At 47.2% G+C, this 119,471-nt stretch overlaps 9 protein-coding genes and 3 long non-coding RNA genes across 18 annotated transcripts; 8 read left to right on the top strand and 4 right to left on the bottom strand.

The window, feature by feature from the left end:
- The first annotated feature begins 3,510 nt into the window (after positions 1-3,510).
- LOC147186355 (serine/threonine-protein kinase pim-3-like) lies at positions 3,511-8,019 on the top strand. The gene is made up of 6 exons (XM_086103943.1): positions 3,511-4,392; positions 4,520-4,629; positions 4,712-4,762; positions 4,848-5,211; positions 5,838-6,014; positions 6,296-8,019. Exons 1-6 carry the CDS (start codon positions 4,305-4,307, stop codon positions 6,499-6,501), a joined length of 996 nt encoding a protein of 331 aa, XP_085960069.1. The 5' UTR covers positions 3,511-4,304; the 3' UTR covers positions 6,502-8,019.
- A 1,514-nt stretch (positions 8,020-9,533) lies between these two features.
- On the top strand, positions 9,534-13,670 carry LOC147186353 (uncharacterized). The gene is made up of 3 exons (XR_015099227.1): positions 9,534-9,612; positions 10,227-10,424; positions 13,342-13,670. It is a non-coding gene; the product is annotated as an uncharacterized LOC147186353 (long non-coding RNA).
- On the bottom strand, positions 10,277-12,741 carry LOC147186354 (uncharacterized). The gene is made up of 3 exons (XR_015099228.1): positions 12,432-12,741; positions 11,716-11,815; positions 10,277-10,409 (listed from the first exon to the last, which is right to left on the bottom strand). It is a non-coding gene; the product is annotated as an uncharacterized LOC147186354 (long non-coding RNA).
- Positions 13,671-25,567: 11,897 nt separating the features above from the next.
- LOC147186352 (tyrosine-protein phosphatase non-receptor type 12-like) lies at positions 25,568-45,762 on the top strand. 3 transcript variants are annotated; one of them, XM_086103232.1, is made up of 19 exons: positions 25,568-27,751; positions 33,460-33,568; positions 33,745-33,821; positions 33,905-34,000; positions 34,329-34,367; positions 34,601-34,669; positions 34,823-34,882; positions 34,945-35,087; positions 35,547-35,613; positions 35,698-35,775; positions 36,322-36,420; positions 37,622-37,707; positions 39,857-40,046; positions 40,396-40,431; positions 40,678-41,305; positions 42,511-42,582; positions 43,013-43,066; positions 43,378-43,465; positions 43,706-45,762. In XM_086103232.1, exons 1-19 carry the CDS (start codon positions 27,647-27,649, stop codon positions 43,713-43,715), a joined length of 2,106 nt encoding a protein of 701 aa, XP_085959358.1. In that variant the 5' UTR covers positions 25,568-27,646; the 3' UTR covers positions 43,716-45,762. The 3 variants fall into 3 exon arrangements, with proteins under 3 accessions (XP_085959358.1, XP_085959356.1, XP_085959357.1); XM_086103230.1 differs by having other exon boundaries at positions 25,570-27,751; positions 40,396-41,305; XM_086103231.1 differs by lacking the exon at positions 42,511-42,582 and having other exon boundaries at positions 25,573-27,751; positions 40,396-41,305.
- A 1,064-nt stretch (positions 45,763-46,826) lies between these two features.
- LOC147186351 (lysine-specific demethylase RSBN1L-like) lies at positions 46,827-58,362 on the top strand. The gene is made up of 9 exons (XM_086102818.1): positions 46,827-47,386; positions 49,508-49,633; positions 51,121-51,647; positions 52,017-52,175; positions 53,853-53,990; positions 54,199-54,341; positions 54,539-54,709; positions 54,781-54,889; positions 55,127-58,362. Exons 1-9 carry the CDS (start codon positions 46,849-46,851, stop codon positions 56,597-56,599), a joined length of 3,384 nt encoding a protein of 1,127 aa, XP_085958944.1. The 5' UTR covers positions 46,827-46,848; the 3' UTR covers positions 56,600-58,362.
- A 356-nt stretch (positions 58,363-58,718) lies between these two features.
- Positions 58,719-60,015, bottom strand: LOC147186350 (transmembrane protein 60-like). 2 transcript variants are annotated; one of them, XM_086102824.1, is made up of 3 exons: positions 59,825-60,015; positions 59,463-59,573; positions 58,719-59,400 (listed from the first exon to the last, which is right to left on the bottom strand). In XM_086102824.1, the coding sequence occupies exons 2-3, from the start codon at positions 59,544-59,546 to the stop codon at positions 59,083-59,085; spliced, it is 402 nt and encodes a 133-aa protein (XP_085958950.1). In that variant the 5' UTR covers positions 59,547-59,573; positions 59,825-60,015; the 3' UTR covers positions 58,719-59,082. The 2 variants fall into 2 exon arrangements, with proteins under 2 accessions (XP_085958950.1, XP_085958951.1); XM_086102825.1 differs by having other exon boundaries at positions 59,463-59,546.
- Positions 60,016-60,164: 149 nt separating this feature from the next.
- LOC147186349 (protein PHTF2) lies at positions 60,165-72,088 on the top strand. Of its 4 annotated transcripts, XM_086102820.1 has the most exons (21): positions 60,167-60,493; positions 63,695-63,775; positions 65,232-65,288; positions 65,515-65,526; positions 66,212-66,281; positions 66,357-66,515; positions 66,727-66,892; positions 67,268-67,429; positions 67,564-67,795; positions 67,874-68,020; positions 68,206-68,362; positions 68,431-68,501; positions 68,601-68,729; positions 68,800-68,885; positions 68,955-69,147; positions 69,520-69,651; positions 69,810-69,896; positions 69,987-70,142; positions 70,221-70,316; positions 70,405-70,530; positions 70,605-72,088. In XM_086102820.1, the coding sequence occupies exons 2-21, from the start codon at positions 63,731-63,733 to the stop codon at positions 70,623-70,625; spliced, it is 2,304 nt and encodes a 767-aa protein (XP_085958946.1). In that variant the 5' UTR covers positions 60,167-60,493; positions 63,695-63,730; the 3' UTR covers positions 70,626-72,088. The 4 variants fall into 4 exon arrangements, with proteins under 4 accessions (XP_085958945.1, XP_085958946.1, XP_085958947.1 ...); XM_086102819.1 differs by having other exon boundaries at positions 60,165-60,493; positions 67,564-68,020; XM_086102821.1 differs by lacking the exon at positions 65,515-65,526.
- Positions 72,089-72,311: 223 nt separating this feature from the next.
- Positions 72,312-87,777, top strand: LOC147186348 (dnaJ homolog subfamily C member 2-like). The gene is made up of 16 exons (XM_086102921.1): positions 72,312-72,494; positions 73,027-73,217; positions 73,290-73,365; positions 73,487-73,585; positions 73,664-73,886; positions 73,992-74,057; positions 74,141-74,232; positions 74,320-74,441; positions 74,513-74,662; positions 74,736-74,824; positions 74,920-74,989; positions 75,066-75,247; positions 75,429-75,529; positions 86,245-86,355; positions 86,443-86,597; positions 86,764-87,777. Exons 1-16 carry the CDS (start codon positions 72,440-72,442, stop codon positions 86,830-86,832), a joined length of 1,851 nt encoding a protein of 616 aa, XP_085959047.1. The 5' UTR covers positions 72,312-72,439; the 3' UTR covers positions 86,833-87,777.
- Positions 86,870-94,321, bottom strand: pmpcb (peptidase, mitochondrial processing subunit beta). Its single transcript, XM_086102922.1, has 13 exons — positions 94,183-94,321; positions 93,126-93,263; positions 92,605-92,691; positions 89,292-89,421; positions 88,944-89,142; positions 88,790-88,869; positions 88,581-88,693; positions 88,236-88,379; positions 87,990-88,150; positions 87,823-87,908; positions 87,648-87,736; positions 87,495-87,570; positions 86,870-87,398 (listed from the first exon to the last, which is right to left on the bottom strand). The coding sequence occupies exons 1-13, from the start codon at positions 94,264-94,266 to the stop codon at positions 87,331-87,333; spliced, it is 1,455 nt and encodes a 484-aa protein (XP_085959048.1). The 5' UTR covers positions 94,267-94,321; the 3' UTR covers positions 86,870-87,330.
- A 571-nt stretch (positions 94,322-94,892) lies between these two features.
- phax (phosphorylated adaptor for RNA export) lies at positions 94,893-96,474 on the top strand. The gene has a single exon (XM_086102923.1). It carries the CDS (start codon positions 94,893-94,895, stop codon positions 96,078-96,080), a length of 1,188 nt encoding a protein of 395 aa, XP_085959049.1. The 3' UTR covers positions 96,081-96,474.
- A 62-nt stretch (positions 96,475-96,536) lies between these two features.
- LOC147186344 (uncharacterized) lies at positions 96,537-108,467 on the bottom strand. The gene is made up of 4 exons (XR_015099170.1): positions 108,183-108,467; positions 102,992-103,047; positions 99,137-99,273; positions 96,537-98,510 (listed from the first exon to the last, which is right to left on the bottom strand). It is a non-coding gene; the product is annotated as an uncharacterized LOC147186344 (long non-coding RNA).
- On the top strand, positions 97,446-100,508 carry pus7l (pseudouridine synthase 7 like). The gene is made up of 9 exons (XM_086102920.1): positions 97,446-98,241; positions 98,300-98,459; positions 98,553-98,769; positions 98,856-98,954; positions 99,156-99,237; positions 99,417-99,582; positions 99,664-99,790; positions 99,865-99,918; positions 99,984-100,508. Exons 1-9 carry the CDS (start codon positions 97,446-97,448, stop codon positions 100,350-100,352), a joined length of 2,070 nt encoding a protein of 689 aa, XP_085959046.1. The 3' UTR covers positions 100,353-100,508.
- Positions 108,468-119,471: the final 11,004 nt, after the last annotated feature.

The following is a 119,471-nucleotide window of genomic DNA, read 5'->3' as shown; positions in this document are numbered from 1 at the left end:
CTGCGCACCAGCGCAACTCTGGCTTAGTATCTTGGGTAAATACTCAAGTCAGACCATGTTAGTCATCGAACACAAAAATCATCACATCGCTTTTCTGCGTGTGACGCCCGCGGCCTATAGAGCATTCTACGGCCAAATCTGCAATACGGAGAAGGTGCGAGGGAATGTGTTAAAAGCGCTAATGAGTGGTTACGCAACGCGGCCGGCAGATTACCAGACTGACCGGCCTGACATTGTTGCATAATGTTGTGACGGGATAGTAATCCATACGGCGACCCGTCTGCTCTGCAGAACGCGCATGACAAGCGCACAATGGTGGAACACGCGCGGCATTGTCACTCAACCCAAATGATTTTGAATGGCGGGGAATCGTGGCGAAAGCTTTAAGCGTGCCCCCGTAAGCACATCCTGGTCATACGACTCGACGTCCCAATTCCAGTCTCGTGGCAGAGAGCGCCGGCAAAGCCAAGCTGGATCGATTTCAATCGTCGGGCTTACCGAAATGATTGCGGCCGCTACTAACTGGCGCGGTGGCCGCTAAAAATAACCACGGGGTGACTCCAGGACTCTGATGTGGCCGCGTTAACCTCTGCTGTGTCTGGTTTTATGCGTCCCCGGTGAAAGCCATCAAATTAGAGATGCAAATGCCGCCGGACCCCTTTCGGCCTGGCCGACACCGTTTACCAAGGCGGCAATTAGAGCAAAGGAAAGTGGGAGGCATCCCAGGCATGTGCACAAATACACCCAAGACGAGAGGAGCCCCGGACGGTGACGAGCGCCATCGCGGTGTCACGAGCCGTTTTTCTTCTTCATGGCTTTTCACTGAGAAGTGACGCACATGATTTTTTTTTTTTTTTTAAAGCCTGATGATGATTTCCCATGAGAGCCGCAAACGACTGCATAGCACGCATTTCATATCAAACCACAGCAAAAAGACGCCTGTCAGGGCGGCGGGGGGGGGGGGGGGGGGGGAGGCGTGCACACAATCATGAATACTTCATCAAGTTGACTGATCCTTGTCCAGGGCAAAGATTGGATTCATCCCAACAGAATGCACTCCAATAGTCCGCATCATACGATTGAGAGACGCATACTGTCTACGAAATGCATTATTGAGTGTGTGTCTGTATTTTTAGAGGCTGCTTGAAAAGTCATGTCGGGGGCTTGTAAGGTCGAGCGTCTTCTTTAACAATCGAATGATGTCTTTTCATTTGCTTGCTCTATTTGCGGAATGTCAACAAGTATAGGAAATGACTTTTATACAACGGAATTCCCAGAAGTGGGGGATTCGAATCACATGACGAGTGGATTTCAGTCACAAATTTCATGGCTTGACAAGTCATTCGGTTTGGATTTTAATATCTTTTTCTTCTCACTGTAGTGCGCCTTTTGATTTGAAAGTTCTTCGTGCCACCAATCTACGGCGTTTACTTTCATCCGTCAGACGCAGGGAGGCTCGCTGTGTGAACTGTGAAGCTCGCTAGTTTAGCCCGACAGTTTAGCTCAGCAGTAACTGGTCAAATATTAACAAAACTTGATGTAGATTACGCGTTGCATTGAGAGGAAAATAAAGTAATAGATTAGATACCGTAGTTGGTATTGAAGCAGTACACATGGACACATAGACCTCACTTTAAAGACTTTTCTGGTCGTTAGCATGTCCGCCATATTTGATGTGGCAGGGCCCCCGGAAACGAATACATGTCGACTTCGCGGGACTTCATAAAGGGACAAATCTGCAAAGTGCACAACGTGTATGTGTCTCATTCAGCCGTTTACACACACTGGTCAATTTGGCAAACAGATTGGCACCCAAAACAACGTACGGAGTTCATCAATCTGATGATTAGAGGTATTTATTCCCACATTCAGCAGATTTCAATATTTATCATCCTAGTCAGGGAGTGACACTAAAAAATAGTAACATGTACTCTTCTCAATAATCTTAAGTATTCAGTTATTGTGTACGTTTTCTTTTTTTAAAGCGAGATCATGTTTTTGGGGGGGGCGGTTATGATCACTAATATATGTTTCGACTGAGCAAGATTTTTTAACTTAGGACCAAGTAATGACTTCATTTGACTTGATTGAAATTTGGCGGTGACCTGACTTGCCCTGCTTGTTTTTTTTTTTCCTTCCTCAAGTAACTTGAGACTTGAAGGTGATGACTTGAGACTTGACTTGCACATATGTGACCTACTACCACCTCTGTGAATTTCCAATCGTGTGATGATTGCGCATGGCGACTGTAAGGCCGTCGACAGCCGTTTTGACATAAATGACATCTCCTCTATCGCGCGGGTATCATTACAGGCACTTCGCTTCACCTCAGTCCACCCGTTTCCCCATGTTCGCTTTGCCCACCATGCGCTTTCCTGTCCGGGTGTTATGTTGCATCTCCATGACTGTGAATAGTTGTGGAGTGTGTTACTCCATGAGAAACGAGGCCATAAAAACTTCACCTGAACTGACTTGAGTCTTTTTGAACAATAAGGGGAAAATCACTGAAAAGTGAGCCCTTCTGGGTAGAAATTCCAGTTCTGATCCACAAGGTCATGAAAACATACTTTGGCTCAGTCCTTGAAGTCAAATTCGGGCTTAGAAAGCATTTTTGGGGGGTATGTGAGGAGTCATAGAAGGAATGCATACACTTAAGTACCTGGACAAAAACAACCGTGACTTCTTTTGGTTTTTTTGGTGAACGGTGGAATGTGGAGTATGCATTGAAAATTCAACTTCAAAAAGATTTGCCTTGGTATGAATTTCACTTATCAATATGATATTGGAAACATCAAAGCAAGTTACAGCCGAGACACAGTTTTCTTGTTTGCAATATACATTTACATAACTTTGCGCCGGCTTGGTCTGTGGCCCGATAACGTTCTGTGGAACTTTTCAAACGCTTCTTGTTTGGTTAGCGGTCAAAAATACACACATACACGCACAGGTTATCGGAGGATGGTGGAGATAAACAGTGGAAAGTTCACAGCAAGCCAAGGTCATGTTGCCATGTGTGACAGTAAACGTGGAACGTTTGAACTCCAGAATTGGACGGCTAACTTTGCAAACTTTGATCTGAGTATGTTTTCATCTTGCTAACCTACTTTGTTCCCAGTGTCAAATTGTGAGTCAGTCGCGATATCATCCGCGCACACTTGAATATTCAACTCCAGGCTTTTTAAACTCGATTTTGGAGTTTAAATCATGCAAAATTTGATTCATGGCTTATATTTGAATATTCCAAACACCTTTGCACTCCTTGAATGCGGTAACTATAGTTACTGACAATTAGCGACGAGTTTGTGTTGCTAAGTGGACTATTTTAACAGTACATTTGGGAAACACACCCTCCTGAACAAAGAGCAGTGGGGACATATTCATGACTAATTTGCTATGGGTTGTCAACAAAATGAGCTTTTCTTTTCCAACCAGACTGTCTGTCTCTGGCTGCATGGGAGGTGGGGTTCCGAGGGGGGGGGGGGGCGGGGTAACATCACCAAATTGCCGCCACGTGCACTCAAATGTCTGCTTTATAACAACAACTTTTACCTGATTGGCCAATACCCAAAAGACAGTATTTATATACGACATCTGATTGGTTGCCGCCTCGGAGTCTATAGTGAACCGAGTGCAAATCTACCAGACAAAAGTTTCTTGCGCGTCTCATACTACGAGAAAGTAGTCCCGTGATGCAAATGTCTTTTCAGACAATACTATCGGCCAGAAGTGTCTTTGAATAACATATTGTGTAGTTCGCTCATTCTAGGGCACGTATTTTGTGAAAGGCGGTGTTTTATCCGCGTGATTTGAGCGAAAGGTTCGCCCTGTGTTAGCTGCGGAGGGATACTTAACGTCCCACTGCGCGTCAAAATATTGGCTCTGGGAAACCGCGTCAAAGCTCAGACAGCGGCAACTCGTCCTCAGGATATCTACAAGCCGCGGATGACATTGCAACCTGCCACACTCGCGTGCGTTTCTAGGAAACTCGGGAATCTACGCTCGTTGTTGTTTTCGTCGGAACCTAGTTTTGTTTTTGTTGGCGGTATCTCGAGTCTCGAGACCCTCCCAACCCAACTCGGACCCGCTTCCATGTCGGTTTTCAGGCACTGGTGTGCGACTTTACGGTCGTGACTCGAAAAGAACGGGCGCGGTGCGGCCAACTTGGCGCACTGCTGGACGGTCCACACCACTATTTAGACGACGCCCGAACCCCCTAAAGTCTTACTAGTCGTTGTCGAAACCTCAACCGGCTGCCTTGGAACACCACCACCGGATTTTCGTTTTTACCTCCTCTTTTTTCTAATATGTTGCTGTCAAAGTTTGGTTCATTTTCCCATATTTGCAACCCTTCGAGCATGGATCACATGCCAGTGAAAATTCAGCTTCAGCCGGGTAGGTAACCTTAACGTCGTTGCTGCGGGCGGGGAGAGTTGAAAGAGGTTAACGGCTAACTGCTGGCCGGCTGTTGTGGAACTACGCGGGGAGCTAATGTTCGCCACACGTTGTCGCCCCGAAACAGTCAAAGTGGAGAAGGAGCCGTTCGAAAAGGTGTACCAGGTGGGCTCCGTGCTGGGGAGCGGTGGCTTCGGCACCGTGTACGCCGGCAGCAGGCTCTCTGACGGGGCACCGGTGAGTCGCGGGCGCAGTGGAGAAATTGGGAATTTCCCTTTCATGTGACTTATTTCTAAATGTTTTCTTTGTGGGTTTTTAGGTGGCTGTAAAACACGTCGCAAAGGAAAGGGTGACCGAGTGGGGCTCAATTGTAAGTGTTTGTTTTGATGCTATGGAGGGTTGGGCTGCGTGTAATCCTCGCACTCATCATGGATTCCCTCTCTTTCGGGTCTCAGAATGGAAGCATGGTCCCGCTCGAGATCCTCCTGCTCAAGAAGGTCAGCTCTTCGTTTCGCGGAGTTATCAAATTGCTGGACTATTACGAGCGCGCCGACGGCTGGCTCCTGGTTATGGAGAGGCCGGAGCTCGTCAAGGACCTGTTCGATTTCATAACCGAGAAGGGCGCCCTGGACGAGGACGCGGCGCGGGGCTTCTTCCGCCAAGTCCTGGAGGCGGTGAGGCACTGCTACAGTTGCGGGGTGGTACACCGGGACATCAAGGACGAGAACCTGCTCGTGGATCTCCGCACCGGGGAGCTCAAGCTTATCGACTTCGGTTCTGGGGCGATTCTCAAGGACACAGTGTACACCGACTTCGACGGTAAGATGCTGCGTTGTTTTGGTGATTTCTGACCCGGGCTTGCTTAGCGTTGCCCTTGTTGCACTCGTCGGTGCTATTTTCAGTCGCGGAGGCGTTCACCAGCCGGTGACGCAGTGGTGTTTTTTTTCTCCTTTTTCTTTTGGGGTGTTGGGGGTTTCCTCTCTTCATTAAATGCTGTAAATTTAATATATTTCTTTGGTCTTGATTGACGCGTGAATCACATGGGAATCGAACGGCATTCTTTTTTTGGGGGGGAGGGGGGGGACACTTTCCTCGTCATTGTTTCCATTTCAAATTGAGTCGTTGGTGCTTGACGAATCCATGCCGCGTGATTCACGTGGATCCATACTGTACCGGAATCGAACAGCGTGAGTCACAGTCGGGTAGTCTAGTGCCACGTAACGCGTTTGTTGTGAAACCCGAGCCGTGGCGTCACATGATGGGATCACGTTTCCTGCTCTGTTGTGGTGGGGGAGGAGGAGGGGGCGGTAGCCAGTTTGTTGTGGTTGTACAGGGAGCTTCTTTATTTTTTGTGCATGACACAGAAACACCAAACATGTTTTTTTTGTGTGTGTGTGTGTACCCTCCATACTCACTGCTTCACCTCCCCCCTTTGATGTTTTTAGGCACTCGTGTGTACAGTCCACCAGAGTGGATCCGCTTCCACAGATATCACGGACGCTCGGCCACGGTGTGGTCGCTCGGCGTGCTGCTTTACGACATGGTGTGCGGAGATATCCCCTTCGAGCAGGACGAGGAGATCCTTCGGGGGAGAGTGTACTTCAGGAGGAGGGTGTCAGCTGGTGAGTGGAGACGGGCTGAAAGGGCGCACGCAAAGATTGACTTTGTCGCCACCTAGCTGCACTAATGGGCTCTAGAATGAACCGGTGTGAAAGGACTAGTTTGGAGCGGTGTTTCCCAACCTTGATAGAGCCATGTCACTTGTTTTCTTACAAAAAAAATATCTCGCGGCACACCAGCCTGGCATGATTTGTAGTTCATAAACGGTTATTATACAAAAGAAGTGAAACTGTGCACCATCCCTTTGCAGTTGTCATCCTAATGTCATCTCTTGATTCAACAGAGTGCCAGCAGCTGATTAAATGGTGCCTGGCCTTGCGGCCCTCCGACCGGCCCACGCTGGAGCAGATCTGCGACCACCCCTGGATGAGGGTGTCGGCCGAGGTGCCCGAGTCCAATCCCGAGGAGCCGGCCGCCGGCGACATCCGCCTGCGGACCATGGCCACGGATTCGTCGTCGAGCACAACCTCCAGCAAGGAGAGCCTCTGAGGAGCGGTCTGAAACACTCTAAAGACTCGCTGGGGGCGATGAGGAGGGGGCAAGGCCAGGCCGCAAGGAGTTAATGGACTCTCGTATGGTCGCCTGTGGCCGAGCTTGGCTGATCAATGGCCAACAACAGCTCCTTTTTTTCATTCAGTTAGCATAATACAAGTTGTTTCCTAAAGGGGAACATGTTGCTGTTTGGGTGCAACTGTTTGTTGTTGCTTCTCTTAATTCTCCCCCACATCTCCTTTTTTCATTCAGTTGATACAAGTTGTTTCCTAAAGGGGAACATGTTGCTGTTTGGGTGGTCTTACCAGAACTATTTATTCCCCCTCTGCCCTTCCCTTTGTCAGTAGGCTGGTGTATGCATCTGGCAAGGCCTTCCTATTCAGATATGGCTGCTCTCATAGAGCTTAGGAGAAAACTTTTTTTTTTTTCCAATGTTTTAATTTTGGAGTGCCTTTTTTTGGGGGGAATGCTGCTTTTTCTGGGGGCTTTTCATCTCAAACAGTTTTTTTCCCCCCTCGGATTCAACCTCAGTGATGGAGACCAAGCGCCTCCATCACCGACAAGCCAAGTAGCCCCCAGCTGAGAGGCTGCGAGAGCATTAAAGAGTAGAGAATGGAATACTTGAAACTCACACACACACGCACGCGACTGTGTATCACTCTTCGAAGCTGCTCACTCACTCTATAGCCTGAACAGGTGTTTTGGAAACTGGATCCTGTCTTTTTCTGAATGTCTACAACATGTAAACACACACACACACACACACCTCTACCCCCTGCCCCTTTCCCTCCTGCTGTGTTCAGCCATGCCTGTTGCGAGTTCTGTCGCGCCTCTTTAACTTTTTGCCCCCCGCCATCTCACTGCTTGACACTTCATGGTCCCCCACTCCTGGCCTCCCTCGGGGGCTCCTTGGGGGGTGAAATGCACAATCAATGCAATATTCATCAACTATGTTGTTGTTGTTTTTTTGGGGGGTGGGCAAATATTGTACAGTGTGTTCCCCCTTCTATCGGTATGTAAATTTTTCCCCCTTCCATTTGCTTTTAATTTATTTGTAAACGAAACATGTAGACATTCCACGTTCTGTGGTTATTTATTTATTTATTTTCTATGCTTAAAACTCCCCTCCCCTTAAAATAATTTTTGCATATCCTACTTGGCCTTTAGTTTGCATTCCTAACTTATTTTTACATTATCGACAATTTTTTTTTTTTTTAATTGTAGATGTGGAGGATGCACTGACAGTTGTCGATGTAAAGCAGATAAAATGAGTTTACTTAAAGTTGAAAGGATTTGAATGTTAACTACTTTGGAGATTAAATCCATCTGGTTTCTGTACTTTCAAGTTGAAGTTTTGAGTTGTTTGGGAAGCAAAACAATTGTGGTCTCCACACAGCCTCGATACCTTAGGGCTCACTGTTGCCACTCGGGGCTCCAAAGGATGGATTTTTTTTTTTTGTTTTGTTTTTGATACAAAATTTTCAATTAAAGACCCACTTTTATGTACAGAAACAACTGGTGGTGTGATTTTTTCCCCCCTCCCCCAAAATGCAAGAATGTCAATAAACCATGTTATTTTAGTTTATTTTTTTCACCCAACACGAGGGCCTGCCAGCATGACGGCACGAGACATCATCGCAGTCATGAACTGCGTGACAATGTGCAGAAACCGCACTGCTAATAAGAGGCACATGTGGTTGGACGGAGCCAGTCACAGCTGGTGTGCTCAAACGAGACCCCGTGCTTACCCCTTCCGACCAAAACTAGATATCGTAACAAACGTGTGTTACCTTGCTTGTGCAATCGCTGAAGCACTGGTGTTGCTAATGAAGACTTGGGTTCATTCATGAACTCAACTCTGCCCGAGCACTTCCAAAGCACCGACCCCGCTAATCCTCCCATTGTTTTACCGTCTCGCTGGCTTTTTGGCATGTAAATGAGGGCCATCTTTTTCTTCATCCCAAACCCTTACAAATGATGATGAGGCCTCATCCACTCTCACTGTGAAATCCTCATTAAATGAAGATGGGTGGGCATATGGTCCACCCTCCCCCCCACACTTTTAGTCAACATCCATGAGCCACACGATCATTTAAACATTCTCACTTCCGTGTAGAGCATTCAATCTGAGGTGGAGGTCGTGGGGGCCTCATCCAATGACGTCATATGAAAAGTATGCGGATTACCACCAGCATACAAGGCGCCTTGGATGACTTCAAGAGACTTTCGTAGGTGACGAGTCGCCAGACAGAAGAGGAGGATGCCAGATGGACTCCAGGGGCCCCGAGGGCCCCTGTTGGGCGCAGATGGGCCGGTGGGTGTCAACCCACACAGGCGGCACAGGCTGCGGTGCCAGCACCGAGAACAGGAAAAGACGAAACGAGAGATCACACTAGCGCTGCCAGCGATACTACGCTTCACACTAGTTTCTTTGTTTCTCGATGTATGTGTGTGTTTGTGTGTCCATGCGTCTGACCCCACTTTAAGGACACGGCCATCGCAATGCATGAGCTCGCATTGGCCCATGCTATGTTGTGTCAAGGCGTGTGTATGCGCGCTCGTCATGGTCACGATACAAAACCAGCAGGAATTGTGGCAGAAAAATGTCTTGAGAAATTCATTGATTTCTTACACTTGAGTGTAATGCCACAATTAAATCGTTCCTGACGCTCCTGCCTCGTACTTTAAGAATCTCTGTAATCATTGTTGCATTATGATCAACATTGGGGTAAAAGGCAATGAAATGTAACCGTGGTAATCCAAGACGAGACAATAACCATAGCAATAAAAACACAGTTTTCATCTTCGACTTCAGCCAGTTAGTTATGGTTTATTGCACTATAAATGGGGTCGCATAAATGGTATAAATTGTTTTCTTTATGTCACACTACACATTATACTTTTTAGCACTAAATAAAGCGTACTTTTAGGTATACAATATTATGCAATATACAAACAAACGTTTACAGTAATCATGTGTATCATGCATGCCAGGCCTCTAGTCTGCGCTGTCACTTTGAGGAGAAACATGCGCAGCAACTTCCTGCCCTCTCAGTGCAAAACGTTCATTTCCAACTATCAAAACCCTTATGTGATAAATGAATGACGGTGAGTAATGCGGATCTACTGCACACTTCAGTGAGCCACACATGAAGTAAATGTATACCTTGTAGGAGAAACGTTCGTAAAAAAACACTACTGCTAGCACGACGTCACCTGATGTTCCGCCATTACTGTTTCTATCGTGGCTTTCTCGCTACTTGCCCACATTCAACAATGGCTCCGTTTTCAGCGCTGTTAATGAATATAATGCTTTTATAAAAAAAAAAGAAGTCACCATTGATGTTAACAGCTTTGTGAACATAGTACAGCCTCACCCTCCATCTCCCAATATACTTAACGAATATTTAGTCTAGTAATTAGTTCGCCATTTTTATTAAGCTTAGAATAGCTTGGCCCTCAAGCTAACAAAGCAAGGGCCCAAGGTGTGCTTGAGTCAGTTTGGTGAGGAGGAACTCACGCAGAAGACCTCAAGCCACCTTTGGCACAAATGAGAAATGTGGCGGTGGGTTCTCTTCTTTTTCATTTTCACATCCTGTAGGTGCAGTGGCCTCATGGACAAAATACTGTGACCTACATGGTGTTGATGTGTCCATGTGTTAACTTGATTTTTCTTCAACCGTCCTGGGATTCAGTTTGAACCTTCTCAATGTGTTGTGTAGATGTTGCCGCTCACTGCGGAGGTCTCCTGCTCTCTGCTGGGACTTATTGCCTCATGGTCTGGTCCTGGTGTTCATTAAAAGCCGCGCTGGTGCCAGTGGAGGAGTACCTGGCTGCGAGGCTGGAGGGAACCTGCTGCTCACCCTGAAGGAACTCTTTGTTCTGCGGAACACCATGTATCGGCACTGTAAACATGAGCGGTAAGTGTGAGCACACACTGAGATAAAATGTTGAGGTGTTCTTTAATGTTTGTTTTTTTGAGGGCACGTGTTCAAGCACAGACATTATTGGGAGTTAAGAAAAGCGAGGGTGCAAGAAAAAGAAATGTTAAATTGAAAAATAATGACTATTACCGGAGAGTAATTGGGTATCTTCTCTGCTGTCATGGTCGAGTGTGCTGAAGGACACCTTGTCAGTCACGTTTTGTTCGGAGTATCCCTACGACTTACCCGACTTACGCGTGCATTAAAAAATCATCTTTGTTTTGTTTTTGTCGTTTTGGCGCATCTTCCTTCCATTCCGATTTCCTTCGCTGAACTACCAGCGCAAATGTCACAGCCTCGTAGTCAGACAGTTTACGAGTCTCGCAGAATAAACTCTTGAGATTGAAAAAAACCCCCAAAAACCCAAAACACTTTAGGCTCTTGTTTAAAGAGTGAAGTCTGGTGCGCCTCCTCGATGACGATGATTAAAGGCTGAGCGTTGGCCACAGGTATGCAACAGCCACTTGAGGCTCAGCACAGCTAGCGGGAATGTATGGGAGCTTACTGTACTTTCACCATGAGAATATGTAGAACCATATGGATGGCTGTGGAGAGCCTGGGAATCTGTTTGAACTCAAAAGGACGGAACAGTTATGGATGGCGGCCGGCTTTCCAGGAATGTTCCAAAATGAAATCCGAAACCCTCCAAGTATTCAGAATGATTTCGTAGTCCAAGTCATTTTTTTTTGGACAAGATCTTGGACTTACTCGGCAATTAATCCTGTCAAAGAATCAGTTTCGTTGAATAGATATATAGCATTCTGAGCCTAGCATGTCAGCCATTTTACTGGAATATATCACCACAGGGCCTGCTATTTGGAAGTGAGTTCCGATGTTGTTGTTTTTTGAGTGCATTTACAGTATTTGTTGGAAAATTAGTCCGGTTTAAGCACAAGATACTTCACATTAAATTCCCTTGAAAACAGTCACACCAGTCCCTTGCTGATGTGGAACATTGCGATCCTGCCACAGTGCGAGCGAGGCATGCGGTCACAGTTTCGCTGACCTCAGAGTCTTTGAATTGGAAGAAATGTGAGAATGTTTCGCACCCTCGGGTGGATCGATGCCACAGCGAGCGCGTCAACTGCAACAATTGTGTCGGCAGTTTCACGATGACACGCCCGGTCCGACATCGTGAATGAAACATGACTTTAGATTTTAAAATCACTTCATTGTATCTTCACCTAGCCTGGATCGCCCCCCCCCCCTCCCCTCCTCTGTTGTTTACCTGTGGCTCCGTATCCACGGCGATGGCCAAAGTCATCACGGCGATTGTGTTACAACCAGGACATCCAGTTCCCAGACGAGGGGGAAACGTGGTATTCCCACTAAGAATAATGACAGTAATACTAAGCCGGTAGTGTTCCCGAAAGTCAATCACAAAGCAAGAACATATAGTAACTACATGATGTAAAAAAATAAAAATGGATCTGCTGTAATTCTGTTCAAGTTACAAGTGCTGGCCGAGCATGAATCCCCCCCCCCCCCCCCCCGTGTCTCAGCAAAAGCGAGCGCTTGCATTTTTATTGGAGCAAGTAAAGTGCATCATAACGCAGTGTAACCTGCAGCGCAGAAACTCAGATGCGGGCCGAGCGCAACTAGGTCACACGCGGCATCAGAGCAAGCACACACGCACGCAGCAAAGTGCAAATACGGTCGTGTGCGAGGAGGTCGCTGCTCTCGGCCTACTTTGCGCTGCCATCCTGCAGCCTTTGCGTGGCACGTCATGAAGATAGGGACGCACGCATGCGATGGGGGCGCCGCGCAATGTGTTGACACACCACGCCGGCCTCCTCGCGGACTCTCAAACTCCCATTTTTAAATCCTCCGAACGCTAGTTTGCAAAAGTAAATGGACCTCTCACGTATTGGATGGCGGCCATTTTAAACGTGAGTGTGCAGCACACGTCTGTCAACATTAGTCTTTCATTTCGGAAATACTTACAGTAGGTCCATTGTCAGCGTGTGTAAATTACGAGCCTTTTCCTTTTGAATTTCCGGTTAAGCGTTAAAATAGACCATGCGAAAGGTCAGCCGATCGATAAAATGTGCTTGAAGGCTTCCCTCCGGTTGTAATTCTTTTCCCTGGCAAAGCCGAAGCAAATGGCAGTGATCCAAACGTGGGTGGCAAAGGCACTCAGGTGGATGGCAAAGGTCCCAAAAGGACTTTGTTACTCAACAAACCGTGATGCTGCCGCTGCCAGTTTTTTGTTTTTTGTCTTTCAGTTTTGTTTTATAAGGAAGGAGGAGGAAGCCATTAGCTCAGTAGCTTAAAAGAATGCACTCAGTGAGCAGCTGAGCTTACTTCCGCTCCACCAACTTGGAGTCCAGCAGCACGGCAACACAGGCAGCCCCCCCCCCCCACACACACCCCCCCGATTAGCAGAGCACGTTTGCCTTCCAGTTTTCACCGCCGCTATCTGCGTTTCGAGCCGCCGCGGAGCCGCACCGTGGCGCGCGCGGATGAGATTGCCTTACGCGCCCAAGCCCCATTATTGCGCTCTGCGTGTGTTTATTCATGTTTGCGTCTCACCGGATTACCTGCGGTGACGTCGCCACGGAAGGTTACGACTATCAAGTGACTGTTGTCATATGTCTCATCGGCGTCGGGACTTTTCCATTGTGCGTAAACAATGTGCTTAATCTTGTCCATTTGTGCGGGCAGATATGCGATAAGGCGGCCGCGGGCTCGGCATTATTGCGACCTTTAGAACGATACGGCCGGCCATTTCGGCGGGGTCGAACCCCTGCGTAGTAGCTCGACGTCCGGCGTTGATGAATTGGTACGGAAGCTAATTTGTTGCTACGCGGTCTGACCGCGTTGGCGAGTGACATCATTCATCTCTGGTCAACAGGAGCTGGAGGTTGATTCGCAAAGGGGCCAGCTGTCACCGAACATGCGGATGACATCACGGAGAGGCAAATTGTCTTGTTTGCACGGGGTGTGGACAAAAGTATTGGGACACAAGAGGTCAAATTCGAGCGTGATGTAACCTCGATTCCACAGTCGGAGGGCGGCCGTTCACGTGCTGAGTTTGTACATTTGCGATGAAGTGGACAAGCGCCCTTTATTATTTTTGTCTGCAGTACATACTTTTCGTGACATTTAAATTTGGCCATGTGCTGTGAGACGAATGGAACATATCATCCGTGGCTAAATAAAAGTTGGGGAACCCCGTGCTCACCCTTATCCTTTATTTCCCCTTGCGAATTTCCATTGAACTCAACATGCTTGAAGATAGACGTTTATATGCTGAGACGATGTGAAGGATTTCCAACCGGCGGGCTTTTGCGGGGAGGGGCAAAGACGGAGTTCAGTGGTAGGCCACGGCACAAGTGCCGGTCATCTTAAGCTCGGGGCTAAAAAGATAGCATCTTGGACCGTATAGGTCGCTCATATGCAGATCGAATGCGGTCACGGTTGAATGTATCTCTTTGAACTCAGTCAAGCTTGAAATGTCTCTCGTGGAATCATGGAAAAAAAAAAAACGTCGTGCTGAACGTGGCTTTTAAATGACAACGTATAAACATTAACAACATGCGAGGTGTCCCGGCTGGTCCGCCGACGATCTTGAAATCCCTAAAGAAGCTGAGCCCAGGTTACCGCGGCGACAACAAAGCGGCCTTTCCCCGCATTTCAAGCCGGCATGTTTTGCGTTGCCAAAAAGTGACACCGTGTAAGTTGAAGTATGGCCTTCGAGCAGACAGAAGCAAGTCTCTTCTGGCCAGTTCAGTGTCATCGGCTTTTATGAGTTGTTCTTTTGGTGTGTTAGCAAGTACTCGAGTTCCAGGAAAAAGAAAAATGTTTCATGGAAGACAAAGTGAATCAAAGTGCGCCGTCAAGTCACTGACATTTATTGCTTTACTGAAGCTTATTTTAGAACAAAGTGTATCCAGTTTAGGAGCAAACAAAGTGTCAGTCGAGTGCCAAGTCATCCTCCGATTCATGACAGCCATCTTGTTTTTGATCTTGTTTTGGCCGCAGGCGTCGCGTGACGTCATGTTGATGTTAAATGCCGCCGCCTGGCTCCCGTGTGCATTTGACACATGTTTGTCCAGCTCTTGTTGCCCATGCTGGCTAAAAATAGAGTGGTAGTGATCCACTCGGTGACTGTTTAATTATTCAAGAGATGGAAAAGGCTATAAACCGCTACGGCCGCCGTGTCCGCCCTCCTCGGACTCTTTATTTTGTTTCCAGGATGTCGAGTGGACGCGGCGAGTGCGTGTCACCTTGTCATCCGTTTGCCACCGCGTGATAACGTTGTCTTCTAAGCCCCGGTCGGGCTCAGTCGGGCCGCATGCTGAATAACATCCCACGTCACCGGAGTAAGCCGCGTCACATGTTCTTTCCATATTTGCCTCCCTAACTAGTGCCCGTTGTGACAAAGCATTTATTGGGTCTGGTTTACGATGTTGTCTGCACAAGCACTCAATGCTGTGCCTCCTAGTACTTGGGAACATGACATTTTGTTTCCCCCTCCCAAAATAAAATTGACTTTCCCGTTTATGTGTATTAAAAAAAAAAAAATTACAACACCCATCTGTATTTAAAGCCTCCAATAGGTGAGCATGCATAATAAGGTGAGATCAATATAGGTCATTATTCACAACAAGCAATTCAAAATATGAAAAGCAGCAAATAACGTCTGGATAAGAAATGTGAGCCACATGCAAATTGACCAAACTATGAAACCACACTGTCCATTTTATTGATATCATCTTTGTTGCGATGAACAGGGAAGTGCAGTTCAGGGGAAATTTTAAAATGAGCTCCACAGAAAAGCATGAACGTGTTTGCTGGATGTAATGGATCAAGACTGGATTCTTTAAAAAAACAAAACAAAACAAAGTCCTTCGCGCTAAGCCACACACAAAAGAGAAATGTGGTCTGATGCGGATGCTGACACTTGGAGCTCAACGGTGACATCCTGCAAACGAGCGCTCCCGTCAAACAAAAGCCACTCTCGGGACCGGGGCCCTGGAGGTAGATCCCCTCATTTACAGTTGGGACAGCGACAAGCCCGCATGCATTCAGTTACCGAGTTCACTCGGTTCGCCGCTTGGCAGCATCCGTGCAAGCGGTTTGCCGCCAGTCACACGCACGCACAAGCGCATGAACCCCTCTGAACCCCCCCCCCCCCCCCCGCCACCCGGAGCACGTAAACAGCGAGGCATGCCGGGAATGCCCACGTGCGTTGATAGACCCGTTTTTGTGCCACCGGTGGCATTTGTTTGGTTAATCACGCTGGCGTCCATTGTTATTGGCCACGGCTAGGGGCGGGGCCTCCTCGCTCGGCTGAAAGAACCTCTGAGCATCAGCAACATACTGCTTTGCTTTCATCGGGGGTTATAGGATCCCAGAGAAGCATCAACTCTTGTCGTGCATTTTATAAATGTATTGTTCGGGCTTTAATCTTCCGCATGGACTCGGCACCTCGCTTTTCTGCTAGCTCGTTGTTAAAAACCGTGCACCTCTACTGCGCTGAATTTAAAAGGAATGAGTGTAACCGCTTCCATTGGATGTGAAACAAGCCCGCTGTGTTCACTCCCGCAACGGCGCAAACGCCCCTTTGTACCTGTGCCCGAAAATACCTAAAGAGAGAAAATTCCACCCATGCGCACGGATAGACTGCACTTTGCGCGAGACTTGCGCTGATCACAAAAAGAGGGCCCTTTGAGTTTGATATCGTTTTTGAAACCAGACACTAATCAGGGAAAGATGTCTGAAGCACCGAATCGAAACATTCTAACCACCGATCGGACTGACTAGTTAATTTCTTCTTCTTTTGCCCATTAATCTAATGTGGTAAGTTTTTGTTGCATTGCTTTTCGTTGAACAAGTGGCCTACCGAGGAAAGATGCCACTTGTTCCAAAGGGACCCTTCCCAGCAAGTCATTCTGTATGTCTTCATTTGTCTCATCCAGATGTTTCGTTGGCTGTGAACGCCCGTCAGCTGCCGTATCGGAGAGTACAAATCATCTGGTTTTCCGGAACGCGTCCAGAGCGTGTACGCACACGTCCAAGTATCACCGTATCAACGACGAAGAAGTCAAGGTAGCAAAATCTTTATCCTTGGTATGACTCAACACAAGTGAATCAAAACCTTGTCATAGTTAAGATTGCATTTGATAGAATCCGAAGACTATCCAGAAATGTTCCCCCCCCCCCATTGACCAATCTGCCCCGAAGCGACTCGTATAGAAGAGCAATTGTTCGTGATTGTCATTTGCATCCGATTTTTTTTCTTTCTAAATCACAAAACACCTGGATGGGTGAGATGAGGTGTGGGGTGACAGCACAAGCCCTTCATTTTCCTCCGGAGCAATAGCACCAACACAGCAAGGCTATTGTGATCATTTCCGTGTGATGTGGTCAGGTGGGGGATTTTGGAGAGCCAGAAAAAAAAAAAAAAAAACCACGACAACAAGCACATTGTTTCACCTATGGGCAGGTGTGTGTGTGTGTGTGTGTCTGTCTGTAAACGTGTTCCAAAACACACACAAATTTGTCCAAACAAGTCTTTAAGATCATTCCCAGTTTCCCATAATCTCCAAGTCGGGGTGGTTCCCCTTCAGCCAAACAGAGTTGCCAGTGTCCAGTGGAGGAGCAAGGTGACGCCACTGGGCCACACTGAAGCCGTTGTTCCGAGCCGCATACGAGGAGCGGGGAAGGGGCGCGGGGTGGTGGTGGGGGGTGCAAGGACAGGGCCTGGGAATGCGCCGGTGGTGATGGTGGCAGGAATTTCAAGAGGGGAGACCGCCATTGAAACGCAAGGATTCGTATATGTGAGACGTGGGGGGGGGGGGGGGGGGGGTAAAAGTTATATCTGCTCCCTGCAACTTCGAAGCACTGCGTCTGCCCCCTTAAATGGGAGCATTCTGTGAGAACCATGAGGGGCTCTGAGGGTAGGAAAGTCTCCCTTGCGTCATGGTGATATGTGTTAGTAAAACTTAAAAGTACATTTGAGCCCTGAAAATTTGTAGTTTGGGATTCGCATGTTCCCAGATTTTTTTTCCTTTTCCTTTTTCCAATATTTCCGGTAAATGCGATTTAAAAAAAAATGATTTAGTGCCCATCTCTGAACTCCACTAACAGTCCAACCTGGTTCAGGTTCTTCTTTTATTTATTTTTTTTGCAACCTGCTCGTTGTCAGGTAGAAGTTCGCATCTCTTAGTTCAACAACCCGGCTTTGCAACCGAGGACGATTGTAATGAATTACGATTTGAGTGAGCAAAGTCGGTTCTGGGGATGCGGAACTGGGCTTGCCTCCATCTGGCAGCGTCCACAACCTCTTTAAGAGCCCACCGACTGTTGCTAGGACGTAAAAGCCGCCGTCTCCTGCACTCGATAACTGTTTTTTCAGGGTGTATGTCGAGTAGTTTAAAAAGAAAACAAAAATTACTTTGTCCTTTCGTGCTTGATTAATTTTACACCGGAGAGAAAACAGCAAAAATGGGCCGATTTCTTTCCTTTTTTTTACTCTCGTTATTTCGTCTTTGGTGGGAGATTTTGGATGTCATTACCTTTGTCATATGTTGCGTCGGTGTGTAAAAATAAATAAATAAAAGAAACAGAAGTCCGCTGATTTCAAAATGGCTAATATCGTTCCAATTAATTTGGCCAGCCGATTAATTGGTCGGGCCCTGAGTTTAAATGACACATTTCAAGCTTATAGAGGAGGTAGTTACGGATGAACATGCAGTTAGTCTCGAAGTGTGAACGACTGAGCCTTGGCCGAGGTCTGATTGTATGAAATGATATCTTTTAGCCCGTCCAGCGTAGCATGTACATAGTTGCTTGAAGATGACAAACGCGCATCCACGCTGAGCTCAAGTTGGGAGTCTGTTACATAATCCCCGCTCTGCTCGTATCCATCTGGGAATACTCTTTTTGGCACTTTCCAGCGTGTGTGAGTGTGTGTAGGCGAGAGAAAGATGGGAAAAAGTCAAGTGAGTCGGTGTGTGTGTGAGTGTACGGGCATGAGCCTCATACGTTTTAGCTGCACGGATGCAATTTATAAATACGTCGGAGTGTTGAATAGAGTCCCCGGATGGTTTGAATGGAGTGAGAGCGAAGCAACGCATGAGCATCGCCATGAATGCAAGTCCCAATGTGTGCGCGGGGGCGGCGAGCAGGCTGCTGCGTGGGCTCCTCGCTCCTCGCCTTCCTCCCCTTCTGCAATGCAATGCGAGACACTTGCACTCGGCCGCGCCATTCACAGCCGGGCCGAGCCGGAACCGCGTTGTCGCTTTGGCCGCGGCCGCGCACGTCCGCACCGGCGTTATGTAAACCAGCCGAATCAAGCCGTGCAGTCACTCGCTCGCGCGCTTCATTTACATTTCAAGTGACGGACGGGAATGGGCAGCGGGCCTGAGCTGGAACGGTGGCGCGCCGTTGACTGAACTGCAAATCAATAAGGCGCTCGCTTGTGATGTTTGACCGTGATCCTGCTCAAGAGGTCAGCCTTGCCTCCTGACCTGAACTCCTTCTAACATGCGCAGTCTGATCTCTTAAGCGTTGGCTCCTTTTCACACTCGACGGTCTCGCTGACAGAGACGTGCCGATCTGAACTTTGACGACTACCTCAAATGTTTTCCGTCACACCTCGTTTTACAATTTATAGCATTGCTCGTGACTGCTTAAAATAAAGGAGGATCTGATCGCACTTTTTTTCCAATAACTCCACTCTTGAGTATCGGTGACAGAGGCTCCCTGAGTACAGAGTACCGATACCTGGAATTTGTACTTGAGTTAACATTTGGGACAATTGCAACACCAAATAGAACCATATACCAAATGGACGATGCGAAATGCTTTGTAAAAAGTGTTTCGTAAAATGCTTTGCATAAATTTTTTGTGAGGCAGCCTAACAAACCGCGTGCACTCAGTGTGTCTTTATGTTTGTAATAAAACAAATGTTATCTTAGCGCTGATCACCACTCGAGGGCGTAACCCTATCAGAGAAAACCATCATGGGAAGTCACGGTTGTTTTTGTAACGACGGAGCGGATCAATGTCTTCTTTTTTACTGGCAGCGCCGTCAACTACAGATTGGGGTCCTTAGGCCACGCGGCTCAAGCGGGCACCGGCTCATGACAATAAATCACGTCGATGGGGGGGGAGGGGGGGCAAATTCTGCTGGATGAGTCCCGTCCACAGCTGCGTGTGGCTTTTGAGCGAGTAGCTCTCGTGTCCAGATGTTTCTGGCTTTTTCCAGCCACTCGATGTGCCGGCCGAAGGGGGCGCAGGCAACAAGGTGGCCACCTAATGTGTCCACGCAGGAGCTTTATTTCATAAGAACCATGTTAAATTGATACGGAACAAAATATTTTTGTACGCCGTTTTTCTGAATTTATCATCAATGAATGAATCTCTTCTCTGTGATTGTGCCCGTGTGCCAATGTGGAAGGAGTGGCTTTGTGATTGGCCAGATATGCAGGATGTCCAAAAAGTGCTGAGCATACAGAGAGGCGCTGCGGCTTATGCGCTGAGCCAGCATCCCTCATCACTGTGTGTCTGAATGTAAACCCCAACAACACACAAAATGTCCGACCGTTTCAGGTTCAGCTTTTATTGTGCTGTATTCCCCCGCTTATTTGCCGGTCACTTTTCACTAATTCAACTCGTCATACCTAATGTCTTTTTTTTTTTTTTTTTTAATGTAATTCTGAAAAACTCACTTATTTATGTTTTTTTTTGCTCTTTCCGGAGGGCCCTAAAATGCCACGAGAGGCTGCCAAAGTCTACTTAAAAAATATATCTGGATCCCATTATTTTATCTTGTGCAACCACTTGATGCAAGAAATGGAGTCAATTCAACACAGCTTCCACTCTTCGCAGAGGATAAAAACCTAGTGCTGCCGCAAATACTGAAAATCTGTGACGAATTGACACCTTTGCAAAAGGGATTGTAACTGCATGTAGATGCCACAAGGTGGCAGCACTGCACTACTTGCTGTATGTCTTGATGTAAATTCTCTATTCACCTACAAAGCGCATCCTTGCCGTCATGATGCCGCCAGATGACACCAAAACATTTGACCTGAGCACAAAAACAGCAAAAAATGAACCGTAGTTTTTGAAATACACAATGATAAAAATCAATGAAAAAGTGCCGCAAAGTAGCCTCACTGGTGGTGGTTAGTGCTCCCAAAAAGAAAAGTCCTCCCAATTGATAACAGCCCGGAAATGAGTTCCCACAGAAAACGACGCTCGGTTCTTTTTCCGATCGGCTCGCGTAACAAGAGCGCAAGTGCAATCGATGCGCGTTGTTGTTAGCCTGACAGGCCGCTTTTCCGCTCCCTTTGGGGCCTGTGTGGTTTTTTCCAGCATCACAACAGTCTCATGTTCTCTCTTATTATGTCGCTGCCAGGCGCCCACTGAACGGCACTATCAAATAAAAGAAGGATCAGGGAAGAGGATGACCCAAACAAGCGAGCAAGCCGGTCCAACGCGGGGGGGCTGAAAAAAAATGCCGCCCTGCAATTTAAGGCTATAAGAAGCAAACAACAACACGGAAGACCACAAAATACAACACGGAGAGTGATAGTTAGGTGCGCACGTGTTATTTGCGAGCCACTTATCTGCCGGAGTGCCAGTGTCTTCGTTTCCAGTGCCTTCTATTTTTATTTCCTACCCTCTGCTCATTTTCGGTCCTCAGCGATCCAGAAAGTCGGACTGGAATGCACCACAAAAATGACAGCCAAGACGCGCACTTTGTTGTGTAAACACTCCACACCAACAGGGGGCAGTAGTCTAAATAACGATAGTTCTAGTGAAAATATTCTTCATTTTCTTCTTTGTCAATTAATATAAGATGATCCTGCGTGAGCTTTCAGAGATCAAAGCAGGAGTCCTGATTTTGAACAAGATCCAAGTCTACAGATTTTTTTTTTTTAATCCCATTTTTAAGGTAGTGAACCGCCAAGTGTTTTTCCAGTCCTTTCGTTCTTGTTCAGGTGAAAGTAACCGGCTCGTTCCTTATTGACTTGCATTTCTACCTGACTGCACATATGATTGCTCTGAGAACTCTGCATCGTCATGTGATGACTCGGCATGAGCGAATCCTTCAGCGCATGATTTTTACTTTACTGTCCGCAAATACGCTGGAAAATCGAACACGTGTCCTTCCAGCAATACTAATCCCCCCTGACGCCCGTCGCCTGTTTCCTCACTGAGCCCTTGTGTGTGTGTGCGCGCGTGTGTGTGCTGCATGTCCCCGACTCTACCCACAGAATCCCCTTCAGACCACCACCTCCGTCCCGCTCCTTGTCTGTTTACGCCCTGCGGTATCAACAAGGCCCGAGCGCCATGGCAGCGAGCGGCGGCTACGTGGGGAAGCGAAACACGTGCGTCTGCTTCCAACCAGGCTTTGCGGCTAGTTTAGGGGAGGGAGGGGCGGTGAATGTTGACGTTGTGCCTGTCAGTGAGGTCAAAAAATGCTTTTGATGTGACGGGTCATCCGAATACTGGACTAGAATGGCGGGGATTGGCGAACGCCTTGGAGTTTAACTTTAAAAATGTAATGTTTGAATTCATAAATAAATAGGGCGGACTAGCGGCGAGCAGGTCTGCTTCACAGGCGAGAGTCTTGAATCGCAGAGTGGAGTTTTGCTTTTTTCCTCCCTCTGCTAGATCTGGTGGCTGACTGCTTCCATTTGGCCCCACTGCCAGCGGACTGTAACATGGACAATCCACAATAGGCCCCCGTTCCTCTGCGTACTTTCCGACTCGCTTTGCAGTGTCTCCAGCTGCAGAGTGAGCTGAAAAAAGGAGCTTGACCGCATCACAGGGCGGCAACTTGAAGGAGTGCCCCAACTTCAGAGGCAACGCAGAGCCGCTGACAACCGAGCAAAAAAAAAAAAAAAAGACAACATCTGGCTCACAGTTTAGCCGCCGTGCACCTCACCTCCCGTGATTATCTCTCCCTCTCCCACCGGCCTTACAATGGAACAAAGAGGAGTGTTGTTGAAGGACAGCCATGGGAAACAGGCAGGAGAATCACTTCTGATGCCAGGGAGGAGAGTGTTCCGGTTGGTTCAAGTTAAAAAAAAAAAAAAAGATTGTGAATGGAATTGAAAAGGCGAACAGTGCACTTTGTCTCAAAGCATGCTTCTGGGTTTCCTCAGTAACCCCCCGTCCGTTGGTGTCCTCATCCTCACCCCTCGGAAGCATGTGCTCCGCAGATGAGATTTACTGGAAAACCACCACAACGTCGATGAAAAAAGAGCCTGCCGCCGTCTGTTAATGCACACGACGCGGATTCCAATGGGTTTAACTCAGGAGAGGGCCCGGCCAATGTGATGGCGAAGACTGGCCAGTTTAAATAGACGGCAAGGCCAGTGCCCGCAGGAGGTCTGACTTGCAATACGGTATTCGCTCGACGAGAACAATAGTGTAACAATATAGTCCAGAGAAGAAAACTGCCTGAAGATACGTCAGCAATATTTCGAAAGCTGAGGAAGGAGAAACGTCCAAATAGAACCATGTGTGTGAATAACCCGATCATGTCGTCGTGTCATGTCACGAGAAAAATGTGCAAAACATAACCGACAGGTTGTCGTCCGCATTAATGGAAATATAATTCTGATACAAAACGGTCGTATTTAAATATACCGTATTTAATATTTTGACAAACGCGATCGTCAAAAAATATTTCACCAAGTTGCTGCAAACTGGTGCTGAAGTCCGTCTGGCTTCCGCTATCAAGATCCGATCTCGTCCTCCATCTGTCATTGCGCCACGCAACGTGAGCTAATTTAACCGCCATGGACTCACGCTTTATTAGTCAGCATGCTGACTCACGGTAACCTCACGCCTCCTCCTTCTCTCACTGGCTCCATTTCTCCAGCTTGGTGTAGGCTTCCCGTCCAACATGCTCTTGCAGACAGAAATATGTTGTGATGCAACTGGGTTGTCTCGTGGATTTCTCCAGGTGACTGTGGCGGCTTTGTTGACATGTCTGTTTTGGGACTGTTGCTTGGCGGAATGACGTAGATGAGTGGTTCTGAAAGAATATCTTGATAATCTTGAGGTTTCATTGCATCCTGCACAGGTTCAAGACATTCCGTGCCAGGTTTAGCAAAGCAGCCCCAGAACATAACGCAGCGTGCTCCATTATTTCACAGTAGGGACCGTGTTCTTTTATTGGTCTGCTTCACGGGTTACCTGTTGCAACAGCTTTGGACCAGATGGCTCCCTCACTCTTCTCAAGAATGCGCCACATTCTGAGATTTCTTCGCTCCAGAAGTGTCTTGTTAAGACATTCCATCAGGAATGGCTTGGGTGTCCAATGAATGACCTGCGCAGTAGCAGTAAATATATGTTTGCATCGAATTCCCTCATTAAATCCCCGGGTGGTCAGAGTCTGAATGTCCGCCATTTCCAGGGAGGCTCATCATGAGGTGTCACATTTGAAATTGGCGTGAAATGGAGACGATGGGGACGACAGTGGGGTGGGAGGGGTCGGATTACATCCGAGCACAGGCAGGTCTTGACTGGTTTTGCTCCTGCACCTCGGCGGGCCTGTCAAGTCAAAACAGCTGACATCACCGCGCAGGAAGTCTTATTGCAAACGGGGGAAACCGGGGGTAGGAAAATATGCTTTGATCCAAACAAAAACACCTTGTAGCACACCATTCGGAACACCTGCATGCAAAAATGGCAGCCGATAAAAGAGCTCAACGTCGACCGACAAGTTTATAGTAGTGTTAATATAACAAGATTACTTCTTGCGGTGTTACAGCTGCACTGCATGCATTGCGAGGTTCCAAATTCCGACAAATTCGTCATATTTTATTTTTAACATTTAACCAATCACAGTCATTCTTGTCTGTGTCACTTCGGAGATGGATGGATGTTTAGCTGAAAACGGTGCAAAATAAATAATTGGCTCGTTTTTTTCTGAGACGGTGTTTTCGGTGCCAATGTAATAAATGGGTGGGGGCTACCTCCTGGTGGAGAAATAACGAAGGGCAAACGCATAAGTTTGTCCCCGTGCTTTGATTTAGACACATGTCCTTTTTCATTAAAAATAACAATAATAATAATAACAACCAAATGTCTATTTTCCGCTTCACATACTAACTCTGTGGTTGGTTCTAGTCGTTTAATAAAATATTCTGACTTGTCTCTGAAAGGTGTTGAAAATCCCGATGAGAGGGAAAGCAAGAGAAGCCTCTACGTAAATTCAACGCCTTCTCCTGAGGTTATGACCTCTGACATGCGGAAGTCGCTTGCAAATCCGTTCTTACAAAAAATGATCTGCGCACAGTAAATTAGTTAAAAACGAGTATTTGTGAGAGTTTCAGCTGATCAAATTGGTAGAAAAGATGTTACATCACAACACAAGCTAAAATTTGCAAATGATTAGGTAATATTGTCATTGTATCATTTCCAGTGTGCTCTGTTACTAGTTTGTAGTCAGTGTGGGTTTTTATCATTTTTTAAAATTCTGCTTGCGTGCCCCCCACCCCCAATTAAGCTCAAATTGCACACCACTGTACAGTACTGTACTTAGAAAGTGAGTCACGGTGCGACACTGCTATCTTGCGGACAATTTTAGTAACTACATGCAGGTGGGAAAAGGAAAATTACGTGTCAGATGACATGGACTGCTTATAGCGCCATGCGACCACTAGGAGGCCCCCCAAGAGCAATAAACGGCTGGATTATTGCCACAATGCTGCAACGGGCCCTGCCAGTCAGGTGCCCTTGGAATTGTTACCACCAAAAGCGCCCCTGATTAGAAATAACCCCAAATGGGTTACTTTTGATTCGAGTTCAGTGGCAAGGTAATGCATATCTGCGTGTGTGTGTGTGTGTGTGTGTGTGTGTGTGTGTGTGTGTGTGTGTGTGTGTGTGTGTGTGTGTGTGTGTGCTGGCGCCTCCCTCCGACCCCTTGGGGTTGTGTATGGGCTTGTAGCAGCCGCATTCCTCCTCTCAGCTGCTTCTCAGCACGACATACCAGGGAAAGAGGTGGATAGATGGGAGGGGAAAGAGTTTTGGGGGAGGAGTAAAAGAGGGATGATTTGGGAGCCATTTTCAGCAGGATGTTGTCATAGCGGCAGCCCGGTAGTCCAGTGGTTAGCACGTCGACTTCACAGTGCAGAGGTTCAATTCCAGCTCCCCTGTGTGGAGTTTGCATGTTCTCCCCGGGCCTGCGTGGGTTTTCTCCGGGTACTCCGGTTTCCTCCCACATTCCAAAAACATGCATGGCAGGCTGATTGAACTCTCTAAAATTGTACCTAGGTGTGAATGTGAGCGTGGATGGTTGTTTGTCTCTGTGTGCCCTGCGATTGGCTGGCAACCGATTCAGGGTGTCCCCCGCCTACTGCCCGAAGACAGCTGGGATAGGCTCCAGCACCCCCCGCGACCCTAGTGAGGATTAAGCGGTTCGGAAAATGGATGGATGGATGTTGTCATAGCTATCTGTCGTGGGGCCCCTCTGCGCCACTGGGAGGTCAAATACAGTAAAAAGTAGGAAGCAGGCGTTGAATTCAGAAGAACACTCATGGGATTCCCATGCTTAGTATCACACACACACCAGTGCCTTTTGCGTTGTTCCTTGGCCACTCAAGTGTGGATAGAAGGAATAAACTTGTTTGTACAGTTATGTGTGAAATGAGGGGGTTAGTCACAGAAAAGAAACTATTGTGTGGATGATGTCATGTGTTGGAAGGAAAAAACATTTTTAGTGAGAAAGTGTGTGTGTGTGTGTTTTGCTGGCACTGCAACACAGCCCTGCAGTTCAAATTCTGAACAGACACTTTGTTGTTGTCACGGGTCAGTTAGGATCAAGAAAAAAAAACTGAGATACTCATTTGTTTTCCGTGGAAGAGGTTTAATGATGTATCACAGTCTATTTGTTTTCAGTTTGTATCTCCGTTTCCAAACTTCCACTACTGTTGCCATCATCCAGAGCAGACAAAAGGTCATGTTCACTGCCAAATCAATTTAGTAAATAATCGAGAGAGAAAGACTGATTGTGCGTGATGTATTTGTTTCAAATTATTTCTGGAGTTGTTTTAATCCAGAGTCGACATCTGACCCGCTAATCTGCGTTTTAATTCCGACCTTCACGTAATATCTCGCCCCGAAGCCCTTCGTAGTTTGTGGTGGAGATTAAAATCGTGTAATGGCTGCTTGACTGGATTATCTGAGTGTTTGCTTCTGATTTTAGATCATGGAGGGGATTAACCTGCTCCCTTGTCTATTTTTGATCACCTGTTGTGGCATCTGTTAGAGAACGGTTTTTGTAATACTGACAACAATTTTTGAATAGATCATTTTAAATTATGCGTCCTAATACTGACAACAATTTTTGAATAGATCATTTTAAATTATGCGTCCCTTCACTAAACCACACAATACACACTTTCAGTGCGTTTTTGTTAATTAATATAATAATAGTAAATGTAGGGAACGTTATAAATACATTGCTATACTGTTTTCTTCTACGTGTGTAATAAAAAATAGAAAATTTTTAAATGATGACGTGACAAACCGCGTCTGAAAGGCAAACTGAAGTTTTTTCCAATCAGAGTCGTCCTTTTTATACACTGACGTTGCTTTCCGCCAATGAGATGTCAACATTTATTGTTGCCCGCCAATCACCAGCCGGAATTCTCGTGGAAGGGGCGGGTGCCCTTTCTCGTTGGCTAGCCTTGTCCGGATGTTCCCCAACAGCAGTGAATGTGGAAATCGAGCTAGACAGGGAGGGGTAGACAGACTTACCGGACCGGGTCTCTTTTTAAAGTCTAATTGCTTTCTTTTGTATTTCATTAACCACTGAGTTTGCATAGCTCACGTAACGCTACGGTTATAAACTTCATCGTTGTGGCGGAAACCCCGCCGTCGCCGTTGCTGCATTTTCCTCGGACTACTGTCAAGCATTGTGAAAACAGCAAAGAAGAAAGAAGGCGAAGCAACATGGGATGGGGCGATAAATAATAATATTTTTTAAAAAGGAGACGAGGAAGGCTTGGGGACCCGACGATGACTCCATGGGAGGATCCGTGAAGCATTTTTTTTATTATTTATCACCCCCCCACCCCGCTTCCTTTTGTCTTTTTTTTTTTTTGTTATTGTTGTTGCTTTTTCCCCCCTCGTTTACCCTGCTACTTCAGGGAGGTTGTTTCGAATAGAAAGCGGCCACAAGCATGATGGACCAAGCCGGCATCCTGAGAAAGTTTATCCAGGGCGTGAAAGCCATGACCGAGGGGGACGACGACAGAGGAGAGGACAACTTCGGCAGCGACTTTATGGTGAGTGAACAAAATGATCGACAGCTAGGTGGCTTGCTTGGTAGCTAGCTAGCTAGCTGGCTTTGATCGAATCTCTTCCTCCGCGACTCTTATCGCACCACCTCGCCGTGTCCCGGTCCGCTCTGTCCCGCAGGATGCAGGGGGCGGCCGGGCTGCTCTCTTCCTCCCCTTTGCAGAGTTCACGCGTCGGCCTAGCTTTGTCTCCCAAACACGCCCGCCGGCTCCACACTCTTTCATATAAGAAAGCGAATCTTCCACATTGACCTTATTTTTGGGCTTTAACACAGCCGTTATACAGTTTGGCGTATTTCGCCTGACCTGTTATTGTGACTTCCTGTTGTTATAAGCTAGCATCTGTTCACAATGACCAATAGACAGACAGATAGACATACAGTATCCTCTATTAATTCGCCAGTGAAATTCACCAATAACAATAAGAACTCGGACTCATTGATCCGTGTTCCCGAAGTAACCACTCAATGCTAACATCCGGAGTGGCTTGTGTCTTCAGTCATGCATTTAGTTCTTTATCTGATTCGTTTGTGCATGCTGTCAAAGCACAAGACACAATACCCTACCACAAATTTGCAACCTATAAACTCCAATTTTTGCCATATTGCAAATACGAAGAACTTAATCAAGGCAGTTTTCAGTGCAATTGCATTAGAAGGCGGTCAACAGTGGCAACATATACTGTAATGCATTTACGTCATAGGTTCTTCCGGCACATGTACAGATAGACCCCGAATGGTGCTCCGGCACCAGCGCCTTTGCCTTTGATTTAAAATAAATAAATAAATAAAGCGTCCTTTCTGGTGCAGCCCATTTCTCCCCCTCATTCATACCCCCCCAGAAAAAAACACATTTAGCCTACTGGTCATCAGTTCCCCCAGAGTGCAATGTGACAGACATTTGAGTCAAGAGAATTGTCACCACCAATCCATAGCACACATGTTGCCCTTCATCTCTTTTGTAAATAGATTCATGCATGATTTTTCTTAATTGTAAAAAAATAATTTTGGGGATTGGTGGCGGTTTTTTTTGGCGTGCTCACCTGCCCTTGTAAAGGCCTGTGAAAACGTAACCATGCTACATTGTTATGTGAACACGTCAGAAAACGAAGTCAGCCAGCCAAGTTTTGGAAATAGCTGAAATCATCTCATCAAAAATGGCCAACATTAAAACTGGAAATACCTCTTATTGCATGTGTTCTAATTGTAGGTTAGCTTGTAGCTTCTGGGAACATGTATAACATCCAATGCTCATTTCATGTCATATTTTGTGTGAAGTAAGGGCTGTTTGTTTAATTATGACCTATTGACTGGGATGGAGGCATCGGGCACCCGCTTTCACACATCACACACCCTCCCGTGAACTTCATGGAAGCTGTTTGCTTGCCGGAGCTTGCAACATTCTTTCATGGGTCTATTTCATAACATGATGTCCTTCCTTTTCAATTGCTGTTTCATTGCCTTTTGGACACACTTTGTCAAACCCTTTAAAATTAGGCAAAATATCAACGCACTCATTGGTTGGTTTGGAGTCCTCTCCGGTCAACGTGAGTTTCAAGTCGGCATCCAGACAGAGACATTGGTTGAAGTAGCATTGCTAATGTTCATGTCACTACTTATTAGCAAGTAATGATGTTCAATACATCTTTTTTTTTTTTTTAACCAGACAGTATTCATGATTGAGTACTCAACTGACACGCCGCAGATCATACTGACCTAACATTAACACAGCGAGCCTTTTGCGTCACCCTCAAACAGCCTGTTTTATATACATATGAGAAAACGCTTCAATTGAAGCTCTCATGCTAAATATTCATTAATCCGAGGCCTCTGGCTGACTTTGCTCTCATCTGGCCACGTTTGTGCGCCGTTCCTCTTTAATTATTCATCAGAGAGCCGCCTGCCGACAGGAAAACTTGGTTAGTTAGGCCGCTTGCCCAGTGCAACCAAGCGTTTTAGCAGGTTGCACCAGTTTGTCAGACCCATGCCTCAATTTGTTGGCTCTCGGCACAGCAAGCGTGTGTGGGAAGGTGCTGCTTTGCACCAGAAAACTTGGACTTTCACACCCAGTTTAACTGCCTATTGTTACTTATATATAGAATGTGTTTTATGCGCATAATTACAGTGCGCTGGTAGGTCAACGAGTCACAGATTATATGCTTGGCCAAATGCTGTGGGAGAATCTGAAATATTCAGCCAGAGTGCTTTTTGAATTTAGAACTTAGTTTCTTCTGGCATCATCAGCAAATACCGGCAATGTGTGTGTGTGTTTTTTATTTATTTATTTTCCCTACGAGAACATCAGTGACTCATGATGTGAACAGGCAGCCCGAAGCAGACGTGGAGTAGCCTATTACCGTCAGCGCTACAAATGCCGGATAGAATGGACGCAAAAGAGATAAAATCGTCGCTGTCGGAGCTTTATCTGACTAGTCCGAAGGGAAACATAAGATCATAAGTGCATCTCATATATATGCATGCAATTTGCTCAAAGGCGTCCCTCGAGGCGCTGCATCCCAAGCCTCATATAAACCTTGAATTTAAAAGCCTTACCATGGCCCAAATGAACGCGTTGGATGCAAATACAGTCCCCTCCGAAAGTATTGGAACGGCAAGGCCAATTCCGTCGTGTCTGTTGTATGCTGAAGACATTTTAGGTTTCAGGTCAAAAGATGAGACAAAATTCCAGAAGTCCAGCTTTTATTTCATTCATTTGGATGCCTTTTCTGTAAGTTGCCAGGCAATGGTTTTGTAGACTTCAGAATTCATTTTGCTGTGACCGGAGATGATATTTCTCTCATTATGGCTTCCAGTATTAAGCTTGTATATGAAGACTAAATGTAACACAAGACCTCCTTTACTCACAGATTAGTTGTCTGCTGTTTTTTTCTTTTCTTTTAGAAATGCTGACAGGCTTTTTTGTTCTCCGCCCACGGACTCCGGATATTTTCGTGCCAAAGATGAAAGATGCTCAAACGTTCCGAGTCTCTCAGGTTAAAAAAAAAGAAACCAAAAACAAACAAACTTGAGACTCCCGCCGGCTGCCGAAAGAGTTTTGGCCTCGGTAGCTGTCATCTCGTTAAAGCAGAATCTCCCGTCTCTGGCCGACATGTGTGATGTGCGGATGTTTCATTAGCTTGCTTTTTGGTTGGGGTACACAGCATGGGGGTGTGCTGCTTTTGCTGCCGCTGCCGTCGTCGTGTGTGTAGCCTCTCCTCACGCTACTGTAAAACACTGTCCGATTTCTTCAGTGTCACAATCTAAGACGCCACCACCTTGGGCTTAACCCGATTAAAAACAACAAAAAAAGCAGGCCTTTTGCCCCAGAGATAGCTTGTTCCCACCGAGTTAGCTTGTGTCAACTTTGATGAAAGCTACGAGGAGCTCAGCAACCCAGACCACACACTCAGGAAACGATGCGTTAATGTCATGCGTGACTAAGGTGAAAGGAAATGGATACTCTGGGGGCGAGGTGGTGGTTCTATTCGCCCCAGTGCCCGCTGCAAATTCAAAAGGCGTCCCCTAAAGAATGACAGCCGCATTCAAAAAAGTGGGAAAACTCAAATCCGCACGTTGCGAGCTGACGACAGATGTCGCGGCGGCCAGGGCTCGAAAAAACAACAACACGGCTTTATGAGCACAACATCAGCAGCAGGTTGGCGATTTATAGGCTGCGAATAGCTAAGCGACCGGAGTGATCCGTGCACGGCCGGCGCGCTGCGGCGCACGAGCAGTTCCCGTCCCCGGTCATTTGGATTACGTGCCGTTGGTCCACATCTGCTTCCGGCGGCTGGGGGAACAATACCGACAAAAGGATTGTGTATTGTTTTCTGTTGGTACGTGTTGTGTTTTGCGTCGTCTGGCCTGGCACTCGAGGCTCCATCGGAAGTGGTCGCCTTCAAATTTGTGCAGTCGGGATTTCTGTTGGAAATGAAAGGAGAGTACAGTAGCGACAGTACGTGCCAGTCCCTTTTTATCTTCACTTTCCAAACATTGTCAGCGCTGACCTCTTTTATGTATGAAAGGTGACCATCGGAGTGCAGCTTCTTGCACTGCCCGACATGCCTGCTACACACTATACATACGCAGGAAGTGCACATGCTGCGCCAATCACCACTTGCGCCCGAACTGGAGAAAGAGAAAGTGCCTAAGCGTGTATGCATGTGTATGCCTGTGTGTGTGTGTGTGTGTGTGTGAATAATTCAGTGTGCCAGGCAAGTACGGCGATGCTCATTCAGCCAGGAGACAGAAAGTAGGTTAGCGCTGCCGCATCTCCAAGTTGCTTTACCTTTTTCCTCTTGAGTCAGTTCCGCCCCGCCGCCTTCACTGAGGCGTTTTGTTTATAGGCCAAAACTGTCCCCAACATTCTGCAGTGAGGACCCGTGAAAGGGTCCGTCGAAGCTCCCGATTGGCCTTTTTGGTGGTTTTCATCACACGTCGGCTGCCCCTCTGCCCAGTAACGTCGCTGGCATCCGCGAGTTATTTTAAGGCCCAAGTAATGTGTCTGTAAACGCTGGTGACTCACCCTGATGGGGGTCTGCGGAGGCGGGCAACGCCCTGCCTCTGTGTGTTTGTGTGCGTGCGTGTCAGTGGACATGGAGCACGCACAGGAAACGTTCCGTTATTGTGGTTTGCCGCCCTGCCATTGGATGCTGGGAAGGAACCTCGTCATCTCATCTTGCGCTTGTTGTCATTTAGGGGGCACTTATTTCTTCTTCTTTGTTTATTTTTTTTTTATTCGTAGTCTCCCATTCAGCACAGGAGCAAAGTGTGTCACAGGAATGCGTGAACAAATGCAAAAAGCCATTAGCTTTGTGGCCAAGAGCATCTTTTCTTTCTGCCTCCTTATCTCCCGAGTAGATCTTTTATGCCCTCGTTGGGCCCCTCCGCCTCTCCTTGTTGGTCGGTTGGCTCACGAGAAGGTCCGACAGGAACCGACTCCCTCTGCCTTTCTTTTTGCCCGTCCGCCCTGCAGGCGTCCTCTATTATTCGTCCGACTACACATGTGCACGTGTGCTTTATGTAACAGGAAGTAAGAGCAATTACAAGCAGGGCCTCTGCAGACAGTAGCGCGCTCAGTCGCCGATGTGAAATTTGTATTTGCCGTGTGACCGATTTCCATGATTTTTTTGCTAGGCTGCGGCGTGAGGCCAAGGAATGAAACCGTTTCTTTTTAAATGCTGAAAACGCAACATGGCTTTTTCCTCGGTCATTTTCTGCCAGCTACAAGACTGGCGTGGATGGGAGTAAACCTTGGAGGAAGTCCATCGTTATGCAAATGAACGATGGTGCTCACTAACGGCTGGATGTGTAAACAGATTGACGCAGCGGAATGTAAACTATTGTACCGTGGAACCGCAGCATTTTTTTTCTTTCTTTCGAATCGTGGGTGGATCGGTTTTGTTCCACTGCAACGTTTCAGTTTTTGCGGTCCCGCACAGAAGCCGATTTCAGTTGCCTGCGTAATTCTGTTGCATCGCCGTACGATAATGATTCGCAGCATTTTGTATGTTCGCCGCGTGCAAGTGTGGGCGGTCAGCTCGAGCGCCATTTTTCTTTTCATGCTGACGTTCCTCAAGAAAAAATAATACACCTCCGATGATTTTCTGACACTCTTTCAAAAGTGCTTGAAATGAGAAAATGCTCAAGCCTCTCCTTGTGTGAGTCTTCACCGCGTCGCGTGTTATTCATTGACAGCGTCTGCGGCGGCTGTCCACAAAGTACCGGACGGAGAAGATCTACCCCACGAACATTGGCGAGCGAGAAGAAAATGTGAAGAAGAACCGATACAAGGACATATTGCCATGTAAGTACCCCGCCGAGTCTTACCGTCGGCAGCATTCCATTTCCAAGCGCTGCCAAAATCTGGTCAAACGATGGCTCTTATGTCGAGTCACTGGAACCTCCGGGCACCGCTCGACTAGTTGTCCCCACCCCCCTATTTCCGACTGTCTCATTCTGTCTCCTTCCTTTTCTTCTTAGTCGATCACACTCGGGTGAAGCTGACGTTAAAAACAACCAATCAGGATACCGATTACATCAATGCCAATTTCATCAAGGTATGAAGATATTAAAAAAATAAAAATAAATCACTGCAACTGACTGATGGATCCTTCTGATAGTTGATCACCTGTTTTTCCAGGGCATGGATGGCCCGGAGGCCTACATCGCAACTCAGGGCCCTCTCCCCAACACTGTGATCGACTTCTGGAGGATGAACTGGGAGTATAACGTCGCTGTAAGTCCAACCAATATTCATTGGGCTTCTGTTCATATTTGTACAAAACAATCCGCTTCGCTGTCTGGCTCATTGAGTTGAAGTGTCCACTGGATCCAAAGACATATGTTGTCCATGATTGAAAAAGGCCGGTAATGATCAAAGTCATAAATAAATATTTCATATAGCTGAGCGACATTGAGTGGCAGATGGGGCAAAGCAGATGGGTCCCGTGCTGGGCGCTTGCGGCGATAAGGCTCAACGAGCCGGCTGAGAAGCCCGCAGATGTGAAAGTGTGCGAGCGACTCCGTTGTTGCCGTTCTAATCCTTCCTGTGTGCGTCTCCGCAGGTTATTGTGATGGCCTGTCGAGAGTTTGAGATGGGAAGGGTGAGCCCCCTTTTTTAAATTAATTTATTATTATTATTATCATTAGTCTCAGTGGACTGCTTATCTGTCCAAGCAACCCAAAGCTAATAAAATTATATTTGCTTCTAGAGGGTTAAAAAAAAAAAAAAAAAACTTTAAAAGCAGCATGATTCTTTTTGAATTTTTTTTTTTTTTCCCCCGAGACGTTTTCTTCTTTAGGATGAAAGTTGACTCTCCCGCTCTTCCCTCCTCAGAAAAAATGTGAGCGGTATTTCCCGCTGTTCGGGGAGCCCGTGAGTTTCGGGCCTTTCAGAATCTCGTGTGTAAGTAGATAAATCTGCACCGTCGCAGCTGTGCTTTGCGACGAGGGCATGTGGGGGGGGGGGGGGGGGGGGGAGAGGCGGAGCATTTCTCACATTTTGTTCTAATGGCGTCGCTTGAGGTTTGAGCGAACACTCCCGCTGTCTGTCTTCCAGGAATCGGAGCAGGCCAGGACGGACTACTCCATCCGCTCTCTGGTGGCGGAGTATGAAAATGTAGGTCTGCTCTCGAACCCGAGCGCATTTCTGGCAATTCCGAGCCTCGTGTCTTCCCGCAGGAAACCCGGAGGATAACGCAGTTCCATTACATTAACTGGCCCGATCACGACGTCCCTTCGTCGTTTGATTCCATCCTGGACATGATCGGTCTGATGAGAGAATACCAAGAGAACGACGACGTCCCCATCTGTGTGCACTGCAGGTGGATCGAGCATACACTCTTTGCTTTTCTGACGTTGCCGCACCGGCGCATTTTGCTTACGACCGCACGATTCCCTCCAATAAAGACGCTCTCATGGCGAAAGAATGAAGCGCAGACTGCGATACCGATGGCACGCACCATCAACATCTGTGTGCAATAAGCCGTAATGAGAAGCCCGAGGACACTTCCTGGTTGCGCGCAGCACGGCTTCGAGTCGCGCCTCGGCGCTTGACGCGCGCGCCGCCGAAACGCAGACAGCTGCGTGACAGCATGAGATACGATTTTATGATAGTCGCCTCGGCGCCAAATATGATGTCACATCAGCTTCTGTGGAGCCCCCGTCTCCATTTTGTCTGACATTTTAAACGTGTGCAAGGAAACGGGATCGAGTTACGAAAGCGAATACTCGCAAAAAGTGCTTCGATGTGAAAGCTTATTTGCTTGATATTGACTGTGCAGTGCTGGCTGTGGGAGGACAGGCGCCATCTGTGCCATTGACTACACGTGGAACCTCCTCAAAGCTGGGGTAGGTTCACATACGCTCCTGCCAAAAGGAATTGTTTTCCACAGTTGTATTTGATGTCTAAGTGAACCCTTTTTGCCCGTTAAGAAAATTCCAGAAGATTTCAATGTTTTCCGGTTGATCCAAGAAATGAGGACGCAGCGACACTCAGCTGTTCAGACTAAGGTTTTGTTCTGAATTTTATATTTTGTCCAATTTCTTTCCCTTTTTCTTTTTTGGTTGTTTTTTTTTTTGGGAGGGAGGCGCAACTCACTAGGACAAGTTTTCGATGTAATATTCTCCGTGTGTTTGTGTTCGTACCTCTCGCCTGAATCTAAATATTATCTTAAACACGAATTGAAGCAGTTTCCAGGAAGCCTGTAATGAAATTTAAAGAAAAAAAAAAAGCCCTCGCACACGCTTCCTGCCTCCTCACTGGGGGAAGTAATGAGGTTAGCGTTCATCTGCCAGTGCTTTTCAGGCTGCATCTTTCATTGCCTTACGAATGAATGCTTTTGAGTGCCAAAATATTTGTGTTTTGATATTGATATGCCGTCTCTCTTTTCTCCTATTTCCATCATCTTCCATGTTTTTTTTTTAAATGACACCATTCTTCCCCCTCTTGGGCCGCATTCCCCCTTCCTCATCCTCCTCTTCCTCCCCCTCCTGTCTTCCTCGTCATCTCTCTCTCTCTCTCTCTCTCTCTACTTTTTTTTTTTTTCCCTTCCCCAGGAGCAGTACGAGTTAGTCCACAGAGCAATCGCACAGCTCTTCCAGAAGCAACTACAGCTACTGGAGAGCCCCACAAATGTGCAGATACATGATGTCATGGTATGACTCAAAAATAAAAATGTTGCTGAGTAACACAATGGAAGCAGGGGGGGGGGGTGCAAATAATTAGTCACATGGGAGGCAGAGTGTCAGAGTCAGCCTCCAGAAATTGTCCCAAGAGCTGTGACCTAAAAGAGTGTGAAAATGGAGCCTTGGAGGACTTGAATTGAAAAGAACTCTTTGCTGTGTTGTTATTTACTCCTCAGTGTCCTCCTTTGGCCCACATAACTGCTTACCAGCACCGTGTCCCCAGTTGCGACTCTTCCCTCCCGCGTCCCAGAAGTGCAACCAAGGAGCAAAGTTTCTCGACGTAACGCGTTGAAAAACGTCAACATTTCATCATCGCAAACTTTGAAAGTCCCTCCACTTTTCGCTCCGCGCCAAATGGAATGGACAGTCCATTATTATCAATCGTCGGGCTCGCTTCCTGACTACTTAGTGCTGGGTCTATTTCATAAAGTAGCATTAGCTAATCCATCCAGAGAGAGACGCAGTCACGATATGAGACAAACTCAAAGCCGTACTTGTGGAGAGACATCCTGCTCGGGCAGCTCTGATCACTGTGACATTCCCTTGCTTCCCGTTCCGTAATGCATTTAGACCCGAGAATAGATCTTCATCTGTCTGGACAGTTTTGCCGGAGACACTCGCTCATTTAAGAGTCGCCGTGAAATGACGCGCAACATCGAAGGAACTTACGCTAGCCCTTATTTTAAGAGTATGTGTTAATCGGAGTTGTTTGTGCGTTTAAACTCGACTGTGCAGACACAATGGTGCGATTATCTTGTGTTTAACTGGTTCTCCAAACATGATCAGTGGGCCCGCCTGACTCACGCCATCAGCGCCTGAGTCACGTCTACTCAGCCATTGTTCAGTGGCCCAAACGCCCACAAAGGTGCGCTGTGGTTTTAGTTTGCGCAGCCTCCGCGTTTTTCTTTTTTTCCGCCTTCCATGCAAGTATTGCGACGCAAATGAAATTGCCACGCCGCGCATGGCCAGACTCGCATCATTGTCCGTCATGTACCGTCATTGTTCAGCCGTCTTTGCCTTTCAGCGCAGGGGGCATCTCGAACGCACAGGCAGGCCGTGCTTTCGTTTTCATTTCCTGTCGGTCTAATAGCCAGGTGTCCTTCTGCTTTTGTCCGGATAGTGTGCGCTGCCGAGTGTGACTCTGAATATCGTGTGATGTATTTGCGCACAGGATGAAAGCAGTCCAGACAAAGCGAGCCACCAGTCTGATGATGAGCGATGGGACACGCCTCCCCCTAAACCGCCTCGTATACGCAGGTACGATGCTCATTGTGCCCTCTTCATTTTGCAACACTTTGCAATCGTCTGCAACTCTTCCCGGCGTTGAATGTAACACCCCCCCCGAGTCAAGACCGAGTCGAAGCTCCCTACCTTCCCCTGCAGCCATTTAAAAACACTTGACTTATCCCCCTCCCATAAGTGTAGCCCGGCGCTTCCCCAAAGCGAGCGGTCGCCTGCTGAGCAGGAGTTGCTTGTCTTTGCTTTTCCCTCCCCATCTTAATTTTAATTTTGCTGTATGGGCCCGGCAGGGATTGTGCTCCACTTTCTCCAAGCCCGTTCCTCTCCTGATTCTCGTTCACTTTTATGATCTCTGTGCAGGACTCGCAGCCCCGCGCATAATTACCTCACGCACGTATAGACAGATATACTGTTAGGACTGCCAATACCGAAGGACTATAAAAGAGATGCGCATGAAAATTATGTGTGACTCTTTGTTACATCCCTGCGTGAAAATCTTTTTATTTTTTTTTTTTTGAGCAAGATGGTTAATGGGAAAGCAAACATTTTTCAAAGTACTTAGGGATGGCCGCTCCAACCAAAACACACAAACGTGCAGTTAAAAGTGCCGCTAAATTAGGACACGGTCAACATATTTGGGAATATATAGCAGTTTCCCACAAATTCATCCCTCTTCTTCCTAAATACGCTCTCTCGGGTGCATGTTGTGTAAGCCTCCTAAAACCATCCAAGTAACTATTTTTATCAGCATAGTCATCTATCTGACCAGTCTGGCACACGTGCACGCACACTGTCTGTTTGACGCTTGAACGTCAAGGTCACTGCTAGTGAGTCAGTGCAAGCTCAGTCAGACACACCCCAAAGAGTCAAATCCTTTGTATGTTTTACCGTGGCGTCTCTCCAAGCGCCTAACCAAACCACTGACTGGCTTTTGTTAATTGAAACGAAACGCTCGTTTGCATACAAAGCGTATAAACTCAATCCTTTAATGTGCCGCTGACTTGGTCTTACGCTCCGAGACACTTTTTTAAATTTATTTTTTGCCGTGTCTTGTTTGTGTTCCTTCCTGTTAGCCCCTTAGCAAATCATAAAAGTTTCATCTTATCTTAGAAGGACGAAGGTCTTGGATAAACTCTTGCGTTTTAATAATTCATATCCCCATGGAAACAATCCGCTCCAGTGGTGGGAATCATCTGCGTTACTGTGTAATTTGTGTTTTACGTGCTTAGCCAAGGAGGCCAATATTCACGCTGCTTGGAGAGGAAATTCCGAATGAAGCTCAATGAAACCCAAGATTTTATTTTATTTTTTCAAGAATGTTTATCCAAAGGAAACAAAACGAGCGTAGCCCCCGTGAATGACCAAGTCATGACTGCGATGAAGAGCGCCGGAACAGGACACTAAATGAAGATTGCATGCAATCTGATCTCCCTACGGAGGAGAGTCACGATTCCCCTTAATCAAGTCAAAAGGCATTTGAAATCATTCTGAGAAGTCCCTGCACGGTTACAGGGAAGGATTAGAGTCACTATGCCTTGACTTAATCTTATCGGTTCGAGAACTAATCCATATTATGGAGTCAAAAATCAATCTGCAGAAAATTATTGACATGGCCTTTTGTCTCCAAAGTTGCCCAAGCAAAGAAAGTTCACAGGTCGGCAATAATGGTTCATTGACATATTTGCACGCAGACCAAAATGAAGTCATTCGCTCCGGCGTGAAACTGCTTTTCAACCTTCCGTGTCTATGCGGCTAAGATGCGCGCAACCTCAATTTCCTGTCAGCGGTTCTCAACACATGCTGTCAGGACATGCGCGGCTCGCATGCACACAGCCCACTTATCGCTGCAGTGAAACGGCTCCCGATTCATTCGTTGGCTTCCTCGGGGGAGGCAGTTTAGATTGCTGCAAAATGAAAAGTATGCAGTAAAACAGAAAAACAGGCGACACACAAGAGCAATAAACTCTGCGGTGGAGGTGTCATGTTTGTTGTCTTAACGTCAATGGGTCATTTTCACTCTGCATGCAAAACGTTGGCTTTTTAACTACTGCTTGTGCCCACTAGTGGTGAAAAAAATACTGCGGCTTTCCAGTGAAGAAAATATCTACACATGGACCACAAAAATGCCGTGCTAAAACGGGGTCTTATTTGCTGCTTTTCTCCTCAGTACCCAGGTGGAAGGCGACGTCAAAGAGGAGATACTGCAGCCCCCCGAGCCTCACCCCGTGCCCCCCATACTGACCCCGTCGCCCCCCTCGGCTTTCCCCACCGTCACCAACGTCCGCCAGGACAATGATCGCTACCACCCCAAGCCTGTTATCCACGTCCTGGCCACCGCGCAGCAGAACGTCACTCGGGTGAATGAGCCCATACAGAACCCGTTTATTTATTTTTTCCACCCGCAACTTTTTTTTTTCCCTTTTGTGTGTGTTTTTGGGGGCAATTTTGAAGCTGGGCTTGGTACATGAGAATCTCCCGCAACTCAACTTTGTTTATGGAGCGCTTTCAAAGCAACCGCAGTTGTAGCAGCGCGTTGTCAATAAAACAAACATAAAACACGCTGTTTCAATGTAAACAGCAAACAACATGTCGAAAACTCTTAGTTCAGCACCAAAATGTCCCAAGAGCCAGTGCGGGTCCACAGCCAAGTGTGCATTTCTTATTTCACGTCATTTACATGTCATGACTTTGCTTCTTTCTTTCCAGAATGACGGCACAGAGAAGGAGAAGAACCTGTCAGAGGCAAGTCCCAAAACACAGACCAGTCCATCAGAACCCAAAGACCAAAACGTGCTCTGTCAAAAGCAGCAGATGTCCAACCTTGATCTCAATGAAAACTACAACAACAAACTATCTGCGGCAACAGCAAAGTCTGAATCGGGCCAAAGCTTGACTCCGTCCTTGCCCATATCCCCCCCGGCCGACTGCTGCGCGGCACCACGCATCGAGAGGAAGCTCAGCATTGAGATTAAAAAGGTGCCTTTGCAGGAAGGACCCCGTAGCTTCGACACGTCCTCCTCCATGGGAGTGGCGGCCGGAGCAGGCGGCGGCTCGGCCAACAGCGGGAGCATGCTGCAGAGATGCCACGCCTTCAAGGCCCGCTCCGGGCAGTCCCTGCTCACGTCCAGCTCCTCGCTGTCCGAGGATTCCGGCACAGAGGGCGGGGCCGGCGGATGCGGGGAGAGCCAGGCGGACGGCGGCGTCCTCGCCAGACCGAACCACCTCCCGGTGAAGAGTGACGGCGGGGACGGAGCGGACCTGAAGGCCAGCCACGCGGCCTGGGCTCAGCCCTGCGGCAGCCCCGAAAAACCTTTCCCCAAAACCACCTCGTCCGATCGCGCGGCCCCGTCCTCCTCCTCCTCTTCGCACCTCTCGTCCTCCTCCTCCTCATCCACTCCGGTTCGGACTGCGCTGAGCTTCACCAACCCGCTGCACTCGGACAACTCGGACGATGAGGGCGACGGGGAGATGTCGGCAGGCGGGGAGGGTTATCGCACCAGTGTTTCCACGGCGACGGTGACGGCCCTTCACTTTGGAGATCACCAGCTGCTGCGGAAGGTGTCCCCCATGTCCATCGCGGGGCAGAGCTCCTCGTCGCCCGCTGCAGTCACAGCAAGTACGCCGATCACCTTTAGGCCCCGCCTTTTTGTCTGCTTTTCCAAACGTGCTCAATCAAGCTATTCACCATCAAGACCTTGTCACGCTGCACTTGGCAAGTGCAGTGTGAAAAGACCTCAAATGTTGTCTCAACCAGGATATCTCAAAACTTTGGCGTCCAGGGTCCCTTTACAGGGAAGACGCTTGCCCTAGAGCCCACTCATAATCCTGATGCCAATTAAACATAACTAAAATGAACAACTGGTCTCGACGCATCAGTGACCGTTTAAAAAAAGTACTTTCCGCCAACTTGAAAATCATGCAACGCTTGATGAATTAACTTAACCTCAGTGGCTTTCACTTCCTCGTGCAATATTTTGAGTCGAATTGTGGGTTCATCTCTGAAACTGCGCTCATAATCCCCACACGCTTTCTGGGTCACTGAGGATTAGGCAATCTCAGAGCACATGTTAATGAGTAACACGCGTTTGCACACATACTCAAATGAAAGTGCTTGTGTTCAACAGTGCGGGTTTTTTAGTAACAAGATGATGTTTGCCCCGGTGTGCCAGAAGTGCGTCTTGTGTGTGCATGTTGACTGGTGAAGCATCAACAGTGCATGCGAAACACGTTTGTTTGTGCACACGGGATTGCGGTGGCGTGACGCGGTTTTGAAGCAGTTGAGGTGTCACCGCGGAGAATCACAGAGTGCGTTGGAACGCTTGGGAATGCTTTTGACACGCATTGAGTTTTTGTTGCCAGAGAACTTTTTAAAAAACGCCAAAGACCCTGAGGGTGCATGATGTCGATCACTCTTCAATTGTATGCACTGGGGGAGACTTTGCTTCGGTGACCGCAAACATCTTAGACATCAAGCTCTCCTCAAGTAGTTCTCATACTTCGAGCCATCAAATGCAGATGTATTTCCGTGGCATTTCCCAAAGTGGTCCCCGGAGTGGTTTTTTTTTTTTTTTTTTTTGGTCTTGGCTTTTCTGGAGCGTTGTTTCCATCATGGGTCACGGCGGGTTGCTAAGGATGCGCTTTTTTTGAATGGGTGGCGCTCTGCTAATCTCTGCTTTGCGAAGCACCGGCTGGTGGCTGCTTGTTTTCTCCACTGATTGCCTCTCAATCCGCCAATCAGTCCATACAGATTGATTTTATGAATTTTTTTTTTCTCGTTTTGTAACGTTGCTTCTTATTTGACCTCTGACCCTTTTAACCCAGACAGCTGGGACAGTGACGACTCCCCTCCCCCTCTCCCAGAGAGGACCCCCGAGTCCTTCATACTGGCCACAGGTGCGTTTGCCTCGGTGCTCACCCAAGAGGCCTCCCGGATGATGGCAGGACCTTCTTATGCACATGAGCTTTGAGAACAAGATCTGTCATTGATTTCATGATTTGATGGGGTTGAGGTCTGGGTTCAGTCAAGTTCCTCCGCACCACATTCATCCAAGCTGTGAGCGCTCTGCCTTCCCCATCACATTTTTTGGTAGGATGGGGCTTTTATGCAATCAGTTGTACAACAGAGGGCGCTCTTGACACTTGCGCACAGGGAATGTTGTCCAGATAACGCCTTTTGAAACGGGGTCGGGCACTCCATAGCAGGCATTGAGTCAGTGTGAATGAATTTGTTCCCGCAAGATTACGACGTTTGAATGTGAGGAAGAGCACAGTTCCGATTTGAGCTGATGAATGTCTTTTCAACGGCCTGTTTTCTCTCCGACAGACCCCCTGGACGTCAGGACGCCCGCCTCGGCCGAGGGCCGCGGTTCACACAAAGGTGAGGGAGCAGACTTCTGTGTCATGCGCGCGGGAACTGAAAACGCACTTGCAATCTGCTTGTCCTATCCTGTGCGTGTTACATCACCGCCAATTTTTCGCCTCGGCGCCTCACTTTGTACACACGCCAGGAAGAGGATTAAAACGGTGTTGACTTCCAGTTAATAAGTCACACAAATGCTCTTCAGTCAACCATCTAACAGTGGAACATGTATTGCAAAATGTTGGACTGGTGGGCAGAAAACTCGAATTCAGAGCAAATATTTGCGAATACGAAACAAGTTTGCTTTGTGTGTGTTTACTCTTGTGCAGATTTATCCGAATGTGTCCAAAAGACCTCTCCAGCTGATAGTCCGTCTCCTGGCACCAGAGTGGCCAACAGCAAGGCAGACCTGAGCGGGTAAGTCGGAATGTTGTAGGATGGAATTTTCAAAGTGCAACGACAATGACGGGCTCTGCGTCATTTCAGTCGTTTGAGGGAGATTTTAGGTGCAAGAACAAATGCCGGCCTTATTTGTAGGTATTGGATACTCCTGGAGGCAGCCGATGCCAGCCCACCAGTACTTAAGTTAAGTACTGCTTGGCAGCCTCCTCTGGTTAATTATCGTTGTGCCCCTCTCTGTCTCACCCTCTGTCTCAGGGTTCGATAACGCCACATTCCAGGCCCGCGACAACGCCCCCTGGAGTGGACAAGACGAAGCGCTCTGTCTACAACAGTGTCCTCCCTCCCGAGATGGACCAAGACCTCACCCGGGTGGTCCCAAACCGAGTTTATAAAATGCCACCCTGCCGGCTGTGCGTTTTTACAAGTCGGAGCTCCTCTCTTAGAGCAGCATTGTCCTCATTAGCTTGCTGAAGGCGGATGTTTCAAGGTGCTGACGTGGGATCCGTCTGCTTATTCCCCGGTTAGTTTGAAGCCTAATATCCTTGACGTGAGAGCAAATCAGGACCGCCAGCTTTTCTCTCTGAGCTGGAGCCATTTCCTCTTTGACCAAATGGAAGCCCGTCTATCAGATGTTCTCCTTGAAACGAACACTGACCAGAGGGTGCCCTGCTACTGAATGAGCAACAATCTTCAAAGCGAAGCCAGATAATCTTTTAGTTTCACGTGATCCCGCCGGCCCCGTCGCTCTCCCCTCACATTGTGTGTGCTGGTGCCGCTGCATTACTGAGGATGAGCGCAGAAACAGAAAGACGGGAGCGGACTCTTGTGTCTCCCCTCATTCATGTTTTAGCGTGGGAACATGTCAGCTGCAGTACTTAACGACTCGAGTTCTACCATGACCTCCGTTTTGAACCGCAGTCCCAGAGTGTTGTGGTTTGGTCCTATATTGTTACCTGCCTGCTCAGAGATGATAGAAGTAGCCACGATTTCACCACGCGCTACAGTTCCAACAGCCTGCAATGTGTCGCGCTCCATCCTTTGTGCAACGCGCCACATTGGCAAATCTGGTTGCAGTCAACCTCTTGTCTCGAGTCTGTTATTTCAAAGCGGTCGGTCAGGACCAAACAACTACGCTTGAAGACTCAGGTTCTCAGTGCTGGGACCATGAGCCAGCCTTAGTCTGTCTCCCCGACAGGACAGCCAACCGCAGTCCTCCTTAGCTTTTATTCAACGTCCCGTTCGAAACATGCGTTGAGATTCTTTTTGGCTCTAACTGCTTGCCTCGTTTTTTTATTTTATTTTTGCTGCTGCCGCTGTTTTCGGTTCTTCCTTTTCCTTCTCCCCCTGGGGGAGGCCCATCAGGTTAACAACCACGCGAGTCCACGTTTATGGGAGCAAGCTCTTGTCAAAAACAGCAACCTGTCATGTTGCACATGCGATACTTGCGTGGGGAGACGACTGACACCAGAACGTCCAAAGGGTCTCAAATCTGACCGACAAGGACTGGCGTTGTTTTCTCTTGACTTCTATGACAATATCTACATTCTTTGTTTTTATAAAGATCAAAAACTGTACAGGTCGGTTGAGCTCTGTTTTATTCCAGATTTTCTTTCCGTTTAAACAGAAGATGTAAGAAAATCCGTGCAACCCTACACAAAAGTGTAAATTATTTTTTGCTGCCCAATATTTTTTTGGTTTTTGGATATTTCAGGGTTGTTTTTTTTTTAATATGCTTTAAAAAAAAAATTTAATTGGCTGACAGAAAAGCAGCCTGTTGGCCCTTTTCATATAGTAGCCACAAATGGGCTACGAATAAGATTGTAAGAATAATGTTAATGATGTTTTGTTTTTTTTGTAAATGGTTTTAAATGTTATTTTTATATGCACAAGTTGTTTGTTGCTTCATTCGATCACCACGTCTATTCTACGTTGTTTGACTCGCAACAATTCCCATCAGCCAGGTCCATGCAACGCAGGTCCCATTTTTGTGTCTTACCTCTCGTTCAGCGTCGCTGCATTTTATTTATCTTTTCTTGGCCTTTAGGTTTAGCCGCCAAGCAGTATGCACACTGTCCTCGATTTCAGAATGAGCCCACCTGTGCCTTTACGAGACAGCCTTCTCCCCCGTCACCATCCACCTATCGTCTTTTATTTGCTGCTGAAGCTCGTTTCGTTTCTTCACCCCCCCCCCAACCCACCTTTCCGACCCTACTGTCTAACTCACCTTGTTATCACCCTAAAAACCACACACACACACACACAATGTTTGTATGTTGCAGAAATCAATCAGTAAAATGAACATTACAACAAGACGGTGACTCCTTTTTTGTCGGGATGTGCTACTTGCGGACTTATTTATGAAGCAGATGTTCATTTTGGGCTGTGCGATTGCATTTCTGTTGGAATACATGAATAGGTCAAGCCTTGTTGACCTCGACACAGAAATAGAAACGTTAAGTGGCACGCAGTGGCCAAACTCCAGTAAAACACTTAAGTATGGTTGGATGCCTTCCATTTGTTTTGCTCTTGTAAACTGATAATGTCATGACTTGCTGGAAATGCGTGTGCGTCAGGATCTCTCCAGCACTTTAACACACAGTGAATGCAAAAACTGTATAGTGTAAATTATGCAAGATTATTCTTTTAAGAACCAAATGACCTCATTTTGTATACAATGTATGCACTGTGTTTTATTCTAAGCTTTTTTGTCTACAGTGAACTTTGACTTCATCGCAACCGCAGTTTGCGGCTCGCTTTAACACTGTAATCCTTTTGTTTGCATTGTCGTTGGCTACCAGCAGGTGAGACGATCTGGATTTGAGCCAAAATGGTTTTTGTGAGATCGGTTCACGATTGTAAGTATGAAAGATGTACGGTGTATTACAACACCGTACATGATTTGAAATTGCTATCGACTAGACATGACGTCAAAATGCACTTGGGCGCACATTGCGAACGTCACGTGATGAAAATGTTTGACTTGGTTTCCACTTTAAGATAAAAGTGTGTTCATGGAACAAACTAATGTATCTCAATACTGTGTAGTTTTAAATTACATGATTCTGAATCCACTGGGCAGATTAAATTAACCTGGCAACACAGGGGGCTGAAATCTGATTTGATGAAAAATCTAACTTCAACAAATACACACAGAAAGCAGTGCAGTCAAGAGAAACGTGCGGAAATGAAGGGGTTTTGAATGAATGAATACAATTTCATGGAGAAATGATTCGAATTTAGCTGTTATTAACCACTGAGTATTGCAGAGTACGTCTTGTCATCTGCATTGAAAACCGGTCCCCGGACCTGTCAATCAAATCGAGTAAGCCCCGCCCCCGCCAGCACGCACGTCTCGAGCCAGTTGAGCGAGGCGAGTAAATAGCGAGAGAAGCCTCAAGATGGCGGACTCGCCGAGCTCCGTCCGCCTCGGCACCGGAGCCGCGGCGGCCGTCACCAAGCCCTCGGAGGCGAAGGGAGCCCCCGAAAACCGCCCGCAGTCTTCCCGGGACTTCAACCCGCCGCCGCCCAAGAAGCTCCGAGTCGAGGAGAGGAGCGTCAAACCAAAGAAAGTCGTCCGGGATGGAGGGCTTCTGGGAGGCAACTGTAGCGGGAAAGAGAAACTCCAGCAGCCGACGAAGCAGCTCAGTCTCGCGGCCGGTTTGTGGAGCCTCAGCCCGGCCAGCGCGACCGCCGCTTTGGTCCACACAATCGGCGGAAGCCAAGCAGCCGTCGCCACTGGGCACAAAATCCTGAAGCAGAGTGATTTTTTCCTCCACAAGGCGCCCAAAAGCAAGAAGCCGAGCAAGGATAAACAGCGCGAGAAGGGAGACGTGAAAAAGAAACTATTCGTGACGCCCGCTAACTACGACATGAGCACATTCAACCACATTTCTCCAGTGAAGAGACAAAATGGGGATGTCACGTTGACACCAAAAGGTAGGCCACCGTCTCTTTGACACTCACATTCACTCAGCGCAATTCGATTAAGTTGCGTTAACTGCTATTTGGCAAAGTGGTACATTTGGCCACTTCTCGAACATGTGCCCTCCCCCTGAACGAGAGTGTGCACTAGGCTGCCTTCTAATCCGTCTGGACAGTCCCGTTTCGGACGTTTTTTAACCCGTGAGACTGGCTGAGCTGGAACACAAGGGGGTGTTTACGCCACAAAGCCCCCCCCCCCCCCCCCCCGGGTTTAGTCGACGTTTCTGCGGGTCTAATGGCTGCCAGCTCTCGCTTACCCGCCGCTGAACCCTCGAAGTGGTGGTCACGTAGCGAACGTAGTTAATGAACAGCTCCGAAAAAAACAAACCCACGTTGCCGTGTGTGGTTTGGTTCAATCCCCGCAGGGGTATTTTACGTCGAATTGCGGGTTGATTGTCCGCGGAGGTTGTGTCTGAAATGTGCACGCTGCTGTCATTACACTGTGACAGGCGCCCGCCATTATGGAGCAAGTGTTGTTTTGGTGGAGCACCACGCCCCCCTCCGCTCCATTCATGCGCGTTACTTTGGACACGTTTTATTTCACAACCTTGTCAATTGTAAAGATGCTTCAACAGTAAGTTCAACGAATGTCTTTTAGTCTCGCCAATAGTAGAAGCGTGACAAAGCTGCAATTTAGTGGCAAATCCTCTCCCATTTAGCCCCAAAGTCCGACAAGGGGCCATTTGCAGACCACTGCATGCGTATGATTTTCCCGCCCTATTTTCAAAATAAACGAATCAAACGCAAGCTACAAATGTTAAGAACTTTATCATCTTAAAACTCCCTGGTTAAACCTATCTCCTATTGGGTGAAATAGGTAACCATGTGCTGGATCCAAAAGGGACCGAGCCAATGGTGAGTTATATACAACCAGTGCAGGGTCTGACATTATTGGTGGCTCGATGGATCCATTTTTAAATTAATCATTTATGATGGAATGTTGACGGACAAAAAAAAAAAAATCACAAATAGATTTCTTTCCCCTCGCAAAATTGTAGAGCCATACTATAAACTTGTTTATGTTCACCCTCTGGTGTTCCTTTCGTCTTCCCGTTTGACACGGTGGAATGATGGCAACCTGCTCCACTATTACTCTGTTCTGCACGTTGACCTAACCCGTGTCTATTCCCGTGCAAGGGGAGGAGCGTTTTCCTTGCCAAACCTGCTCCTCCTCGAAGAAAACACGCCTTTTTAAGTTGTCAGTCTTGCTGTGAGCGACGACGCAAATAACATCTACCTGCTCATTCATGAGTATGACCTTATGTTGCCTCGGGGCTCAAGTAGTGTAATCGACCCATATTTGCTTCAGCGCGCACACACTCGAAGGTCTCTTATATATCCTGGCACGTCCGTCACGTTAATCTTGACCATTGAGCTCAATAAGCCTTCCTTTGTAGTCACTTGACAAATCAGCTCCATGGATGTTTTCAAGCGTGTTGCCGGGAAGCTTATGACAGTGTCATTTTAGGGGGAAAAAAAAAAAGTTCCACCATTGGCGTGTATGTGTTTGCGCAGTTTTGCAAAAGGGCCCACCAAAATGTAAAATCTCACTTTTTTTTTCTTTTTTAGAATGGAAGGAGCGTTATGCCGCAATTAAAAAGAGGTCGTCATTCCACCTCTTCTCCTCTTGCTCCTTTAAGCCTTCTTTTCAAGGACCCCCGCCTCCCTGAAAGCGTTTTCCACTTTGATAGAGCGAGCGGCACCCGCAACCCCGCCGTTTTCGCTTTCACACTCCCCACGTCCGCACTCTCAATGAGGAGACTCGGGCCAAAGAAATACCGCGTCGTCTTTTCTTTTTGCTAAGAAGCTAGACTCAAGTGAGTTCAAAGCAAAGAATTCTGGTTCAATGCTGCTGGAATAAAATGAGTCGATGTTACAGTGTCCTTAGAAATTGCAAAGACTGCCGATTAATGTCCATAATACATTTTTGTAACCGTGTCCAAATGTCATAGGAAACCTGAAGTGCTATGATCACTTGGACATCATAGCGCTCCTGTCTTTAATCTTGTGCGCAAGGGAATGAGACGGCTCGTAACGTGACAAGAAGCGTAAAAAAAATGTGTGTTGTTTTTGTAGCTTCTGAGCTCCTCAACAAGGACAAGACTAAAGATCCGGAGCGAGGGGAACGTGAGGAGAAGAAGAAGCACAAAGTCATGAATGACATGAAGCGGGAAAATGGCGAGGTCAAGCAGCCCGTGAAAGGTAGATCAAGATTCCATTTTTATTTTTGCCTGTGTGTAATTTGTTAGCGCCAAAAATACTGAACCAATTGACACAAACGGGCCATTTGAAGGTCTTTCATACATTCGCAACCAATGGCTGGACATCAAATTAACTATCGCTCATTCTGTCCTTGTCTGGCTCGTTTTGTTTTACCCCCTCCGGAGGAGGAGGACATACGCTCGATGATTAAAAACAAAACAAATATTAATGTGCATTAAATTGCACTGTGGAGGCAGCTCGGTATTTTCCAGTGATGTGAGCGAAAAAAAACAAAAACGGATTTGATGTATCTGTGTGCAGGAGACTGAGCGAGTGTTTTTCCAATTTTTCCAAGTCCTCAAATGTTAGGAGCGGAAAGGAGAAATCTGATCAATTTAAGAATACAGCTGAGGCAGAGCCCGAGGAAAAAGGCGAAAGGAAATCAATAAGCGGCGAGCGGCCACTTTTGACGACCGTCAAAGCTATTTGTTCGCCTGTTTGTGTGTGGGAACTTGTCTCAAAGCAAAAACGGATTACCGCTGTTGAAAGTCATCTTGTGGCTCCACTTTGGTACTTGGATTTGGTGACATTTTAGCAGCCGGCACTCTCCAAGTTCATCCTCCTCGTCTGTCCCCGTCCGTCCAAAAGGGTCACTCCATGATTCACAGTAGCTCTACATATTATAATTATTATTATTATTTTTTGTCTTGTGTTTGCCTCACTAGAGCTGAATGATTTTTTTTTCTCACTATTGTAATTTCAATTTAATGTGATTAAAAAAAAAAAACAAAAAAAACAAATTCCGGGTCCTTTTTGTCACAAACACAAGCACATCTCTGTTATAATAATCTTAGATTTATTTGACATAAATATTTTACTTTCATCGGTTAGGCGCACGCCAAAATAAGGTATCATTTGTTTCCCGATATTCTCTTTGGCTCATGTGGGGCTTCATGATACTTTTGGGATGAAAGTGTATGTATTTGCAGAAAGGGGAATTGGGGGAAGGACGGTGTGTGTGTGTGTGTGTGTGGGGGGGGGTGGGCTACAGAGCATTTGGATTAGTAGCTTGTGTGCAAATACTCGCTCTGTTGCTCCCTTTATTGTTCCCTCACAGACACACAGTATTACAGTCTGCGCTCAGCCCGTCTCATTCCGGCGTTATGTGCCATCAAAGAACGTGCCCGGGGTACAAACGAGACGGCGCTTTAAAATTGTGCTGATGCAGCAACACATTCATCCCGGCTTGCTGTTCATTTACACTACCTGTCCATTTTGGCTGCGCGCTTTCCCACAGATGTGTGTTATCAGCCTCCTATCATGACTCCGAACTCTCCGATTTATTGTACACAAATGTTTTGGTCTCGAACCAGAGTTCGCCGACATTTTACATTTTTTTTAAAAAATGGCACCGTGCTGCATTGCAATGTCAACTTGGATTGGACGTCCAAACATTTTTACAGTTGACCGATTTCTTCCCCTCCCAGATGGAGGCGTCCAAGCCAAGATCAACTCGGAGCTGCAAATCAAAAAAGTCAAGAAGAAAAAGAAGAAGAAACACAAAGAGGGAGAGAAGCACAAGCGAGTGAAGATGTACCACCGCTCGTGCCAAACCATTTGCGCCGGCCTGGTTCTCCTCCCTTCTCCCCCGCCTCACCGCGCCAATTCCTCCCCCACCGACCCTGCCCAGGACGCCGCCGTGTCTCCGTTTAAATTGCCGCTGCCCGTTTACCCTTGGCCCAACAACAAAAGCGCGCACCTCCACCCGTCTTATGTGAACTCCTCTCCGCACAAGGGCCCGCCACCTTCCCCAAACAAACGCTCCTCGCGCTACACCCACCCTGGCCTTTCGGCCCTGGAGTTTGCCCCTTACATCCACATCGAGACTCAGCCAAATGGCGGGGCTCTGGTGGCCCACGCCTACGCCTCGCAGCTGGCCTCGCTCTCACCGAGCCAGAGGCAGAGGTTCGCCCAGGAGTTTGTCACACTGGCGTTCAGCGAGGACTCGTCGCAGGTATTAGCAAACTGATCCACTGTTGACTAGACAAATAGTTTTAGTATTAGGTTGTTGTTGTTTTTTTCTTTTAATATATGGCGTATTGTGTCAACTACAATTCTCAAACGAGTTACCGTGGTTCTCCATTTGCTACGCATGTGCAGCAACAGAAAAATAAATATGGCTTCAGTTAGTATAATCCGATTTATTTATTTATTGATTGTGTCTGTTAAAAAATACATTGGAAGAGGACCTTAAAAAAAATGGCAATAAATCACAATTGTAATATAAAAGGGGCGGGGGTGGTGAACACAATAGGATTAATTTTCCAAAACATTTCAGCCCTACTTTAAATGTCAAATTAATTTGATCATTCTTGCATCCTAGGCTGCACATTACGTCATGGGCATCGTCCACGGAGAAGTCTCCTACATGCCGGACTTCTTGGATTACTTCTCCACAAAGTTCTCATCGGCGCCGGTCAAAATAGAGATCCTGGGAAAGAAGGACATCGAAACCACCACCATGGCTCATTTCTACTCTCAAGTAAGGGCGCCATCCATGCGCAGTGTCAAGTCAAGTCAACTTTGTTGTCAAATGTGCTACATGTGCAACATACAGCACAGATGAAATTACTTTCCTCAGGAGAGAGAGGAGTCGCTGCGGGCGCCCGCGCCACCATCAATAGAACAGTTAACATAACATGACAATATACTAGCGTGTGGGTGGTTGTGATGCTGACAGTTAAGAGCGGATTTCACACTTGATTTGTTGTTGTTGTTGTTCGCATTGTGTTGCAACCTAACAGATGCTAGCGTGTTTCTCATAATAATGACCGAGGTCAGCATTCATCCATAATTTGACACCCTGCAGTCGAAGCTGCCTTAATTGGCATTTCTTCACTCGGGGAGACTTGGTCGTTTGCGTTTAAAGTCGGACCGCTTTGAGAGAGAGAGCGCTTAGTCTCCCATCGCCTCTCTCCACGAGCCCCTTATGCCTGCGCTAATGACCACGCTGACCACCCGCTCGGAGCATCTGCTCCCATCTGTGTCACATTAGACTGCTTTTGCCATTCATCTTAATGTCCCAGCGCTCAAACGTCATGAAAGCCGAAGCCACAACGGAGGCAACTGCTCCCCCCCCCCAGCAATATAAAAGGGGATATACTGTCTGTTGTTTGTCAGTGAGCACAGCATGTGTGTGTGACGACGAGGCACGCAACAGTTTATGCTGTGTTTCGCTGGCTGTTTGTTTCTTTTTTTTTTTTTTTAAATTACTCACGTTATCGTATTTGCTTCTACCGGTGTTGCCAATCGGCTCGTTCCTCAAGGTATGGCATCCGGTGGGTTAATAAAAAGTTAAACAGCCGTTAGTGCTGTCGGTTTAAGAGCGGCATCAAGGCCATTTTTCTCGGCAGTGACCTTGGGAGAAGTCGACACAGTCTGCCCACAGATAGGCGCGTGCGCGCTGATGAATCCAACCGGGGCCAGGTGTGCACTCTCACACGCATCTTCTTGAGCGCTCCCGCGGCGCTATTCTGATTCATATTGCGTTTGTGGAATATGAAATTGTGTTCCGACTGTGCATTCGCAGCCTTTTCTGTTTCTCTTCTGATTAGCCGGTGCTACAGTAGCCAGTCCTCGCGCATACGCGGAGGGATCGCTTTACTCCGCCGCCGTGTTTATTTTGACTGAAGTGCATTTGTAGAGGATCAATAAAAGGCACCCGGTCGGCTAATGCGGCGCTTTTACTCGGAGCGCATTCAAGCAACTCTTTTTGTTGCCCAGCACCGGGGAGAGATTATGTAATAAATGCGTGTCGGGCGAAGCGGCGGCTTTGTTGTGACGCCGTACTATGACTTTGTCTCATTGAGCCACATGCGCCACCGAGCGACGAGTCCACGCGCACACAAAAAGACGTCAACGTGAGGAAGGACTGTTGGCGTTATTGGTACGCTTCGACAAACACGCACGCCACATTTATGAAGCGGGTAGTTTGCTAAAAGTCCAGCGCACACAAAAATATGATCCGTTGGCATCGAGGTCATTGACTCGGTCAGACTATTTGAAGGACATCTCGGAGAGGAAAGGTAAAAATAAAAACAAGTGAATGCCGTTGCACACGTGCGCAAACGGAGGATGTGGCTCTGTTCAGAGCAAAAGGACAAACGGCAAAGATCGAGTGCACTGCACCATCCTCTCATTTGTTCTCTCCGTGCCGCAGGTGAAGAGAACCTACAGCCACGGCACGTACCGAGCCGGCGCAATGAGACAGATTAGCCTGGTGGGAGCCGTGGACGAGGAGGTGGGCAACTTCTTCCCGGAATTCCTCGGCATGCTGGAGGAGTCGCCCTTCCTGAAGGTGAGTCCCGCAAATCTCTCAGAGTGCCCGGACGAACGGCCACGCCAGCGAGAAGAGCGCGCGTGGCCGTCTGAGATAACGGCCGAGAAATACTCAGAAGGCTGTCGGGGCCGCGCTCGGGGGACCGGATGTGCCATCCAAAATGATTTCCGAAGGGATTTGCTGCGCGGCGGCAAACGGGCCGTGTGCTTTCTCTGCCCGGCTACAGCGCGCGCTTCCGTGGGGAACGTTGTCCAGCCTGAGCGCGATGAGCCCCGACGAGAGCGACGACGGGCCCATCATGTGGGTGAGACCGGGCGAGCAGATGATACCCGTCGCCGACATACCAAAGTCGCCTTTTAAAAGAAAACGGTAAGGCCGCCGCGCGACACAACCGTGTCAAGATTCCTCCCGGCTTGCTGTGTCACTGAATTTCATAAGTTTGAGTATTAGTTTGTGTTTTGTTTTTATGTTTGGAGTGTTTATCATATGCAGGATTTAAAAAAAAAAAAAAAAAAAGCCCGTTAAATTAATAATTAGCAATAATGAGCCAGTCGCTGCTCACGCAGCTCCACCAACGAGGTGAAGAATCTCCTCCAGTCCTTGCCCAGGACCAGCGAGCCCAGAGAGATGCTCTTCGAGGACAGGACGCGAGCCCACGCCGACCACATCGGCCAAGGTTTCGAGCGTCAGACCACGGCGGCGGTGGGCGTCCTGAAGGCCGTCTGCTACAAAGAAAGGTGCGCGGCGTGGCGCTTGTGTTTCAAGCGCTCCCTTTGCTCTGGCTGACGAGGAATTTCTCCGTTTGCAGTTTGGAGCCTCCTCGTGTAACCAAAGACGTCGTGTGCTTCCATGCCGCCGATTTCCCATACGTGGTTCAGCGGCTGCAGTTGGATCTTTATGAACCTCCGCTCTCGCAGGTCTTGAACGCCAGTGGCCAAATGATCATTTGAATGTGACGTTGTTTGCTACCACCTGGTGGATTCAAGTTGTACGGCGGTGAATTACTTGGCATCTCCGGAGGAACATATGTGCGGACTCGCGGCGTGCACATCGTGCTCGAATTTCTCTCCCAGCTCCGCCTTTTAGTTATGACATAAAACTTTTCTTTCCGTCTCGCCTGCTCAATCCTGACATTCTGTTGTATCGCCCCTCAGTGTGTGCAATGGGTGGACGACGCCAAGCTGAACCAGCTTCGTCGGGAGGGCATCCGCTACGCCCGCATCCGCCTGTGTCACGACGACGTCTACTTCATCCCGCGCAACGTGGTCCACCAGTTCAAGACGGTGTCGGCCGTCTGCAGCCTGGCCTGGCACGTCCGCTTAAGGCAGTACGAGCAGGGAAGCCGGGAAGAGGAGGTGAAGGGCGAAGGGGAGGAGCTGGACATCATGGAAGGTACGAAGGGTGAGGAAGATGACGCAAAGGAGAGGATAAAAGTGGAGGAGGAGGAAGAGGGAGCAGCCAGCAACAGGACGTTGCCAACACTCGAGGATGTTCCTCGTGCTCGTTCACCTGTTTTGTCTCCGCCGGCTCGCTCAGTGGACTCGGAAGCCAGAGCAAGCGGCAAGAATACGATTGGAAAGGTTGACGGGAGCCCCAAACGGGCACAGTCGCCTCCCATTCAAGTCAAAGCAGAACTGCCAAAAATGAGCAAACCCGCATCGCCTCTTCCTCACCATCCTGACGCAAAATCAACCTCGACGCCTCATCACCACTTCCCTCATCCTCACGCTCCGGCAAACGCCACCACGCCGTCTTCCAGCTCCTCCGCTTTGTCCCCAAAGACGCCTTCGCCGCACTCATCGTCCGGACGCCACACGTTAGCTGCTGCCAGCCCGTCTTGCTCCTCCTCTTCATCACACGGTCCCAAGCCCGCCCCTGACTCGCACCCGCACCCCTCCTCGGAATCCGCGTCTTCCCGGCTGGCCCCCTCCCCTCGAAAGGACAAAGACTTCACCCCGGAAGCGCCCGCCGAAAGGCGGACTCCGGCGTCCCCCGAGTTCCACGCTCACCTCGGTTCCCATGGCGACGTACGGACTCGCGCGCTGGCGGAAAAGTGGACTCACGGCGTCGACGCGAGCCCCCGGACGTTCGCGCGCGGTCAGCACGGGCAGCAATTTCCTCCCCCCATGCTGCCTCCCCATCACCTGCCCCAAATGCTCCCCCATTCCTATTCTCCAATGCTCCCTCACCCCCACCTCCCCCACAGACCCCCCATCACCTCACACCAAAATCTGCCCCCCTTCCTCAGTCAGGTGCCACCGCCCCACCCAGTTCACATCAGTCAGCTGCACCTGCACCCCCCACACCCGGGGGATGCCACCACCCAGCCCCAGCCTTACTACCCCCAAATGCCCCCCCTCATGTCCCCCCACCAGTACCACCCACACGCCAAACCCTTCTACCCCTCGCACTTCCCCTCGCACCCCTTCCTCCCCTCCCAGCCGTTCCCCCACCACCCTCCCCCCCATTACCAGCCCGTGGCAGCGGCCCCGCCTCCCAATCCTCCATCTCACACCTTCACCCCGCCTCCGCCGCCACCGCCCTCCTCTTCGGAGTCTCCGCCTCCCCCGCCACCGCCCCCTCTACCCCCACTACCCCCGAATCACGAGGACGAGCAGAGTTTGTAGGGTTTGGTATCTGAGGATTGGATGAAAATGTACAGGTTTCCTTTTGGTCGTCTTGTCAAATGACCTTTTTACGTCAGTTTTAGATTTTGGACTTTCATGCACAGCACCAGTTTGCTATTTTGGAAGTCCCATCGTGTTCAGAAAAGTGTTAGAAAACAGGTACGTCGAGTCTCATTTTTGAAGGAGGGCGTTTCCCCGTACAACCCGCAGCTAACGCCACTGTTTAGGGAACAGCCGGCACGTTACACGATACTTGTCGTGGTGACAATATTATGTCATACGAGAACGCCCCCTCCTGAGACGTGATTATTTTTACATCGAGCGTTGCCTACAGATTCAGCTGTTGCCACGTTGTCTTACCGGAGTGACATCACAACGGCCTGCTGGCTGGGACTCATTAACGAGTAGCCTGATGAGGAATTATTTGTAGTTGTCATCATGCACTCTTCAAAGTGCTGGGGTGACAGTGACCCAAATTGGGTGCAATTGCTAACCCAGTGCTGGGTTCCAAAAGGGTCCGAGCCAAGGCTGGGTTCTTTAGACCCACCACATTGAGTCGGGGATTTGATCCAGCACATTTGGTCAAGATTTTGATCCAACAATGGGGTCGAAAAAAAAATCAAATAAATGACTGACCTTTAGGACACAAATGTGTGTCCAAAATCCAACCTGCAGGATCAAAATGATGAACCCAACCTTGGGTAAATGTTACCCAGGGCGCACAAAATCCACAGCTGCCCAGGATTTTATAGGTAATGCTGCACCGGAATTTTTAAAATAACCCAGATAGGACTTTTAAAAGCATTGCAAAAAGAGTTTAAATAATGATGCAGGTGCCATTCAAACCACAATTTGCAACAACAATCCTCAATTGTAATTGGGCTGCATACAGCCCACAGTGCCCCAGTCATTTTTCAATATTGCAAAGATTTCTGGTGTTCCACAGGGCGCCAAGTGTTCTTCCAAGACTTTTGTACACACCACGGCTTGTTTTGAAGCTCATCATGAATGTTGGCTACAAGCGATGCTTTGTGACGACGGACATTCTGCTTCCGAATTTTTTGAAACAATCGGTCTCCTGTGTGCGTGTGTGTTTGTCGCACGGTCATAGAATGTTTCTCGTCTCTTCCTGCCCACTTGCTAATAATGTAGCCCACGACATTCCCCAGTGCCTGTCCGCAACTGTAAATTACGGAATGTTCACACAGAGACTTTGTTGTGTTAAAAGTTTCACACTTTGACTTATTTCCCCCACCCCGCCCCAACTGAAAAATTAGACCAAAGCCTTAAAAGAAATAGTCAGCTGCTCGGCAAGTCTTCCCGCAAGTCGAGCTGTGTTTTCCGCCATTTAGGCTCGCAGCTGGAGTGGCAAATATGTCCAAAATGGAAGCTAATGCCTCACTTGTTTTCTTTTGCCCCTCGGAAGGCCTCCCTTGAGAGGTGGAGGTCAACGTAAAGCAGCTCTTATTTTTGATGTTTTAACGCCTCGGGGGTTCAGGTGTGGTCGAAACAGAAATTGGAAAACCTGATGTGATCTTTATATTTTTTTGTACAAACTAGCGTTGACAGTAGAAAGTCTTCAGGGACTTGTTTTTTCAGGATTTATTTATCTCAAGCGTGTGTTTTTTCTATTTGATTTCAGCCATTTTCTTTTCAACTGTCAGCGTGGTCGTGTACATAAGAGGTTTTGTCAAGACAAAACGCGTAGAAAGGTTTCTACTTTTAAATAAGAGCCGAGCTAATAAACGGCTTACTGGATAAAATTGTTACTGCTCGTTCTTGGAACAAGTCACATGTCTCCTTTTAGATCATTTGTGATGTTTTTAGCATATTGTTTGTTTCGTCTTTTGCCGACGAGCGTTGAAGTGTCTACGCTCTGTGAAAGTGAGCCTCGAATGCTTTTACTTCCATGCGTTGGGTTCTCTGAATGCCACACGACATTAACACTTGAGTCATAATGGCATGGCGCCATTTTATGTGCAACATAATATACTCAAGTAGCTACAAGCTAAATCGACGCATCGAGTGCACTTTCACAATCGAGCGAGATTATTATTTTTTTAATGTGTATTGTTGTTGTGTAGTAGTGATGGTGGTGTGGTGTTTGTAGAATAACACATTTTCAGTGCAGAATCATTTATTCCCATGAGACTCCTTATAATCAGAAAACATCGGCACTGTGCAAAATAATGCAATTTGGAGACATATGTAGCATCCACCGTTCATTAAAAAATTCAGGGTCATTTCAAAACAGCATGTCACATTTTGCTGGTTTGAGCTACTTAATATAGTACTTGACTTTGAACACAAAAATAATAATTGGGCTTTAGAACTGTGCATTATGCACAGTCGCAAATCAGGAAGGAGCAGGACTCAACATATTGGCAACACATAAAATAATTCCAGTGTATTGTTCACAGTAGTCTTGCAGGAATTACAATCAGACAGACTTTCTCATCCAAGTTTTTGTTCCATCATCCCTGTCAGGCCTCTCTCCTCTCAGGAAAGATATTAAGGCCCAGCTCCACCAGCGCTCCCAGCAGCATGGCCCACAGCGGGATGCACACCAACGTGAGCTTCACCTCTGCCAGCTTCTCCAGCTTGGCGCACAGCGTCAGGCAGAAGGCCAGCTTGAGCAGCATGGCCGCCAGGTACCAGGCGCGCAGACGCAGATCCGGCGAGCCGTTCCGCGGGTCGAAACCCGGCTTGCAGCGGCCGGCCATCTTGATGGTGAGCATGAGGAGCAGGATGCCGTCAAAGACCCACACGGGCAGGAAGATGAGGAACCAGTTCCACTGCACCTACACATTGAAAACGTGTTATTTGATCTGTTCAAAATTTCTGCAGTAATATGCCCTCGTACCTTCCCATCCAGTTTGAGTACGAGCATGATGAGGAAGACCAGGGTGAAGACCCAGGTCAGTAAGACCCTCTGCGCCAGGGACATCTTGACGCAAGGCAGGAGAGCGACAGGCTATGATAAATATTTTGACATTGTCACGGTCAGGTGCATTCATCGAAAATAACGTGAACCGCATGAGCGATTGAAAACGGGGCCCTGTTAGCAGTCAGGGGATTTCACTAACAGATGCAACAACGGAATGCATTCATGCACGTGCCAACAGAAAATTTTAAATCTACTTGACGTCGTTAGCACGTCTGATAGCATGAGTAGCTTTGTTAGCACACTAGCGTTAAGCTAACCGCGGACGATGTCGTACTCACGTCAGCGCGTTCCTACATCGGTGACCAGACCGGCCTCTCCAATTTACCGTATGGCCTACATCATTACAGTTGGAATATTTCCATATTTATTATGTGGGGGTTTACACTGACGAGCGTTGGAAGATGGGAGAAAGTGGACCCGTCTCAGTGTTTGCCTCGCCTACGCCGATTCGGATTGGCTGTCGATTTCTTGCGTCACGCAACAAGTTGAGCCGTACACTGTGTACTCGTGACGCAGGGCAATTTTCCATCTGCAGCTAATAACAATGTCCACCAGAGGTAGACAATGCTTTCTTCTGACCGTTGTATGAGTTTTAAAGCGGTTTAATAAAAGCATAGACGTTATTCTGCATGGTGAATCGCACTCTTTCCAAGTATTATGACATAACTGGTGTCTTCGAAGCCAACCGAAGACTGCTGAAAATGTGCAGGCGTCTTTGAGCAGGGCTTTACGGCCGGGACGACTGAAGTGAACTTGTATTTTTTTTTTTTTTTTTTTTGCATTGCCACTCAGCTGCAGAGGAGCTCAACGTTTACAAGCCCAATCTATGAGCAGACCCCGAGCATGAGAACGCCATGAACCAGGCTGGCTAGCTCCGCCGCGCCCCGTGAAGCTTTTCTTTTGAGCTGTGAGCGGCTTCCCCGGGAGCAGCCCTGACCGTCCGCGAGGTAAGACGCTGCAACCGCCGTCAGCTGCATGTCTGGGCGAGGGGGGCTAGGGGGGCTCTTTGTGGCCGCCGGTAGCATAGCCGTCTGGCTAGTTAGCTCCCGAGCTAGCGTCACATTTCGCAGAGGCGTTAGCTTGCCAAGTGTGTCACCAAACGTTAACGCTCAGCAAACGGTTAAAGGATAAGAAGACGTTGGATTTGCGTTGCTCATGAAGATTTCTGAGCATCCCAACGCTTTAAAACTGCAAAAAGGGCGCCGTTGTTTACATCTGTATTTTTCCACTTGCGCCTTGATTAAACCGATCAGGTTGTCCCGACAAACATGGTGGAACTTTGCCAAACCTAATGAACGTTTTCCTCTTGTGTGCGGTTCTCATGTAGGGCTAAAATAGAAGCGAATATTGGCCTTCCAAATATTTGTGTAAACCCCGGACTCAAAGGAATTAAGCTAGTAATCTTTCTGGCACATCAAACGTGAGTATTACTAGCAGCCTTCAGGGCGTATTTTTTGTAGACGAGGTCAAAAGTTGACAGGATGGACAGGCCTTTCTGAGTGCTCCTGAATGCTTTTGTTAAAAAGAATGTAACAAGTTAGGTGTGTTGGTGCCTCGCTGACAGATGGGGGATGAGACAAAAAAATAGGGATAGCTTTTGAGTAAGGGTCACTTCTTAGTTTGCATCCGTTATCGGCCAGTCGTCGGGTCACCTCGGATGGTCGGCGGAGCGAGCCCACCGCCCCGCAAAGCTGGTGACATCACTTGCTGCATTAGTTACATCATCCGCTGTCTTGTGTCACAGCTGCAGATGTTAAAAGTGTGAACGCAGGACGAGGCGAGCCAAAATCATCCTTTTTTTTTTGTCAATTTAAAAATGTGATGTGCAGGACAGCGAGTCTCCAGCCGGAGAGGATGCGGGTCTGATCCCGTCCACTTAGTGGGGCAAACGGAAAGTCTGGACCCTGTGGGGGCGCCGCCGCTGTTGCATCCCGCCATTGGATTTTCTTTGGCCATCTGGTTTAGCCTTGCACATCTTAAGTGGGCATGTGCGCGCGTGTGTTGTGTGTTCAGCCTTCATTTGGCAGCCTCGCACTTTTTCCAGTGCGGTGCAGGAGATGTAACCGGCACCCATCATAAAATATAGAGCGCCCACAGGGAAGGCGAGAGAGGGCGCAGCTCAGGTTCCACATCGCGACTTAGCAGGGGCAGGGAGGAGGGTTCGTGTTTTCGTTCCGAGCGAACCTGCTAAATCCACAAAAGTCAAGTGACGATGCTTGCATCCAGATCAATTTGATCATGTTCATTCACAAAATAATCAACAGATGAATAGATTAGTAAGATAATCACTTGTTTGTCACCTGCGAGGTCACCCAAAGATGCCAATTTAAGGATAGCTGCGGATTGCGTAATCCAATTATGGCATTCGTCATATGTGGGGAATTAATTCCGCCTTGCATTTACCACTCTGCATTCTTGCCGACTCTCCAGGTTCACGCCCCTCCCTTGTTGAAGTGCCTCTCTGAGTGTCAGTCAGTCACACTTTGCGCTTGTTTTAGGCAATATTTTGTCAACGTGAAGGTCCCATAGCATCAAAATCCAAAATTGCCCCGCACTTCGATGCATAACACCGGTGGTCAAAACGAGTCTTTGACATGGTTTAAGTTTGACATCTCAGCGGTTTGCCCATTGTTTGAAAGAGAAAATAAAGATCCCTGTCAGTGGAAAATTCCATCTGAGCCTTGTCCTATTTGTATCCTTTCTTAAATATTTAGTGACGTTTTTCCCCGGGCTCGGAATGACGTTCTTCCTTTTCGCGGCCTCTCGAATGTGTGCGCAGCGCTGGGTTTTTTTTCCCCCCTCTCTCTTTCTCTTTTGAATGATGTCTTCTCTTCAGAATATTCCCATCATTATCCTCACCATGTAGTGGAACTGGCTTGTGTCCGATTTGCGTTTAGTGTCATGTGACTTGAGTGCATGAAGGTGTCTGCTTGTGTCCCCTCCATACACATGCAAAGCCTCAGTGCATTTTGGAGAACATTAACCCCCCCCCCCCCCCCCCCCCGCCATATTTTCCGTCTTAGGCGATGAGCTTCGGTGCGCGGTCTGCAGCTGGTCTGCACTTTGAGGCCTTATGAGGCAACTTTCAATGCAAATTGCAGGCCGAGCGTTTCTGCCCTTTTGGCTTTTCAGCCCATGAATGTGACCGCGCTAAGATGGAGGGTTGACACTTTAGACAAATTCTGGCCCGTCATGCTTCCTGTTGCTATAAATGTCTTTTTCGCCCCTCATGCTGTGTGAAAAAACCCGCGCGCCTGCGAACGGCGGCCTTGACACGCACGTGACACGTAAGTTGGCTTTTTTTTTTTTTTTACACCATGCTTATCTGCAGCGAGGTGGCAACACGCTCTCAAATGCGTCACAGCTGGCATGCATTGCCAGCTCCAAGCGTGAGACTCTTGACAGCCCCAGAAACGAAACAACAATGAGAAAAGCGGAGTGTAAGTGGCGAGAACAAGGAAGGAACAGACGCTCACTGACCACATCTTCAAATTCAAACACTCAACACTGCGTCTTCTCACACTTGTTTCCTTCCTGCTTGTGTGTTAGGCCAGTCGTTCCTCGCATAGCCTTGTGCCGGCCTTCCCGCTTTGGCACAAAGTCCAGACTTCCTTTAAATGCGTGACATCATCTCGGGGGTGGAAGGGGGTGGGGGGGGGGGGGGGTCACGAGCCTCCGAAAAGCTCCAGCGTTTTCGCACCCTTTTGGGTTCGTGGCATTGCTGCACGATGGTGGAAGCGTGCTGTGCCGCGACGTTACTACTCCAGAAAAATGTTTGGCCCTTTGCGTTTAAAACACACTAACAACACGTCCAAAGCGACATGTCTTGTGTACGCCGATCCCGCAAAAACCGGGCGTGCTCGCCCAATCTTCGAGGGTGGAGCCGGCGCCTGCCCCTTCTCGCCACATTTCATCCTTGGCAGTGTGATTCAGCGCCCTCGCGGCCACAGGCGTTGCTGTCTATTTGTACAACCGTGTTACAAGTAATTCCCAGTGTGTATGCAGGTCCCCGCCCCTCGCGTTGTTAGTCAGCACACGCCTGCCTCGAACAGGCAGTCTGTCAACTCGCACGTTTCTCTCTTGCTCTGTGTGATTTATTTAAATTTATTTTTTTGTCATTTGTGTGTCCCCACCGCCACCCCATCCAGCCTAAGATGCCCCAGACGGCGAGAGGTGACATGTAAATGGCTTCCAAAGTAAAAGATGCCGTGGTGTGGTACCAGAAAAAGGTAAGAAGCTGCTTTGATGGCAACGTCTTAAGCCTGCGCTTGTTGTGGAATTCTGGAAGTTGTGTCACAGCATCGCGTTTGTGGAACTGTCACTTTGGACTTTTTTGGTTTGTTTTTGTGCATGCTGAGGAAATTGAAGCATGCGGTCGTCCGAAACGTCTTTGCCAGGATGATGAATTAAGATTCTGGGTCCCTGCCAATACTTTAGACCGAACGCGTTCCGAATACAAAATGCGCCAGCGAGCCGGTGTCGGGTGTCATCTTGTTCCTTGGTCTCCGATATCGGATCCGCCGATGGGCCTCCGTTGCCGCTGCCCCCGCACACCCTCTGTCGGACGCGCTCGGCCCGGCGGCGCGCATCGACATGACTCGCGCGCAGTTAAAAATGAAACCTTTCCTGTGCCAGACACTTGAGCTGACTGCGAAATGTCTGTCACACACACAGACGCACACACACACCCAGTCAAATTGTTGGTGCGAGCATAACGGCTGAGTCACGAATGACAGACAAGTCAAACGCAAAACAAACTTTATCCAAATTGGATACGGCAGGTGTTTTCCGTATTACTAAAGGGGAAATCGGGTTTTAAAAAAACAAAAAAAAGTCTTTGCAATACCTTCTGTGCGCTCCCGCTAGTCCGCACACATTATTCTGCTTGATATTATATTTGTGAAATAATGAAGAAAGATGAACCCTTTCATTGTGTCGGGGCTACGAGGGCACGGGAACAAAATTGAAAAAAAGTTCAAGCGAGAATTGTTGCCCAAAATGGCAACCTCGGGAGAGCGCTCGGGTTTGCGGCGCCTGACGAGCAACTTTGCCCTGCTAGCCAACACGCGCGCCAACCCTCCGTAACCGGAGCGGCGTCGTCTGGAAAACCCCCATCTGAGGAAATCAATCGCGAACCCGATGGAAGATTTGTTCCGTGCCCCGCATACGTAATCCGAGGTTCCATCGTCTATTTTTAGATCGCACCAACACGCGGCAATTGGCTGAAATGCCGGCAGAGACCTGAATGATTGGAAAAATTCCACCGTGACAATTGACAGCTTGTTCTTGACTGGATCTATTTCACCAGTTCACGTGGGCCGCTTTGCTCTGACACACGCGGACCACACCTGGCCGGACTGAAAATAGGTCACACACACACACACACACGAGCGTTGCCGTGATCACACGGGGAAACAAAGCAGGGGTTAATCTTCAGGCCACAAGGTGCTGTCTGACCCAAATTCCTTCCAGTTTGTTTGCTCCCTCGGGCTTCCGCCAGTTGCTTTCTGGATAATAAATGTATACATGAGCCTTTGGAATTTGAGGATGGACTTGAAATGCTCGGTTGAATTTGAAGTTGACCATGTGTAGGCATACGAGTGGGGGGTGGGGGGGCCTCAGCAATGTTCATGCATCTCATTTTGATTCAAGTTGTTTCTCATCTGTGTGGTTGCACGTGTGCAGATTGGCGCCTACGACCAGCAGATATGGGAGAAGTCGGTGGAGCAGCGGGAAATAAAGGTGCCGTTCTCTCCATTTTTGGGGCCCCCGCGCCGCCTTCATTTGTATTTTGTTTTGTTTTTTCCTGTTTCTTTCACTTCTGTCTGCCCCCTCCCCCATCGCCACCCTTTTGTCCGGTGTTTTCCTTCCTTTCTTTCTTTCCTTTTTTTTTTAACCATTTCCTTTCTGCCCCACTTCCTCCTCTTCATCTTCACCCATCCTCCCTGTCAATCGTCCTCATCTTCAGTTTATATCGCTGGTGAGTATTCAGCGGCAGCGAGCACGGCGCACGTCCGCCCACCCCGCGGCGTAGACTTAGCGGCACTGCGATTTGGGGTCCGTCTCAATACGGGCCGGCCTGTGTTTGGTGTGTTGTAACCCCCCACACGCTTGCGCACCACTCGACAGTCTCCCGGTCGACTCGGGAGATGTTTTGAACGCGGCTCGGCGGCCGTTATAAAGATAAGAGGCCGCGAATAGCCCGCAGATAAGAACACGGGCGGGCTTGTTTGCTTTGAACTGTCGTGCCAACGATAAATCTCCTGCCGACGAGGAGCTATCGATCTCCTTGTTTGGATTGGCCCGAAGCGGACCGCTGCCACCCTCGGGTCGTTTAACGAGCCAGCGAGAGTTAGTATGTGATTGACCACAATTAACTCATTCAGTACCAGCCAATTCTGGACCAAGTCTGAAAAGATGTTTAAATACGTCTTTGGGAGTGAATGAGTTAAAGAAACTTTCGCCTGCAGTTACAAATGTCGCATTTAGAGAAAAAAAAGGAGCAAATTGCAAAGTACAGGCAGCGTCTCGTGGTGTCGGTTCAGTTTGTGCACCTCGGCGCAAATAGTTGAGTGGCGATGCGAGCGGTGCTTGTAGAACGCACGGTGTGCTTCCCAAATAGAGGCCGCCCCAAATTGACTCACCTATTTGCGTTGCGGCCGCAGGGCCTGAGGAACAAGCCAAAGAAGACGGGTCACGTCAAGCCAGACCTCATCGATGTGGACCTGGTCAGAGGTGAGACGAGGCCAACTTGATGATGATAACCACGACGACGGCCGCGCAATCATTTCTCGGCGTCCCTCCGAAAAGGCTCCGCCTTTGCCAAGGCCAAACCGGAAAGCCCGTGGACGTCGCTGACTCGCAAGGGCATCGTCCGCGTGGTCTTCTTCCCCTTCTTCTATCGCTGGTGGATCCAGGTCACCTCCCGAGCGATCTTCCTCTTGCTGCTGGCTCTCTACCTGTTGCAAGGTCTGAACCAAAGTCATCTCGAGGCAGACTGTTTTTTAAAAAAAAGCCGCGATACGTGACGCTTGGGCGACAATAGCTATAAATTAAAAAAAAAAATATATATATATATACTGTAAACAGTATATTACACAGTGCAGTATATATTTTTTTTATATACAAAAAGCCCAAATCATTGTTGGAAAAAAAAAAAACCCCTGAACCCCGTCCTCAGTGGTGGCGGCCCTCCTCTACGCGACCGTCGCGCAGCCTCACGGGATCCCCGCCACCGAGGTGTTCGGCGCCATCTGGCTCATGCTGCTGCTGGGCACCGTCCACTGCCAGATCGTCTCCACCCGGACGCCCAAGCCGGCCTCCGGCCTCGGCGGCAAGAGACGCAGGTGACCAAAAGTTTGCTTCTTTTCATTCTCTCAATGCCTTTTGGACATTGCTTCAAATTGAGATTTTGCTTTTTACGCCAAATTGTCAATCGTTTCACCGCCGTTAACATTGCGATTGATTATCGTTGTCCTTGTGACGAAGGCAAACGTTTTCTGCGTGCTTTGGGAGTGTTTGTGCTTTCACTTGAGCAACGCGCTTCGGTTTGAAGTTCGCGTTCATCCCAACAGGCTCCCCCCCCCCACCGTCTCTCATCCAGTCGTTTGATTCGTAGAGAACAAGAAAAGCTCACGGGGTGATGGCAGACGCGATCGGGTTCGCGCGCGAGGCGGCCACCAAGTGTGTCTCTACTCTCTCGTCTTCTTTCCCAACCGAAGGAAGTTGAGGAAGGCCTCTCAGATGGAGGTGCACAGGGAAGGCGACGGCTCGAGCACGACCGATAACACGCAGGAGGGGGCGGCGCACTCCTACTCGGCCTGCGCCACAAACAGCCTGGGCACTCTCTTCCACGATTTCTGGCATGATCTTTGTAAAGCTGGGTGTGTATTTCCCTTCCTCCCTTTTTCGGAGTGGCCAACGGGGAGGCATTTTTTGCTCCGCTCGTCCTCATCCTTTTGTCACTCGGTCAAAGAAGAAATTGTCGCTCACTCCACATCCGATTTGCGCCGCGCAGGTCCAAGAAGTCCAAGCTGTCCATCGACAAGTCGACCGAAACGGACAACGGCTACGTGTCGCTGGACGGCCGCGTGACCAACCGCAGCAGCGAGGACGGCCTGCGGCTGCGCCGCGAGCGACGCTGCGAACTCCTGAACCGCCTGGACGAGGTGCGCTGGGCCGCGCGCGGCCCGCCCTCGCAGGCGCGCGGCGCCGCCCTGCACCACCTCGCCGCCGCCGCCGCCAGTAAGGTGAGACACCGGCCGCGGCGCGACCCCCCGCTCCCCCCGCCCGACCGCGTCGTCATGACTCTCGCCGGCGCGCGACAGGGGGCGGCCGCGTCGGATGAGGCGTCCAGCGAGGAGGACCCCGAGGCGTCTTACGTCGCCCTCCGCAGGGGAGTCGAGAGACTCGGCGCCGACTGTGCGCTGCGAAACCGCAAGAACACACACTACAAGAAGCACTACATCGCGGAGGTGAACAATTTCAAAAAATATATATATATATATTTTTTGCTTTCATAAAAGCTCAAACATGCTAAGAATCGGCAAATGGCTTTCGATTGCAAAATAATCATCTATTGAGCAAAGTGCTCACAGAGTCGGGCAAAAACGCGTGCCTTTGGCGGGCCTGTCCTTTCAACGCGCTTCTTCTGCACCAGGACGCTCCCAAGTCGGGCACCAGCTGCAGCTCCCGGTGCTCCAGCCTGAGGACTCCGGACTCGGAGAGCACTCGGCACGAGTCGGAGACGGAGGACCTGCTGTGGGAGGACTTCTTGCACTGCGCCGAGTGCAGGTCGTCCTGCACCTCGGAGACGGGTCAGAGAGCCGCGAGATCGACCCGATTTCCTCGCGCGGCGCCTCATTGTGAGACTTGTCCTTGACAGACGGAGAAGGAGGAGGCGCGCCCGTGTGCCCCCCTACCAAGAAGGAGTACAGAGATGACCCTTTCCATCAGGTCAGCCAACGCAAGACGCGGTCGGGTTTTTATGCCTTCATCCTGGTGAGAAAAAAAAAATCAATCAATCGAGCGATGGCAGCCATTTTCTATCCTTAGGGCCACGCCCCCTGGCTGCACAGCTCCAACCCGGGCCTGGAGAGGGTGAGCGCCATCGTCTGGGAGGGAAACGAGTGCAAGAAAGCCGACATGTCCGTCCTGGAGATCAGCGGCATGATCATGAACAGAGTTAGTGCGCCAAAAGCGACGCCGAGGCGCACTTGCTTCGGAAGCTCCCAACGCGTTTTGTGTGTTCCAGGTGAATCTGAACAACCCGGGAATCGGTTACCAAGTGTTTGGGAATCTGGCGTCGGTCACGCTGGGGCTGACGCCCTTCGCCTTCAGGTAACTCCGAATACTCGACGAAGACCTCGGGACACGTGACGAATCTCTTTGGGCCGCATGCGTCGTCAGACTGGCTCAGCACCGCGACTTGGACCAGCTGACCACGCTCTCGGCCAACGAGCTGCTGTCGGCGGCGCTGGGGGGCGGCGCCGGCTCGGACGCGCTGGTGGTCACCATGGTCGCGGTGAGCTTCGTGGTGCGGGTGTGCCTCACCTGGCTCTTCTTCTTCTTGTTAAGCGTGGCGGAGAGGACCTACAAGCAGGTGAGGCCAAGATGGCGTCTTTTTTTTTTTTTTTTTAAATTGCAATCCTTTCACAACCGTTTTAGTCGTATCAGTGGAATGACAAGTTTTTTTCCCCTTGAACATTTGCATGTTTGGAATGGCCCTAAATGAGCCTCAATCAAGAAATTATAAAAAAAAAAAAAAAGGACAAAACATTTGTAGGGGGGGAGAAAAAAAAAAAGAAATGCACCCATCCAAATGGCATCGATTTATCCATACAAACAAGTCAGAAAAAGTACGACACACACTTTTTTTCCCGAATGTGATTTGTTTCATTGTATTTGTTTTGTTTGAAAAGGAAAAGGTCGTATCCATATCAAATCAACGTGAGTGTGTGCACGCGTGTTTCAGAGGCTGCTGTTTGCCAAACTCTTTGGTCACCTGACTTCAGCCCGAAGAGCCAGGAAATCGGAAGTTCCTCACTTTCGACTGAAGAAGGTCCAGAACATCAAAATGTGGCTGTCGCTACGCTCATACCTGAAAGTACGATCCAACACGTCCTTCCAGTGAACATTATTGGCTGAATGATTGTGAAAAACAGTCAATTACAGTCGATTCATTTTCAATGTCATTCAGCCCCAATAAATCAATTCTACGACACCGCGATGGCGATTTAAACTAAATTCATTCTTATGTTTCAGCGCCGAGGCCCCCAACGCTCCGTAGACGTCATCGTGTCTTCTGCCTTCTTGTTGACGCTCTCGGTCGTCTTCATCTGCTGTGCTCAGGTGAAATACAGTGCGCGCACACACACACACACACACACACACGTGGTGATTCCGATGACGATTGGTTCGCCGCCGTCCTTTGTCGCGCAGTTGCTGCACGTGCACGAGACGTTCCTGGAGTGTCACTACAACTGGGAGTTGGTGATCTGGTGTTCCAGTCTGTCACTCTTCCTGCTCAGGTTCGTCACGCTGGGCTCGGAGACCAGCAGGAAGTACAGCAACACCTCCATTTTGCTCACCGAACAGGTGAATGAAGACGCCGTGCGCGCACACCCCCGCATGCACTTTGCTTCATCATACTTATTGTGCTCGTGTGCATGTCAGATCAACTTGTATCTCAAAATGGAGAAGAAGCCCAACAAGAAGGAAGAGCTGACGCTGGTCAACAATGTGTTAAAATTGGCAACCAAACTACTCAAGGTGTCAAATGATTTAATCAATATATCAGAAAATAAATTGCACATTGCTGATGTTTTTTTTTTTTTTTTTTTTTTGCATTGCATTGCAGGAGCTGGATAGTCCGTTCCGGCTGTACGGTTTGACCATGAACCCTCTGCTGTACAACATCACACAGGTGGTCATCCTGTCCGCTGTCTCTGGAGTCATTTCAGATCTGTTAGGATTTAACTTGAAGGTGAACGCAACGAAATGCACAGAGCCCGCTTGTGTGTTTGAGTGCCTAACGTGCGCGTCTGTTGCCGTGCGCAGCTGTGGAAAATCAAGTCGTGACGTTAAGATGACTGAAGACGACGACGACGACGACGTATCATCCGAGTGCTTTGACCTTCAACAAGCTATTTACCCGCTCAGTGTTCTCACTTTTTATTTAACTTCACTATTTATGACATCACACGTTTGCTCCCTTGAGCCTAAATTATTTTATGTTTGTCATGAATTGGTTATCCGCTCAGTCTGACGTTTGAAGGTTGTTTTATTGAAATGTATGGGTTTTTGTTGTTGTTGTTGTTGTTTTTTGCTTTAAAAGTTACTCATGTGTTCTGCCTGCTTTTGATAATAATACAGAGTTACATCTCTTCAACCCAAATGTTCGGTACAATATTTCAGTTCAATATGAATGTTGCAGCAAAGCAGTCATGTGACACAATTGTAAATTGGAAAGGAAAGTAAAAGAACACACAAGTATGGCTGGTTTTCTCGCATTTTAAATGGACTCAAGTTGTGTTGTTTGATTTTTATTTGCCCATTTCAATCAACGGTGTGTTTGACAGTATTTTTCATTCCTATTTTCTCCTTGAGCAGAGTCAAAACAAATCTCGATGTAAACTGAGGTTTTGGGGAGCCGATGTTATTGGTCAGTTAACATGCATCAGTATTAGCTTGTAATGTCGAAGCAACCGGTTTCTTGAGAGCAAAAGACCATGCACTTTAAACACGTGGATAATTTGCGTCAGTCTCATCAAATTTAAATGCTGACATAATGTGTTAGCATGTTGCTAACGCGATTTGTAATTGTGTGCGTTTGAAGGAGACCAAAGTGCTTGCTTTTACTGATTGTTTTCCCCCTTTTTTCTCTTCTGGTAAAAGAATGTATTTGCAGCTTTAAATTGGTTTTGTCAAGCTGTACTTTTTGTGTGTGTGGTTTTTATGTGCTTTTTTTTTGGTCTCTTTGTATTTTTTAGTTTGTTCTTCACACTTGTGGGGAGAAGAGGCATGTTTGAATGTGTTTTATTTTTTTAAGCAACAAGTGTATGTTGAAACATGAAGTTCAGACGGTCCAAATAATTTAAATTTTTGAGCGGGATTCTAATAAAATCCAAGCGCTGAATGGTACACAATGGCGTGTTGTGGTCTTTTTGCGTTTGAGAGAGAGAAAGAAAAAAAAAAAGAAATGCGACAGAGAGAGAGAGAAAAAAAGTTTTGGCTCACGGCCCGGATGCCGTTTTGTGTAACAGTAACAAGGCTGATTTCTGGAGCACTTTACGTCGCTCCACCGAGACCCGCAAGAATCACAAGTGACCTGGTTGTTTGATGATTGCTATTTATTGTTTTATTTGTTTATATTTATGTCTGTCCTTTTTGCAGTTCAGTTTCACTGCCCTTATTTTTAGCTGCGTGTGTTTTCAATGCACTGCATGTTTGCCCTGTGGTTGAGAGAAAATAAATTTCATCTGTGCTCTATGTTGTACAATGTACATAGAATATATTTGACAATAAAGCTTGACTTGACTTGAGTTTGGTGATTTTGAATGACCGAGACAATTTTCCTGTATTAAGTTATTCGGTGAAGTGTACTCCTTTCAATTTTATAAATAAAGCAAATTATGAAGGCATTTTCACCACAAAAAAACAAAAAATGTAAAAAGCTGAAATGACGTACAGGTCCCGCGACATAGGCGGAAATGACGTCGGATTCAGCGCCATAGGCGGAAATGACGTTTGATTCCGCGACACAGGTGGGAATGACGCCAAAATTGCTCCGACACATGTCGCTGCGGTAAAAATGCGTTAGCTCTGACTGAAATTTGAAGAATTAATTTGGAATATTGTGGTTATCCAATGTTCGTGTTGCCATCCTTGTAAAAATGTTATTAGAAGCGGTGGACGCGGATGAAACGACTGTCTTTCAAGAGATTGCCGGTAAAGATTGAATGACTTTCGAGGCCGGCACTAGTTAGCCTGCTAAGCTACTATAGAAGCGTTTGATAGCATGCTCGTTAGCAATACGTTTGGAAACAGCAAACACTGAGCTCATACCAGAGGGAAATCAGTCTTATGGATGAGTCTCCTCACACACGTTAATGCGAGTAGTGCTAATTTACACTCACTTGGACAATAATTGAACAAAACTAGTAATCCATCAATTAAATGTTATTCTGTACAAGTAATAATACGATATGATCATTGTTCTTCCTTTTCCCCCCGCGTCTTTCCCCCCCTCTCCCTACCTAGTGGTTTCCCTTCTGAACTCTGACTGTAAATTTCCCCAGTGCGGGACAAATAAAGGATATCTTATCATATGATGATTAAATATTGATTCGGTTTCACTGTCGTAGTGGCCGTCCATGGCAACTCCAAAGAGGCCAGCGACAAACATGAGTTTGACACCCCTGCTATAGGGTATACATTTATGAATGCCCATACATGCAAATAAAACCTACGTCCCTCTTAGCCTCTGTGCAGGTTCAGGTGGAGCCAGTGGGCCGCTGGTTCGAAGCATATGTGAAGAGGAGAAACCGGACCGTGTCAACCTCCTTTCAGGAGTTGGAAGAGGAGGAGGAGTCCTCTGAGGAGTCGGATGATGAGGACTTTCAGTTGGAAGAGCATCCCATGCTCCGATCGCTCGATCCAAAAGACTGGAAGGTAGGGGTGGGGGCAACCGACAATTTGACATTTTTCCACTTACAGTTTGCCGTTTTGTTCCTTACTTGTTAGAATCAAGACCACTACGCCGTCCTCGGTCTTCCGCACCTGAGATACAAAGCCACTCAAAAACAGATCAAAGCTGCCCGTAAGTATGCTCACATGCCCTCTTTCTATGCTTCATGCTAACGTGCGGTTCTTGCGCAGCTCACGGTTAGTGGAGCAGTCGCGACGTTCGCCAGGTCACATTCTCGATTGTTTCTCAACAGACAAAGCCATTGTGTTGAAGCACCATCCGGACAAAAGGAAAGCTGCAGGCGAGCAGATTTCGGAAGGCGACAATGACTATTTCACGTGCATCACCAAAGGTGCGTGGCATTGCGCCGCGTTTGTTTGGACCGGGGGCTCTCTACTCATGCTCCCCGGTGATTGTTTACGCCCGCCAGCGATCGAAACCCTGTCTGACCCCGTGAGACGGCGAGCCTTCGACAGCGTCGATCCCACATTTGATAACAGCGTGCCCTCCAAGGGGGAAGGCAAAGAAAACTTCTTCCAGGTGTTTCCCGCCGTTTTTGAGAGGAATTCCCGGTGGTCGACCAAAAAGCATGCGCCCAGCATCGGCACGACAGAGTCTTCCTTTGAAGAAGTGGATAATTTCTACTCCTTTTGGTATGTGCGTCATACTTTGGGCTGCGCCGCCATCCGTTCGCTTGATTCTTGTCAAACCGTTGTTTGTTCGTCTCGGGACATTTGAACTTCTTTCTGTTGATGCAGGTACAATTTTGATTCCTGGAGGGAATTCTCATACCTGGATGAAGAGGAAAAGGACAAGGCTGAGTGGTAGACCTTTTTTCGCACTTGAAAGCAATCCTTTGGCCCTTCCGTGTCTGACGCGCCCTTCCTATTCTCCCCCTACCCCGAAGTCGAGACGAGAGGAGATGGATCGAAAAGCAGAATCGAGCTTCCAGAGCTCAGAGGAAGAAGGAGGAGATGATCAGAATACGAACGCTAGTTGGTACAGAGACGACAGATGTGGCAACACCTCGCAACGCACGCGGTTGAGGAATCACCCAAGTGGCCATCCTGCATTTGTCCAACACAGATACGGCCTACGGTTGCGATCCGAGGATCAAGAGGTTCAAAGAGGAGGAGAAAGCCCGCAAGGAGTCCGAGAAGAAGGCAAAAGTCGAGGCCAAGAAGAAAGAGCAGGAAGAAAAGGAGCGAGTGAGTCCCAGCAGGTCCACTTGGAGCGCCGGCTCCTTGAATGGCTTCACGGCAGCCTCGCTTGTTTTTAGGCCCGCCAGGCTGAGATGGAGGCGGCTCGTTTAGCCAAGGAAAAAGAAGACGAAGAAGCCAAGCAGGCCGCCCAGCTGGCCAAAAAGGAAAAAGACATCCAGAAGAAAGCCATAAAGAAGGAGAGGCAGAAGCTCAGAATTTCCTGCAAGGTGGACTCCCGGGCCGACTTCTTTGCTCCAGACGTGTCTCCTCGGACTAACCGCTCTGTATCACATCCCACAGAACTGGAATTACTTTGCGGACAGCGAGGCCGAAAACGTGAAGATGATGGAAGAGGTGGAGAAGCTCTGTGACAGGCTCGAACTCGCCAGGTAAAATATTGTGGCGGCGTCTTTGTACCCGCACAGGCACAAAAACAATCTGGCTTTGGCTGCGTAACAGAAGTTGTCCTCGTGTTCACTCGCAGCCTGCAGAGCCTCAATGAAATCCTGGCCTCCGCTTCAAAGGAGGACAGCAAAGTGGCGGTCGAGAAGCAGGTAAAAAAAGAAAAGGCGGGGGGGCTGTGTCCCCCTTCGGCACACCCCATCTCTCGCAACGGGCCTTTCCTTGCAGGTGCAGGAGGTGAACGCGCAGCTTCAGAGGGAGCGGGACGCCGAGGTGCAGGCGATGCAGGCCTCTCGCGGTGCCGAGCAGCCCGGCGGAGGCGGGGGTGGTGGCGGGAAAGGTTGGAATGAGGAAGACCTCCAATTGCTCATTAAGGCCGTCAACCTCTTCCCGGCTGGAACCAATGCCAGGTCAGATGCGGGCCGCACATCTGGACTTGACCTTTGTCGACCATTTAGGGGAAATACTTGGGTTGATTGGCATCGCCAAAACTTACTGTGTGGACATAGATTTGTATTTGCATACATTGTGTGTGTGTGTGTGTATATATACTGTATATATATATATATATATATATTCTCGCCCCCCCAGATGGGAAGTTATTGCCAACTATATGAATCTACACTCCACAAGTGGCATGAAGAGGACAGCCAAAGACGTCATCAACAAAGCCAAGAGTTTGCAACGGCTTGGTAAGACATATTTCCGCATTTTTTATTAATTATTTGCCATTGTGTAGCGCGCAGCTCCTTTGAAAAGAAATAGTTCTGTTATATAGTCTTTGCTTTCCAATAATTACATGGTCGTTTTTTTGAGCTAAAAACGCCTGACTATACATGCTAGTTTTATTTGCGCTAAAAACGGCTTACTAAACACGGTCGGCGTTTTTAGCTCGAAAAAACGACCATGTATATAGCATAGGTGTCAAACTCAGGTCCTGGAGGGCCGCTGTCCTGCATGTTTTCCAAGTCTCCCTGTTAACACAAATGATTCAAATGACCAGCTCATCAGCAAGCTCTGCGGAACCCTGACATTGAACCTGTTCATTTGAATTAGCCCGAAAAAAACGACCATGTATAGTCAGGTGTTTTTAGCCCGAAAAAAACGACATAGTATAGTAAGGCGTTTTTAGCTTTAAAAAAATGACACAGTATAGTAGGGCGTTTTTAACCGGAAAAAAACGACCAGGCGTTTTTAGCTTAAAAAACGACATACTATATTAAGGCGTTTTTAACCCGAAAAAAACGACACAGTATATATAGTAAGGTGTTTTTAGCCAGAAAAAACGACCATGTAGTAAGGCGTTTTTAGCCCGACAAAAACGACATAGTAAGGTGTTTTTAGCCCAAAAAAAACAACCATGTATAGTAAGGCATTTTTAGCTTAAAAAAAACGACCATGTATAGTAAGGCGCTTTTAGCCCGAAAAAAACGACATAGTATAGTAAGGCGTTTTAAGACAAAAAAAAACGACATAGTATATATAGTAATGTGTTTTTAGCTTAAAAAAAAACGACATAGTATAGTAAGGCGTTTTTAGCTTTAAAAAAATGACAGTATAGTAGGGCGTTTTTAACCGGAAAAAAACAACCAGGCGTTTTTAGCTTAAAAAACGACATAGTATATTAAGGCGTTTTTAACCCGAAAAAAACGACACAGTATATATAGTAAGGTGTTTTTAGCCAGAAAAAACGACATAGTATAGTAAGGCGTTTTTAGCCCGAAAAAAACGACCATGTAGTAAGGCGTTTTTAGCCCGACAAAAACGACATAGTAAGGTGTTTTTAGCCCAAAAAAAACAACCATGTATAGTAAGGCATTTTTAGCCCAAAAAAAAACGACCATGTATAGTAAGGCGCTTTTAGCCCGAAAAAAACGACATAGTATAGTAAGGCGTTTTAAGACAAAAAAAAACGACATAGTATATATAGTAATGTGTTTTTAGCTTAAAAAAAACGACATAGTATAGTAAGGCGTTTTTAGCTTTAAAAAAATGACACAGTATAGTAGGGCGTTTTTAACCGGAAAAAAACGACCAGGCGTTTTTAGCTTAAAAAACGACATAGTATATTAAGGCGTTTTTAACCCGAAAAAAACGACACAGTATATATAGTAAGGTGTTTTTAGCCAGAAAAAACGACATAGTATAGTAAGGCGTTTTTAGCCCGAAAAAAACGACCATGTAGTAAGGCGTTTTTAGCCCGACAAAAACGACATAGTAAGGTGTTTTTAGCCCAAAAAAAACAACCATGTATAGTAAGGCATTTTTAGCTTAAAAAAAACGACCATGTATAGTAAGGCGCTTTTAGCCCGAAAAAAACGACATAGTATAGTAAGGCGTTTTAAGACAAAAAAAAACGACATAGTATATATAGTAATGTGTTTTTAGCTTAAAAAAAACGACATAGTATAGTAAGGCGTTTTTAGCTTTAAAAAAATGACACAGTATAGTAGGGCGTTTTTAGCTTAAAAAACGACATAGTATATTAAGGCGTTTTTAACCCGAAAAAAACGACACAGTATATATAGTAAGGTGTTTTTAGCCAGAAAAAACGACATAGTATAGTAAGGCGTTTTTAGCCCGAAAAAAACGACCATGTAGTAAGGCGTTTTTAGCCCGACAAAAACGACATAGTAAGGTGTTTTTAGCCCAAAAAAAACAACCATGTATAGTAAGGCATTTTTAGCTTAAAAAAAACGACCATGTATAGTAAGGCGCTTTTAGCCCGAAAAAAACGACATAGTATAGTAAGGCGTTTTAAGACAAAAAAAAACGACATAGTATATATAGTAATGTGTTTTTAGCTTAAAAAAAACGACATAGTATAGTAAGGCGTGTTTAGCTTTAAAAAAATGACACAGTATAGTAGGGCGTTTTTAACCGGGAAAAAACGACCAGGCGTTTTTAGCTTAAAAAACGACATAGTATATTAAGGCGTTTTTAACCCGAAAAAAACGACACAGTATATATAGTAAGGTGTTTTTAGCCAGAAAAAACGACATAGTATAGTAAGGCGTTTTTAGCCCGAAAAAAACGACCATGTAGTAAGGCGTTTTTAGCCCGACAAAAACGACATAGTAAGGTGTTTTTAGCCCAAAAAAAACAACCATGTATAGTAAGGCATTTTTAGCTTAAAAAAAACGACCATGTATAGTAAGGCGCTTTTAGCCCGAAAAAAACGACATAGTATAGTAAGGCGTTTTAAGACAAAAAAAAACGACATAGTATATATAGTAATGTGTTTTTAGCTTTAAAAAAATGACACAGTATAGTAGGGCGTTTTTAACCGGAAAAAAACGACCAGGCGTTTTTAGCTTAAAAAACGACATAGTATATTAAGGCGTTTTTAACCCGAAAAAAAACGACACAGTATATATAGTAAGGTGTTTTTAGCCAGAAAAAACGACATAGTATAGTAAGGCGTTTTTAGCCCGAAAAAAACGACCATGTAGTAAGGCGTTTTTAGCCCGACAAAAACGACATAGTAAGGTGTTTTTAGCCCAAAAAAAACAACCATGTATAGTAAGGCATTTTTAGCTTAAAAAAAACGACCATGTATAGTAAGGCGCTTTTAGCCCGAAAAAAACGACATAGTATAGTAAGGCGTTTTAAGACAAAAAAAAACGACATAGTATATATAGTAATGTGTTTTTAGCTTAAAAAAAACGACATAGTATAGTAAGGCGTGTTTAGCTTTAAAAAAATGACACAGTATAGTAGGGCGTTTTTAACCGGAAAAAAACGACCAGGCGTTTTTAGCTTAAAAAACGACATAGTATATTAAGGCGTTTTTAACCCGAAAAAAACGACACAGTATATATAGTAAGGTGTTTTTAGCCAGAAAAAACGACATAGTATAGTAAGGCGTTTTTAGCCCGAAAAAAACGACCATGTAGTAAGGCGTTTTTAGCCCGACAAAAACGACATAGTAAGGTGTTTTTAGCCCAAAAAAAACAACCATGTATAGTAAGGCATTTTTAGCTTAAAAAAAACGACCATGTATAGTAAGGCGCTTTTAGCCCGAAAAAAACGACATAGTATAGTAAGGCGTTTTAAGACAAAAAAAAAACGACATAGTATATATAGTAATGTGTTTTTAGCTTTAAAAAAATGACACAGTATAGTAGGGCGTTTTTAACCGGAAAAAAACGACCAGGCGTTTTTAGCTTAAAAAACGACATAGTATATTAAGGCGTTTTTAACCCGAAAAAAAACGACACAGTATATATAGTAAGGTGTTTTTAGCCAGAAAAAACGACATAGTATAGTAAGGCGTTTTTAGCCCGAAAAAAACGACCATGTAGTAAGGCGTTTTTAGCCCGACAAAAACGACATAGTAAGGTGTTTTTAGCCCAAAAAAAACAACCATGTATAGTAAGGCATTTTTAGCTTAAAAAAAACGACCATGTATAGTAAGGCGCTTTTAGCCCGAAAAAAACGACATAGTATATATAGTAAGGCGTTTTAAGACAAAAAAAAACCGACATAGTATATATAGTAATGTGTTTTTAGCTTAAAAAAAACGACATAGTATAGTAAGGCGTTTTTAGCTTTAAAAAAATGACACAGTATAGTAGGGCGTTTTTAACCGGAAAAAAACAACCAGGCGTTTTTAGTTTAAAAAACGACATAGTATATTAAGGCGTTTTTAACCCGAAAAAAACGACACAGTATATATAGTAAGGTGTTTTTAGCCAGAAAAAACGACATAGTATAGTAAGGCGTTTTTAGCCCGAAAAAAACGACCATGTAGTAAGGCGTTTTTAGCCCGACAAAAACGACATAGTAAGGTGTTTTTAGCCCAAAAAAAACAACCATGTATAGTAAGGCATTTTTAGCTTAAAAAAAACGACCATGTATAGTAAGGCGCTTTTAGCCCGAAAAAAACGACATAGTATAGTAAGGCGTTTTAAGACAAAAAAAAAACGACATAGTATATATAGTAATGTGTTTTTAGCTTAAAAAAAACGACATAGTATAGTAAGGCGTTTTTAGCTTTAAAAAAATGACACAGTATAGTAGGGCGTTTTTAACCGGAAAAAAACGACCAGGCGTTTTTAGCTTAAAAAACGACATAGTATATTAAGGCGTTTTTAACCCGAAAAAAACGACACAGTATATATAGTAAGGTGTTTTTAGCCAGAAAAAACGACATAGTATAGTAAGGCGTTTTTAGCCCGAAAAAAACGACCATGTAGTAAGGCGTTTTTAGCCCGACAAAAACGACATAGTAAGGTGTTTTTAGCCCAAAAAAAACAACCATGTATAGTAAGGCATTTTTAGCTTAAAAAAAACGACCATGTATAGTAAGGCGCTTTTAGCCCGAAAAAAACGACATAGTATAGTAAGGCGTTTTAAGACAAAAAAAAACGACATAGTATATATAGTAATGTGTTTTTAGCTTAAAAAAAACGACATAGTATAGTAAGGCGTTTTTAGCTTTAAAAAAATGACACAGTATAGTAGGGCGTTTTTAACCGGAAAAAAACGACCAGGCGTTTTTAGCTTAAAAAACGACATAGTATATTAAGGCGTTTTTAACCCGAAAAAAACGACACAGTATATATAGTAAGGTGTTTTTAGCCAGAAAAAACGACATAGTATAGTAAGGCGTTTTTAGCCCGAAAAAAACGACCATGTAGTAAGGCGTTTTTAGCCCGACAAAAACGACATAGTAAGGTGTTTTTAGCCCAAAAAAAACAACCATGTATAGTAAGGCATTTTTAGCTTAAAAAAAACGACCATGTATAGTAAGGCGCTTTTAGCCCGAAAAAAACGACATAGTATAGTAAGGCGTTTTAAGACAAAAAAAAACGACATAGTATATATAGTAATGTGTTTTTAGCTTAAAAAAAACGACATAGTATAGTAAGGCGTTTTTAGGTTTAAAAAAATGACACAGTATAGTAGGGCGTTTTTAACCGGAAAAAAACGACCAGGCGTTTTTAGCTTAAAAAACGACATAGTATATTAAGGCGTTTTTAACCCGAAAAAAACGACACAGTATATATAGTAAGGTGTTTTTAGCCAGAAAAAACGACATAGTATAGTAAGGCGTTTTTAGCCCGAAAAAAACGACCATGTAGTAAGGCGTTTTTAGCCCGACAAAAACAACCATGTATAGTAAGGCATTTTTAGCTTTAAAAAAACGACCATGTATAGTAAGGCGCTTTTAGCCCGAAAAAAACGACATAGTATAGTAAGGCGTTTTAAGACAAAAAAAAACGACATAGTATATATAGTAATGTGTTTTTAGCTTAAAAAAAACGACATAGTATAGTAAGGCGTTTTTAGCTTTAAAAAAATGACACAGTATAGTAGGGCGTTTTTAACCGGAAAAAACGACCAGGCGTTTTTAGCTTAAAAAACGACATAGTATATTAAGGCGTTTTTAACCCGAAAAAAACGACACAGTATATATAGTAAGGTGTTTTTAGCCAGAAAAAACGACATAGTATAGTAAGGCGTTTTTAGCCCGACAAGAACGACATAGTAAGGTGTTTTTAGCCCAAAAAAAACAACCATGTATAGTAAGGCATTTTTAGCTTAAAAAAAACGACCATGTATAGTAAGGCGCTTTTAGCCCGAAAAAAACGACATAGTATAGTAAGGCGTTTTAAGGCAAAAAAAAACGACATAGTATATATAGTAATGTGTTTTTAGCTTAAAAAAAACGACATAGTATAGTAAGGCGTTTTTAGCTTTAAAAAAATGACACAGTATAGTAGGGCGTTTTTAGCTTAAAAAACGACATAGTATATTATGGCGTTTTTAACCCGAAAAAAACGACACAGTATATATAGTAAGGTGTTTTTAGCCAGAAAAAACGACATAGTATAGTAAGGCGTTTTTAGCCCGAAAAAAACGACCATGTAGTAAGGCGTTTTTAGCCCAAAAAAAACGACCATGTATAGTAAGGCGCTTTTAGCCCGAAAAAAACGACATATATATATAGTAATGTGTTTTTAGCTTTAAAAAAATGACACAGTATAGTAGGGCGTTTTTAACCGGAAAAAAACGACCAGGCGTTTTTAGCTTAAAAAACGACATAGTATATTAAGGCGTTTTTAACCCGAAAAAAACGACACAGTATATATAGTAAGGTGTTTTTAGCCAGAAAAAACGACATAGTATAGTAAGGCGTTTTTAGCCCGAAAAAAACGACCATGTAGTAAGGCGTTTTTAGCCCGACAAAAACGACATAGTAAGGTGTTTTTAGCCCAAAAAAAACAACCATGTATAGTAAGGCATTTTTAGCTTAAAAAAACCGACCATGTATAGTAAGGCGCTTTTAGCCCGAAAAAAACGACATAGTATAGTAAGGCGTTTTAAGACAAAAAAAAACGACATAGTATATATAGTAATGTGTTTTTAGCTTTAAAAAAAACGACATAGTATAGTAAGGCGTTTTTAGCTTTAAAAAAATGACACAGTATAGTAGGGCGTTTTTAACCGGAAAAAAACAACCAGGCGTTTTTAGCTTAAAAAACGACATAGTATATTAAGGCGTTTTTAGCCAGAAAAAACGACATAGTATAGTAAGGCGTTTTTAGCCCGAAAAAAACGACCATGTAGTAAGGCGTTTTTAGCCCGACAAAAACGACATAGTAAGGTGTTTTTAGCCCAAAAAAAACAACCATGTATAGTAAGGCATTTTTAGCTTAAAAAAAACGACCATGTATAGTAAGGCGCTTTTAGCCCGAAAAAAACGACATAGTATAGTAAGGCGTTTTAAGACAAAAAAAAACGACATAGTATATATAGTAATGTGTTTTTAGCTTAAAAAAAACGACATAGTATAGTAAGGCGTTTTTAGCTTTAAAAAAATGACACAGTATAGTAGGGCGTTTTTAGCTTAAAAAACGACATAGTATATTAAGGCGTTTTTAACCCGAAAAAAACGACACAGTATATATAGTAAGGTGTTTTTAGCCAGAAAAAACGACATAGTATAGTAAGGCGTTTTTAGCCCGAAAAAAACGACCATGTAGTAAGGCGTTTTTAGCCCGACAAAAACGACATAGTAAGGTGTTTTTAGCCCAAAAAAAACAACCATGTATAGTAAGGCATTTTTAGCTTAAAAAAAACGACCATGTATAGTAAGGCGCTTTTAGCCCGAAAAAAACGACATAGTATATATAGTAATGTGTTTTTAGCTTAAAAAAAACGACATAGTATAGTAAGGCGTTTTTAGCTTTAAAAAAATGACACAGTATAGTAGGGCGTTTTTAACCGGAAAAAAACAACCAGGCGTTTTTAGCTTAAAAAACGACATAGTATATTAAGGCGTTTTTAACCCGAAAAAAACGACACAGTATATATAGTAAGGTGTTTTTAGCCAGAAAAAACGACAGTATAGTAAGGCGTTTTTAGCCCGAAAAAAACGACCATGTAGTAAGGCGTTTTTAGCCCGACAAAAACGACATAGTAAGGTGTTTTTAGCCCAAAAAAAACAACCATGTATAGTAAGGCATTTTTAGCTTAAAAAAACGACCATGTATAGTAAGGCGCTTTTAGCCCGAAAAAAACGACATAGTATAGTAAGGCGTTTTAAGACAAAAAAAAACGACATAGTATATATAGTAATGTGTTTTTAGCTTAAAAAAAACGACATAGTATAGTAAGGCGTTTTTAGGTTTAAAAAAATGACACAGTATAGTAGGGCGTTTTTAACCGGAAAAAAACGACACAGTATATATAGTAAGGTGTTTTTAGCCAGAAAAAACGACATAGTAAGGTGTTTTTAGCCCAAAAAAAACAACCATGTATAGTAAGGCATTTTTAGCTTAAAAAAAACGACCATGTATAGTAAGGCGCTTTTAGCCCGAAAAAAACGACATAGTATAGTAAGGCGTTTTAAGACAAAAAAAAACGACATAGTATATATAGTAATGTGTTTTTAGTTTAAAAAAAACGACATAGTATAGTAGGGCGTTTTTAACCGGAAAAAAACAACCAGGCGTTTTTAGCTTAAAAAACGACATAGTATATTAAGGCGTTTTTAACCCGAAAAAAACGACACAGTATATATAGTAAGGTGTTTTTAGCCAGAAAAAACGACATAGTATAGTAAGGCGTTTTTAGCCCGACAAAAACGACATAGTAAGGTGTTTTTAGCCCAAAAAAAACAACCATGTATAGTAAGGCATTTTTAGCTTAAAAAAAACGACCATGTATAGTAAGGCGCTTTTAGCCCGAAAAAAACGACATAGTATAGTAAGGCGTTTTAAGACAAAAAAAAACGACATAGTATATATAGTAATGTGTTTTTAGCTTAAAAAAAACGACATAGTATAGTAGGGCGTTTTTAACCGGAAAAAAACAACCAGGCGTTTTTAGCTTAAAAAACGACATAGTATATTAAGGCGTTTTTAACCCGAAAAAAACGACACAGTATATATAGTAAGGTGCTTTTAGCCAGAAAAAACGACATAGTATAGTAAGGCGTTTTTAGCCCGAAAAAAACGACATAGTAAGGTGTTTTTAGCCCAAAAAAAACAACCATGTATAGTAAGGCATTTTTAGCTTAAAAAAAACGACCATGTATAGTAAGGCGCTTTTAGCCCGAAAAAAACGACATAGTATAGTAAGGCGTTTTAAGACAAAAAAAAACGACATAGTATATATAGTAATGTGTTTTTAGCTTTAAAAAAATGACACAGTATAGTAGGGCGTTTTTAGCTTAAAAAACGACATAGTATATTAAGGCGTTTTTAACCCGAAAAAAACGACCATGTATAGTAAGGCGCTTTTAGCCCGAAAAAAACGACATAGTATAGTAAGGCGTTTTAAGACAAAAAAAAACGACATAGTATAGTAAGGCGTTTTTAGCTTTAAAAAAATGACACAGTATAGTAGGGCGTTTTTAACTGGAAAAAAACGACACAGTATATATAGTAAGGTGTTTTTAGCCAGAAAAAACGACATAGTATAGTAAGGCGTTTTTAGCCCAAAAAAAACGACCATGTATAGTAAGGCGCTTTTAGCCCGAAAAAAACGACATAGTATAGTAAGGTGTTTTTAGCTTAAAAAAAACGACATAGTATAGTAGGGCGTTTTTAACCGGAAAAAAACAACCAGGCGTTTTTAGCTTAAAAAACGACATAGTATATTAAGGCGTTTTTAACCCGAAAAAAACGACACAGTATATATAGTAAGGTGTTTTTAGCCAGAAAAAACGACATAGTATAGTAAGGCGTTTTTAGCCCGACAAAAACGACATAGTAAGGTGTTTTTAGCCCAAAAAAAACAACCATGTATAGTAAGGCGCTTTTAGCCCGAAAAAAACGACATAGTATAGTAAGGCGTTTTAAGACAAAAAAAAACGACATAGTATATATAGTAATGTGTTTTTAGCTTAAAAAACGACACAGTATATATAGTAATGTGTTTTTAGCCAGAAAAAACGACATAGTATAGTAAGGCGTTTTTAGCCCGAAAAAAACGACAATGTATAGTAAGGCGCTTTTAGCCCGAAAAAAACGACATAGTATAGTAAGGCGTTTTAAGACAAAAAAAAACGACATAGTATATATAGTAATGTGTTTTTAGCTTTAAAAAAAACGACATAGTATAGTAAGGCGTTTTTAGCTTTAAAAAAATGACATAGTATATTAAGGCGTTTTTAACCCGAAAAAAACGACACAGTATATATAGTAAGGTGTTTTTAGCCCAAAAAAAACAACCATGTATAGTAAGGCGTTTTAAGACAAAAAAAAACGACATAGTATATATAGTAATGTGTTTTTAGCTTAAAAAAAACGACATAGTATAGTAAGGCGTTTTTAGCTTTAAAAAAATGACACAGTATAGTAGGGCGTTTTTAGCCCGACAAAAACGACATAGTAAGGTGTTTTTAGCCCAAAAAAAACAACCATGTATAGTAAGGCGCTTTTAGACAAAAAAAAACGACATAGTATATATAGTAATGTGTTTTTAGCTTTAAAAAAATGACACAGTATAGTAGGGCGTTTTTAACCCGAAAAAAATGACACAGTATAGTAGGGCGTTTTTAACCCGAAAAAAACGACCATGTATTAAGGCGTTTTTAGCCCGACAAAAACAACCATGTATAGTAAGGCATTTTTAGCTTAAAAAAACGACATAGTATATATAGTAATGTGTTTTTAGCTTAAAAAAAACGACCATGTATAGTAAGGCGCTTTTAGCCCGAAAAAAACGACATAGTATATATAGTAATGTGTTTTTAGCTTTAAAAAAATGACACAGTATAGTAGGGCGTTTTTAACCGGAAAAAAACGACATAGTAAGGTGTTTTTAGCCCAAAAAAAACAACCATGTATAGTAAGGCGCTTTTAGCCCGAAAAAAACGAAACCCTAACCCCACCCCTGACCCTTTTCTCTTGTTTTCTTTCTGAATACTTTTTACTTACCGTTGTCTTTTCAGATCCATTGCAAAAAGATGACATCAACAGAAAAGCGTTTGAGAAATTCAAGAAGGAACACAACTCCGTTCCAGCCACCGTTGACAACGCGGTGCCATCAGAGCGCTTCGAAGGTGAGTGTAAAGTAAAGTGGAACCGTCTGCGCGCCATGAGTTTTTTTTTTTGTCAAAGCTTGTTGTCCTTGTATGATTCCGCTCCAGGTGGTGATGGAAGCGCAGCCCCCTGGACCACGGAGGAACAGAAGCTTCTGGAGCAGGCCCTCAAGACGTTTCCGGTTAGCACACCTGAACGCTGGGACAAGATTGCCGATGCTGTCCCCGGGCGAAACAAGAAAGACTGCATGAAGCGCTACAAGGTGAGTGGAAAAAGTTGTCATTGCGTGCCAAACCATGGCACGCATTTGTACCGGTTCAAGTGGAAGGGTCATTGCGTGCCAAACCATGGCACGCAATGACCCTTCCACTTGAACTGGTACAAATGTCCTGTTGTGACTGAGATGACGAGTCCCTTTTTTCTGGTAGGAACTGGTGGAGATGGTGAAAGCCAAGAAAGCTGCACAAGAGCAAGTGGCAAGCAAGTGTAAAAAATGACAACACAGAGTCAATCATAGAATCAATTATTACAATGTTGTGTTGTTCTTTAAAAAAAAGAAAAACTGTTTTATTATATTCATACATTTGAGTGTGACCCTAGTCCGTGGTCGACTGGTTCGTGCTGGAGTGTGAGCGCAGAGGTGTGGGGGTCAAATCCAGCTCCGGCCTGTTGTGCTCTCATGGTCTCTTCCTGCCAGCGTGGGTGTTCTTCGTCCACCCTCCCATCCATTTTCTCATCTGCTTCTCCTGGCAAGAGTCACAGGGGCGTGCTAGAGCCTCCCCCAGCTGTCTTCGGGCGGTCGGTGGGTGGGGGGCACCCTCAACCGGCTGACAGCCAACCAAGAAACAACCGGTTGCACCTGGGCATATGGGTTGTTTCTTGATTGGCTGTCAGCCGGTTGAGGGTGCCCCCCACCCACCGACCGCCCGAAGACAGCCAGGGCCCACCTGCGACCCTTGCAAGGACAAGGGGATTTGAAAACAGAGAGTGTGACTCTACTTAGCTCTCATCCAGAACATTCCGCTGCGGATCTGGTTGTAGTCAGGAAGCTGCTCGATTGGACCTGTCCAAAGCAACAACCAAAAATAGAATACAAATTTTCACTTGGGGTGATTCCAAATCTCACAGCCGCATTCTTCCTGAACAGAAGCAAACTCACCAATGGCTGCGATGGCAGGCGCTTTGTCGAAGATATGTTTGGCACACACGTCCTTGATGGTGGCGGCATCAATGGCCTGTTGAAAGAGTTTTTTTTATAAAAACATGATCAAAATGAACTTCAAGTTTGGGTCTTCCGACTCCATCCACTCACATCAATTCGGGTCTCAAGTTCGTGCAAAGGGATCCTGCGACTGTAGCACAACATCTGTCTGCCGATGTCCTCGCAGATTGGGGTGGAGCCTGGAAGGAGAAAAAAATAAAAGAAATGTAAAACACAGTAAGATGTCTCGGGACTCTCATCATTTCCTCGCGCCGAGCCTCGTTACCATCGAGATGCAGCAACATGTTGGTCTTGAGGAGATTCTTGGCCCGGGCCACCTCGCCTTCAGTGACGCTGGTGCAAAGTGACATCCTGGAAGGAAAAAAGAAGCAAAGTCTCAGAACACTATTGCATTTGTTTGTCCTCAACTTTGCGTGTGTGACCTCCTCTCACCATTCTTTCTGAGTGAAGCGCATCATGTCATCGATGGTGCCGGGCTCACACACCATGTAGAGTCCCCACAGACCTGTGTCGGTGTAGCAGGTGTTGAAGGACTGGAAGCTGTGGCACAAGTTCCCCTGACACGCCATCTGAGCCAGCTTGCTTGACAGATTCTGAGGGAGGCCCCAATGTATTCCATTACCAAAAACAAATGGCTTCAGATGTGAAGGAATGGCTCAATGTTTGAAAAATACTCACCACCCCGCCGCCAAACGAGCGGTCCCAGTTCCCAATGAGCGTGTTGGCCACCATCAGTGGGATGGTGTCGGGGTGGGACCATCCGACCGCCTCCACGGCGATGGCAATGTGGGCCAGCGGCATCTTGTCGTCACGCACGCGAATCTGAAAAGGCACCGTTTCATTCGTCACTTGGTCTCGCCGCACCAAGTGAAACAACCTTCCTCCCTGACTGACTTTGTGGTATTGAAGCAGGGCGCAACGGTTTTGCACCAATAAATGGATGCAACTGTAGCCGGTGCCGTGCCGGTTTGAATTTGAATTGAATTGCTCTTCCCTGTTAGAGGTCATAATTGAGTGCTTTACCTCACTTCCTGTGAAGGGGCAGGTGGGCGGTGCCGGGGCGTCGCTGTCGTAGCGGCCCAGAAGTTGTCCAAAGTGGTACTTGGCCAGATCGATGAGCTCAGTGTGGGAAACTCCTGGTTGGAACATTTCAAAGCATCGCAGTGTGTAAATAGCGACAGGTCTCAAACTGCAAGGAGGGGCCAGCAAGACACGAGGCACAAAGCTCTCACCTCCAGCGGCAGCCAGCACAATTCGAGGACCTTTGTAGTGGCTGGTAATGTACTCGACCAGATCGCCTCGATTGATGGTCCTGAAACGGAACCGTTGACAAACGCCGGTGGCGATGGCTCAACTTGACTGGGTGCAAGCTGTGATCTTGCATACTTGATATTCTCCGTGGGGCCCAGGATGGTCCTGCCCAGCGCCGTGGACTGGTACGCGGTCGCGTGGAGGTAATCGAAGACCACCTCCTGCAAGTTGGTCTCCACTTCCTGCATCTCCCGCAGGATGACGCCACGTTCTCTCTCGATCTCCGCTTCGCCTAACCGGCTGTTCTGGATGATGTCGGCCAGAATCTCCACGGCTTTTACAAAAATATGACATGGATAAGATTGATGTAAGTGACACGCTCCCTCTTATGAGTAGAGGCAAATGGCGACATTCTGGGCCAACTGGTGACATTGAACGGAGGATTGGTTGACTGTAGGTCAAGTGCACTTTCAACCGTCATACCTCGCGGAAGGTCCTTAGAGAAGGCCTTGGCGTAGTACACAGTCTGCTCCCGGGATGTGTATGCATTGAGATGTGCGCCCATGTTCTCAATTTCTAACTCCAGGTCGAGCTGAGAACGCTTCCTGGTGCCCTGTAACACAAAAGGGAGAATTACGCATTACTTACTGACATACGGACAAAATATACATACAGCAACAAAAAAAACGCGTCAGTATACAAGGTCGTTTTTTTGTGCTAAAAACGCCTTACTGTACATGGTCATTTTTTTCGGGCTAAAAACGCCTTACTATACTATGTCGTTTTTTTTCCCAGCTCAAAATGCCTTGGTATACATGGTAGTTTTTTCGAGCGAAAAACGCCTTCCTATACATGGTTGGGGTTTTTTCAGCTAAAAACACCTTTCTATACACGGTTGTTGTTATTCCATCCATCCATCATCTACCGCTTATCCGGGGCCGGGTCGCGGGGGCAACAGCTTTAGCAGGGAAGCCCAGACTTCCCTCTCCCTAGCTACTTCTTCCAGCTCTCCCCGGGGGATCCCGAGACGTTCCCAGACCAGCTGGGTGACATAGTCTCTCCAGCGTGTCCTAGGTCTTCCTCGGGGTCTCCTCCCGGTGGGACATGCCCAGAACACCTCACCAGGGAGGCGCTCAGGGGGCATCCGAATCAGATGCCCAAGCCACCTCATCTGGCTCCTCTCGATGTGGAGGAGAAGCGGCTCGACTCTGAGCCCCTCCCGGATGACCGAGCTTCTCACCTTATCTCTAAGGGAGAGCCCGGACACCCTGCGGAGAAAACTCATTTAGGATACTTGAACTCCTCCACTTGGGGCAAGATCTCCTCCCCGACGCGGGGGGGACAGTCCACCCTTTTCCGACTGAGGACCATGGTTTCTGATTTGGAGGTGCTGATCTTCATCCCAACCACTTCACACTCGGCTGCGAAACGCTCCAGTGAGAGTTGGAGAGCCCTGTTTGAAGGAGCCAACAGCACCACATCATCTGCAAAAACAGGGATGCAATACTGAGGCCCCCAAAATGGACCCTCTCAACGCTTCGGCTGCGCCTAGAAATTCTGTCCATAAAGGTTATGAACAGAATCGGCGACAAAGGGCAGCCTTGGCGGAGTCCTACCCCCCCTGGAAACGATTCCGACTTACTGCCGGCAATGCGAACCAAACTCTGACATCGGTGGTATAGTGACCGAACAGCCCGTATCAGGGGGTTCGGTACCCCATACCCACGAAGCACCCCCCACAGAACTCCCCGAGGGACACGGTCAAACGCCTTCTCCAAGTCCACAAAACACATGTAGACTGGTTGGGCGAATTCCCACATACCCTCGAGGACCCTGCTAAGGGTGTAGAGCTGGTCCACGGCCGGGACGAAAACCACACTGCTCCTCCTCAATCTGAGGCTCGACTTCCTGACAGACCCTCCTCTCCAGCACCCCTGAATAGACCTTACCAGGGAGGCTGAGGAGTGTGATCCCTCTGTAGTTGGAACACACCCTCCGGTCCCCCTTTTTAAAAAGAGGGGCTACCACCCCGGTCTGCCAATCCAGAGGCACTCTCCCTGTTGACCACGCGATGTTGCAGAGGCGTGTCAACCAGGACAGCCCCACAACATCCAGAGCCTTGAGGAACTCCGGGCGGATCTCATCCACCCCGGGGGCCCCGCCACGGCCGCAAATCCGATGATACAACTACAAAGTCGATCATCGAACTGCGGCCTAGGGTGTCCTGGTGCCAAGTGCACATATGGACACCCTTATGTTTGAACAAGGTGTTCGTTATGGACAATCCGTGGCGAGCACAGAAGTCCAATAACAAAACACCACTCGAGTTCTGATCGGAGGGGCCGTTCCTCCCAATCACGCCCCTCCAGGTCTCACTGTCATTGCCCACGTGAGCATTGAAGTCCCCCAGCAGAACAAGGGAGTCCCCAGCAGGAGTACTCTCCAGCACACCCTCCAAGGACTCCAAAAAGGGTGGGTATGCTGAGCTGCTGTTTGGTGCATATGCACAAACCACAGTCAGGACCCGTCCACCCACCCGAAGGCGGAGGGAGGCAACCCTCTCGTCTACCGGTGTGAACCCCAATGTACAGGCACTGAGCCGGGGGGCAATGAGTATGCCCACACCTGCTCTGCGCCTCTCACCGTGAGCAACTCCAGAGTGGAAGAGAGTCCAACCCCTCTCGAGGGAACTGGTACCAGAACCCAGGCTGTGTGTGGAGGCAAGTTCGACTATATCCAGTCGGAAATTCTCTGCCTCACACACCAGCTCAGGCTCCTTCCCTGCCAAAGAGGTGACATTCCATGTCCCAAGAGCTAGCTTCTGCAGCCGAGGATCGGACTGCCAGGATCCCCGCCTTTGGCTGCCGCCCAGCTCACATTGCACCCGACCCCTTTGGCCCCTCTCATGGGTGGTGAGCCCATGGGAAGGGGGACCCACGTTGCCTCTTCGGGCTGTGCCCGGCCACCAGGCGCTTGCCAACGAGCCCCACCTCCAGGCCTGGCTCCAGAGGGGGGCCCCGGTGACCCGCGTCCGGGCAAGGGAAACCCTGGTCCATATATTTTTCTCATCATAAGGGGTCTTTGAGCCGTGCTTTGCCTGGCCCCTCACCTGGAACCTGTTTGCCATGGGTGACCCTGCCAGGGGCATAAAGCCCCAGACAACTTAGCTCCTAGGATCATTGGGACACACAAACCCCTCCACCACAGTAAGGTGACGACTCACGGAGGGGGGGTTGTTGTTATTTTCAGCTTAAAATGGCTTACTATGGTTGGGGGGGGGGGGGGGGGGGGTCAGCTAAAAACACCTTACTATCCATGGTCATTTTTTTCGGCTAAAAACTCCTTACTATACACGGTTGGGGTTTTTTCAGCTTAAAATGGCTTACTATTATTATTGTTATTATACATGGTCGTTTTTTTCAAGCTAAAAACGGCACTTTAAAACGTCTTACTATACATGGTTAAAAAAATGCCTTACCCTACATGGTCGGGGGGAAGCGGGGTTTCATTTGTTAAAAACGCCTTACGGTGCATGGTCGGGTTTTTGTTATTAAAAACGACTTACTATACATGGTCCTTTTTTTGTTGGAGGAAAACACCTTGCTATACATGCTCATTAGAGGGGGGAAAAGAAAAAAATGCCCTTGCTCATTATTTGAGGAACTATGGCAAAGTTAGTTTTAGTTACGTCACTGGGTTTTCAGTAATTCTGATATCTACGGCCCAAAAACATCAGATACTATTCACATTTTTTTTCTTTTTGCATTTTTTCTCGATAGCTTATTAACTGTCTTACCTTAAATGCCATGTGCTCCAAAAAATGAGCCGTGCCGTTATTTCTCTCGTTCTCATAACGACTGCCAGCGTCAATCCACAGGCCAACCTGAAAGCAGCCACTTTGTGTTAAGCAGTGATTCGTGCAATGGGAGGTCATCAGGATGCTAGATAGCATGCAATTTTTCCCTGCAAAGTGTGACTTATTCAGAACAAATATTTTAGAACTTTGTTCTGTCCATATATTCACACCAGCAACAAATGCAGTTACCTTTTGACAAGTCATACAACAGAATAAGCCCAACCTTTCTATGTACGTCTCTGCTTTGTAAACAGGCCCAAAATCCACATTGAAATATTCAATGTGTATGTATAATTGAGTTGAGAAAAATTTTTATTTAATGATTCATACTTTGCGGTGGTCTTTTTGCATGGTGGTGTGCGGTGATGTTTCTATAATGCAAAATAGGTGCCCTGGTGCAATACTGGTTGGATCATATTTTCAACGGATGAGTGAGAGTCACGGTCGTTTAACAAACTTACCGTGCATGTGGAAAGTCCAGAGTCCTCAGAAGCCACACGCAGTCCATTTTCCAAAGTGGTCACCTTCGTTTCAGGGACATTTAAAGCTACGTGGTGAGCGGCCTGCGCAGTCAACAGTCGGCGGGGTCCAGCAGTGAACTACCAAAAGATAATAATGAAATTTTCAAACGCCCACATGGATAAAATTACGACATGACTTCATACCTGTCAACCTCGGCTAATAGCTGCCCTTATAAACAAAACACGTACGGTTTATCGCGCATGCGCACATCATGCTTATCAATCGACCGTACGCAGCGATGAAAAAAATATATACGATTGAGGATTAGTTTTGCTGGTTTGCGGTGACAATGGCGATCGACGACGGCATTGTCGTTGGCTACCAGCAGGTGAGACGATCTGGATTTGAGCCAAAATGGTCTTTGTGAGATCGGTTCACAATTGTTTTTTTTCCGTATAAAAGTTGTAATACGCCGTACGTGACTTGAAATGATACAAAAACGTATAAAATACAAGGAAAACGTACACGTTGACAGGTATGTGACTTCGACGACATTACTGCAATTGTTTGTGCTAAACAAGTCTGTGGACCAGACTTTATTAGAAGTACCAAGAACTAAACTGAGGCTCAGAGGGGATCGAGCCTTTTCTGTTGCTGGTCCCTCTCTCTGGAATGACCTCCCACTAAACATTCGGCAAGCCTCCTCGCTGCCCATCTTCAAAACCCTCGTCAAAACTCACTTGTATTCTTTGGCATTCGACTCAGCATGACTTAGATTTGTTCTTGGTTTTACTGTTTGGTGCTTTCTACCGCCTTTATTACCGATTTGTCTTACTGTTTATTGTGCATGTTAAATTGCTCCATGTACAGCACTTTGTATGCAGCGATGGCTGTTTGAAAGTGCTCTATAAATACTGTTGACTTGACTTGACTAAACATGTTAGCTAGCTCGACGACGCAGCAACTGATGACGAACGTCGTCTTGGCGCAATGAGTTGATACAAATATCGAACATGATTCGGTTCAAATAGATGTCTGGTAACATATTATCCTTACTCTGGCGAGGTAATTGTTCTCCAATAACGATCTTCGGAGGAAACAATTCCCCACGGACGCCAGCAAACGCAATGACGCCGCCATATTGCTGTCGGGCGAAGAACCCGGAAGTAATGCGTCATATCCGCTAAAAACGAATCCCTTTCCCGCCTTCGAATACGCCACATCCGCTCAACATCAAACCCCTTCCCCTTCTGGTTACGTCACATCCGCTAACATCTATCCCCTCTCCCCCCCCCCCGTTCATGTATGTAATGCATGGGATTTGTGTTCGCCTTTTTTTTCTTGAGCCTTTTTGTTGAATAAGTTCTCAACTAAATTCTAAAAGCAAATTCTGCTATAGTCAAGACGTCGTTGGAAATGTGTGTCAGAAGTGACGTTCCAGTTTCAGGCACATTTGACAGTATTTTGAAAGGGACTTGCAGGAACGACGGCGGAAGTGATGCTTTAATATAGCGCCAATTTTCCTTAGCTAGGATGTTAAGTTTGGTAACGTTACCGCAATAGTTAAGCGGCTAAGCTAGTCTGGCGCAGTGGCGCACATCTGAATCGCAAGTGTACGTATTAGTTGTGATCGACCATTTTCAGGTAATTCGTGTGTGTCTATTCTGTAATAGAAACAAACTCCAAGAGTTGTGCTCGTGTAACCAAAAATCGACGGTGCCACCGCATGTCGTTCACGACTCTCGTCTTTGTTGTGGCTTTCAGATATGGACGGCGATCTGGAAGATGGGGAGATTTCTGGTTCGGAGTCAGAGTCTGAGATGAAAACTGCCTCAGCGGCGCCGCCAGCCCAACCTTTGCAACATACAGCCTTGAGCGATCACACTTCTCCACCTGCAACTGCATATAGAAACTTCGTTAGGCCGGCGGAGTCCAGCGACAGCGACCCGGACTCGTCCGATGAGGAATGTACCTCCTGGCGCCGCAAACGCCAAAAAGTATCCAACATTCGCCAAGCACCCGGAGCCATTGCCCGGCCGGCGTCGAACCGCGACGCATGCGCACTCAGTGGCCGCAAGGTGAACAACATTTGGGGCTCTGTTGTGCAAGAGCAGTGCCAGGATGCTGTCGCTGCAGAACTGTGCCTCTTTGGCATGGAGGGTGAGATTTGCATGTCTGACAGAAACGTGGAGACCTACAACTACGTCCTTGCTCATAAGATCATGGAGAAGGAGAGGCAGATGGAGAAACGGCAACAAGATGAAGGGGAGGTGAAAATGTTGGATGACCAGTTGGATGACTACATGAGGGGCCACGGGTCAGAGGAGAGAACAGGAGGAGACGCGAAGAGGAAAAGACCAGTGAAAGAGAGACTCGGTCCTTTAGCCGAGATGGACATTAAAGGCCGCTATGAGATCACTGAAGATGACACCGAGGATAAAGTCGTGGATGAGATCGTGTATAGGCTGCAAGAGCCCAAAAAAGACCTGATAGAACGTGTTGTGAAGGTCGTCGGGACAAGAAAGGCCATAGAACTGCTCGGCGAGACAGCCACGCTGGAGGAAAAGGGTGGCGTCTACACCATGGACGGCAGCCGGCGCCGCACGCCCGGCGGGGTGTACCTCAACCTTTTGAAGAACACGCCCAGCATCTCCCGGGCCCAGATAAGAGAGATCTTTTTTGATGAGAGTCAGAAGGATCAGAAGAGCAAAAAGGCGGCCCAAAAGAGGAGGCGGCACTTGGTGGCCAAGAAGATGAAGCAGGCCATTAGCACTCTCAACCTGCAGGAACACGACGATGTCTCCAGGGAGACTTTTGCCAGCGATACTAACGAGGCTTTGGAGTCACTGGAAGAGGCCGCAAAGGAGGAAGAGGAGGGCCAGGAGGAAGAGCACGCCGTGGGTACGGAGGAGACGCCCGTGGTGTACAGCTCAGGAGACTTGGAGGTCTTCTGAGAGTTGCCGGACATCAACAATTTACCAAAGCATTGACAGTCAGGGTTGAAATGTCCACCTTCCTTTTTGGAGCTTGCATGTTTTTTTTCTTGTTCCTTAGTTCCACATTCCAAAAACATACATATGTTGGGTTTGTTGAAGACTCAAAATTGTTCTTCGGTGCGCCCTGCAGTTGACTGGCAACCGGGTTAGGGTTGCAACGCAATAGAAAATGAATAGTGACAAAAAGATAAACAGTCGCAAATCACTGCATAGCCAATCTTGACTGAATCTAGCATGATGTTAAGCTTGTTTCATTGTTTGGGTATTTTTTGGGGGGGGGGGGGGTCAAAGGCCTTTCGAGCAGATTTGTTTGAATCATTTGTGATTTATGTAATAAAGAAAAGTTGGATAACATTGTTGAAAAAGATCATTGGGTGAGATATCGCAAAAGGCAGGAAAAAAAAAGAATTGTAATGCAGGCGTTTGCGCACAAGATGGCATTAGCACCTTATTGCAATTTACTGTATCGTACACAGATGTCAAGTCAACAGTATAGAGCACTTTCAAACAGCCATCGCTGCATACAAAGTGCTGTACATGGAGCAATTTAACATGCACAATAAACAGTAAGACAAATCGGTAATAAAGGCGGTAGAAAGCACCAGGGATGTTCACCGTGTATGAATAAAGTCAAACAATGCCATGCTTGTTGGTGCTGTTTCGTCTTCCTTCTGATGGGTAAACCTCAGTAAGTGCTCTTGTAACGAGATGGGTCGAGAGTGTAATAGTGCTTTTATAAGGGGCAATAAAGCCAAAAGACGTGCACGTACAGTACTACGTACACCGAGTGCCTCAAATCAGAACCGTAGTTTTATACTCATGCGTCATATTTGCCCAAGCTTATGTTTCTGTCTTCTTTTGAGTCCTTCCTTGCATTCCTTCGGCAACTGCTTTATAATTCACCTTTCTTTGTTTTTAATCGGAGTGAAACGTTTAGCACGCGCGACGGTCCCTTTAAGAAAATGCAGTCACGTGACACGTCACGTGCCCCAGAAGCAGAGGTTTGAGCGTGCTGTGTTGTTTTGTTTACGTGCCACCAGCGGGCTACTCGAAAACACGCTGCTCACTGAATTTACATTTTTTCGGGGCAGGGGGCGCGTTTTTTTCACAACCTTGTTATTCGGTACCTATTGATCGCCAAGTGTTTTGCTCTCTGTTGTTTGACTGGATTGGAACTATTGTCCGCTACGTCGCGGAGCAGTCTTTTGTGTCAAATATGGGGCGTCTGTTCCTAATAGCTTCGTAACCTCTGCGGCCAAAACGCCTCCCGATCGACAGTTTACGTCCGTTGATTTTCGCTGCGGGTTATTTGTCCAGATTACAATGACGATGAAGCAGGACGGCGATGCCGCTAGTGTGCCCGCGTGCTTCATCTCAAACCACGAGGGGTTTCTTGGAAACATTAAAAAGTTCATCCGAGACTTTGTGGTGACGGAAATAGACACCGATGGACGGCAGGTGAATACAGGAGCGGCCACGCAGGCTCCTCAGTCCACGGACAGGAGCAGTGGGAGCCGTAAGCGGGATCAGAACCACCAGGGTTTGGAGGATGGCGATTTCGCAGCCGACTGCAGGTTCGATTTGACCATATCGAGCCCTGACAGCTTAGACCTGAGCATGGTCTTGGGTCAGGGGGTGAGCGAACAGCTGGAGCAGTTTGTGGTGAGTCTCCGAGACGAGGCGGAGGAAGGTGAGGAGTCGGGCCACAAGGAGCTCTCCCTAGGATCCTTCACCGACAAGTACCAGCGAGCCAACGTCCACCGGGCCGTCCGACACCGCTTCCCCTTCCTGATGACCGTCACCATCCAGCCCGAGATCAGGGTGAGGGAGGACCCGGACTACAGGGAGCTTTCCCAGCTGGTCACAGAGGAGGAGGCGGAAGACTTCTTCCGGTTCATCGACGCCAAAGTGCAGGACTCGTCCTACACGTTCCACCCCGACGACAACAAGGAGCACCGCACGGCCGTGCACCACTTCCTCAACCGCCGCTTTGGGAAGCTGGTGGAGACCAAGAGCTTCAACCAACAGGAGAGGACAGCCATCTCGGTGCGACTCAGGGAGCGCGGCAGACCCAAGAAGAGGAGCGCCGAGGAGCGCAGGGAGGAGGACGTCTACACAGGTGAGCGAACGCCGCAAAAATGTGTTGCTTCGGTTCCTCACCGGGGTCTTTCTTCCAGCGTTCACTCTGTGTAAGGAAAACCTGGAGACTCTGGAGGCCATCAGTTACATGGCGACAACACTCGGCGTCCTGCCGTCAGACTTCACCTACGCCGGCATCAAGGACAAGCGAGCACTCACCTACCAATCCATGGTGGTCAAGAAGGTCTCGCCTCAACGGTAACAACGGGGAGTAGAGTTCTCCGAGGGATGCTTCCGACACCCAACGCACTGACAAAAAAAACCAAACAAACAAAAATCTTTTCACACTAGGTTGATGGAAAAGCGCGGGGAGTTGGAGAAGCGAGGGATGCGTCTTTCACACATCCGCCCGGCGGCCGAGCCGCTGAAGCTGGGACGACTGCGGGGAAACCACTTTGACCTGGTGGTGCGCGATCTGAAGTCGCACGGCAGCAGCGAGGCGCACTCCGGCGCCGAGACGCGACGTCGCCTTGCCGGCCTGGTGGAGGAAGCGCTGCGGAATGTTCAGGTAGTACCTTTGCTCCTACCTACGCTCCGCCTGCTTTGACTTGATCGCAGATGGGGTGGGGGGGTTGCGCTTTTTGTTTGGTTCAGGTCCGAGGTTTTGTCAACTACTACGGGCCGCAGAGGTTCGGAACGGGCCAAAGCGTTCGGTCTGACTTGGTAGGACTGGCTTTACTCAAAGAAGACATGGTGAGTATTGCTGCGGTTTGCTTGGAGTTCAATTTTCACTTTTGAATCATACGCACAAATTTGTCTGACTCAAGCCCTCCCTGGCCGCCCATCTGTAAAAACCTGTCATTTTTTAAAATGCTTTGGCTTTTGACGGTTTTAAGTGAGGCTCGAATTCTGGGCCATTTCGTAACTCAACGTACGTCGCCGTCTCGCGCTCAGGTGAACGCCGTCCGTTTGTTCTTCAGTCCCGAGGACGGCGACGATCCTCCCAGCCAAGCCAAGAGACACTTCCTCCAGACTGGTGCGTCAACGCCGCCTCACTCACTTCCTGCCAATGCTGAAGAAAAAAAAAAAAAAAAAAAAACTCAAATCAGTGATCTCAAATTTGCTTCCTGGGAAATACTTTTTAATAGTGCGGTTTTATTTGGGGGTTGTAAATAGTCAAATTGAAACTTTTCTTTTTTTTCCTCCTCCCTCCAGATAACGCGAAGGAGTCCTTGGCATTAATGCCCGCTTCCAAAGCCAGGGAGCGGCTCATGCTCCGCGCCCTGAACCGCTACGGCACCGGCCCGGAGGGCTGCGCCAAAGCCTGGCTCAGCCTGCCGCACGGCATGAGAGTTTTCTATCCGCACGCCTACTGCAGCAGGTCAGCCGCAAGAAAAAAACACTCTCACGCGTGGCCGGCGGGGTCTTCTATGACTCCCATCTGCTTTTTATAACAATGCAGAGTTTGGAACGAGGCGGTGGCGCACAGGTTGGCTACATTGGGTCACCAGGTCCGAACGGGGGACCTGGTGTGGACGCGGCAAGAAGCGGAGCAAACGGACGACTGCGGAGAATGCGGGGCGGCTCGGGTAAAAATCGACAATGCCGACGCCAACGAGAGGGGAATGGCCTCTGAACGAGTGGCTCTGTTGCCTTTTCTCAGATCCACGTGGTGACGCAAGCAGAAGAGCGACAGGGAGCCTACGCCCTCGCTCAGGTATGGCGCCGAGGGAGCATTTTGCACGTCGGATTTCAAGCTCAAACGTTGAGTCGCGTCGTCAGGTGCTGCTGCCCATGCCGGGAAACACGGTGAGGTACCCCGAGAACGCCACGGGCGCCTGGTACCGGGAGAGACTCGCCAGAGACGGCCTGGACAACTGCCGCTTCCGAGTGGGCGGCCTCAAGCTGAACCTGCCGGGCTGCTACCGCCCCTTATTGGCCAACCTGTGCAACCTCAGCTACCAGCTCCAGACCTGCGAGGAAGGAGCGCGGGAGACGGGAAACGGCGGCGGAAATAGCAAAGGACACTTCAAGGCGACGACGGAGGACGCCGAGCGCGATGAATCGCTCACGCTCACCTTGAACTTTGACCTGGACTCCTCATGCTATGCCACCATCTGCCTCAGAGAGATCATGAAGTGCGATCTCTAGATGTTTGCACGCCGAAGCCCCTTCGACTCGATTGTGCGTCTCTTCTAGTTAGTGGTGTGCATAGCTTGTCTTTGTATTTTGTGCCGTCAATGAGAAATAGACCGCAGACATTAAAAACATTCGTCATTCCTGGATAAAGAAATAGACTTTAGGGTTTTTTTTGACAGCATATTTTTATCGTCTCGTTTGAGTCACGCATGCTGCAGAGACATTGGAAAATCGGACGCGCGTAGAGGAATTTAAAAAAAGAAATGAGGAGCGGGGTTGTTCTAGTTTGGGATTTTTTTACAATAATTCAGTTAGTTTGAATTCGTTTCTCATGAGTTCGTTTTTAATTCATTTTGACCCCCCCCCTCAATTCATTTAGCTTTAATTTAGTGCCGGTTTGTTCATTTTTATTTTTGAGGAAATGCTTCATTTTAGTTTAGCTTGGTTTAATGTTAGTATATATATTTTTAACACATGGGGTATTATTTGTTGAGCGCAAAAAAAAAAAAGTATTGCGTCAGAAAGTCAATTCATTTTTTTTTAAAAGCCGTCTCCTTTTTTTTTTTTTTTTTTAATTTGAGAACCTAAATTTTGGTTCAATTTCAGACTCCGAATGCACGGTGCCGCACGCCTGTCATCCTTCAAGTTTGCTGAATGGGAGGCCTCTCGCTCCGAATGATTTTTAGCCGTACGACGAGCGCTTGCCCACTAGGTGGGGGCAACTGACTGATGCTGCAAAAAAGCTCCTCTCTGCGTTGCGCAACCTCCACCCACTCCTCCATTTTCGAGCCTCTGCTCATCAGCTTTGCGGGTTAACTCCAAACTGACCCGTGCTACACGATCAAGCTCACACGCATGCCGATGGACACGTCTAGAGTCCGCCACGAACCGAATGTATGTTTCCATTCTCGCGCTTGTTTCTCCGAGAAGCGAAAAGAGCCTCCGATGCCGAGCTAAAAGGTTAATGAGCGCGGCCCCTCAATCTTTCACCTTTATGAGACATTTAAAGAGGCGCTATGACTTCTAATGATGCGCGCGCCCCCGCTGAGCTCACTCCTGGGAGGCCCCACTCCCATCGAAACTCAGCCTCGTCTTCCTGTGACTAATTTGTGGAATTTTGATGAGTTTGCAAAGTGCAAAAAAAAAAAAAAAAACACCCCCTCTCATTGGATCCCTTGAGGCTATATTTAATTCCTGTTACTGGAAGATCTTTATGGATGTTGTTAGTTGTAACATGCGGGCTGTCAGCTTGAAAGATAAACTGCCACATGAGATCATTGGCAGACTTTAATTTCAGGTGCGCTTGATACCAAAATATCACAAGAAAGAGGAGACAAGAGCTTCTCACACTTCCGACCTGGCTGCTGGAGACTAAATTAAGCTCTTTGGGTTTTTTTTTTTTTTGTTTGTTAGTTTTTTTGGGCTCGAGGAGTCAAACGAGAATCTGGGCAGATGAAATGTGTTAAATGCTCAGCTAAGTGCTGGCTCAATAGTTGGGTCGCCCCAGGTGGCTTGAAGGCGGGAAATAATCGCGCATCTCCAGCCTCCCCGCAATCTCATTACACCCTTTCGGTGAAGATCGCTTCCAGATGTCTAGACTTTTCCCTCAACTTGCAACTAACATAAAAAACATCCCGTTGGGGGGGGGGACAACATCGAGGCCCAGTTCGGAGAATCCGTCTAATTTACGTACTTTTACATTCCCGATTATAACCGTGAGGTCATTGCGCTGACCTGCGGTCAATTAAAAGGAGGGCAAAGCCCAACGCGAGCCTTCAAACGAGCGAGAAATCCAGTGAGCCGCAACGCGTCTTCCGCATTCTCCCAAAACGCAAACTCCTGCGCTCAGAAAACAACGTCTGGCGAAGCCATTCCCGTCCCGGGCCAACCGTGAATAAATATTGACCCACTTCCACGGCGACGCGCTCGACGCAGGAAGTTGAGGGTTATGAAAGACATTTACCACGCGTGTGCACGGATATTATCGTAGCGAAAGATACTTGGCGGGGAAAGGCGGCTTTCCCTTCCCGAGCTGGGAGCAAAACACATTTTTTCAATCAGTTTTTCATGCGAGCATCAACTTTACGGTTCCCCGAAAAGGAACCGCGAAAGTGAAAGGGAACTTCCTGGCCCAAATAAGAAAGGATGAGCTTCATTCCCGACGCCGTGTTAAAAGTATTCACTCGCGGTGGCGTCAACGACGAGATTTTGCCATGATTGGACAGACAAACATTCCGGGGGCTTGCGTCACACGAGATCGATTTCTGGACGGAAAGCGGTTTGAGCACCCGTAGAACGACGGCGTCTTTCTTGTCGAGCTTTTCGAAAGCCGTTTGAGAAATCATGCGGGATCCTTGCTATCGGGCTTCAGGTCCAAGTACAACGAATGATCAACGAATGATCTTTGTCCTTACTCTTGAAACAATTTCGTGCACAAGTACACCGCAAGAGGAGGATGACGACATTTCGACACACTGTCAAGAATTCAGAAAAAAAAAAAAACGGAACTAAAAAAGAAGCTTCTGAAGTGGCCTCGTCAAAGCGCAGACTTGAATTCGATTGGAATGCTGCTAAAAAGGTCATTCGTGCTCGAAAGCCCTCCAGTGTTGCTGAATTAAAGCAAATCTGCAAGGAGGAGCGAGACGACTTACCGCCACAGAAATGCTCGATTTCAGTTGTCGCTACTTTGTCGTTGAAAGCGGGAAACCTGCGAAAAAAAAAAAAAAGTCTGAATTTGAGAAGCGGGCAAATACTTTGTCACGGCGCCCTTCGTAAGTTTGCGGCTGCTGCTTCGAACGCTTCTCGAGTCTCTTATCAGCGTGTGAAAAAGTTGAGTGAGGCATTCACATGATGTCACGATAAACCTGGAGGGAGACTACTTGGGAATTATTCGGCGAAAACCGTGCAAGGAATGCCTTTCAGTCAGCGGTGCACCACCAACCACAACGGTATTTGTTTGACTCTGTGCGAGGATTCATTTGCGCCCTTCACTTGCAACGGGTTTTACTAGCATCCAATTTTTCAATTTTTTATATAGTAGAATACGAACATTGCTGTTTTTGGGGGGTTTTTATGATTGAAAAAATAAATGAATCAATAAATAGAAAATAAAAATCGATGCTCTAGCGTGCTAGTGTTAAAAAAAAATGTACCGATTACTTGGCGCGTTTTATCACCATTATCTTTGTCTGATGTAGGAATTTGTGAAGGGCAAAAACAACTGAAATAAAAAGTCGATCCCAAACACACACATGCGGGCAGGCAGGCACGCACGCACGCACGCAGCATCCTGGCCACCGTTCTTTCCCTGCCTCACATCCATCAAGTGACTTGAAGGTAAATCTGGTTTGGAGTCTCGACCGCAGTCATCTAATTGCCTTGTTGACGAAGGCTCAGCTGTGCGCGTGCGAGTGCGTGCGCCCGCGGACAGATCGGAATGAAAATGGGAAGCAGGCCCTCTCTGAGCGGCAGCTGCGCCGAGAGGGCCGCGGCGCCCTGGGAGGAGGACGAGCTGTCCCCGCGGTGATTGATGGAACCGCTTCCTGTCCTGCGAGACTTCTCCAAGGAGCTCAGGGGGAATGGATGACCAACTTACGGAAACCGACGCGCTCGCTTACGGGCCCGCTGACATAAAAGCAAATTAGCGCCGTCCCGACGTACTCGGCCCATTAGATAAGACGGCAAACGGAGGCGTGTTATCAGAGACAATACGTTGGTGTGCTGGATTCGATTACGCGCGGGGTGCAAGAGCATTAGCGTTAGTGCTGGCCTCTTAGCGTTTACATAATTACTTGGCAACCCTGAAAATGATTAGCGCTCATGGACTCAGAAAAAGAAACCATGAAGGCAAGTCAATTGGACTTAGTGGGTTTTTTAAATTCGTTTTTCTCGTACGTTTATATTTTTTCAGATTTCATCGGTTTTAGTATTGGTTTTATTTTTTTTCAGACACGGAGTATTTGTCAAGTGCGAGGAAAAAAAAAATCACCAAATAATGTTCTCAAACGAGCTCTCGTGTGATATTAACCGCAACAAAGAAGACTTTCGCTACATTGATAGTTCGTGTTAGCTAGCTGAACAAACGGAGACGCCGTTTCAGTTAGTTTTAGTTTTCAGCTTGTAAGAGAGTTCCCCTAACGTTGTCTCGAGAAGCCGAACAAGTGGTTATTACAATAATACCGCATCAGATTTAGAAGCGCAACGCTTGTTAACATATTGGGAGTTTACAGTATCGGCCTTTTTTTTTTTTTTTACATTTTGCATTGTGCATGCAGTACAGTAGTGACTCAAACGCGTGTCTCGGTTCATGTCAACATCGCAAGCTTATTGAATAAAGCCAACCAAAGCGCTAGCGAGAAAGAATTGTAATCTATAACAGGTGGTGTACGAAGGGGGGGGGGGGGAGCCACTACTGCCTTTGTGTCAAAAAAAAAGCAACAACATACAGTAATGAAAAGCATTCTCGGCACGCCTGCTGGTAGCCTGGAATGACACCGTCACTCTGCGTCGCCGCAATTAATCGATGAACAGAGATCCACTTTTTAGGTGGTAAATCAGTTCAGTCAAACGGGGCCACTTGAGTTTCAGCTGCGCTCGCGTACTCATTTGTGTGTTTTCAAAACGGGTTGAGCTACAAGGCGCCTTATTGGCTCCATGTTTCAGGGCTGTTTTGTGGACCGCAAATGAGCTTGAAAAGAGGAATCTCTCGCCGCCCGCCATTGATATCCGATATTCATCAGTGTTGACCTTTTCGCCAACTCAAAACCCGAAATTATCGATGACGGCCACTGCGAAAATATCTTTGGCCAAAAAAGAAAAAAGGCTCTCGTGATGGAGTCAAAACAGATTTACACTGAATCTGCAACTCATCCGAGGCCTGTGCCTCGCGTGAGGCCCATCGCGGGTTCAGGACACAATGTCCTCATTTTCTCGTGGGCGAGCCGCCACCGAGCAGGCAGTTTCGTCATAAAACACCCCTGGAAGCACATCCACTGATTAAGCGCAGATCTGCTCGAAACAATGGAGGAGGAGGAGGAGGAGGAGGAGAAGAAGAAGACGAAGGAAAAAAAAGCAGACGGTTGCTAAACTAACCCTGAAGTTTTGGCTTGCGAGCGGAGTCGAGGGGCTGCTTCGGATGCATGTTACTGATACGTAGCTGATTGAGTTGTGCAAGTCCTCAGGCGTGGAATTCATCTGGCTAGGCAAAAAAAACATGCAGCGCAACCTCAGGGATGTACGGGCGGGGGGCAAAAAAACAAAATCATTTCCATATTTCGTCAGATTCACGGCAACACAAAACGGTACCCTGACTCGCCATCGCCATTCTCAAAGTGGTGGTCCTAGTCGCTGGGTGGCTGGTCATTAGTGTCACAGGCCATCGCCTTCAGCCTGGATTAAATGTCCTGAAAGAGCCCGAGCAATGTCCCAGACTCGAGTCCAGGCGTTGGGATTTCATGAAATGCGCCAAAATTAGCGTGTGATAGCGCCTTAATGCCTTCGGGCTTAGATTTTGTTTTTCATTCTGGCCATGTGAACGACACGGCCGGGCCAACACAAACTGGATCGGGTTTACCGTCACGTCGCTAATGGACTTGTTGAGTTATGTGAGAATTCACAGCCAGGACGCTTTGGTCTGGAGGAATGCTGGCACAGCCAACTCCAAACGGGACCCACACATTTTTATTCTAACCTATAGACGACATTTTACCGTGTGACATCATATCAAAAAGTGTGACGTTCGCCTCCTGTGCTCATCCCATGACTGACTCCAAACATCTTAAGTCAAACCTAGCCAAAGCCTTTCTCTGCAAATTCCGCAAGAAAAAGACCCGAGTGATATAAATAGAACAAAGTTGGGACGAGCAAATTGCACGCACATCTATCGCAGACGCATTTCTTAAACAGTCCATTTGGACTCGCCGGCTCTTCCAAAACAAAGCTTTATCTCGGGATCCAAGAAGCCTTTGGCTCAAAGCGCCCGCGCCTCAGACAAAATGCAGGTCGTTGCAAAGCCGATATGCTTTATCTCCCATCTGACAAGTGACACCCGCTCTCCAAAAGACTTTGCGGCATCGGGAGGCGCGTGAGGGCGCAACCTCGGCTGGGCCAGAGCGCGTTCGCAACCCTGTGCCGAAATTCCTCGCGTGACCACTGACCGCTTCATCCACCTCTGTCTCGATTTGACGTAGCGTTATATGCCGACTGCGCACGCTGACGTGAGTGCAGTCCGCTTTTGCTAGCTCGCGCCGCCTCTCCCTTTTCTTTTCTCGATTTGTGTGACGCAGCACGGCCCTCACTTAAGCCCAGAAATGAGTCTGGCAGCCAAAGAAAACACATCAGGAGAGTCGTACGCTAATAGCAGCAATCTGGCCCCTCGCGCAGTCTCCGGACCGGCTCCGGACAATTCGTACCCAACAATTTTCCCCAGGAGGACGACGGAGGGTTGCTTCCACGCGGGGGGTCGCCGTTTGGGACACTGCGAGCGGGTTCACGACGAGTTCAGGGGAAGCCAGGGATCATTTCGCAATTAGCTTTGCGGCACGAGGCCGTCGCTACGCTTGCGTCTTTGGCGTCAATTAGCGCAAAATGGCGGCATGTTTGATCATTCGTGCACTTCTGGTTGCTCGGTGTGAGCCTTGACATAGACTTGGAATTCCGTATTGTCAGTTCTTGGTGAATGGCAAACAAGTGAACTGATTATTCATTACCCTGTTAAGTGGTTGTGTAAATGAGCAACACGGTCAAAGCGGCGCTCCGCGTTTCGAGTTTGGCGGCCACATGCTGACACCTTGACTTAGTGCATCTTCCTCTATCGGTTAAAGGTTAAGGGCGAGGAGAAAAGCGCACTTCCTTTCGGTCTGACTGTCAGATGTTTTCTTCATTTCACGGCGCGCGGCCAGATGGAAGCGGTTTGTTACGCGGCCTGACAAACAAATTCTCAGAGAAAAGATACCGGCTGGGGAATGAAGACAAGGGAGTGGATGTGGTCACTTTTTTTGTGCAGCGCAAATCTGCACTTTTGCCAAAACGGCGTGGGGGCGGCAAAGTGTCCAGACGTGATGGCGAGCTCGTAGCGAGGCGCGGTGCAAAGGGCAAAGATGCCAGACGGGGGTGAGACATGGGAGACAGTGAAGGGCTGCTCGGGGCCAGGGGGGTGCGCGGCGCTGTGGGAAGTGGACGGGAAACAGAGGCTGGGACAGATTTACCCTTGGAAGGCAATCAATCTTTTCTCAAATTCAGACGACAGACTGCAGGGAAAAGGGGGCCAAACATGTGTATCGGAAAGCAAAAAGCACATTGAGAGATCAACGTTTGAATGTCTTCTGTCTTTCGGTTTCAAGCTTCTCCCTCCCTGGCTGATTGTTCCAACTCGACTTTGAAGCCAATTATGGATAATAGCCGGTTCTCAAGGTGTGTGTTTGAACTCTCTCCTGCGACATATGGCTGCAATTTATGCCCTGAAAGCGGGGTGGGGAGGGCATAGAGAATGTATTGGGGTTGGGCAAGAAGGGGGGAGGGCGGGCCACATGAGGGTGCATTTAGTTGTTGTCGTCGTTGCATGCATGCGAGCCTCCTTTGGAAAAGTAAAGACAGTCTGATGTGCAGATGGCGATATGACAGCCCCGCTTGGTGTCAGCCTCAATGGCGTGTGGCGTCCCGCCTGGAAACGTCCCGAATCTCGTGACATTTATATTTTTGCGACCGCGTTCACACGAGCTCATTTGTCCGATAAATGTAATCTGCTATTGGAGCTGGCTCATGGCATTAGACGGGGTCGTCAACGATTTCCGTTGACTTAAGTCAACTTAAGCGATTCGCACTTGACAGGTGACATGTTCTCACCTTGCTTGCGCGGGCGGGCTTTCTGCAGGCGCTCTGGTTTCCTCCGGCCGCGTGGTCGACAGGCGATACGTCTGTTTGGCGCCTCTCGCTCGGTGTCAGCCGACCAGCATCGGCTCCAGCTCATCCGTGAACTTTCTGGAAACAAGAGTCATGATGCGAAAATGAACGCATGGATAAAATCAACACAAAAACAGCTCAAGTAGCGTTTGACCGTAGCCTTGTTTTTGTTTTACTCCTCTATTTTTCAACACACTCTCAAACTCTTCTCGCTATCCATTCCAAAAGGCGTCTCTCGCACCGTGAAATAAAAGTCACGCGATTGTCGTTCTCACACGAAGAACATCCGACAAGACGTGAACGCCGATATTAGGAAAGGCCTGCGAGAATTGCAGGGAAGAAAATTGGCAGTGGCTCACACGCTGTTCCGTCCAAAACGTTTAGAGCACTAATCTGTTTTATCACAGACTTCTTTCCGTCATACCGACAGGCGTATGAGTCGGACAAAAAAGAAAAAAAATAAGACGGGGGGGGGGGAGAAAATCCATGATATGATTTGTCATTTTGAGGAATGATTGTGGTGAAGATGACAGTGCTGATGAGCGTGTCGTGATTTGTAAAACATTTACAGGGAGCTTGCTCTCATAAAACTCCCCACTTTTCTCATAAAATGCCAAGCTTTTTCTCGGAAACAGTGACAAAACGTTCACATTTTTTCACCAAATTCTTCACAATTCTGAAGCCTTTTGAATTGAATTGTTTTTTTTTTCCTTTACTCAAAAACACTAACACAAAATGTTTTTTGTTTTGGTTGGTGGGGACTGCAAATAAACACACACACACACACACACAAATACACGGGGAGAGAGAGAGAAAGATTGGTTTGCATTCTTGTAACCGAATTTGGGAAATGAAGACACGCTTGCTTGCGGTAGAATTTTGTGAAGTTGTCGCAGTGAACGCTTCACAGACAAGTCAAAGTGTGAAGTGAACAACTCCAGTCGTCGATACATGCACTGCCTTTACTATGAAAAGCTATTCAACTTCCCCCCCCGCCCCCCCACCCTCTCTCTGAGTGCGTCTGGATAAATGACGCTGCCGCCTTTCCCACAAGTGCCAAAAATGCATCTGAAAATGTTTTCTTTGCCAGCTCATAAATCTGACAGCCGCTGAGACGTGGGCTATTATTGCCGGGTCTGATGCAAAGCGTGTAGCAGCAGCGGGACGGACCCGCTGTTATCATTTCGGTTATTGATGACTCCCCCCACCCCTTTTAATGAAAACGCTCTCCGCGCTCCTCGGCACCCGAGATGAATTCTTGCTGATAAATGAGTGGGGTGCGGGGGGGACACCGCAAATTTTCAGGGCGCTGAGGGGGCCTCCAAAGTCACGGCAAAGCAAAAAACCCTCGGCTGGAGTGAGTGGACGTGGCTTCAGTCCAAGCGCTTTTCCCCCTTTGAATCGGAGCGCCAGCTGCATTGCAAATTGTTGACTCATGCCTACAAGTGATGCTGGAGACGCATGCGCGCCATTTGTGCCTCTTACCGGGGGGGGGGGGGGGGGGGGCACGCAAGCGGATAACGCAACTCCAGAAGAACATTTTCCAACAGAGCAGGAAGGACGTCCTTTATGCCTGTCAACAGAAAAAAAAGAAAAATGTCCATTTATCATCCATTGAGAAGAGATACAATACGTGCAATTAATTAGCGGTTAATTGGAAGTGGAAACCCCCAATTCATTGTCAATTTTTACCTATTGCGAGTGGGCATGCCTGCGATGAACCGGGGTTCATAATATCGTACCATGCCTTACGGTGCAATTCCCACCCCGAATAAAAAGGTAGTGTGAGTGTGTGTGTGTGTGTGTGTGTGTGTGCGTACACGCGTTCCCCAAAGCCTGATAATCCGCGTGTCAAGTGACCGTAAACTCGGGGCTGTGTGGTCGCCGGCGTGGCTGCTGCGTCTGCGGGTTGCGATGTGTGACATTCCTGCCATACCACACCATCACGAACGCAGACCTGGCTGGGCAATAAGGGAAAAAAAAGAAGAAGAAAAAATTTAATCACCATGAATTTGACATTGAAATGGCAATCACACTATTATTTATTGATTTCAACACTTAGGATATATTGAACTACCAAGACCGTAATGTAATGTCAATAAAGCAATGTGTAGCTCATTGAGTTATGGGGGGCAAGACACCCGTTACCCATAATGCATCGGTTTGACCCAGCCACCATCACACAGCCCCCTTCGCTCTTCCTTCGTGCTCATTTTTTACAGCCGCGCAATTCAAAAAAAACTTCCATCTCACACTGAACTGTGTTTTAAATCATACCTATATTAAAAAAAAGTCAATGTGCTTTTTCCAACTCAATATCTTTTTCTTTTTTTTTTCTTTTTTACTGGCCCTCATCATTCTATTCCACGCTTCAATAAAAGTTGAGAGAACTCCATCCTCCCTCTGAGCCTTTCCACACTTCATCAGAATACGAGCAGGAGGCAAACGCATCCTAAATAAACAACATCATGTCTTTTTTTTTTTTTCCCCCTCCGGGCAGATTTTCTGGAGGCGCACGACAGCCTCCGACAAGTAACACGCGACACGTAACAACAGAAAAAAAGAAAGCATCTCGTTCGCAGTGCACGCAACACCTCCAGAATGTCAGCGGAAATCCAGTCATTCCCCGTTGACGCGTGGTCGACAAAACGAAGCCAGTGTATGGACAGTTCACAAGTTGTGTTGCAGGGGAGGGGGAACAAAAAAAAAAAAAGCGGGTGGTGACACGGCAGATTTTTCGCAGCTTATCTGAGGCGCGGGTCCACCAAGTTAGCAGAATAGAGAATGGTTCTAATTGTCAATACAAAACTATTCAACGTCTCCCCCCCCCCCCCCCCCGTTGTGTATTTTGCGGTGCACATTCTCAGCCTGCTGCATCATGCTGAGCAGGCAGCCCAACGATCATGTCGTACGGATGAATCGGAAGGCACGGCGACCTTCTCATCTAAATCTGTTTGTCCTTAGCTTGCTCCGCTGGCAGGCCCGGCGGCATGTCGTCATCGCTTGAAAGCGCTTCAAGAGGCGGGGATGTGTACGCTTTGGCTATTCGGGGGCAGTATATGAAGTGTACGTTACAGGAGGCGCAGCTCCTCCCTTGGCTTCACGGGCTGGCCAGACTATTATTGCAGATGATAAAGAATATATGCCTCGGAGTATTGTTACATTATCTGTCTAGCTGTGCTGCTGCTAGGGTAACAATACCGCCGCGCAGACGCTAACTGTGTTTGCCAATGGCACATTAGCATAAAGCCAGCAGAGGCTATGTACGTGCCATTTGTTTTGTTTGGGGGCGGGGTTGACAGGAACCTGCAGTTGAGAATTTGAAGCCTCTTTTTTGGGAAGCATTTGAACTAATTGTGATTGGCCTGACGGTGGGGAGCGAGAATGGGTCAAATTAGCAAGATAACTTTAATATGAGTCATTTGCGCGTGCGCGTCTGGGTGTCGTGTTTGTAATTATGCGCGACATTCTATCCCAGGGTAAAGAGAAACTATTGTCTAAGTCGGAGCTCCGGTCGGGTGTCAGCGTTGGGGATCGCCGCGGTTTCCAAGTCGTGACAACGAATCGGTGCGACGCAAACAGAGCGAGGGCGAGGGAAGGGAAAGCGGAGAGCACGGGAAGCTGCATGCGATTACCTCCAACAACTCCAAAACTGCGTGTGGGTTCCTCATTTTGCAACTTTTTCACCGTGCGGCCTTCCTCGTCTTTCCTGTGATGTTGCGTAGCCCCGCGATTGGAATTTACAGTCCGATGGGCCTGCCTGCTAATAAAACACATGTGGACTTGTAGAGGAATTGGGGGGGATGGGGGAGGGGGCTGAGAACAGCCTCTCTCTGTATGCGAGCACTAAGAGCACAAACACACACAAACATCGAAACACATCTATTCCTGTGTACATATTGGCTTACATATACACTTGTTAGACTTGTGTACAGGCTCAGCGCACATTCCTCGCACTGCTTATTATTCTATCCCACTCGTATACGTGATAAATTAGGTTAGAATGTGTCCAGAACAATTTTCCAATAACAAGATTCCCCCCACCCCCATTAACTTAAGTTTGCTAGAATGGAGTTTGTTTTATCGTCGCTGCTCTCCACACATACAAGGGGAGGTGTGTGTGTGTGTGTAGATTTTTAAATCTACTTAAATGCCACCCCCCCATAACAAAATCTAAACACTAACCGATGAACTCAAATACTCCTGAATAGTTACCCAAATATTCTTAAATCGATTGTACTTTCAAGTTAAATACAACTGAACTCTGTAACAAATGTACTGGACCGGCTTTGACGACGGAGACTCTGCAGAGTGAGTTCACTTGATTTGTTGGCATACTACCTGAGGGTCTGCGCACGACTGGTGGGCGGTACTTGTACCACCCTGAGAATCACCGGCGGTCGTTGAATGCGACACGTGGATCAAAAGGAGTCCGTGACGTGGTCTGAGTTTGGCAGACAAAGCGGACAACTTCTCCATTGTTCCCCAAACCGTCCCGCATCATCTGGTTGTACAGACGGACAAGTGGAGCTGAGGCGCAAGGGGGGGTTGGGGGGGATGAGACTGGGGTCAAATCAAGGTTAAATCGTAGTCTGTACATTATTAGGACACGGGGAGATTACAGTAATGAGCATGACGAGGAGTCAGACGTCTTTGTTTAAAAACTGTGACAAGGATGCCCGTATACCCGATGTGTCAGCTTTATTGTTTCCACGAGTGCCGCTTTTTTTTTTTAATGCCCAGTAATACATGGCAATTTTAATTCTCCTTCGATTGACTTTAACGTCTCCGGCAAAGCTCTCCTCTCCTCACCTATAAAGCAAATGGACGCGACCGAACCCGTTTTTGCCCGTATCTGGACAGCTTCCCGCAATGGTGACTTCATCGTTAGTGTCCGTGACCCAGGCCGCAGGCCTCTCCCTCGTGTGTCACGCGCTGCCGCGGTGTCAATAATATGCAGCCTACATACATCATTGATCCGTTTCCATGGCGTCCGCGCAAAGGCGCTGACCTGACGAGCTGCAGGCTTGCCGCCGGATAAAGCCGCCGTCACCCTCGGCCTGCGCTTTGCATTCAGAATGATGCCTGGATTAGATAAAGCAGGACGAGGGCCGCGGATGTCTCACTACCTGAAAAGGGGGTCACCGTGGCACACAATTTGTGCGACAAGGCACACTTTTCAGCGTTCAAGCCCAACAAACGAGCTTGTTGTTGACCCCTGGGGGGTAAACAGATGCCAGCTAATCCTGCAGAATTTCGAGCATCCGCGGCCTGACATACAGTAGTCGGCGCTCTGTTTCTGCGCCAGCCTTTGAACAAAAGCTTTCACTGTGTTTGCCGACAGCTTCGCCGAGGTGGGTCGGGGTATGGGGGGGGGGTAGGATAGGGTGGCGGGAGCAGCGTTCTCGCAGACCACCTTTTACCGATGTTTATTTTCAAGTGCCCTGCGATGATGGAAGAGACGAGTGTAAAAAGCGACTGTATGTATGCCGAGCTGCCGGGGCGGCGTGTCACATGAAGGCGGCGCGGACGCACACTCGGGTCGCCGGAGCGAGCGATGTTCGTCCAGCCGGCCTGGTCGGGCCTTATTCTCGGCGGCATTGCATTTTCAACATTTTGATGTTGGAAAAAAAAAAAAACGATTCTTTTGCTTTGAACAGCCCGAGCTTGACTTGAGCGATGGAGACACGCATCCAAGCATCCCCCTGGGCCAGGACCCCTCGGCCTGCAATCAGGTTCCATTGTGAGGCAATGGGCTGTGAATAACCGGCCTGGGCGTTGTGCGGGACGATCCGATGTAAACAAAGACCCGGGGGGTGGTGTGGGGGAGGGCCGCGAGGGACAAACTGCAACTCTGCGCACTTCAAGTTGGCACAGCAAAGACGAGAGCGGCCACGTTGGGCTCTTTTGCAATAGCGACTTGCCATTTTGAGTCATTCGAGCGGGTTGGGTGGGGACGGGGGGGCAAGGTCGCGAAACTGTCCAAGTCATCGTCTGTTTTCTTCCCCCGCTTCTGCCTAAAGCCAACGGTAGCGGGGCCAGCGAGTCGATGAATAGTGTCTTTATTCAACACCGATGGCTGTAACTTGGGAGAAAAAAAAATGTCCCCCCGGCAGTCTCGTTTTAAGTGAAAGTGAATGACCAAATTATTTATACATCAAAAAAGGAGGAGCCCCCCCACCCCCCAAGTTATAAACTAAATTTGGAAGGCCCCTAATGCGATTAGCAACGCTGGAAGGGGACTTTAAAAGCTGCAGATGTACGATGGCGACATCATTCGACATGATGCATGGTCGCCCGTCGATTGGGGTTTTCTCATCCATCAAACTAACGGACGACCTGTTCTGTTTTCTTTTCAAATTGCGCTTCGAATTCAATTTGCACACAGGCATCCCTGTTGTGTTTCGAGGTCATCCAAAAGAAATCATTCTTGTTTTTCTTTTACGGGCCCGCCTGCTCCATCGCACAATGTTGTCATTCACGCATTGAGACTGATGCAAAAAAAAAAAATTTTTTTTTAAAAAGTCCCGTGGCTTCGCTCGCTAAGATGCATTTTCCATACGCGCATGTGACCGTTGGGCAATTTTACGTCACGGCGCACGGATGTTAGCTTAGCAGCCGCCCTAGGTAAGTCGCGATCTGAAAACGCAAGTACGATGTTTGGGACAATCAACCGCTTTCTGTTTTTGGCCCAACAAGCCACAAAATGCATCGAGCTGCTTTGCATCCAATCAGAAATGAGGGAATGTGCCCCTTGGATCTGCGGGTTCTCTCCTGGCCCGCTGCCGAGACTTTTTTTTTACGCAATCCTGCTAACAACTAAACAAATAGTGATGAAAAGGTAGAACTCCGATGCCAAGGTCGCAAACCCAGATGATTTTAATCTGAGGAAGATTAAAATCATCTGAAGAGGCTCGAATCGCATGCGGGACGAAATGAAGGAAGCAACCGCCAGGGCGTCTTCTCGAGACAGAGGAAAGTTTGATCTCGATTGAGGTCTCCCCTGCTGCTCCACACAGATGGTTAAGCTCTGTCAAGCAGTATGAAAGGTTCCTTAAAAAAAAAGCGGGGGGATTGTACTTTAGCAAAAAAAAAACAAAAAAGAAAACGCATGCTTTGATATTCGGTTGGTTGGGGGGTATTTTCTGTAAATCGCTGTCTTTTAACAGCGCACATTCACCAGCGAGTCAGCAAGAGTTGGCAACCGCGGCGACGGGACGATGCCAAGGCGGCAGCCTGGTGAGGCCTTCACGATGAGTCACGGCTAACAGGAACACAGCGAGATGCCCTTCATCTCAGCGCGCGCTGTCGATACGCCGTGTCGCTCGGGCGCATCTTCTAATCGCTTCAGCTGCTCTCTAGCATTGATATAAGAAAAAAATTAATAAATTCTCCGGCCACACATTTTTGTGGCAGGATGGTGGCGCGAAGAGATGTGACGTCACGCGTGCGGAAGACACAAACGTGCCATCGACGGCGCCACGAAAGGTGGCCGGCCACTCGTGTCTGACGCGAAACTTCGGGCGGGCAGAGGTTTAAAGATTAGACGGCAGCACATACACTAGCGGTTGAGTATTAACTTAAGAGTGAGGTCGTCGCTCGAAGATCGACAGGTGGGAAAAGGGGGAGGGCTACTACCCGCACGTACCGCTAAGTGCTCGGTTCACACTCGGCGGGTCATTCGAAATAAAAACCGAGACGAGGTTCTGCCCCCAAATTCCGACCGCACCAGTTTGGCGGAAATACGAGACGCGTCGCTTAAGTTACGAGACCATCGTGCGCACCGCCAAATTAAAGTGCTCCCGCGTTTGGGATTTCACCGTCTTACGGTGCAGCCCCGAGGGTGAAACTCCCCTCCACACACGCGCACACACGCACACACACACACAGGCGAGTTTTCCACTGCAGATGGCAATGTAATTGCTTCATGCTACAGTTTTTTTTTTTTTTTTTTAAAGAATTTCAGTGGCGTTGACATCCAAGTTAAGCGGAGTACCAACTGTGTATGTGCTGCATGTCCACAATGGTGGGAAATAAAGTACAAATATTTCATGACTGTACACAAGTCAATTTTTCGGGTATCTTCACTTTGCTTGGGGATTTATTTTTTTTTAACCTTCACTCTCCACATTGGAAAACTTGACATCCAGATTGGTTGAATGGAAGGCAGAACATTCTGACGAGCAGTGTAACGGCAAAGAAAGTTCAGATGTTCAGGTTGGCCTTCCCTGGCATGGCGGAGGCAATTCGAAAGAGTTGTCGACGATTGATACTACAAGTTCTTTGACGGGGCCTGGATGACGACGCAACACCAGCCTTGCCTTTTATGGTCAACATTTCCCTGAGTCATCTTAGAGCGGCTGGCAACGTGCTCAGGTATGCCAGCGATTGGGGGGGGGCTTAGGTGCTGGAGTTCGCCGGATGCGATGTGTGTCCTCTGCCCTCATTAGACTGTTTGGGACTTGTCACCAGGAGTCGCGCCGAGTGCGTGCGTCCCCTTGGCGAGGAAATGCCATGTCTACTTGACGGGATTAACGTTTAACTCGCTCTGTGTCTCCCACACACACACACACACACACACACACACACACACATACACAGAGGCGTCAGGAAGCTGTGTTCACATGTGCCTCCTGGGGGGGGGGGGGGGGGGGGGTGGAACACCGACTGTTGATTTACCTCATTCAACAATTACCTCTCAGAGGTGGCAAGAATTCCAAAAATGAGGAACGGCTCCGCCGCACTCCATTCGCCCAGCGCTTTTCCCACTGCAAAAAATACCCGAATTAGTTGAATTAGTCGGCTAAGCTTCTCTCGTGTCGGGGCGCATCTGACCCTTGGAGGTCCGCTTGTCACTCCGCGTTACGCGTTTCTCTGCGGAGCGACTCATGTTGAGCACGGACGGGGAACAGAGGCGCTCCCGTCCATTGGCTCAAATTTTCACTTTCCGTCTCACTTGACTGCAACGGACAGGAATATTTTTTTTCAGAGTCGACTTGAATGAGTAGATTTCCAGACAAAGCTTTAAGTGAAAAATGCTATGAAAATTTGTTACCCCTGCCGCCAACCTCCCGAAAAGGATCATATAAAAGCCCAATGTAATTTAATATCTTAAGCAAGGGATGGGCGAGTATGGGAACATGGTATCGAGTAGTGTTGGAGGCTGCCGATACCAGCCACTGATACTATACAGAGTAAATCCTTCGGCGGTTTAACGAATGGGTGAATTATCTGCCTGGGAAAGAATGATCTTCAAAAATTGTTCTCACTTCTCAACACAGTGTATTTCAACACAAAAAAATCCTGCCTCGCAGTGGCAACATAAATCAGAGTAAAAAGCATTATTCAACTCAATTTCAAATCAATGTAGCTGCACATCAATCGAATGATTCCAATACGATCAACTTGAATGTTTTATCATTTATTTTCCTGGGTTTGAAGCCATTAGCCAGTGAGGTTAGCTTTGCGGCTAGGCAACATTAGCCTGCTAAAACACTTGACTTGGAACACCGGACGTGCGCTTTCGGCCTTACGCTATGCGTAACCAAATCCGTCACCATATCTGACGACAGCCCCGCGATAACAGGGTGCCCACCCAATGCAGACCCCCCCCCCCCCCACTTCCTTTTACTTGCACTCCTCTGCTCCCTGTGGCTAGCCCGGTGATGACATGGGAAGTAGACATGACGAGTGACGGCGAGTAAGCAGGGGGTGGATCGCACCACTTTTTCCACGTTTCCAAATGCTCATTTGACAAAGAAAGGTCGACTGTTGAAGTCTGCGCTTAGTCAGGGGATGATTCCGATGCTATTAGCGGGCGCTTATCTGCCGGACCCACATGATTCCTACAGTATGATTGACAAGCTCTCCCGGGGGCCACGTCTGGAGCCACTTACTTGGTTCTCACCGAAGGGGTGAGGGAGTTTGAAGCCGGGTTATTGGGGGTCACGGGGAAAGAAAGAGGCGGAGAGCCGAGCCCGAGCCCGAGGGGGTCAAGGCCAGAAACGGAAACTAATGTCTTCCTATAAAAGGCGGGCTGACTGATTTAGCAGCTATCGAAACGTAAGGGCGCTGGCAAAAATGCGAAAGTCTTCAAGTGGGTTTTGCCGCTCTTGGCTCGGAGCTACGACTCCAAAGCTTCCCATCAAATTGCCACAGTATCTTTAAAAAAAAAAAAAAAAAAAAAAAATCTAATTTTTTTTTTAGATTTAATACACGATCTTTTTTTTTTCCAATGTCCTCTTCCTGTGTTTTTTTTGGGGGGGGGTTCAAAATAACACAAGCAATAAATAGATTTGTATTACAACACACTCAGATGTATTATACGACACTGTTTTGGTATTACTGGTTAAAAAATAATAATAAAAATAAATTCTAGCAAACAAGCATGTCGTGCTATCAGCTATATTTCAGTCATTTGTTGACTTTGTGCTCTGCTCTTTAGTAGCGACGCGTGTGACCTTTCAGACTCCAAAGACACTACGCTACATTTATCTTTGTTGACAAAATAAAGAGCTTGGAAATGTTTCATGTACAGAAGCCAATATTGTCAAAACAAGAGCGCCTCCGTTATGATGGTCTTGTTTAAAAAATAAAACAATTCAATGTAAATGTTGACTCGCATTTTTTGACCGGCTGACGGGGAAACAAAAAAATAAAGCGCCGACCATCAAGAGTTCACACGTCCCCCATCCGTGATGACGAATGACGACAGCCTGATGCTGACTAATCGTGCCGCGGCGTGACAGCTGAGCCTGGCGTGGCCGAAAGATCAGATCGCCGGCATCGTCGTCTCCCTGCTACCGGCTGATCCGAAAGATAAGCTTTCACTGTTTGTGACGTCCAAGCTGCCATCGCAAAGCGCGCCGGGCCCACATCAATGCGGCTTGTTTTCAAAGCGGAACTTGGCAAAGTCAATAGAAAAAAAAAGTGGCATAGGATGCGCGCGGTGAGCCCGCTTCGAACCGGGCCTTGTTTTCACTTGCAGGATTTACCCCCCCCCCCCCCCCCATTCTGTTCTCCCCATGCCGCACTGATCCTCACTTCCTCTTCGGCTGCATGCGTAGGCCTACGGGGGCTTACCTTTTCTATCCCCTTCCCTCTCTGTCTGCTGTAAATAGGCTTAATGTTACAGTTTTCTGTGTGGACGCACAAAAGAGGCGCTGGGGTGCGCTCTTTCCTGCGACGGGCCCAATTGGGGGAAAACGCCCACACAATAGCCGATCGAGTTTC

This window comes from Hippocampus guttulatus, chromosome 22, assembly GCF_054856545.1.
Source record: "Hippocampus guttulatus isolate MCC_2025c chromosome 22, RoL_Hgut_1.0, whole genome shotgun sequence".
In the NCBI taxonomy this organism is placed as follows: Eukaryota; Metazoa; Chordata; class Actinopteri; order Syngnathiformes; family Syngnathidae; genus Hippocampus; species Hippocampus guttulatus.
This window is presented reverse-complemented; position numbering and strand designations above follow the sequence as displayed.

Excerpts from the sequence above, each read along its gene's own strand:
- LOC147186355 (XM_086103943.1), top strand. The coding sequence starts at position 4,305 with ATGTTGCTGTCAAAGTTTGGTTCATTTTCCCATATTTGCAACCCTTCG. Across the intron at positions 4,393-4,519 it reads GAAAATTCAGCTTCAGCCGG|TCAAAGTGGAGAAGGAGCCG; the intron begins GTAGGTAACCTT and ends GCCCCGAAACAG. Across the intron at positions 6,015-6,295 it reads CAGGAGGAGGGTGTCAGCTG|AGTGCCAGCAGCTGATTAAA; the intron begins GTGAGTGGAGAC and ends TTGATTCAACAG.
- LOC147186352 (XM_086103230.1), top strand. The coding sequence starts at position 27,647 with ATGATGGACCAAGCCGGCATCCTGAGAAAGTTTATCCAGGGCGTGAAA. Across the intron at positions 33,822-33,904 it reads TCAATGCCAATTTCATCAAG|GGCATGGATGGCCCGGAGGC; the intron begins GTATGAAGATAT and ends CTGTTTTTCCAG. Across the intron at positions 35,614-35,697 it reads GGAACCTCCTCAAAGCTGGG|AAAATTCCAGAAGATTTCAA; the intron begins GTAGGTTCACAT and ends TTGCCCGTTAAG.
- LOC147186351 (XM_086102818.1), top strand. The coding sequence starts at position 46,849 with ATGGCGGACTCGCCGAGCTCCGTCCGCCTCGGCACCGGAGCCGCGGCG. Across the intron at positions 51,648-52,016 it reads TCAGCGAGGACTCGTCGCAG|GCTGCACATTACGTCATGGG; the intron begins GTATTAGCAAAC and ends CTTGCATCCTAG. Across the intron at positions 54,342-54,538 it reads TCGCCTTTTAAAAGAAAACG|CTCCACCAACGAGGTGAAGA; the intron begins GTAAGGCCGCCG and ends CTGCTCACGCAG.
- LOC147186350 (XM_086102824.1), bottom strand. The coding sequence starts at position 59,546 with ATGTCCCTGGCGCAGAGGGTCTTACTGACCTGGGTCTTCACCCTGGTC. Across the intron at positions 59,401-59,462 it reads TACTCAAACTGGATGGGAAG|GTGCAGTGGAACTGGTTCCT; the intron begins GTACGAGGGCAT and ends TTCAATGTGTAG.
- LOC147186349 (XM_086102819.1), top strand. The coding sequence starts at position 63,731 with ATGGCTTCCAAAGTAAAAGATGCCGTGGTGTGGTACCAGAAAAAG. Across the intron at positions 68,502-68,600 it reads GAGATGACCCTTTCCATCAG|GGCCACGCCCCCTGGCTGCA; the intron begins GTCAGCCAACGC and ends TTCTATCCTTAG. Across the intron at positions 68,886-68,954 it reads CTGACGCCCTTCGCCTTCAG|ACTGGCTCAGCACCGCGACT; the intron begins GTAACTCCGAAT and ends ATGCGTCGTCAG.
- LOC147186348 (XM_086102921.1), top strand. The coding sequence starts at position 72,440 with ATGTTATTAGAAGCGGTGGACGCGGATGAAACGACTGTCTTTCAAGAG. Across the intron at positions 75,248-75,428 it reads CCGGCTGGAACCAATGCCAG|ATGGGAAGTTATTGCCAACT; the intron begins GTCAGATGCGGG and ends TCGCCCCCCCAG. Across the intron at positions 86,598-86,763 it reads ACTGCATGAAGCGCTACAAG|GAACTGGTGGAGATGGTGAA; the intron begins GTGAGTGGAAAA and ends TTTTTCTGGTAG.
- pmpcb (XM_086102922.1), bottom strand. The coding sequence starts at position 94,266 with ATGGCGGCGTCATTGCGTTTGCTGGCGTCCGTGGGGAATTGTTTCCTC. Across the intron at positions 89,143-89,291 it reads CTCTAAGGACCTTCCGCGAG|CCGTGGAGATTCTGGCCGAC; the intron begins GTATGACGGTTG and ends TTTTTGTAAAAG. Across the intron at positions 88,151-88,235 it reads GCTCGTTTGGCGGCGGGGTG|AATCTGTCAAGCAAGCTGGC; the intron begins GTGAGTATTTTT and ends GGCCTCCCTCAG.
- phax (XM_086102923.1), top strand. The coding sequence starts at position 94,893 with ATGGACGGCGATCTGGAAGATGGGGAGATTTCTGGTTCGGAGTCAGAG.
- pus7l (XM_086102920.1), top strand. The coding sequence starts at position 97,446 with ATGACGATGAAGCAGGACGGCGATGCCGCTAGTGTGCCCGCGTGCTTC. Across the intron at positions 98,770-98,855 it reads AAGCGCTGCGGAATGTTCAG|GTCCGAGGTTTTGTCAACTA; the intron begins GTAGTACCTTTG and ends TGTTTGGTTCAG. Across the intron at positions 99,583-99,663 it reads CCGCACGCCTACTGCAGCAG|AGTTTGGAACGAGGCGGTGG; the intron begins GTCAGCCGCAAG and ends ATAACAATGCAG.